The sequence below is a fragment of the Megalops cyprinoides genome, chromosome 12 (assembly GCF_013368585.1).
Source record: "Megalops cyprinoides isolate fMegCyp1 chromosome 12, fMegCyp1.pri, whole genome shotgun sequence".
Classification (NCBI taxonomy): Eukaryota; Metazoa; Chordata; class Actinopteri; order Elopiformes; family Megalopidae; genus Megalops; species Megalops cyprinoides.
The window spans coordinates 10854362-10969239 of record NC_050594.1 but is presented as its reverse complement, the minus strand read 5'-3'; the positions used below and the strand labels follow the sequence as shown (position 1 = coordinate 10969239).

Sequence of the window (114878 nt, the reverse complement as noted above, 5' to 3'; positions counted from 1 at the left end):
ATATGCCATAAAGATCACTGCGGCTGTAAGAAGCCCTGCAATCGCTGGGCCCTCCGTCTCAGCTAATCTATATGCTATAAGGATCACTACCACACAACACAGCCCTGCAATCTTTAGAAAGGGCGGTTATACAGAGAAGTACTCTGCCACCAGGCCAACAACAACCACTTAAACAGGACAGCTGTTCTTCACTTACAGATGAGTACAGTGTATTGGTAATTGTCTGAGCTATTCTGTATTAAAAGAGATGGTTAGTTAGAGGATTGGTGAGGATTAATATGTCATAAAATTAATACATTTTCATGCATGTGTTTAAATGAATGTGTGCACACTGGGTGAGGTGCATGCAAGGAAATGACGCGTCAGACTTAAGGAGAAAAAAATGAATTTTTAATTTCTATGTTATATTAAACTCTAAGAGTCACAAAGTTTCCAAATAAAGTTTGTTCTCTCAGTGACTACAGAACACATAAAAGAAGATCCTGAAATAAGACATGTTGCTTACAGATGGAGTACAGTTACTATAAGGACAAGAAGAGATGTGGAATTGAAATTAACATTTCGAAAAGGATGTCAGGGGTTTCGGCCATGAAATTCCACGGGAATGGCGCATTCATGAGCAGAGCTTCTAAGAATTAAGTGAGCTGCTGGTTAAATATCAAATACAGATCAAGGGCCTTGAAAAATGAAGTCTTCCTTTTTGAACCCTTCATTGTGCAGTTGATGGAGAGCCATTTATTGTACCTGCTCACAACACCAGAAGTGGACACCAAAGCTTACAAACACCGTGCACATTTCATCACCACTATGCTACAAGGGCAGTAATCTGTGGAAGAAGAACTGAGGGGCACAAAGTATTATGCAATGTTGTCCTTCAGTACCCATGGACTGAGCATGTTCCATGCACACAGGGTCAGTTCACTTGTCCTCCATGTGGTCTACCCTCCAAACCAAGATTTATGTTAACTGAAATGGAGGCTTGACTAAGCTGACAATACACAGCACACAAAAGAATCCTTCTGTAAAGGATTAAAAAAAAATCTTTTCAAACCACATGTTGACCACATCCAGATTAGTGGATGAAAAAGCATTGCAGTGTGCATTGCAATTTGCAGACATTGTTTATCTGTCTATGTTTAAATTATTGTTATTCTAAATTGTCATGGACCTGCATGAACAGAATTTGTACAGTTTAGCTGGGTTCTGACAAAGACAATAGTGGGAAATTGATGAAAGCTCAAAATGGTTTTTTTCCTGATCTCTGCCAAAGACAATTTTCCACTTGTGGACAAAAAAGTCATTATTCTGCTCTATTCTATTATTCTAATTCATCTCTATAAGGCTGAGTGCCAAACAGAGAAGTGGTGGGTAATTATTAAAGTCTTTGGAATGATTCATTCAGGGTTTTGAACCTTTAACCTTCCTGTGTTTGGGGAGACGCTTCAACCACAAGGACAGTTAAACATGTCACACAACCGTGAACTGGAAGTTCCACAGGTTCTAAAAACACTTCCTCAATTAAACATGTAAGAACTTGACTACTCCCTCTAAAAAACCCTTCATATGCTCTTTGCAAGAAACTCTAGTCTTTAAAGAATCTCCTCAATTCATTTCTAGCAATTCAAAATCTGGTGTTTTTAATGTGTCTGTAAACAATTATATGAGAATCAATGGCTGTTGGCTGTTTTGTATGATTTTGTATTGAAATAACATGAATCAACATAAGTAAATTGAGTGTGTGTGTATGTGTGTGTGTGTGTGTGTGTGTGTGTGTGTGTGTGTGTGCGCGCGCACACGTGCGCATGTCTGTCTGTCTGTCTGCCAGCTCTGGTATGTGTGCGTGTGTGAGGATGTGCACATGTGTATGCCACAGTTTTAGCAAGCATTGATCATTTCTCAAACACTATAAATTTGCTCTCCTAGATACAGATATCCCACCGTTCAATGTGCACTCTATCCATTCAGCTACACTGAGCTAGGCTTGGAACAGTTACAATAATGACCAATAAGACTCCCCAGCAGGAAGAGGGCAGAGGCCCACGCTATTGTGCGAAACACTTTCGTTCATCATTTCTCCGTGTGGCACCCATTTTGTTAAGGATTGTGAAATTATAAGCCACGTCAGCAGAGAGTGTAATCAGAACCTCAAGTTGTCAGAGTAAATTGGGGGAGAGCTGATCCACCCTGCGTTTTCCTTCCCTGGCCCTTTTGTCAATACACAATTATCCTCTCCTGTGTACTTTCCATCCACAGCAAAGCTTAAAATAGCTCTGGTCGTGCTTTTCTAATTGTAGCTAATACGCGTCACATGCACAGGAGTTTGAAGCTGATCACCCTTAAATACTGATCTGGCCTGAGTAGTGGGAGGAGATTTGAGCACTTGACTAAATTATGTGTTCCCATCTGACCTGACATGGAGAGGTGATGTTGTCTACAATCAATAGACATTCATTGTGTCATATAAAATGATGTAACCCCGCTGAAAGAGGTGTTGGTGTTTTTTTGCTAGTTAATCGTGCAAGAGTCTAAACCACTCACCCTGTATTTTTCAAGCATAAACACCAATGCCGCATCATCTGTCATAGTCTTTATTGTTTAGGCTTTCTTGTCAGCCCAAACACCACCCCCACACCTCCAAATCCTCCATTCAGCAGGACCAGCATGCAATAAATATACACAATTTATAACAGGCAATGACAGGAATCCTAGAATTAGAAGCTACAAACTAGAATTAGAAACCAGAATTTTTTAGTTTTTTAAAAACCTTAATGCATGATATTGCAGTTGTCATCACCATAAGCATTATACAGTAAATGTGTACAATACATGCATATTGGTTGGTTTGGCATAGTATGGGACAATATGTATGAGGAAGAAAAACCATAGTGAGTATACCTTTGAATATGATTATATGGATAAGTACATATAAATCCACTAGCGTATGTTTTGAGTGACAACCAGCTGAGATGCGTAGCAAGCTGCTATCTTCTCACATCTGTCTACCATACCATTATACTATTCTTTGTATTTATCTTCCTGCCCGATCTGCTTTGGACATTGTGTTCTTCCAGCAGCTTTTGTACCCTTAAGTGCTCTTTACTGCTCTCCTAAGGAAACACACGTGAGTTATTATATTCTCCCTGATAGCCAGTAACCTCCCATTCCCGTACGATTCCTTAACCATTGTTCGACTCGTTGTCCAAGCCAGTTGGCAAGCGCACGACTGACGTTGGGTGCAGTTCTTCTTTACGACTACCAGGGGGCGCTGTGATGCTCTGCGTAGAGGGTCGGAAAGGGGAGGAGCGGATCGGGACTGGAGCAGCCTCTCTCGCTGGAGTAGGGAGTCCAATCAAATAGGGAATAAAGAGGCGCTGTATGGCATCCATCAGCGACCATTCACACCACGGACAGTGCATTACCGGAGCGAAGTACTTTTGCCTATTCGCAGACACCTCTTCACAGACCACAGCAAGGTTACTGCAGCCAGAACCATACTTTTTTTAGCATGGAATGAAACTGCGTTTTACGTGTTACGGAGAAAATTCCATTTAAAGCGCCGCTGAAAAACAAGGACAAACATCGAAGCTTCAGCAGCCAGGTAGGTGAGAAACCTGCTTGCATCAGCTCATGCAAGCAGTGGCTACTGCTACTTTGTAGCCATGCGCGTAACACAAAATAGCCACGAAGGTAGACCGGTGATCAGTGCGTTTTAAGCGAGTGTAGTAAGAGCCGTGTGTGTTGACATCTCGTGCGGGGTTTACAGAATGGTGCGTCCCCGTTGTGCGCACGCGCTCGATCTTAAACATTTGGGATGTAACAGAGAGCTGTCTTTTCCAAAAGCGTGCTGTTTGCGGCGTATCGTCTTGCATTCAGGAAAAGTGATTTTAATTATGGCCCAGATAGACTTTAAGCCCATTAACAATGTGGAGAAATTGGACAAACACGTCTCCGTGAGCCCTATGTCGTTGTTACTGCCACAACTGTGTTTGTCTTTTCGTTTTTAAAAAGTGTAATTAAGCATTACTTGATTGGATGACGAACGCTTTAATATGCAGAATTGCCTTCGACACTTGGGCTGTACTGATAAAGCTACGGTAGAGTAGTTGTTATGAACTTCTAGTTTATTTTAAATGCAAATATTTACATTATGCATTCTGTTGTTTTTCATGGGTAACAATTTTTGGACATTTCTTGCTCTAGAGTCGGCGGTTCCAAGCAGCTAGTCTAGACAGACCTTTTTTATGAGTTTGATCTAAGGTGCACTCCACATGCGTACGTTAAAAATCATTCTTTATTAAAACAGATCTCAGCTGGAAGTCTTCATCCACACACGTTATCTAACTTGGTAGGAGAGTTCTGCAAATAGCTGTATAACCTGCAATGCTTTAGTACTTCACAATGCAATGTATTTGTCTTTGGTGTTATCGCGCACATTTTATGTAGGTGGAACTCTCGTGGTTCTTGATTATAATAGTTACACCGGTGACATTTTACCACTATTAGTACTGTGCAGTGTTTATAAATACACAGTTAGCACTTATCTTGACTTTGTTGAATATTAGGGTACGTGGCAACACATTTATTGCATTCGTCTTACCTCTTTAAACTAGATTTTTTCAGCTATAAAACTTACTTAAGAAGTTACGTTTGTTAGTTTAAACGGGTTATTTATTACACAATGTATTGTGTAAAAGAGCAGCAGACCTCAGGGGGAGATTGTAGTGGTGTCCGTATGTGTACGGGTATGGGGGGGGGGGGGGGGGGGGGGTTTCTGGTGTGATGTGGAATTTTTTATTATTATTATTATTATTATTATTATTATTGTTATTATTATTATTGGTCATGCTGACATAACTTTTGGCCCTAATAACCCGATACATTTATTGGAATCAAACAAAAAGGAAGATTGAGCTCCATCAAAACTACTATCTCTAGTACTTTTTCTTAACACACACACACACAGTATTACATACAGTAAACTGCAGTTACAGTTGAGGAGGTATCTGTTACTATGGATATTTTTGGAGAGAAAGACGGTGATATCATAGCGTGGATCAGGTTACTGTTATACAGAAACAACAGAACAGGACAAAGTAGTCCGCACCTCCTGTCCTTGGCATCCTCCTCCTCCTACTGCTTGGGAGTAAACACAGCGTAGCTGGTCTGGTACATGTCTGCACTCGGCTACTGGATCCACTACTTTTTAATAACACACCCAGCTAAAAAGAAAAAAAAAAAAAACAACTGAATTTAGAAATCAGTCCGCCACATTTTTCGAGTCCAAAGGCCTCTTTCAGAGTCTGAACTGCTCTTTCATACTGACTTCAGGTATTTTAATGGTCGTGGAATCATGGCTGAGAAAGTAGCTAGTCTGAAAATTAAGACTTTGTTGCAGTCTCTTACCTGAGAAACATGGTCCCTTTTAATCTGCCTGTGTGCTAACAACATGCACTGACAATAGGTGTGAGAGAAGGGAGTCACAATGTATAGAGCACTGCCTGAAGCAACAAATAATGATAGAAAGGGCTATTCAGCCTTATAGACCATCAAGCATGTTTTCCCCTGTCAACAGCAGTGATGTACAATAAGTTGAAAATGGATTAAAACACCTGGTTGGTCTAAGCGATTAAGTCAGATGGGTAGGTTGGGGGGGGGGGGGGGGGGGGGGTCTGTCTTTTGAAACAAATATGAATTTGTATGCCCTGCCCTTTGTGAGGTTGAGGTGATGCGTGGCGTTTTCCATGTTGTCTGCTGTCATGTGAATGTTGGTGGCAATTTCTCTGTACTTCGTCATTGTGTCTGCATCTTCCAGGAGGGCTGAGATGTATGGGCAGTGTACGCGTGTCAGCGCTAGTCATGCACAAGCAACAGAAACGCCCTTCTGTCAGGCTCCTCTGTGGAGGGAAAAACCCCTCCACACAGAACAATCATTATGCAAATCGAAGCTCAACAAAACAGCAATTTAGACAATGCTTTGCTCAGGAAAATTATTTTGTAAAAGTCTTCAAAGGCTTGCAGTAAAACGGCATGTCAGATGAATTATTCAGTTTCTGTGCTTGGGTTTGGAGAGGTACTTGTATGTGCCATTTCTGTTCCTCTGTTTAATGCTTTACATTCAATGGCCAAAGCGGCACTCGGATGCTGCTTGCGAATTCTGATGGGAGAAGAGTCATCTTCTGTATGATGGAATTAAAACATGTCTGTTTAATACAGCGCACAGAAAAGTTTATGGAGTTTTTACCTTGGATAGAATTTGAGAGTTGAAAGTGAAACTCGCATTGCAAAGCAATTACCAGAAGGAACTTATGGTGTACTGAGTGGAAGCTCTGTGTTTTGATGTGTGTGTGTGTGTGTGGGGGGGGGTCTGAAAAAGAATGTCATCAAAGCTGTTGAATAAAGCAGTACATACAGCTTTACACATCTGCCTGCTGACAATTTATTTTATGCTAATGCTGTCCTAACAAGAACACTGTGTTTTGGTGGTATGCTAACACACTGCTTGCATGACCTGGAATAACGTGAACCGCTACACAGCTACACACACAGACTGGTATATCCATTCTTACATTAACAAAGCACTGTGGGATCATTCTGTACCAATTGTACCAGTCTCCTGGGCCATCCATCTCACATGCAGCTGGAATAATTCACAGCAGAGTTAAGCCAAAGTGACCTTGACTAGAAACATCACCCTGGGCTCCCACTCATCATCAGCCCCCCCATGGACATTTGGACTGCTTTTACAGAATTTCTAGACAAAATAAACTGTCCTGCATCTCCGGAACATGAAGCAGTAGATAGTAGTAGTAGATAGATGCTGTTGAGCTGCACAAGAATCAAGTCTTTTCAATCAGGTCAGTTTCAGCCCTGTCCAGAAATGGCTGATACAGCGGCAACAGATTATCTGATAGCAACTCATTAAGCAGAGGCTGTCAGCTTGTGTTCACGGGTATGTAGCTTTACTGATGAATTGCCTAACTACATAGTTATTGTTTATATATATTTTGTTGTGAATATAGAGCTGCATAAATGGTAAATGGACTACATTTATATAGAGCTTTACAGGTTTATACCTCACCAGTGGCAGAGGCTGTCATACAACATACAAACTGGCCACTAGGTGCAGTTTAGGGTTCAGTGTCTTGCTCAAGGACACTTCGACATTCTGCCAGGAGGAGCCAGATCCGACTGATTCAACTGCTCTACCTCCGGAGCCACTGTCGCCATAACTGAATCTATCATCAGCACTAATTTATTGTGGCATGAGGCAGGCAGATCAGGTGAATCAGCCAAGTTATATCCGGCAGTGACGCTGGTTCCACTTTGTTTACAGATCAACAGTTGTGGAAAATCCAACTTTCAGCTCTAGCTGCGTTGTTGGAAACATTGTTGGAAACTATGGGGTGACTCGGTGAGCAGTGTCTGCGAGCCCAGGATTCTTTGTCTGTACATGAAGAGAAGTTGGTTAAATATTTCTCTCTGAAAGTCAGTCTTCAGTGATATATTGGCTAACTTTTTGTCTATTTCCAATAACTTGCTGTCTATCTGTAATACACAGTTAGTTATCTGGCTCTTTATCCATCTTCCTAGTGATGTAATAATTACCTAGCTGGCAATTAACCAGCTAACCCAAGTTATAATAAGGAGCTAGCTATAAAATTAGGTGCCTTGTTCCATCTTAAATTTTCTGTTAGTCAGTTGATCTCAACATTAAAAACAGTCCTGCGATGCAACTTTAGATATCACTTCTGTTCAGTCTCCTTCTTAAAACTTTTATTTACTGCTGCTGTGTACATTTACATTAACAAAAAATGGTCCATTTTAGGTCGTGAACCAGTGGTTGAGAAACACTGCTGTAAAGCAATGTGTGAAAGAGGGGATGAGTGCTCCGTTGGTCACATCTAAACCTTTTGTGTGGTTGTAGGTTAACAAGTGAAACTCTTGTCAGGTGAAATTTCATGTATCTCATGTAAGTCACAAAAATAGCTCATGGACACATTTTTTGTAGAAATGCCAGTATTGTTATGCATCCAGCTGTGCTTTTTCCTTGGGAAAATGAATCTCTAATTTCAGACGAAAGATTTGTTCCACGTTGTAGGGAACAGTCCACCACCAAGCAATAAGGTCCTGGTTTTAATTTCGCCATCTTGGAGAGAAGCTGCTAGCTATTATAGATGATATATCTGTTGTATCTAGCAAGTAGCCTAAAGTAAACTTGGGTATTTTGGATCTTCATTGTCTCTACTATTGGTTGCAATCGCAAATGGAAATGTTCGTTGACCATTGATGTTATATGTGGCTCTCAAATTTCCATTTGAAAATGTATATAAATGTTTGGATAACCTTGTCTTTTGTGGTACAGTGTAACAGTCATGATTGACATAATGTTCATAGAGGTAGGTGGCATGTAGCTCCGTCAAGTTGCATTTGAATCAGACAGTGAAGAAATGGGCCCTCAGTACAATTATTTACATACTGACATGAAATAACAGGAATCAGTTGCCTGTGTTTCTGTGGAATGGCTAGTACAAATGATTTTAGTCCCCATTAGCTATTTTAATTTCCTGTTGTGAGTTAGTCATAGGTTTTGCCATGATGCATGCTAAATTAAAATGCACGTATGTTGAAATTGTACCTCAGCTTGTCACATGCTAGGAGCAATAATCATTGTTTTTTTTTTTTGGTTTGTATGAGCTGTGAGTGGGTATCAAGCAGGCTCAAAATTTTTACCTACTCCGTCCTATTCAGTGTTGAGTTTTAGGAGAGGTAATGGACTGCCAACAGTCAACGAAAAAATAACTTGGAACTGCCGACAGGCAGTAACATATAGCCATTCATTAAGATGGAACAGCTGTTTTCTGGATGCTGTTAGTCAGCAAGAAGCAATGAACAACAAAAGTCAACAGTGCAAAACATGTGAGCACAAAGCCTAAAATACATGTTGCACTGAAGCGGACGATGAGGAGTTTGAGCTGTTGACTTAATTTCATTGGAAAGAGTTTCCACTACCAACAACTGAAGCACAATAAGCGAAGAGAAATAGCCAGAAAGCTTAGCGATTAATACCTGTGTGTGTGTCCTGGAGGTATGCTAAGTGCTTTATAGCCTCAGGGCAGCATCAGAGGCCAGTGGGTGGCACCGTACGGGGCTGAAATCATTGCTGATTGGTGAGTCCTGAGCTGGGGACACGCAGTAATATTCCCAGATTGCAGACCTAATGTGGCATGTCAACCCCAGTTTTCATGATTCTGTGGTAGCCCAGTAGTAGTGTGTGTCAGGTTCATCTGTGGTCCACTCGCTTGCGATTAAGAATTGGAAGTATGTGTATTAAGCTGTGGACATTTTAAAGCCTCACGCAGCAGCTGGCTTTAAATTGACAGTGATGAACGAGACCCTGGCTCCACAGCTGAGGCTTCTCTGTATCTGCAGCACAGCTCACACGTCTTAACACTGCGTGCCTGGATCTCCCAGTGAAAGGGAATCATTTCAGCTCTGGCAGATCATCATCGGTCCCTGATTAATGTTTCCGATGCAGATCTATGAAATGGCCTTGCGCTTCCTTATGCTCCATCATCGCCCTGTCCCAAGGCAGCCTCAGGTACTTGGTGGGGTCTCTTTGCAAAGGGTTTATCTCCAGCTGCTTTGAAAATGGGGCAGGAGCAGTCTGGATTTAGCTCAAAAAAGACAAACAAAAAAAAAAAAATCCCTTGCAGCTACCATCCAAGAAGACACACTACACTGCACAGAAACGGCAGGAGACAAAAGCCTCTTTCTTCTAGGCTTTGTGTTAAAGGCCTCACCATTTTTTTCATATGGCACTTCCAGGTGAAGTCATTTCCTTGCCTCGAAATTTTGAGAAACTATTGAATAATTTTGCAGGCCATGGCTGTGGTGTGTCTCCATTGATGAACTGGAGCAGCTGCTCTGACAGTTCCGGAGTGATTCCCTGGCCTCGTAATCACTGTCAAAGGTGACATCACTGTGAGACTCCCAAGCCGTTCTGCACCGAATAATGACTAGTCGGCAATGGACACCAGGGATCTGCTTTACTCAAACAGCAGCAGATGAATCCCAGAGGAAAGACAGATAAATCCCTATGGCACGTAAGAAATGGCGAAATGGTAACTGTTGGTTAAAGAATAACTGCTGTTTGTGTAAATATAATAATAATAATAATAATAATATTATAATATTATTAGTAGTAGTATTATTTATTTGGCTGTTATTCAGTCATCAGAGGACACAGGGGAGATTAGGTACACAAACATTTTACACAATTTCACACAAGCATAGTGGAATAATTTTCCACTGATTTTTATAAATGCCTGGAATAGCTTACTGTGATTCATAGTGGAAGCAGAGACTCATGGCATTCAAGACTAGGCTTGACACAGTGCCAGATGCACTCTAAAGCTATAGGCAGAATGGCCTGTTCTCATCATTAAATATGTTTCATTCACACAGTTTTTGTTTCCTTGTGCTCTAAGCGCGTAGCAGGGGAACAGGTAGAGAGAAATTCAGATTAAAAGAAAAACAGACATCAATTAAATGTGAATAGAGACAGCAGAGGTCAAGATAAAGAAAAACAAGAGGCACAAATGCAGGACTGATGAGGACAGAGTCTTCATTGAATGATGGCTAATTTTAAAAGGTTTGAAGTATATAATTGCTGAAAGCTAGCAAGGTAAGTCACCTGGACATTTCCAAATATATCTAATTTGCTCCAGTCAATTTAGGTAAAAAATGAGATCATTTACATTGTGGCTTGCTGTAATATTTTTTTTATTTTTGCGGTAAATTTTTAGAATGAAAAATAGAGAAATGCCTCATGTTTTTCCTAAGAAGGAGGAAAGCCAATGATGTACAATACTGCTGTACTGATATGCATAAGGCTGAGAGAGTCAAAAAGTCAAGAACAAAATGGGGATATTTAATTAAAATGGCTGGAAGATCACAGAAAATGCACAAATACATTTCAGATAATCCCTGTTAGCCTTCATATCAGTGGGTCTGTCCATTAACTATGAGATTTGTCAAATAGGAGCCTGTCAACTCTTATATTTAATATTTTCCCTCCTTGTATCAGATGGGCTTAAATTGGTCCCTGGTGATGGGAAAGCAATCTGATCAAGTCAAACGCCATAGAAATTGAACTCTGCCTTAATCCTTCTCGAAGTAAGGTGCTGGACAGTCAGGAGAAAGATTGATCACTGGAATTGGTAGTGAGAGGTTAACTATAATGTTCTCATATCTGGAACAGTGTTCACTTCAGAAAGCACAGCGTGGATAACCTCTTCAGCTGGAACATGTTTACCTGGCAGCTGGATCCATCCTTCTGCTTTAACTTCAGGCTTGTTGACATGCCTTGCAGTTGGTCTGTAAAAAAAAAAAAAAAAAAAAAAAGTCAGTCTATACGGTGGTGTGTACTTCACAGCACAGCACTGTCTGAGCATGTTTAGTGTAATTAGGGGACATGAGATCGTATTACCTGCAGTGATTGACAGCTGCCTGTGAACACAAAGTGGGTGCAGTTGGAACAGTATTTTTAAAGGACTGCCCACACTGTATATGGATCACCATCACCTGAATGTACAGAAAATTAATACCTTCTGTTCTAACATCTCTAATTTATCCTAACATGACCTTGGTGCAAAAAAAGAGAAAGTGATGCGAGTGCATAGCAGAATTTGATTAAAACAATCCCAAACTGCCTGCCATAAGCAGGTTACTTAATTAAAAATGCTTCAGTTGAGTCTCCTGCTGATTCTCCTGTAATAGTAATGAGTGTGCAGCCTCTCCTGTAGATCCTGGCCGTGATGGGTGTTACAATCGCTGAGTTTCTCTTGCGGATTCGGAGAGCCCCGGTGTGGCACTGTGTGTGCACAACCTCCCTCAGCCGCTGCTGCATTCAGTAGTATGGTATCAGACCCTCAGGGCGGTAGAAGCGTATGGTTATGGAGGTTATGGAGATTATGGAGTTGATAACATTTCTACCATGTTTGATGGGCAGTGATGGAATTGGTTCTTGTATTCTTATATTAATATTCTTATGTTGATCTTAAAACATAATGGTGCTTTCATCAAGGAGAGTCATAATTTTCAGCATTGCTTTTCAGACAGAATGTGTCCTGATTCCACCGCTACCCCCCCACACACACAGTTTTGGGACTATGTAGTTGTATGGGTATAATAATATACGGTTTACCGTTTAGTGGTGTGGTAGTGTTAGTATATTAGCATACAGTAGTTATAATAGCACTGCTTTAGTAATGGATAGTGGTATAGATGCAATGGTATTTCTAACACATGCCTTTATTTTTTCCTACCAATCAGATGCTGATTTGCAAGGCTGCTGAATTTTTTTTTTTTTTTTTCAGAAAATTATGTCAAAGGAGTTCTAAGTTGCAGGAAAATGTTCATTAATGATGGGTTTTAGGTGACATTCGTTTGGCCCCCAGACCTGTCCATTTGCTTTTGAAATATGATTCTGCCTGGGAAGTTCACAGCAGTTTTTTTTTTTTTTTTTTTTTTTTTAATATGCTTTAGACCTCCTAAATCTCCCCCATTTGTGCCCCAAAACTGAACCACTAAAGGCAAAGTCATAAAACATCATCAGAATATTGCAGCAGAATATCTTAAAGGTGTGCCATTTTTAATCATTTTTGTAATTAGGATAAAGGTGGTAAAAGGCTCCTATAGGTCAATGATTGGAAGTTATCCAGCTACCCCATCCCAAGCTGAGGTGAAATGACAGCTGCTTCTGATTGCTTAACCTCAGTGCATTAAAAAAATCTCCTTTTGGTATTTACATTTACATTTATTCATTTTGCAAACAGTCTTATTCACAACAGCTTACTAAGCAGAGGTGTATGGGTTTTCACTGAAGTGCACCTGTATGTTTTCACTGTTTTCCCCACCAGCTGCTAATACACGTGTTTCTGTTTTTCACAGGAGCATTGACAGACTTCCCAGTTGTGATGTGCATCACCATTGTTCACCAGGGACTGTGCAAGGTAGGTTCACAGTGAATGAATGTTGGGCTTAGTTACAGACCTCCAGTAACTGTAGGCTGGTCTGTAAAGTGCAGTTTGATTGCAGGGCAGAAATGGTTTAAATTGCTGCAGTATTCATGGTGAAAGGTTTTGGCCTGTGCACAGCTTGGAGTTTCCACAGACCAGTGGCAATGATAATATTCTTGCTGTCATGCCTCTTTCTGCAACACTAAATCCTGGATGCTGCTGCCATAACACATTCTTAATGTCAGTTAAGGCTCATTGTTCCTGGTTTGTTATGAAAGGACTGCTTTATGTCTGCTGGAAGTAATATTTTGCTACACTAGTATAAAGTTTTTTGACATATTAACTACCATTGCTGTTGAAAAATATTTTATTCTTCTGGAGTAAGCAAGGTTGAGGTAGAATGTATGTGTGTATGGCTCTGTGGCAGTTTCATTTTAGTTTAGATCTAATAGATTTATATGAATGCAGATTACATAAATGTAGTTTATCAGTACAATACAGTATTTAATTATTTTCATCAGTACGACAGCAACAAAAGCAATGCAGTTATTATTACTATCCTGCAATGATAATGCTAATACCTACTACTACCGGTACATGACTGATAATTAGCATGTAATATGTGTCCTGTAAAAATATTGATAGATTTTAAAAAGCAGATTCTGTTGCACAAGAATTTTCCATGTAGGGTTAATTATTTGAAGTTCTCCATTTCATATGTTGCCAGATAAAAAGCCCATTTTAGAGGTTTTCCTTCAACTACTTTCCATGGAGGGCTAAATATTACGCTAGTTTGGTAATCATTTACATCACAGCAGAAGAACTGCAGAGCTGTACAGCTGTATATGGACAGTGCAACATTAACAGTATTATAACCAACATGCACAGAGGTGGGAAGCTGGGTACCCATCTTGTGAAAGGGGTTTTCTGTACTTTAGGTGATTGACCTGGGGTATTAATACTGAAGTTGAATGTCAGCATTATTTAGAACTTGTAATGAAGCCCAGCTCTTGATTACAGTTGGGAAGTTGCAGCATTTGATACTGTCTTTGATTATTGAATCAGACTTATCCTTTTAGGGCAAGGAGATTTCACCAGGCAACAAAGCATGACTTTAAGATGTTCTATCGTTTCTCTTTGCATCAAACCAGAGATACTTTTTCAGAATGAAGGGGAAGAGTGAGAGTGTCTTCCAAGCAATTTTGAACCTAAAGCATTCTGGTTCAGGTTGCTGCTCATGAACACTCGCTAGTTGCTACTTGTTAGACTCACTGTAATCACTGTAGAAATCTGTATAAAACAGCCCACCCTTCAGAACAAAAATGGGTTCCAGGCCCGTCTGCTCATGAATATTCACATAGAGCATTTGTTATTGGAATCCTCAAGCAGCCTCAGAAACCCTTATTCAGGAACAGGAAGTATGGCAGAGTGTATGGTCTTACTCGTGATTAATGAGCTCTGATTGAACTGCTCCACGGTTGCTGTGACGGTATTGAACACTGTGCAAATCCTTTTCATGAGTGTGTGTAAAATGAGGAGGGGAGATCACCACAAGATTGGGAGAGACTGTGAGAGACAACTCGTGAGATTTAGAGAGATCCTGAGAGACGCCCAGCTCTGTCACACTACCAGGTCACCATGACATCTCATGCATGGTTTAGCTGTGTGAGCCAAATGCACAGTGTGCTCTTTACCCGCGTAAGTCGTCTGTAGGGCTGTGCTAAGTCTTTAGTTCTGAGTCTTTAGAGCTGTACTTAAAAGATCTGTTCTTTTGTGATGTGCAGCAATTTGAGCTTACAGCCAGAAGAGAATTGTACCACAGATGTTTCCAGAGGTTTGCGGAGGGGGAAAGTCAATCACAGTAAGTACAATATTCATCCTGCCAACATATTTCAGGAAGCTGAGTGTAGAGGTGTGGTCACTAGGGCAACGAGAGGTCACAGGGTTGAGGAATTGTCTCCTGGTTTAGAGGTAGCGGCAGGATTTTGGAAGGATTTTCACTCCCCACCCCCACGTTTGCACCATTGGTTTTTTCACCATATGGCAACACCTGTCATTCAAGGGTGATGTGACTTCCTCCCCCCTGTAGTGAGGTATCTGCTGATCGAAAGGCCTAATCTTTGTTCACCGACTGCCTCTTTTTTTCTGCTTTGGGATTTTTTTTTTTGTTCCACTTGAAGCTGAATAAGGGAAAAACAGTGCTAAAGCGTAAGTTATCTGCTCTTTAAATCTCCTGCTAAGCAAAACTCAGAGGGTAAGTGTATAATGACACAGTGGCACAGTATGCTGCTGGAGGCGTTTTCTTGTCTTTCAGAGATGTTTTGGTAATGTTTATTTCCTCCTGCATTGCAAATGAGCGCGTGGAGGCAAGGGAAGTGCATCAGCAATGATCAAGAGACACCAGAGGGGGTGGCATCTTACACAGTAAGGTCCTGTAGCTGAATCCAGCCATCCAAATCATGACAATAAAAATCCAGTCAGGAGCTGTGGCCCAGCTGATTGACTTTTTCCACTTGGTAGCATGTACTAGCATCAGTGGGGTTTGGAATATAATACATGCAAAGCCTCCAGAAGTGCACTGCTTTGTTTTTGTAATTGCGTTATTTTGAGCCCATACATGTTCACGAGTCCACTCTTGCTATGTGTGTGTCGAGTTTGTCGGTCATGAAGGCTGATGGTGGAGTAGGTCAGTCATGAAGGCTGATTGCAGAGCGGGTCAGTCATGAAGGCTGAGGGCAGAGCAGGTTGGTTCAGAAGGCTGAGGGCAGAGCGGTTCAGTCATGAAGGCTGATGGTGGAGCGGGTTGGTCGTAAAGTCTGACGGCAGAGTGGGTCAGTCTGGAAGGCTGATGGCTGAGCAAGTTTCTCAGGTCGGTCAGTTATGAAGGCTGACTGCAAAGTGAATATGCTGTGCTGTATTCCGCTCCAGCCTTGAGCGCAGGTTGGTCGCGCTACAGAAATATGGCATGACTCAATCAAATCCTCTCTGTCAACACAAGCTGTCGCGCAGCAAATTCACCTCGGGCAGCTTAACACTGTCAGACTCAAAGTCAACAATTCTCAGAGCATGTGCACAGCTCCCTCGATTACAGTTTTAAAATGACACTTTGAGGAGTGTGGAGATATTAGGTGTAAGCTTGGGAAGCGGCGCTGGCGGGATGAAAGCAGAGCTGCTGTACAGTGTTATCGCTGTGTAAACCCCTCACTGGGAGCGCTAGAACACAGCCCTGGGTCAGCGCCATCGCCTGTGGAGCTGGAAGCAGTGATGCTGTCTGGCGCTGTTCTTTTAACACTAGGAGTGTATAACTCCGAACTGCTGGATTTAAGTTCCAGTAAAGTGCTTATTCATAATGCTCCGGCGCGGTGCGCGGAGATCACGAGTTTTCAGCCCTTGCAGTGCTCTTTCTAATAAGGGCTCGACCACAGTAATCGAATTCAATTAAAGATGTAGCACTTCCCGGGCGAATTTCACAGAAGCGGTGCAAGTTGTAGCAGATATAACACAAAAAAAAGGCAGAACAGAAGATTCTCCTGGAGTGACAGTGTTGGAAGGAAAAGATGTGTTCAAGCTGTGCTGTCTCAGAGCAGCTCACAGTTCTATGTGTAGCATGATATAAGGATTAGCTCTCGATGAAAACCCACACCGTTTTTACCCTCAGTCCTTTAACGGCAGCCAAGGATAAATCTGTGGCGTGTGGAATCCCTCATGTCCTTGAAGTGCGTTTCCTTCTATTCGTGATTGGCTGTAATCAGTAACTATAACTAAGGGTGCTTTCCAGAATGCAGTGTAGTTAATGCAAATGACAGTTTTGTATATTATGGTAATTTGTGGGAATTTTTTTTGTGTTCTTATGTTTTTGAATTCAGTCTGCTGGCCCAATTTTGTGAGCTGATATATAGTGGGAGCTGCCCATCGTTCTTAATGTGTTAACCTGAATGTGTCTGTGAGTCTGTAGTTTTGGAGACACGCATAATGTGTTGAGCACTGATGCTAAAGTAGCCCAGTATGTCTAAGGGAGGAGCCCATCCCTATATCTGCAATCTACAGTGTGTTATCTCCCTCAGATATGACTCCTACATTTACTCCCTGCTTTCCCTGTGAGAAAATGGATTTATTTAACATCGACTGGCAAGTGGATTTAAAAAAAAAAATGCTTTAAGGAGGTGGCTCTCTCTCTGCTGGGCGCAATTGGTTGATTTCTTGATGTAATAATGGAAGAGGTAATAATGGAAGGTATGATTGCATGGTCCTGTGCTCCACCCACCAAGTTAATTCCAAATATCTTCTATTCATTTCAGAGGGAATACTGGAAAAATAATCATTAGGTATGTGACCTTTTATCTATAAAACTATTTGATGCACCGTGTTTGATGTCCCAAATGAAACACATCTCTAAGTGAAGCATCATCAAAGCATCCTATGTCACACAGCTACCGTCCTTCTGCAGGAGTCTGTGTTGAGGGGGTGGCAGGTTTGGTGTGATATTAGAGATCATGGCTGCATTAATGCTCTGTGTGATCTCTCTCTGAGCAGGAATATATACAGCTTGCCATGTCAGGCCTTTCATCATGCTTTGAAAGCCACACTCGGCTGTTGTATGGATGGGCAGTTTTGCTCGGCTTACACTATAACCCACGGAGGAAGAGCAGGTTTCTTTCGCTAGCCTTTTCCTAGCTGTATGGATACCCTTACCTTCATCACAGCTTTTGAAATTCTCTTATTGATATGTGTAATTTGTCAGTTAAGTACTGCATATTGCTTCTCTTTTGTATATTCAAGCTTGGATTGGTGCCCATTCACTCGGTGCTGATTGTATACCTTTGAACATTTCTTTTTCCTTTGTTCTGAAGTCAACAACCAATTTGTGGTTCATACTCTTGTTTTACTACAAAATCAATACCAATTTCAGGGACATATTTTTATACCTTTCTCGCTCTGAGGAACTGACAGCTGTCTGAAAGGTTAATTGCTTTTGCTAATGCTATTGAAGCGTTTTCCGAAAGTAGGTCAAACACACAGGTGCAATGTGGTGTCAGCGCTTTCTAACATTATGGGGGGGAATGAGATCAGTGAGTGCTGCTTCAGTGAAGAAGCAGCCGTCATGCATGTTCTACCCAGTACGCACAAACAGCACAACTCCAGTCAGCATATGTGCTTTGTCCACATCCTTACGTCTACACAGCGCAGCGTATCAGACATCATACACGCTTTGTCCGAAAAAAAAAAAAAGCTCAGTACCATCCAGCGCACGTCTCTTCTCTATCATCTTTTATTCCACCTTCGGGGAGAGGGATTTTCGCTCGGCTACCTGCGGGCTGGCGAGGTTTAATGAGCGGGGTTGGTGGGGCCTGTTACGTGTCATCAGCTGTGCGGGCCAGGTCCTCTCTGCAGAGCTGGGCTGGCTAAAGGGGCGAGGGGAGGGTGGCCGGGAGCGGCAGGGAGCGGAGCGGAGGCCGTGGGAAGAGCTGGGCGTGGGGTTTGATTCGCCACCGGCGCTCTGGCTTAATGGAGCACGGGGGCCGTCCCCGCGGCCCCTTTGACAGAAAATCCGGCTCCTTGTTGAAAGGGCTCTGTGAAGCAGCTGGAAAAGCCTTCATGTTGAAATGGTTTTGCAGGTATGCCTGCTGGCAGGGAGGCATCACCGCGACCCAGACCTGTGTGGGTTCATTGTCTCTCCTCGGTTGGGTTTGCCTCAAATCCGAGCCGCCGGCGTGTCAGCTCTGGGGAATGAGGTGGGGGGAAAAAATGGAATGTTTATCCAGGCGGTATCAAAACGTAAATCCAACCCCCTTAATCACCAATTACCAACCCGAGACTGTAAAAGGGCAGTATACCATAAGGAGGGGGTTGCATATTGTATAGTATATAAAGCCCCAGTATTTTATTTTGTGGAATTGGATGAAAAAGGTTCCTATATAAAAATATTGAGCTGAAATTTTGCACAGTGCAGACTTAAGAGGCAGATGTTTTTGGAATGGATTCCTGAGGTTCCTGTTTTTGAAAGATTTTACAGCTGAAATCAGTAGTAAAACAGTTGAAAGCTTCTCATACAACAGACTGTTGTGGGGGGCTCTGCTCTGCCTTGTGGTGTCAAGTCAAAATGAGTTCATTGCAATGTTTCATGATACGTTTAATGTTTAATCTCCAAACCGATGGCTTTATTTTGTTTAGGATCATTTGTTTGCATTTTCAGGTTTGCTATGGAGTGTGTGCTGAATGAAGAGTCTAGTCTAAACTAGTTCCAGTGTTTAACTCTGTATAAACCAGTACTGTCTCTGCTGAACTCTGTAAACCTGTACTCTATGCTCCACTCAGAACAAACCTGTACTGTTTGTGCTGCACTCAGTAGTACTGCCTGTGCTGTACTCACAGAATAGACCAGGATCCTCCATGCTGCTTTTGGTATAAACCAGTACCGTCTGTGCTGCACTCTCTGAAACAGTATGGCCTGATATCCCAGTTAGTCCAAAAACAATACATTCAGTTTGAGAAACAAAATCATTTAACACAAATGTCCCCAATCTCTGTTTTCTGGAATGGAAATTCTCGCTGGACCCCAGTGTTGGGCATTCACGGTGCCTTAACAGCTGGGGATTTAGATTTTCTGGCATTTATGTGTGGAGGCATATGTCGTGCCATCATGCTGTATGCAGCTTTGAGTTTCTCTCGCAGTCCTGTGGAATTATGCACGTTACTTTCCAATTTCAGCTTGGCAGGAGCTTCTCTTGGGAAACGCTAATTAATACAGTACATTCAGCTCCACAGTTAGGGACTGCTATTTTCAATCCTCATCATACCCGTCAGCATTTGTCTAAATTTGTCACTGAATAAATGCAGAAATGATGAAGCAGTAAGAAATATATATGTCAGTATTGATCTTGCTTTGAAACCCCTATAGTACAACGATCTGCAGCGGTTAATGAGGATGAGCACACAGAGACACAGCCACAGTGGGATAAAGGCATGCTGAACGCTTTCACTGTCACATCAAACCAGACAATTTTTATGGCTATTTAACACATCTGGTAACAATGTAGAAGTGTTGAATTTTATTAAGTTATATTGCAATAGGAGATTAGGTGTGGTATTAGCACTGAGAACAGGATGTAGCATTATATCAGCAAAGAGTAAAGAATACTACACTATTATCAGGTCTGAGTACAAAATGGAACACTATGTCAGTAATGAGTACAGGATGGAACACTATATCAGCACTGAGTACACAATGGAACCTACATCAGTACTGAATACACAATGGACTACTATGTCACCGAGTACAGGATGAAACACTGTATCACCAATGAGTATAGGGTGGAACACTACACCACATCGTTGCTGATGTTTTACCCTTGTCTTTGAATCACTATGTTGTCTTGTTGTAGTATGTTTTAGAATTCAGTTTAGATTGTACTTCAGTTTCTATTTCAAATCCCATTAAATACATACTTTTATGAGTTGCCATTTTGGTAGTAAATATTGTCCCCCTACCTGATGTAGAAAGAAGCCATTGCAAACATCAGAAATGTTTATGAAGCTTAAAAATCAGGAATTCAGAAACAAAACATCAGCTATGCAAGTCAGTGTGGAAGGGACAGAGCAGGGCTATACTGACCAGTGTCTGATTGGACATTCTTAAACTCAGTGAACTCAGAGATGTTTTTTCTTGACTTGCTGAACTGGTCATTGTTACATTCACCAAGCCTTGTTTTCCCCTGATCAACTAAAATGGACATTATTTAATTTACTGGACTGAAGATGTCAATGAGTACTTGATTTCCTGTGTAAACTGTAATTGAGTTGTTTTTTTGGTAGTCTTGCAAGTGTCTGACCCTGTCTTTAAATTATTTTTGTGATCATTTGTTTAATTGGTCCTCAGTTGATTTCCACACAAATAACTAATGTTATGAAACACTGCAGTAATTATGTGAATATAACTGGCAGCATGGGCTTGCACATTTTGCGTTTTTGCCATAAAGAGACATTTATACTCTCTATATAATTACTGATATTTGTGGAAAGGAGAGAACTGGAGCTGCAAAGCCACTGTAGCTGTCACCCACTCTACAGGAAGGCTGGTTCCAGACTGGAACGGGCTGCGTCTGAGTTTCGCTCATTCATCGGAGATGACCGCTTCAGAATTTGCACCAATTACAGAGATTTGCAGTTTGAGAGCTGGCTACACAGTGAAGCTTGTCAGAGCAGACTGCATTTGTCTGTGCTATTTCCGATATTTACTGAAGAATCGGCAAGGGAGAAATACTTTTTTTAAAAAATTCCTCATAGACATATTAATTGCGTGGAGGTCTCAAGATTATACTCAGAAATTTTTGGATTCATGGTACGATTGAGCATTGTTAATAGCCATGTGATATAACTGGCTTTCTGCTTTCCTTATCATATAATGGAAACACTTATTATTCCCCTCGCACGAAGGGCTTAATGCGATCTGGAGTATTTCATTATGGGTGATGACTGGTTCTAAATGTCATCATACGAAAGGGGAGTCTTATGTAAGATAAGTAATTCTGTTGTAACATGTACTCCATTATAGAAGTTGTGCTGCTAATGACAGACAGCAGGGATAGATTATGGTGCTGAAATGCATATTGATTCAGTCCTGCTTAATCATCTGTTCTAACACTCTTGTGTCTCCCTCACCTTCTCTAGGTGTTCTATCAGTGTGCTTGATTATTTACTTCTTGAGCACTGTGGTTTTTTACCCATGCCCTGGCTGTGGTCATGAATTAACAGCATCTTAGTTGTTTGGAATGTGTAAACGCATTAATTTCCCTTTGGTTGAATGTAACTGCTTAGACTGCAGGTTTCTGCAGTCTCAACCGGGGTGGTTGATAGTTTTAGCGGGTTCCGTTGTAACTGTCAACATGAAAATCTGCAAGCCTGGTGACACATTAATGCTGGTTTGTTATTCAGCAGAGGAGCATGCTGTAACTGCTAGAGCATATGTTACTTACAGAGAGCAGAATGATTTCCATCTTTTGGTTGAGAGCGCTCTTTATCACCTGAATGGGAATACTTATTATTGAACAGTAAACATGACCAGTGCAGGGTATGCCTTCGATCTCTGTACTGAATCTCTGATATCTCATCTCATCTGAGGCGAGAGTAGAGGAAGATGTTTCAGACTAAGAGGGAGCCCCAGAGAATAATCTGATGCTGGTCAGGTGGGACTGTGGTTGCAGTGGAAATTGCATTCAGGATGATCATTGAGTGCCCACAAGTTTAATCACTGTTGCAGCGCCTGTCTCAAGGTGATATCTCATTGTAGCAGCTGTAGCATTATTGGCTCAGTAATCGGAAATCCTTATCCAAGGTAACTTATATACCTCACAGATTTGATGTCATTCATTTTATGGCAGTTATTTAATGAAGAACCTCACCATATTAAGCACTTTGCTTAAGGGTAGAACAATCTGGGATTTGAATTTATACGGCTATCTGGTTATAAGGATCTTTGTACACTACTTCACATTTCTACTTGACACATGTTATGACGAGGTATGAGAGAATACAAAATCATAAGCTCTGGATCTACAAAAGCATGATAGTTGAAGCTAGAGAAATATCAGGGCTCATATTTGAACCAAAAGTCTCATTACTGATTTACTCATTTGGGATTAAAATCCACAATTTTTCTGGTTGCTTGTCAAGACCTCACTACACCACCCCGCTCCCCTCTCCTGTTAGCAATGTCTTGCAAAGATGAAAAGGACATCTCTCTCGGAGAGCAGTAGGAGACTGCTCTAATGTGCTCTTGCCAAGAGGAGTAGCACTACTGTCTTTGCTATTGTGCACTCAAACACTCCCTCTACCACTTGAAGCATCGAAAGGTGCAGTGTTTAGACCATGGTCTTCCTCATCCATTTGCTAATTTGTTCATTTTCTACTTTCTACTCACATGCTGATGGTCTGGTGTTGTGTAAGGGCAGTTGTCAGGTCTGGATGAAATGTTGTATGAAATATTGGAGACTGAAAATGCATTAAACCAAATCTGAGGGATGGGAAGATCTTGTCAGTTTGTGCTTATGCAAGGACAGCTTATTGGTTGCAAAGCAATTTCCTAAAGACAGACAGTGCTGCAACAACAGATAAGACCAACATTTGTATGAGTAAGATACTACATTTAGAGTACGATGTTATGAATCTACTGCGTGAGCAAGATGGGAGCATTTTAAAACAACATCAATCCAATCTTTGAGATTTGTTTTCATTCTGGTCACAGCCTTAGTTTAAAAATGCAAACATTTTGCCTTTGGCTTGACACAATGTGGCCTTTTCATCTGGGTTTAATTACTGACCTTCCTACATGACGTTAGCATGTACACAATATTGTAAATATCAGCTTTAATTGGGCTGTATTTAAGTGTTGAAGGCCTATCTTGGTGCCCTTCAGAGGTGTGGATGTTGTCTCTTGCATAAGCTTAGTATGTTGAGCTATGGGAATTCCTGAGAAAGGTGTGCAAAAATATTCATTAGGTAGGAAATAGACTATACATTATACATGTATGGTAAAGACTTTCTCTTTCAGGTCTGGTAACATTCTCCCCTTAAATCCTAATTAATGTGCCAACTTTAAAGATGACCTCATGTTTTTTATACATTTTCAATGATAAGCACATAGGGCCAGAAAATGCTTTGAAAAATGAATTGCTTTCATTTTTGTTGCTTTTTTTTAAACCATCCTATTTGCATTGTAATAATGTAATAATGAATGAATACTGTAATAATGAAAAGAAAACAAGACTTGCATGCTGAGATCCATGTACCATATACATACATGCACCGTTACATTCTGCATGATCATTACATAAAACCACTCATGCTCATTAAAGACCTGCTGCCTTTTTAGACTTCACCAAAGTGCAGAATTAACTAAATTCATCCCTGTCACTGCTATAATGGAAACTCCATCCATCTTTGAAACATTTCTTTCATTCCTAATCTAGCTGGTCTCACTGTGGTCTGAATGTGCTCTGTCAGTTATGTCTAATCACAGAAGCAGCTGATTGGCTGTTTTCCTCTGCTGCTGAAGTTCCACGAAGCCCTGATGCACTGGAGGAATTCACTGGGGGGGAGAAGAGGCAGCCAGTATGACACAAGCATTTCTCTATTCTCTGACTAAAGTGAAATTATGCAGCTTCTGATAACACCTCCAACAGTTGGTCGCTTGTAGGCCTGTAGATTCACTGTACAGCATCTAAAAAATAAACATGAATTTGCTTATATCTATGAGGGGTCCCTGCAGTCTTGAATTTTTCATTGAGAAATCATGTTACAGCACGGTCCACTGCCCGCCTTTGCTAAGCATCGGGTCAGACAAAGTACAGAGCATGGTGAGTTTACTGGGTTACTAGTGACGGACTTAACCTTTTCATTGCCAGTCTTGAAAGAGAAGGGTCAGTTAACAATCAGTAATAGGTAAACGGAAGCAGGGTGTAGTATTGATGACAATGCAACATTCTTCTTGGTGAATAAAACAATTCAGGCCCACACTTCAGACTGTAGTATGGCTCCGATGTTAAGCGTGAACTGTCCCCTAAATGCTGTGAATCTGTGAGAAATTAAACAAACCTTCATCATACCTCCCCACCTCCACAACGTCCCATCACTGTTTACAGACTGTTTCAACAGAAATCACAAATGGTTAACCAGTAGAGCTGCCCTTTGCCGGTGGAAAAGTCAGGAATACAAAATCTCATAACTGTTGGAAAATTGAATATGCTTCAATGTTAAAACCAAAATTGTGCAATAATGAACCCGAGAAGTTAGTGTTGTGAGTGTGAATATCTATAATTCAGAGGTAAAGGGCAGGAGCTGCAGATGGTGGATGTGAATAAATATAGTTTTACTAATAAGAGGGACTGCATTTCTCAACACCATCAGCATAACTTGCTGTCTCTCACCCTGCCATTTCAATGTCAAATGCTCAAACTGCTTTCAGCATATGCTGTGTGTGTGTGTGTGTGTGTGTGTGTGTGTGTGTGTGTGTGTGTTGCCATTTGTGGGGATACATTATGGGCATCATCCCTGTGAACAGAGAGACACAGGACTTGTGCATAAAGGCAGATTTTTTTTTCCTTAGACAAAATCACATGCATTGTAATTTAATAATGCAGTGAACAAATGATCAATATTTGCATTTAGTTAATATTGATACCTCAATTGAACCTCTGACAGCAATATTCCTATACAAAGTTTAATGATAAAATACTTAAATCTCATGAAACAGTGCTAAATAATGCAAATGCACTTGCTTTGTAAAAGTAAATATATGTTCTTTACATTATGCAAAAGCCACAGTGAAGAGGTTTGTTAATAAAGTGCCTTTTAGATAAACCTGTTAAATGAGAATGAGGTTCGCAAGACACTGCTTTTGCAGCAACTACGAAGTAGTGAGCGACCTCTTGTTCTGGATCCCTACCCATGGAAGTAGAGGACAAGGGAGACTAGCGTATAACCACATTGGCCAACTAAACACAGGGCTTGACGGCATCAAGGAGATCCAAAGTGTTATGGGCTGCTGTGCCGCCTGGAGGACCATCATTGATCGAGACCAGAGGATGGCTTGATCAAAGTTAAAAGAAGTATTAAATGATAAGTCTCTCGCTTTTGCTTTAATATTTGTAATAAATGGTAGTGTAGGATCCTTATGGCCGTCTAATGCAACAGGTGGTCATTCTGGGCAAAAGATGAAATATAAATTCTGTTTGAAAAATAAGTTCTGTTCATAATAAAATGCATCATAAGGTCATAAATATTATAAGGAGGGTAGAACTGGGAGAAATGAAAAGTAAAGTAGCATATTTGTTGGAGTTTGCAATTTTAAATCAAACCAGAATGGGTGAAGGCTTTGGTGCAGTATGCACATAAGAGTCCAAGCTTTGGCAGTGGTGATTACAGATTTAACTCCGGTGAGATGTGAGTGTTAATGCAACTTAATGGACAGTATGTTCACATTTTAAATTTATTTATATTTATTTCACACTAAGGCCACATTTGATGTTATTTCTGTGGTATTGTTGGTAATAATAATTTACATAATCCCCCATTTTTTGATGTCCTAGAATGTGTCATTGTATATGCTGTATTGTCTATGTTTCTAGAAAGAAAATTTTCCATTTAAAAATAATATTATGGAATTCTTTGTTAACAAAGGTTTACCTGTACAGGTGTTGGTATGTTCATGTAAGTATGTATGTACAGTATGTATGTATGTGGGTATATGTATATAATATTCAGTGTCCTTTGTATTTATTCATACCCCTGCCTAAATCTGAGTAAAAATGTAAAGAGGGAGAGGAAAGGGAGACTCATTGAACAGTGAACTTTGCAGGCATCCCAGCACTTGCCTGTTTGCATCCTGTGAAGGTACAGGTACTACAGGTACTGGTACAGTACAGGTAAAGCTCTCAGGTATACACTACAGGCTATTGATACATACAGACAGGGACCCAGACAGTGCTCTCTGTGTCTGTATGAGTGAGATGCGTGCTCTCAGGTGTGCAAAAAAAAAAAAACAAAGCACAGTCTATCTCGGTGAGGGACTACTTTTCTTGCCTTGCTGCACGACCTGCTGTGAATGCTGACGTCAGACTAATGCCTTCGGTACGTAATGTGGTTACCATGGTAACCGAAAACCCTGTAACACTGCTGCCTTATTTAAATCCCCTAATGGACCCTGTACCTCAACTAAACCCCATAGCTGTGTCGCTACCTTGGCAAAACCCCATAACGCTGTCGTTGCCTCGGGTAAGCCTCCTAACACTGTTTCTATCTTGGTTAAACCCCCTAACACTGTCACTGCCTTTGCCAAACCCCTGAACACTGTCGTTGCCATGGCTAAATCCCCTAACACTTTAAACACCTCATATAAATCTCTTAGCATTTCCTTTACCTTAGCTAAACCCATTAGCATCATTATTATTTTTCTTAGCTACAGCCCCTAACACGGTCACTACCTTAATTAAATTGATACCTAAATTGAAGGTCATTAATATCATTAATATAAAATTAAGCATTCAAACAGATAGTAGGAAGGTGTTTCTTCTATACATTTTGAATATCTCACACAGTCAGGGTCCCCTCAGTAAAACTGCTCAGATCTGTTAAGAGAATACAGAGGATGGTAAGGCATATATCTGTGGCATTTGTGTATGTATGTGTGTGTGTCTGTCTCACTCCTTTGTGTGTAATAGAGCGTAGCAAAGCTGACTTCATTGATTAGTCTTACCCTGTGAGATGCTAGAAGAATATTCAGACTGGAGGTGGGTAATTTGTAGGCAACGATGTTAACCCCCTGCTATCATTTTATGCAAGACATGGATATTTTTTGTGTAGCATTTTAACACGCTCTGTGTTTGTTTTTACAATGATATTTTATATTTTAAATTATGTTTAATTATTGTTATGTGCTATTCATTTATTTTTAAATATTGTGATGTATGAGTTGTACTTGTGCTGTGAAGTACTTTAGATTGCAGTTTTACCATATGAAAGGATCTCTACTGCTACTACTACTACTAATACTACTACTACTAATCATAATAATAACAGTAATAACAATGTCAATAATCATCATAACAATAACAGTATAAATAGTATTGTCTTATAAGAACAGTCTTTGTCACATCTCAGTGAAAGATGCCAATTATATTCAGACTTCAGAAAAACTCATAAATGAATTTGGCGTGTCAGAGTGTTTTCAGAACTTTGACACCCTGCCGTAAAGCTGAGGTCTGCCATTGGCTGCCCACAGAGACAATGGAACACTCCGGGATTTAATGTGTAGGGCTCAGCGCTGATAAGTATTTGCATGAAATCCCTGTCTGTAATATTCTCCAGCCCACCACAAATTTGAGGGCTGTCACTGTAATGCGTTTGTTTTGATTTGGTTTAAAATCCAATTTGCAGAAGAGGGGTGGATTAAAGGAGGGCCCCTCTCTCAGCCCGTTTCTCTACAAATCGCAAAAGCGTTTGCTTGTGTTGCAGCATTGTATGCATTATTTTTGAATGATGAGGAATATGATTATGTTTCATTTGGGAAATGTTTGTTCTGCTTGACTACTCGGAAGTGCCTGCACATGGCTCTCCATCTCAATTAGATTTTGGACAGAATTTAATCCTGCTTTGTGTTGACACGGGAGTGATGATCTTTTAATTAGTTCACACAACAATTTAATCCTTTGGAGGGTAATATTCGCTGCAGCTGGAGGACTGTCATTTACTGGCAGGAGCGGTTATGAGCGAAGGGGTTAGAAGCAGAGGCAGAAGTGGTGCAGTTATGAGTTGATGTTGGGACGGGTTAGGAGTGGTGTGGTTAGGAGTGATGTTGGGAGAGGCAGGGAGTGATGCAGCTAGGAGTGATGTTTGGAGAGGAAAATAGTGATACAGTTAGGAGTGATGTCGGGAGAGGCAGGGAGTGGTGTTGGTAGAGGCTAGGAATGATGCGATTATGAGTGACATTGGAAGAGGTTAGGAGTGGTGCCGGTAGGAGTGATGCACGGAATGGTTTGAATGATATCGAGTATGGCTAGGAGTGGTATGGACAGACACAATGTCAAAAGTTGTCACGCCATTCAGCTCCATTCTGGTGTCAGAATTCTTCAATCATTTATGAAATCCTATGTTCAATTTGAAATAGAAACACAGTAGTGCTTTCAGAAGTCTACTCTGCAATTCCTTTGCTGATCTACAACATAGAGGCTGCACAGCGGCGGGGTTCTGTGCACAGTATTAAACCTTAAAGAAACCTTAAGTAAACATTAAAAAACCTGAAAACAACAGCAAAGAAGATGCTGATGGGAGGCACAGTCAGTCAAGTGCAATGTACTACAAACTGCTGAATGCCAAATTCCATGGAAACAAATTCTGCAGAGCAGAGGTTGCTCCATGTTGACTCACCGAAGCTGAGTGCTTCTGCAGTGTGTGTGTTTGTGTGTATAAAGTACCTCCCGCAGAGTGCTTCTGTGGTGTGTGTGCATGTGTGTGTGAGAGAGAATGCATAAATATTATATTTCTTGGGTAATTTCACTGTTCTCTTGTAACCAAAGACTTTCTCTGAGTTTCCGTAGACCCTGTCATACTTTCTATTATTTAATCATTTCATTTGACTTTTTCAAACCGTTTCTTTCGCACCTGTACACCTGCAAGGGCACAATTCATTAGCCATGGATTTGCTGCTGCTGGGTCATTAAATGATTTTTCACAGTGTCAGTAATGAAGAGATCTAGCTGGTAATAAGGTTTAGCATCTGTCTGTCAGTGTGTGTGTGTGTATGCGTGTGTGTGTGTGTGTCTGTGTCTGTGTGTGTTTGTGTGATGGATCTGCCTTAGTCTTTTCCTTTTTCTCTCTCTCTTTTGAGAAAATTCTCTGTAATAATCTCAGTATCAGAAGTATCTGCACATATCAGCACCTCCAGTGTTGCTTTAATGGCTTAAAGCGAAGAACATCTTACTATGTAGTTATTTTCCCTTTTGCTGGTTACAAGTGAGTCTAAAAATAAAAGAGCATTCCTGCAGCCTCTGTCTCAGAGATGTGACTGATTAAAGAACATTTTAGCCCTCTGCAGAATACCTTGTATGCATCAATTACCAAGGAGTTTGAGAATTACAATTTGTGCAGAGAATTACAGGGAGGCTTGGCCAACGGCTGTTTCTGCTCTGACAGTTCCATTATTTTGTTTGAAATTTGAATACTGTTGTGTTGTCCTGGAGGAGCTATCGACACACTCTAATTTGTATGCGCGTGAGAGAAAGTGTGTGTATATGATAGAGAGACAATGTGTTTTTGTATGTGTGTGTAAGTGTGTGTGTGGATGCAATAAATACTATATAATGCTTCATTTCAAAAGCATCCCCCCCCACCCAGGACAGTTGATTTGGTTTCCAGCCTCTCTTATAATAGTCTTTGTTTCTTAGAGATGATTATTTCACACTAATATTCTCACATGGGAGTTATTTTAATTACGCAAGAAATGCAATTGTTAGAAGTCCCATATGTGCATATAGCAAGCTATATCTATAGTACTTGAAAATAAATATTTGAAAATAAATAAATACTGTAAAGGCAAAAGCTATTGCTCTGTTGTGTAATATGTGTGTGCTTGTCTCTATGGTAGTGTTTACTGTACAGATTAGATATTCAGATCAAAACATTTTCAACAGCTCCAGGATCAGTAGTGAGTGAGAACAGGGTATTTGTGGCCCTGGGGATTGCAGAGATGTGTCAGAACCAGCATCTGATTGGAGACCCGGATTAACAGGTGATCCATCTAATCAACAACTCTGATGGGGGGAAAAAAAAAAATACAGAGTTCTGTGTGTGTGTGTGTGTGTGTGTGTGTGTGGCAGTGTGAGGGAGGGGGTGTATGTGTGTCAATCAGCATAGTATGAAGAAACCTATACTGTAATAAATATCCTTTGGGGTACAGGTGAGCAGCAATACATATACCATGGGGTACAGATGCATAGTAATAAATATCCCATGAGGTACAGGTGCACATTAATAAATATCCCATGGGGTGGAGGTGCACAGTAATACGTATCCTATGGGGAATAGGTGAACATTCACACATATCCCATGGGTTACAGGTGCACAGCAGATTTTGCGTTCGCACTGCTCATTCTCCTCATTAAACCATCAAGCCAAGCCAACTACCCACACCTGCTTTACTCTTACATGCTACTTCAGTTGTACTGTCAGTCAGAAAGGTGACTTACCTCTCGCCTGTCAATGTGAACAGCGTAAGGACTTTAACATCTCCTGAGAAATATTGCAGAGGGCAGTCACAGATAATAAAAGGAGCTCTGTCAGTTATGAACATTTTAGGCGGAGACTAATGATCTCGGGGGGTGGGGGGGAGCCTTTAATCAGTGCAGTCATTTTTCAGGTCATTCGACCAGGAAGAGAGATCTCTCCGAAATATCCTATCAGTTCCCAAAGTCCTGTACCATTACAGGCATAGTCTAAAGGGCCTACTAACAGTAGCTGTGCTCTGTTTTCTCTAAGATCAATAAAGCTGTACTCTATTCTCTCTGGTGTCAATAAAGCTGTGCTGTGTTCTCTCTGGTATCTGTAAAGCTGTGCTGTATTGTCTCTCTCAGTGGTACCTGTGTGGTATTCTCTTTGATATCAGTGGTTGTGCTACTAAATACTAATAAAGGTATGCTTTGTTACTTCTGTGTTTGACTCTCTCAGATAACAGTATCTGTGCCGTTTTCTCTCGCTATCAGAGGTTTGCTTTTTCATATTACCCTCTCAGTGAGGAAATGTCTGGCACTAAAGTGGTGTGAAGGAGACAGCAAGTCTTCATGAAAAGGGAGTCAGCATTAAAGGTGTGATGGATCCTATTGTAATTCTGGTGCCTCTGTGCTGTATGGAAAACTTAAAAATATAAAATTAAGCTATTCATTATGAGCTCCATAAATGCCAAACAAGATGACAGGAATAACTGATGTCTTGTTTTCGGTCTTAAAGGAAAACGCACAATGTTCTTGAATCACATACCATTTGCCTGTATTGGGGATGGATTTCACTCTGTTAGTCTCTCATGGGGTAAGCTTTGGTGACAGACAACACTTCCTGTGGTGTTTTTTTTTTTTTCCTTCCAGGTGAGCTCCAGTTCCCTCTGAGAGAAAGCGCGCCCTCTGGAGATGTCTCGACACCATAACCGGTTTGAGCGGGATTTCCGCAGCGCGTGGGAACGGAGAGAACGCGGGGCCAACACCACCTGCAGCACCAGCGGCACCTGCACAGCCAGGCCTGGGCTCCTCCCCCTGCCTGTCATCCCCTCCCTGCTGCCCACGCCCGTCTCTGTCGCCACAGCGACCACCTCCAGCAATGACCTCGCCTGCAAGCGCGTGAACTCCACCTCCACAACCTCCAGCTCTAAGGTAGCTGGCTGCACCTATGCATTCTGCTCTCACGGTCAAGATGTCTTGTATGGGAAGAGTAGATCAGCTTACACAGATGACATGCCACCTACTTATATAGCTGGATATTTAGTGTAGTTCAGGTTAAACACCTCACCCAAGGGTTCAACAGTAGGGCACTTCATGGAAGTCAAACTGGCAACGTATGGGTTTTGAGCTCTTACACTCTTATCACTAAACCACATCACTGTGTGGCATGTAGCAGTGTCCTATAGCGTGAGGGACAGTTAGTAGGCAACTAGGCCATCTCATGATAAAAAAGACAAAAGACAGGTGTACATAGGTGTGTGGATACTGTGTGTGTATGTGTGTGTGTGTGTGTGTGTGTGTGTGTGAATATGTATGTATGGTTGTTGCCATTATAAAGAATTCTGTCTGCTAGATGGCGGCTATCCATCCGTCCACTTGTTACTGGCAATCAAAAAAGAGCATTATATTTCTGTGTCCAGAAACATATCAAACACTCCTGTCTGGACCATTGGAACAAAATCACTAGAACAGAAAACACCCTGGAGTGCTCCCAGACCCTGAACAGAAAACATACACCAGAAGAATAGCCAACTGTCAGAACTGTCATAAAAACAAAGCAGAGGAAAGTCCAAACCAAACACCACCTCGGTAACCACAGAAAACAGGCATGTGTGGCTAGCCCAAAAAGACCAACTAACCACTGCAATACAGGAGAGGTAGAGACAGAAACACATTTCCTTCTAAATCTAGAGAACTATTGTGAAATAAGAAACGTATTATTATTAGATGAATGTTTCCCTCCCTTACTTTCCTCAGATTAGTGACCCATAAGAGAGAGCAGTCCTGCTGGGAGAGGGACACACTGCCCCACTAAGGGCCCAACACACTGCCACCTGCTACAGCCTGAGGGACCAGCAGAGAATGGTCAATCCATTTTCCTTTTTTTTTTAGTCTTTTCTTTCTTTCTCATTACCATGAGAAAGAGATAGAGAAAGCAAGGAAAAGAGATAAAAAGAAGAAAAGAGCAGGAAAAACAGCAGATGAGGAACAGAGAGAGGGAGAAATAGAGGAAGATATGGAAAGAAATGTGGCTGAACAACGGTGTCTTTAAAGACACACACATACGCGCACACACAAACACACACACACACATACGTACATACATACATGTATGCATACCAATACCTCCACATACATATATACATACAAATATGTGTGTATGTATGCGTACTGATATGTACACATACATACATACATACATAAACACACACACATATGTGATCACACACATATACAGACATGCATGCATAAATAAAGTGGGATCTCTGAACATGAGCCTCACGATTGCAATATAAAATCTAATGTGAACTGTGCCATCTGTCTGTGCTGTTTGTCATAAAGAGATGAGCACCATAAACTAAGGCCTGACATTTCCTTTACGCCAGTGGCAGCTTATCTCTTGCAGAGTGGCACATTGCCGGAGGGGCAGTATTTCATACATATAACATTTGATCAAACGATGCAAATGAGACGGCAACTTGTGTATGGCATAATTACAGCGCTGAACATGCGTCACCTCCACCATTTAAGTCCATTTCAAGTACCTTTGACACAAAGACTGAGATTGGGATAAAAAATGTTTGAAGCCAGATTGTATGACAAGGACTGGAACAGTCAATTTCTGGATGGAAGTATTCTTATCACATTGTGTCTCTGGTGATATTTACTCCAAGTGAAAAATCTCCTTAATGGACGTCCTTGTCACACACAGGGAACTGACGTCTTCTCTCTAAGGGTGTTTTCAGACTTGGTCCGTTTTGCTGGCCCAAACTCAAGTGCAATTATTCCCCCCTCCCCCGGCCCCCACTGGTCTCCTTTCACATTACATTAACCCAGGTCCGTTTACGTCATCAACACGTAAGGAATATGCAGCTTTTATTTACCAATGACACTAGGCAACAACGCAAAAGGGAGGCAAAAGGGATGTTTACGTCCTGGTTTTAGATTGGATAGCTTTCACACCAAGTGCAAACCACACTGGAGTTCAAGTGAACCGTACTTCAGACCCCCGTTTTCTGGAGGGCTCGGGTACTGTCCCTTGGCGCGCACCCGAGTTCGGAAAACAGCTTTCACATCAACAAAACGAACTGAACTAATGGCTCAAGCGGACTCGGGTCCGGACCAAAAGCTCTAGTGTGAAAGCACCCTGAGCTAAACGCATTCATCAGGCAAACCCTGCTTTTTAAGAGAATAACAATGAACCACAGGCATTTATATTTTCATGTTTGTCCACGGTTGTCTGATTTTAAAACGTCCAATGATCATCAGCACATTTTGGAAGGGGTTGCCAAGAGATGCCCCTGTGGTCATGGTTCAGTGATTATTGGGTAAAGAGAGAAGAAGAAATCAGGGGATATGGAAAAATAATATAAGAAGAATACGTTCACATGAGTATCTTTCAGAGTAGTATGAAGACTTTGAGAGTAATATTAAGTAATTTTCTGAGAAACATTACGGATAATGTTGGGAGTAACATTCAGAAAAATATTCAGAGTTGCATAAAGGGTGACTCTTGTTATACGTTGAGGTTGTGCATGAGGTTTAGAATGTCAGCTGATTTAAATTTCCTATTTGAACTAACTTTTAAGATGCAGTTATTTAGTCAGAAATGTGTAAATTCTGTTTCAAATGTCATAAAGATTTTAACAGAGAATTTAAATTTGAAATCCACAGCCAGTCATAGTCAAAGAAATGTGTGAAATTTTTGAAACAGATTTAACATTATTCTAAAAATATGTTTTCTTATCCTGGAACTTCTTGATAACTTCATGTAAATGGTGAATTCTCACACTCCATACCAGTGAATGTGAAAAATGAATCTTTTTGGTGCCTGAGTTATGACTTGAGCTCGTTGGAGAAATACGAGTGACTAGAGAATTGTGAAGTACTGTGAATAATGAAGTCAGACATTGCTGGTGTGCAAATATGGTATTCTAAAAATTCTGACGGCCTTGCAGCAAGGTTGCTGAAAAGGAAGGTTTTTTAAAAATGTGGAGCTTTGAGACTTGAGTAAAATGTTGAATGGCTGGATACGACAGCTGTGCAAAAGATGGGGGTTTCAATTATGCAGTCTGACAGGAAGTCCTCATCATTCATTTTTTTAGATTCAGAACACATTCCCTGCTGCTGGAAGTAACAGCCTTTTATCCTTTACGTCTGTATCTACTATATGTCATTTGACAATGGCAAACTTATAACCAGCGGTTTATATTGAGTGTTGGTTATTGAATCGTTACCATTCTCTTGTGATTTGTATGTATTGAAAGGTCCATTCATGATGTCAACACTGGTGAGGGTATCAAGTCAGATCTGTCTAAGTGAAAAATTCATTCATTCATTCATTCATTCATTCATTAGTAAATTGTATGATGCGGCTCTAAATGCTGTTGATGTGAAATGAGACGATTAGCAAGACAAATACAATCTTCCAGCACACTCACATGCAGCTAATTTTTGTACTACAAGTCAAGTGGAAACCAACTGGAGGATAGGCACTACTCCATTGATGGCATCGAAGCCACTATCAGGTGTCAAAAAGTCAGAGGGTGCCAGAGGGGGAAACCATTGGCGATCTACCTACACCTGTCCATTTTGTTCCGGGCATTGTAGGCGGATGACACTGCTGTTTTTAAACCCAGTCCACAGAGCTGTGCTTTCAAGATGACTGCCTTGCCAGCTGAACCAGTCAAGAACCAAAACTGAGTACATTTAAAACCAGTGGGAGAATGTTTTAATTAAGACACAATGGGTTTGTGAATGTCAAACTCAGTTGAGCATGAAGAACGTGGGCAGGATTTTGAAGATGAGTAATGCTTGCCACTGCTTTGTCATCTGCCACCCCAACTGGCTTGGACTCAACATGAGGGGACTCAAGCGCACTTAACAGCAATCCCTCTGAGTTTCTCATAATGTTTGTTTGCTTCCTCGTCAATTTCATGATTAATGTGAAGGCTCTTAGCGATTCATTAATTTTAAATATATTCACCCTTATCTTTTTACATCTGATAATGATTTTCCTATTTGGAGTTTCCCATATCAGCGTTCAAATGGGCAGAATCATTTAATTGTAAGAGAGAAACGCAATGTTACATGAAACTGTGGGAAGCATTTAATTGATTTTATCTCTCAAAGCGGTCTAGGGGGAGAGGAATGACATTTCCCGAGTGTACAGAAAGAATATTTCTGCAAGGTGATGAACTCTAAGGACTGCTGACCGGTTCATGCATGCCTAATGAAATATTTACACAGGCCTAGGCCAGCTTGCTAATAAACTTGACCATTTTTTTTTCTTTGACATTATGTAAATAACAAGATTGAAGGAAATGGATTTAGATTGTTCCTGGGATGTGATGTATAATTACATCACTGCATTGAGGAATTAAGTCAGGGGGCTTTAATGAAGAAATTATTACCCGTAAAATCAATTTGTCTTGATATTAACAACGTGTTCATCCAGCTGCACAGCTTTGATTCTAATCTAATTTGTGATGAGGGATTGATCTTGCTGTGCTCCTGTAAGGTAGTCAGGGACATGAAAAAGCTTGATCAAATTTTGGGTGATAAATCCTTCATTTCAGCTATTTCTGCTCTAAATAAAACCTTTAAATTTGGCTGTTAATCCTCTCTGTATATTAAATGGGCTATTTCCATAAATATCGGTTGGAGAGACACTGGCCCACACCATGTAGCAGAATGGTGCCTGTAACCTCAGTTGGTCTTGGTGAAGGTGTTTTCTGGATGTGTTTCTGTAGAAATGGCACATTGGCAGCAGACTCCGGTGAAAGATTTGGCAAAGCAGTCCTGCCCATCTCTGCAGTTAGAATGCAGAACTCTGTTAGAACACAGTTTAGAAAGCAGTTGATATTGAATGTTTTTCAGATTTGTGATTTTGCTTGAAATGTATGATAATGATGATGATGATGATGATGCTGTTGATGGTGATGCTGATGATGATTGTAAAATGTTGAACCAATTCAGATGATATGTTCATGGTGCAATATTTTCCAGTTAAAACCCCAGACATAGACCCAGGAGATTAGGGCATCCCAGACTCACTGCACAGTGTGCTTCGTAAAACTAACTGAAAAATGAGTGTATGTGGGCTACAAACAATAGTATCAGCTCTGTCCTCAGCATCTTTCAGAAGAATTCCCTGGAGGTGTTAGTGTAATCATCTCCCGCTGTTCATTGAGATACATGTCGGAAAATACACTGTATCAGCTAAACGCATTCATCCAAATAACGTCCCCATTGTTCTCAGGCTCATCACCTCATGCAAGCTGCAGATAAAGACACAAGTGGGTCATTTAGACACTTCGGAGAACTGTGGCCTCTGTTCAGTCTGAGTACAACATGCTTTCTCCTAAACTTTGCTTAATGATTTTATTTATTTTTTATTTTTCATTTTAATTTCCACGGCTGACAAGGTTGTGATGTGATTTAAAAAATTGAAAAGAAAATGCAGTGGGCGCCTGACTGATTCCATTGGTAAAGGCACTCATTCTGAGTGCTAACTGGGCCTGTGTTTGTCTGGGCAAGCCAACAACTAATAGGAGCGGAACACAATTGCCTTCATTCCATGGGGGGTTGGCTGAGTTACCTCGGCTCATTCATGGCCTATCAATTGCCTAGACGACATGTAACTATCATCCATTTGGTGTTTGCTGGTGCACTGTGGGACTTGTAGTGTGAAAAGTCGCTGTTGTTGGTGAGTATTACATATTGGGTATTGGTGATGGATTCTATTTGTAGTGCTCCTGTGTGAGTATAGAGGATAGAAGCAGTTGGGCAAACTTAATGCAGTACATTTGCCGATTCTGAGTTTAGGGTGATAAATGTGTTGAAAAAAAACAAGTGTGCTTTAGATGAATGGAGGTGTTTCTGTCCCTCATGTGTACTGTCTGCTCCACAGAATCCGTCTGCATAATCCTTGCAGCACTGAAAAGCCAATCAGAATGAAAAGATGACACATCTCATGGTTTACGTATGGATTCTTAGCACTCATGACATTTAAAATGTTTTTTTCTATTAACTCTTCAGTGCAGAATACAGCCAGACTCTGCAGTTGTAAATGTGGTATGGAAATTGCACTATAGCAATAAAAATGAAAGGTAATTACCTTGCCACCTGTTTTTTTCCCTGCAGGTATACCTGCCAAAGAGGATGATGGGATTGTAAGCTTGGTCCAACAGTCAGCTCAATTGTGCACATTACTATTCATATTTACTTTTCGCTCGTATTTGAAACCTGCATGGTGTCACCTGTATTGCACTTTCCACCCACACCACCACCACTGACAATTACCTGGTAAGCCTAAGGACCATAGGAAAGTGCAGCTTTAACACTGTGTAGCAGTGTACATGTATTCCAATTTCACCATCTCAAATACAAATGAAGATGGGAGTAAGATGTGTTCTTTCCCCATGACATTTTATCATAAATGCTGGCTCAGAGCTATAATAAAGCTTTCAGTACACAGTAATGCAAACCTGAAATAGTAAAGAATTGTGAGGAAAAACAAGTACTGTACCTAAACCAATAAAGCTGAAGAGGGGCTGAGTGAAGGTACTCGTGGGAGAAAGCTGTGCAAAGTTGCTCTGTGTGGGCAGAACACAGCGGAGCTCTCCATGTCTGCTGTCTGCAGCACACGCCGTGTATATAGGTTCTGCTCACTCCTGCAACACTCTCAGCCAATCAGCTAAGCTCCTCTGCAACTTCTGGGGGCAGGAGGGTTTGTGGGGGACTTGTGGGTTACTGTTATTGTATAACTTCATTGTATAAATGAAATATAATTTGCTGCAACTTAGTTTAGTTCCCTCAGTTTAGAGGATGGAAAATCCCAAGGAAGATGCACGTGAAATACAGTTTATATTTTTTTTTAACAGAGTTTAATGTTTGCTTAATGTTAATTTAATTTCAGGGAGCATAGTAGACTGGCTCTCCCTGAGCAGGCTTTAGATCTGCCCCTGTGTTTACATTCCAGCTCCAGACGTCCATGTCTTGTAACCGCAGTCTGCTTGGCTGTAGACCACTACTCTGTCAGTTCATCATAAATTGTTCTGTGTAGCTTGCAAAGTTACCACTCCCGGTTTGTAACAGTGCTCTTAAGTGTGCTCTGTGCAGGAGCCAGTAAAAACATGAAAGATGAATTGAAGAAATGTTCCTCGAAAAGACGAGCTCTCCAATCTGGGCAGTCTCAATTACTTCAAAGCAATGCCAGTGTCACTAGTAGTTAGGACTATAAATGTTTATTACTTTCAACATAAAAAAAGATGGTATTGATAGCTGTTGGGTAACAGCCCTAGCTAGACATTTTAAAAATATTTGTCGAAAGGAGCACAGCAGTCAACTCCAAAGTTCTTCTTTCATCTGTATTGCAAGTTGTAATTCAAACACTGATTAATTTCAGATGTTGTTTGTATACCCATGGCTAAACTTCTTTAGGGTTTCTGCCTCTGTTTCTCATTGAATTTTAGGTCCCAGTTCACACATTGATACACTATACCATACAAGTAGTAATGAGGGGACAGACATTACAGTACCTTTCAGAGGGCTTGTCTCCACATGTGCTAACAGCCTGTCTCTTAGACAGGGAGATTATTATTATTATTATTATTGTTATATTTATAAGAACTACTGCAAACACAAATGTTCTTTTAATTTGCCTGTGGAATATTCAATCCAAGAGACAGGACTACATAGAAATGCGACTGAATTGACGTTAGTTTGGTTCATTGCAATGCGTTATATATTCTGGCAGGCATGGATGTCTGATGAGGATAAGCGCTTGCGACCAGAAGACAGAGACTAAACCGCGGTCTCCCACGCCACACTGCAGCAGCATTACAGTGAGCCAGGAATATACCGCTGTGTGACGTCACCCAGTCAGATAGGTCTAATTGCAGAAACATGTCAGTATGAACAGCGCAAATGTAATTAAAGCGCACCATCAGCGTTGCTCTGCAGCCGTGCTGTTTTGGCGTCCTCATTGCGCGTGGAAGTAATCGCTGCAGATCAGGCATTGTGATGGATGGGCCCGCGCATTGCTTCACTTTACACCATAGTGGGATTTTGAGACTTATTTGGACACAGAGGGGAGCAGTGGTAAAATGGCCTAGAGATGAAAGGAGCCCAGAAGTGGGTGCAAATGGAAAGCGTTAGCCGCGAGAAGCGTTTGTTTCTTATTTTGTCCCTCTGATGGGAATGAGGTTTATCATTAGGCTGTAAACATTTACATCTTAAACAGGATGGACGGAGGGGGGAGGCCCGACATTCACAGCAGTCAGACGGAAATTCAGCTGCCAGCACTGAATGTTTATTTTACTCTTTTTTTTTATGTGTTGACCCAAACGTTCTGTTGAGCCACTGCAGCAGCATGCAGTGGAAATGTTTATGTTGCTACAGTTTCCCGGGCTAAGACAAAAATACTTTGCATAAAAGGGCTCAATGTGTCAGTGTGTGACCGGTTAAAAGCAAAGCGAAGGTGTAGAATTTGGAGCCCCACTTTCCCCTGTTGCTGGTAGCGTAGCTTGATCTGCGTTGTCATTTTTATACTTCATTTATATATATATATATATATATAATATAGTATATTTTATATAGTATGTTCTATAGTTGTAAAAGGCTGATCTCCCTTCTGGAATCCATGTATGATTTTTAGATTTTGTAAAGATGACTTGCCACTGCACATAACTTCATTTAGGACAAAATTTAGGTAACCCTGTCTGTTGGAAATGATTGTAATGTTCCACACCATGTGCTTCACACATTGATCTTAATCCTAGACTTCTGTTAGAGAAGATTAATTCCTGTGTCACTATAGATAACACATCCTTGAAGGGAAATGGACTATCATAGTCCAGTTCCAGATAGTTTTCAGTTTGACACCACCATGTCAAACTTTGACACAGCAACATGGCTCCCCTCCTTTTCGAGGAAAAAGTTTTTTGGGCCCCTACATCTGTTAGAGACTATGACCAGCCTATGAAACACTCAAAAATATAAAGCAGAATACCCCATGTGTTTTGACTAACACAACATAATATTTTCATGATGAAGTTGCTTTTCCAAATTAACTGTCTCACAAATGTGCTGGAATGAAGGTCCTTTTCCTATATTTGACCTCGTAAAGAACCAGTTCCTGTTATGCCTTTGACACTTATTAGTCCACAGTGCATCATTGATGATACAGTGTGTCTTTGGATGAAAGTAGCCAGCTCTGATGCGGTGTTAGGCAGTAATGTAACAACTCCAAGCTCTCCCAAGAGATCTCTGCTCATTGAGAGAGTATTTTGATATTAGAAATGTTTTCCCAAGAATAACTAATGTGAAGTAGTTCCAAACTTTAAAAAATAATTAATCAAAACTTGTTTTTAATTAATTTCATAGAGGAAATTGATTTATTCTTCTGAACTCCTCTACCTCAGCATCCCTTTGGCACTTTGCTAAAATGGTAATGGCAAGCTAACTAGCTAAATGTCATAAGTATGCTTTTCTGCAAGATATTAAAAGCTTATAAGGAAAGAATATTTGGCAAGACTGTTTGCCGCTAGCTACTGGATTCACATGGGATTTATGGTAATTAAACGCTAGTTGTGAAACAAACTACACATTTATTTCCATTTAGTTTTCATTAAGGTACAATTCATGAGTGTGCATCATTTTTTACCAGAAAAAAAAACAATCTAATAAATAATAATAATAATAAAAAAGTATAAAACATTTACTTCTCCCTTTAATGTCCCAACAGTTTGCTATCTCAATCATAATCATCTGAGCCTTAAGCAGACACTCTTTATTCTTCTATGACAATGATTCTGTGGAACAGTCCATTGATCAAAGGTCCAAATCATAAGATTCTGTATATCAACAGTGACATTTGGGAATTCCTGCTTTGTTGAATGTAACTAGCTAATTGGCATGGAACTTGACTGATAATTAAGCCTCTCGCCAAAGACTGTAGTTATGTAGGCAATTTCTACCACTCATGTTAGGCCTCCCCTTGAATGCGCTGGCACCACCCTCCTTGCTCTGAATGGAAATTTGAAAACCTCTACCATAGTTGGTTCAGTCTCATTCACGGCTGTATTACCATAGCTCATTGGGTTCCATTCATGGCTATATTACTATATGTGGTATATTCATGGTGTATTATCATTTGTAGTCCATTCCTAAACTCTACATGCAGTAGCAGAGTCTATTTAAGTGAATGTACTCTGTAAATTGTGCTAGATGTTGTTAACTGTCTAAAGACTATACAAATGCTGCTGTTATCTCTAAATTGAAGCTGTGGAGTTGAAGGCTAGGTTTATATGTGGTTTGCTAACAGATTCGATGCGTTTAGTTGTGATTGTAAATGATTGTATTAAGACCTTTATCTTCTGAGGATGGTGCTTCTCATTACTGTTTTATTCCTGCAGGACAGTGTGGTTTGCCTGTCGTATTCTCAAGTGTGTCATACTGCCCAGCTTTGTTCTCTTTGGCAGCTGAACTTCTGTATGCATAATTAATGTGTCGTAACTACTTTGCTTTGGATAAATAAGACTGGCTTTCCAAACACTGTAACATGAATCATTGGAGAAATTGGTATTTTCTACAAAAAGCGGCTAAAAGGCATTGCTAGAATAAGGGGGAAGAAACTTTAAATAGCTCTGACACTCATAAATAACCAAACCTAAAGCTCATTAAAAAGGATTGAAAATTATTACAGAATGCATATGCCTATGTTAGTCATGAATGAAGTTCTTTCTAAAGCTGAATTCAGTGCAGCATCATAATGCACGTCCTTTCGAAGTGGAGTTTGCTTCAGCGTCTCAAAAACAGTTCATTTAGAACAGTTCATTTTGTTTGGGGGATGAAACTGCCTGAGATACAACGTCTCGTTTTTTGGAGGGGCCATGTGGGGGTGGGGGGCAGCACCTAGCAATCAAACTAAATCAAAACAAGAAACATAAATTACACAAAAAGCAGTCATCTGGAAGAACACTCACTTTTTTGAGTGTGTGAAAGTCGGGTAAAATGTCTGTTTACTTCCAGGGAAATCGCAAAGCTTTGCAGTCGGTTGGTGCCTTCAAACTAAACACCTTATTTCCAAGTTCATTATGAACCCTTGTGGCTTAAAATAAACATTGTGGCTTGGCTGAGAGAATGACCTGTCCTGTGAAATGAACAGCTCTTTCATCTGCTTTGGGGTGCATTTACTATGATTCACTTTTGGCTGAAGCAGCTGAAGGGGCCAAATCCAGTTCAGCTCTGTTTATGAAGGTTCTGAACACATTTCTGTACACGTGGACTGGTTCTGTAATGACAGTCAACAACAAATCTACACAGATTCTTCAAATAATGCACAATTACTGGATGTGTTTAGGTAAACCGTGTCCCCGTAATCCAAAACAGACATCAGGGACAGTGCTACATGCTTTCCTTTCAGTGAGATGCATGTCTTTGATCTTTTATTGCTATTTATCTTCTCGGGTTCCTCAGTGAGTTCTATGTAGGTTATAACTTTGACTGGGATTCTTCTCATTCTCTCCTTTAATGACAGACAGAACGGTGTTGTCTTAAGCTTAGCTGTTAAAGTAAAATGTTTTCGGAAAAAATCACATCTCTTCAAAGAAATAGCAAGAAATGTTTTTCCAGTGTCTGCTGTCCTTTTGTTGAAATGGGATTGACAAACATTGTGCTCAACAAACTTTCAGCAATGAAGAAAAAAATTATAATACATATCATTGATGGTCTGGGTGCAAATTGGCATCTTTGAAATGAAATCTTGGAATCTTTGAAAGGCATGTCTGGTATATTGTGCAGTATAAAATAAAAAATAATTCAGTACTTCAGCAATTATTTGTGTTTGGATGCAAACAATAACCTGACATTTAATGTTGGGAGATAATGGTGCTGTTGATGGTATGTCCTTAACAAATAGCATAACATGACCTTTAGGGTTACCTTCTAGTGAGGGGAAAGTGAGGCCTCTTGAACCCCATAATGGATGCCATTAGCATACTGTCAATCACTGAGTCATGAACCAGTCAAAAGACTTTCATCTCTCCATCAAAACACCATGGTTGGTGTTTGAAGCAGTGAGTTGATAACAGAAGATGGCTCCACCAGTAGGGGAGTTCATAAAGCCACAGTCTAAAGCAGCTGCTGTTTTTACTGCGTTCATCCTGACACCGCCCCCTTGTCTGTGGAATGGGCAATGCAGAACACTAAATACCTCACTGCAGGAAAAGCATTTCTGTCCAGCTGAGAATCACTGTATGGGTAGGTATACATTATACTGCGCCACGCAGCCTGTAGCATCCAGGAAAGATTGTTGTGTCAATGTGGATGAGAAGAAAATGTGATTCCTGAGGAAAATGCAATCCCTGGACAAGGTGTGCTTAAGCAGCCTGTGTAATGATGTTCATTAACCAGAGCAGTCTGCGGACCACTGTGATAGCATATGTATATTTGTTCCTTTTGTGTAAAAAAAAAAAAAAAAAAAAAAAAAAAAGGTCACTTCTCACATAACTGCAACATTTCTGTACATCATCAGGGTATTCTTGATGTTAGTATCTCTGTACAAATATATATCTTAGCAAAGCTAATAGATGTGTATTTGTTCAGTTCTCACATTACTGCAACATTTCTGTACATAATCAAGGTATTCAGTTCACCCTTTATACGTAATGAGTTGTTATTTCTGTTATTACTGTTTATTTTTTCACTGCTATTTCTTTTTATTCCATGGTCTTCCTACCACTGATATGCCAGTGACACTCAAATGTTTCTTGTTGCTTTATTACCACATGTTTAGCTGAGATTTCTACTGGGATGTCAGGTCATTACAATTTCCATGTGAGTCAGACCTGCTCAGTGTGCTGCATACCTGCGGACTAAATGCTTATCCCTCCAAGTTCTCAGAAAAATGCCTAGATGGTTCTACAATGTTCCCCTCCTGGAGCACTCCTGGGCCACAAAGAGGCTTATCTGTTCTTGAAGCTCTCAAGCTCTTCTTCACAGAGCACATTGCCTTGATGACCCCAGCCAGCAGGATCTTCCTCAATGATATGAAAAGTCTGTTTGTCTGAAATGTCTGTTTCTCACAACCTATTCTACTCAACTCCTGGTCCAGGCCCTTTTACTATACCACTCTAATGGCTGGTGATCCTGTCTCTGCCCCCTGACCAATTTAAAGTATTCAGAAAACTGCTCTTCAAGGCTGCCTTCTGTCTCCCAAAATATGCTCTTGTTTTGCCTCTCCTTGTCTCCCTTCATTAGCTGCTGATCGCTGCTTCCACTAGATTCAGCATCCTGTTGTTACCTTTTCAGTTGGTCCAGTACAGCTTCTACAATATATTCAGTCCATCATCAGTCCCTATACCCCTTCTTGGGCTCTGCTCAGCATCCTTAGGTCAACTCCCCTGTGGTTGCACATTCCAAACATTTCTTCCTTGTTGGCTTCCTGATAGTTTCAGGTAGTTCAATACACTATCAGAACTGCAGTATCACCACAAAATATCTGCTGATGGAACTGAAAAACACCCATTCAGACTTAAGTTAAAGGGCTTACCTTTTGTATTTGCACCGCAGAGCTGAAGGTTTTTGTATTTTGTATTTTCTATTTTTATTTGTGTTTTGCAGCTCAGAGCTACCATAAGAAACCAATATTTCCATAATAATTTAATGGCTTGAATGGTTCAGGACACCTAATCATGCTGGAGAGGCTGATAACGAGATTCTGAAAATTAGACTTTTGTGGAGAGAGGTAGAAAACCAATGTCTATCCATCAGTGATGTATGAGAGAGTGGAAATGACATGGCCTCATAAGACACCATATGTAGTAATTATTGAATAAAATGGCAGTTTCTTATGTAACCACACCTGACCTCTAAACTGTAAGGTAGGGAACTGCATATTAGTTTGGGGATATTTCAGTGAAGTTGCCTTTAAACATCATAATTATAATTGATGCGTTAATCCTTTTTTGTAATTGTGAAGTTTGTCATACAATTTGTGTTTGGAAGAAACTTCCAAAACTTCACTGCCTCCAACCACAACACAATTAAAATCCTGTTATATCATGATGTAGATAAATGATTAGAACCATTTTCAAGAAAATTGTGTTTGAAGAGGGCTGCTTTAGTGCCAGGTAAAAAGATTGAACCAAACAGAGTAAGTTTCTCTCTCTGGCAGAAAATCAATTGGCCCTTGAAAGGATTCAAAACTGACAGTTCAATAATGTCAGCTTTTTCCTGTCAGCGACAGTGTGGCGTGTTTGATATAAAGTTGAAAAGTTGTAGTTGATCTTTTGAACTAGATAAGTGTGCAGACATTGTTGTTGGATTTACTGAAGGAAAGGAGCGAAGAGCATGGCGATTAGAAGTGCCACATCTTGTTATACATTGACAGAGGAGAAAGGAGTGAACTAAATAGTGAGGAAATGGTAAGCTGTCATTTTTGCTTATATAACTGTTGCCCATTTTGTACGTGAATTTGCATTTGAGTGAACAGGCAAAGGAACATTGCAAGTACATTGCATAGATCTGGTCTGTACTATTTTTCCAGGGCAGAGGAGTATAATCTGATTGCTATAAATTACATTGTTTTTTTTGTTTGTTTTTATGTGCTTTGGTTAATGTACATATTGTCAAACAAAATGTGAGGCCTGAGTTTCAGAGTGACAGTTGTGATGTGAAATGTGAAAAAATGTGACAAAATGTAATTAATTGAAAATTAAGTGAAAAGCAAATATGTAACCTTAATAACTGACTGATGACTGATCGGTTTGTCAGAGATATATTTTAACAGAATACGTTGAAGAAACACCTTTCCTTTGACTTTGTTCATTCCTCCATCAGACATTTTCTTTTACAAAAGACTTGGTGATAACTGTCAAAGAGATGTAAAAGGCAGACCAGTATTCAATTAGCGGCTCAATGAAACCTAATTAGCTAAGCTCAGTTGTAGAGATAACCAGAATGCTTAGAATGGCTCACAAATGGCTGTACTGAGGAGAAAAAAACAGGACTGAAGTGAATGGCTTCCAGGCTGCAGCATTATAGACCAAATAGGAGGAAAGTGAAAAGGACCACACTGATTGGCTCACAAAATCCTGCACTAAAGAGTAAACAGGACCAAAGTGAATGACAGACTCTTTAGACTCCATTAGGGTCTGTGAGGAGCACTTCACATCTGACAGGTACATGTGAAAGGTGATTATGATTGACAGCTAACTCAGTATAGGCTTTAAATATTTTGTGTATGTATGTGGGACATATGTAAGTGTTTTATATGTAAAGGGAATCCAAAAATCCATTGTTGCTATTTTCCCTGATAGGATTTGTTCAGCATTTGGTAAAATAAGCATCTCGTGGTGTTGCATATGCATTGGTCCATTATCAGATGGTCAGATTATTAAATTATGATCTAAATTTAATATTTGAAATAATAAATTATGAGATACATTTCATTTAATTACATTTAATTTACAAGAAGTGAAGGAATTGATTTATTTTTCCACAGGTTGGAATTAAAGTATATATTTCTGTACTTTCAGTATTGGTGTTGCACAAAGGACAGTTTGCCTTTCTTCATGGCAATAATTAATTTAAAGTTGCTGATTCAAAGTAGCACTTATGTTGCGTAAAACCTAACTTAACCAGTACTCTGTAGCAATATCTGAAGGTCAGACTGGTGGGTGCATAGCTAACCTGTCGTAATTCTGTGGTCTTCTGAGGAAATCATGTGGTCTCTATTGGAAACTTAAGCACAACTGCTGATAGCTTGTTTGTGTCAAATAGGAATGGACACCTGTAATTTGCTGGGGTCATTCTCAGCCTGTTGATCTAACTAATGGTCTCCCAGTGGTGCCTCATGCCAGACTAAATGGTTTTCTAAAAAGACAGAATGGCCAATAGAAAGTTTTCCTTTTAATTTTGCATTTTTTTGTGTGTTTGTTTGTGTGGCCCTTGTAATGTAAGGTGAAGGAAGTATGGGTGGGTGGAGGCAATGAGTGGAGCATTGCCTGCTGCCTGTACACTGCAGTTTTAAGGTTTGCACTCTAGTAAGGGAGGTCTGAAGTTGGAGGAGAGCTGGAGACAGAGCCAGAGGAGGGTTTCTGTGGGGTGTCCTACAGGAGGACAAGATGGCCTCAGGGATCCACAAAATTCTGACAGAGGCCTCCTGTCTCGCAGTGTGTAGGGGTGTGACTTTGAACCCCTCTCAAAGTCCTCAGCAGTCACACCCCCTAAAAAGGCGTGTCACATGACTCATCCCTATCGCAGTTCCACCACCACTCTGTCACAAACACGCACATCTCCCTCATCGCTGCCTCGAGTCTCTGGTACCACAGAGTCTCTATATTACATTCCAGTCTCAGTGTGATACATGAGGACATGTAAGGCCCCGTGCAGTGGAAAAATAAGCATGAAAGTTGCTGTAGAATGTTTATGTCACTCAGCAGTAAAATTGCATTCATTATTACTGCTGTGAGGCAGCAGATGTCTATGCTGGGGAGCCTGAATGTGAAATGCAGATTAACGTCAAAGGACAATTTATGTTCACGGTATGAATTATTACTTTTCGGTTTATCCTTGAAAAGTCTGCGATTTTACTGTGAAAATCATTTTTTTTTTCATTTCATGTTATTTTTGGGGGGAGAAAATGCTTTGTCAAACCTTCCAGTCAAAGGATTGAGAAACTAGCATGCTGTTGCCGACAGAAGCTTCTGAGGAATTTTTGGCTGAAGTTGTGGAGTGGCCGGCTTTCTGCCTGGACTGCACTGCAAACAGAATGAGTTTGCAGATCCAGCTCCTCGGGAGAGAGCTAGCAATCCCTCCGATTGGCTGCAGTTTCACAGCAGGCCACTGATTACTGTGGGCACATGCGAAGCTATTCTGAATGCCTCTTTTCTTTGTAAAAATTAGTCAGGTGAAATGCTGCAATCAGTGCACTGACAGAGAAATCAGGCCGTGCAGCTTCTGTTCCTTATGAAAAGGGATATTAAAAGTTTAAACTTTAGAAAAAAAGTTTTGTATTACACGCTATGATACACAGACTTATGAAGTGAGTTTGTGTTTGGGAACAAGTTCTTAGTCTGGCTGGTGCTTGTTTTCTTCAGATTGAGATTTGGATTACTGCTGAGGTCAGATGGATTTGAATCAAGATCTCTGAGCATGTGATGCTGTTCCCTTCTTCAGGAAGTGAAGCCCCTCTTGATTGGATGAGAAGATTAAAGTCCAGAATGCTAAGCTTGGGACTTCAATTTCAGAGTGAAAAGCATAAAATATCAAATTATCTTGAGGCAGTGCAACCCCACAAGATTGTCTTTCCAATTGGGTCAAGCATTACAATCACAAAATGTTGAGGTGTTTTGTGGCTGGTCACATTTGTAAGAGGTAACATGTCTTCCTATAATTCTGATATTATCTTCTTCACTTCTAAAAAATTGCACTTTGTTCTGTTGGTTATGTATTTACAATGAAACATTGAACAAACTAGCTATGTCTGCAGATGAGAGGTGGGCATGATGTCAGTGTTTGGGTCACAAAGCCTAGCTAATGTTTGTGTGTTTTATTTACTTGAAGCTTGGCCTAACACACTGTACCTTCCCACGCAGTTAGTCATGGTACTGTTGCATTTTAGTGGAGTGTCAAATACATGGAAAAATGGCATGCTCTTCGTTGTATTGTGAATGTTTTATAGACGCAGTCACTGTAGAAAAGGAAAATGCAGCTTGCTTTGTTCTAGCTTAAAAGGAAATGTTTCCCACTGTACATTATTGGATTTTATATCTGCCTGCCTGTTTATTGTATTTGTTTCATTTAAGCAGTTTATATTACAGCATTAAATGAGTGCAGCTATTTAGCAGATTGCATTTAACAACTCATCTGTTTCTTACCTTTAATTTAGATCTCTGGGCTGTTGCCGGGTAACAGTCAGAGCCAGGGGCAGATCCTGGCACCTGCGATCCGATGGGGTCAAACACCTATCAATCAGTCCACGCCCTGGGAGACGGACGAGCCGCCTGCCAAGCAGATTCGTGAGAATGACAGTACAGGTACGGGCTCCTGGCGTCTCAAGCCTGCACCCTCAGGGACAGCCAAGTCCACTGATTGTTTTATGTAAAAAGACCTTTGATTGAGGCTTGGAAAAAAGTTGCCTAATTCATGACATTAAATTAAATTAAAGTTAAGAACTGAATAAATTTTGTGAGGTTGAATTGACTCATGCTATATGACATGACATGACATGACATGACATGACATTATATGATCTGATATGATATGATACGAAAGGACATCATATGACAAGCATCAAATGCATCTGTAACTCTGAGCAGCATTCACCTGTCACACCCCTCTGCATTATTGGACAGCGAATAAAAGTGTGGATCATTGGCCAGCGGACTTCCCCTCTACTCCCTACACAGCACAAGTGTTAGGCTTTTGTTGAGGGAGATTGTCAATTTGGCGCAAGCAAAGTATGTCTTGCATAGTGCTTATTTTTCGCAGCACAAATTTAGCAACTGGAATGTGCTTTACAATGGCAATTTTTTGTTCTTGTTTACTCCAGGGTATTAATGAATTCTAAGGGAGTAGTTTGTGTATATACGCCCAATATTCCTCTAGCCACCTAATAGTGTCTGGAAGTATGTAGTTAAGTGATGTATGTTTTCATGTATAATTCATGCGCTGTGGCCTTTAGCCTTTGTTTCTATTCTGCTGTTTGTTTTATTTTCCACTGCTTTTGAATTTTCCTGGGGTCAGGGAATCATTTTACAGCTTATTCCCAATTTGCTTTAGATTTTCTGGGTTTCAAATTCCCTCCAGAATACATACACTGCACATTGCTTAGTGACAGCACGGTACAAATGTCATATAACAAATACACTTTGAGTTATTGATATATCTTATAATTCTTCTGGTAAACCTGTTCATCTTATTTCAGTAAGTTTCAGAAACCTTCTCAGTGCCTGGCTGGGGTACTGTGGGTCTGCTTTAGTTTTAATAAAGAATCCAAAATATTGTGAGGAAATATCTCAAATGCCAAGTATTTCCCATTATATTTGTCATTTTATGATTGCATGTTCACTGCAAGTGCATTCCGAAACATAATTAAACAAATTAATTAATTTAGTAGTTATATTTCCTGTCAGCTTCTGCAGTCCTGAAGCCTATTCGCTGACTGTATACCTCACCCCTCTGGATTTGGATGGCTAGTTGCCAGGCTGGAAAAGGCTTATTAATAAAAGATTTGCATGTCCAACCAAACACTTCCTCTGGGTTGTTGTTCCCTCATTAATCCAGTTTCATCCTGCTTTAAAATTCTCTGTTCTGACTTAGTGAAGGGTTTTGCTCCAAGCACAGGCTGAGTCCTTCAGCCCTGGTTCCAGTCTGACCTGTGCCATTAGCAGAGGTGGACACCCCGGCTTCAGAAAGTAAAAGTCCATGTATTTGTTCTATCCATTCACTAAACAAGGTGATGTCACTAATTGGCTCCTCTACCTGGCTGAAGAGTTGTGCTAATTAAATTCAGCTGGTGTAGTGCATGGGTGGAACAAATACGTGGCAGGACTTTTACTTTCTGAAGCCGGGGTGTCCACCTCTGGCCATTAGGCACCTGTGGGTGGGAGCCTGTCGGGGTGGGATGTAATTGGCTTTGTCTCGCAGGTAGAGGGTGGACTTATGTCAACCAGGGTTCCTCAGGGGGATTGGTGTATCAAAGTCTTCCAGAGCCTAGTCAGACATCCATAAAATTAATAGATTGTCATCCACAAGAGATGTGTAGATTGTCCAGTTAATAGTGGTTCTCCTGTAGTGCACTGTGGGGACAGGTTGTAAAGTAGCCATTGGCTGTCGCCAAGTTTATTGGGGGCTCAGAGTGTGGGAAGGTGTCACAGTGAGGCGAGCACAAATGGCGAATGAAAAATCAGGGGGAAAAAAGAGGGACAAAAAGCTGTAGGAGTTCAGGTGTTTCAGGTTCCCATATAAACTCAGTAGAAAAAAACATGCATCCTGGTCCCAACAGGTTTTACTATAGCAGTAAAGAGTTTATTTAGAATTTCAATAAACTTAAAAATTTAAACAACTGATATTCCAAGTTCATAAGCAGGTTTTAATTAGTGTCCAAGAACACAATTAAGGCTTGAATCGGCTGCATTAATGCTAATGCGGTTAGCATTCCTTCAGTAACCTTTCATAACAGAATGTGTTTGGTGATACTAATTAGCTGGTTTTATTTATTTATTTAAGTCCTATTAAAGGCCACAGCCAGCCCTTTTAATAGTTTCTGCAGTACTTGTAATGAAATAATTGTTCAGTTTTATTGAGAACCAAATGTCAGTATAAATACTGAAAGCATTTTTTACTGACAAAAGTGCTGCCAATTCCCTAAAAGTACTTTTAACCCACTTTAAGTGATTTTTTTATATATAAGTTGTAAATCTCCTCCAACTTGAGGATTGCATTATATTTATGAGCTATGGAATATGAATGTGCTCTCTGCACACACAACAATATTTGTCTTCAATTCCCATTGGTATTTTTAATACTGTGGGAAACTGCAGAATTTTATGTTTTGTTGTACGTGTTTTTTTTCTCTCACCATCATAGCAGAATTGACCCTGTTCACACTATGCAAGTAGTCATAAGCTATTTTTGTTCAAAACTTAATTGAGTGCAAGGGTCCATTATGGCTACATATTCATAATTTTAATAAGTTCTGTTTATGAACTCCCTCAAAGAGCAACACATTCATGAGTTCAAGACATTCCACTATGTCTGCCCCATGGTGTATGCAAATATATGCAAATGAATGCAAATAGCAGAGAGGGAAAATCCAATGGTTTGTGTAGATGAGGTTATGAAGAACTTCAGGATGTTGTATCTGTCCTTGTTTATGTGTATAAACCCTGAAATGTGCTTTATTTCATGGATCGTTTCCAAGATGTAACTGTTATTTGTCTTTCTTGTATCAGTAAGACCTGTTTAATCATTTTGTGATGTGCCCGTAGTACGTGCAGTACTTATTTTACAATTTGTTATACCTTATTTTGAATAGGCTTATTGTAAGTACCAACATAGTGTCAAGGATAGTACCAAGGATACTATACTGTATAATGTAAGTGTGTGTGTGTATGTGTGTGTGTGTGTGTGTGTCTTTATGGGAGGGGGAGTACAATGACATGATATGAAGGTATTGAAAAGACGGAGGGGCAATCACATTCAACTTGGAGTAACTTTAGCTTAAAACAGGATTCACTCAGGATCAGCACAGGAATACAACAATTAACAGAAAATTATCACAGTTGCAAAGGTCATTTGAGTTTGTCAAGGTTTAGTTTAACAACACAACTGCTCTTTGTTTATTTGCTCAGTTAAAGGAGGATTGTCTGGAATGAGTTGACCTCCGTCACCCCTCATCTAACCCACATCCTGTGAAGTAAGATAAACATTTGAAGATGCACACCTATTATAAGTGGGACAAAAGAATGACAGCACTTTAATTACACATATTGTAATTAGATTATTGCCACAAAATTAATTAAAAAGTAAGGCCCAGGTTCCGCAAACAGTTAAAACCATTAGTGAGAATACTGGTAAATAGCTAGCAGCGTCACAATTTAATGTCCTTCTTGATACCGAAGTAAAAAGTCTTTCACAGTGAGGATGGAACAGATCATTATCACTAGTGCTCTCCTGCCACTTGAGTGGGAGGAAGAAATGGGTTTTTTTCTCTCTTTTTTTTCCATCTTCTGTTTCAAGACAGAAAATAAGGTTTGGACACTGCACATAAAACACAGACCCTGCACTAAATTAAATTAGTTTAATTCTTTGTACATGTCACTTTACAGCTTTCTGTGATGAACTTATCGCCGATACATCTAATTAAAGGGCATGCATTTTTAACAGTAACATATGTACCAAATATATTTCATAAATTTCATGCATTGCCATATGTGTAACTGATGGGTATAGTTAAGTTCATTAGGCAGTGTGTGGGTGAGACACAAGTGCTTTAAGTCAGACTTCATAATGTGGGAAGTTCTAAATTATTACTTTAATTAAAATGGACTGAAAGTTATGCATTTGTACACTATTTCATTGTTCAGAATCACTGCTGGCTTGTTGTTATATTCCTAGCTTTAAATATGTATATACGTACGTAGCTACAATGCATAATATCTCCATTAATAGTAATAATGGTAAATACCCAGCTTTCCAAGTGATTGTTACACTTTCTGATGCAACCAGGGGTGCTGACATAGAGGGGTGGTACTTTGTGCACTGTTGGCTACACCCCCTCCCAGCCAATAACCGCAGCAAAGCAATCAGCTACATCTGGACTCAGTGGCACCTCGTTGAAGCTGGGGATACACCACACCTAACAGTCAGTCAAAAACCCGCAGTCTGCAAGGAGTGCTCTGTGCTCAGCCGTGGCCATCATTACCAATTTAGCATGCAGAATCACCGTCAGCCATGGCCGAGGGTATTTATCATAGGCTGTTGGCAGATCCTGACTGAGTGTACTCGTAGCACCTCAACCGACTGTTGGTTGTGTGTGTCACCAGTTTAAGGGCTCATTACAACCCTAACACAGACCTCAGGCACCTGTGTAGAGCGTGTGGAGTAAGGAGAAACCTGTAAGCTCACTGTGAGGGGACTGTCTGTGCCAAACAACTTGCATCAGGGAAATTCTGTTAATGACCTTTTTTTTCCTGAATGAATACCTGCTTGACCTGTGCTGACACCCTTTTTGCCTATTCATACTTGTTTGTCACTGGCAGCCAGTTTAGCTGCCCAGAGGATTAGTGACAGACTGCCGCCTGTGTTAGGCTCCAGGGAAGCTAGTTCCTTTGTTTTGTTTTCTTCTTTTTTTCCACAGTAAATACCCAGTGGTATTGCCGTGGGGACCATGTTTGCTGTGGTTGTCTGCATATTATCATACATGCCAAGCCCTCCCAGGGGCCCACTTTTCTGCAGTGTCACTGCTTTCAAACATGCAGGCCGTGCTTCTCAAAGCTGTGGTGCTGTTGAATGATGGGAAATGGAGTTCTTTCCAAGCACAAGCGTCTCCTCTATTGAATCACATACCTGTGCTTAAGATGATCTCACCCTCCCAACATGATATTTTGGTATTTTTGTGTCCTCTAGGGGGCAGTGAGAAATGTGAACACAGTAGCAACTGGGACTAATTTAATACTGTTTTTCAGGTGATTTCATGTGATCAAAACAAGTAAAGTGCTGCAATTACAGTCAATCTTGAAAAAATAAACAGACCAAGCAATGATCCCGTGCTAAACCGTCACACACCAGACACAAAATGGTCTTTGTAATTGCCCCTATATGTCACGTAATGGGTGCCGTGTATATTATCAGCTATAATTCCTCTTATTTATTTCGCCGTTATAAAGAGGGTGACTTTCGGTGTCATCATGGACAGTTGCATATAGTGTGTGTCAAGGGAGCATTAAGAGTGAGAACAGAACAGCATTTGGTTTCTGCTCTTGGTTTGTCCAGCAGGGGGTGCCAGGATGAACGTGAACAGGTATGTTCTCTCCCCAGGTGCCCTGTGGACGCCTCCAGTAGCGGCGGGCAGCCAAGCAGGTCTCCTGGCTCATTCCTACAGTGTGGCCCCACCCCCAGCCTACACCCCCGGAGTGACCGTCCAGTCCCCGGTCATCGGAGTGACCCCTGCCATCCCGACCCCTGTGCCCCCACATCACCCGCTTATGACCGCCCACTTCCAGCTCCCTCCGCCACCCTCCCAGCCCCTGGCCAGCGTGGTGATGAACCTGCAGAGCCAGCCCCCGCTCGCTGTGCCCCCCATGACCGCTGTCTGTCAGGTGACGCATCCCGTGGTGGGAAATGGTCACATGACTCACCCTGCGATGCAGACGCCTGTCGCCGCCCCGCCCAGCAACACCCCTCTGACCAATGGGCAAACGGTTCCCCAGCCCCCGCATGTCCCTCCAGCCAATCATGAGAGCACAAACGGGCTGCAGATGCTGCGGACAGTGGGGATGGGGAAATATGAGTTCACGGACCCCTGGCATCCGAAAGGTACGTGAGTCAAGCAGAGTGGTGAAATGTTCAAAATGAATTTCTGCGTTTGAAAAATCATAAGCCAAGCCAGGTTTTAATATCTGCCTGCCCGTAGAGATGAAGCAATAATGTTCTTCAGTATTGCATCATACCCAGCAGATACTCGGTCTCCAAAAGCAGCAGGAAAACCCTGATATATATATTCTGTTTCCAACTTTCACATTTAATAAAGTTTCTCATTCATCTTTTCCCATGGTTTCCCGTAGGTAGGATGGCTTTTTCAGTTTGTTTCCTTTTTTATCCTACCAATGAACACATATCATACTGATACGTTTATTGTCGCAAAGCAGTCTTTCAAAATATAATTCCACAGAGCACATAAACATCCATTTCCATACTGAAAGAAATAAACAGTATGTGTTCTGCAGATTTTAAAAAGTGAATGCAATTTAAAAGTTTGTGAATACTGGAGACAACAAGAGACAATGATGAGAGAAAGTTGTTCTTTTTGAGTCTGAGCAATTAAGTTGTTGTTAAATACAATTGTGAAGTGCAGTTGTCGGGCAGTGTTAAAGTAAATTGGACGTTGCTCTCACAAACTAGGTGAGCTAAAAGTGGAGACATGTTGCACTGAGCAGTGCCTGCTCACAGAACTGTCCTCTGTAGAGCTGGAACTAATGGTAAGGAGCAGTGTGATGTAGTGGCAAAGATCCGGGCAGCAGTGTGGTGTATCGGTAAGGAGCAGCAGTGTAGTGTAGCGGTAACGAGCAGCAATGTGGTGTAGCAGAAAAGAGCAGGGCAGCAGTGTGGTGTATCAGTAAGGAGCAGGGCAGCAGTGTGGTGTAGCAGTAAGGAGCAGGGCAGCAATGTGGTGTAGTGGTAAAGAGCAGGGCAGCAATGTGGTGTAGCAGTAAGAAGCAGGGCAGCAGTGTGGTGTAGCAGAAAGGAGCAGGGCAGCAGTGTGGAATAGTGGTATACTGGGTCAGCTAGCTCCTGATAAGTGCACTTCCCCCCAGATAAGTGCCCTTCATTCCTGACAAGTGCAGTTCTCCCCAGATAAGTACGCTTTACCACTGAGAAGAGTTCCTTACTCCAGATAAGCATACTTCACCACTTTGCCCGCCTGAATTTTCACTCTTCCCTTACTCCATAGGATGACCTTTCAGTGAGTCAAGATCCAGGTTCAAGTTAACAACGGTCAGCACTGCATGTAGTGTCGTGGCTAGGGTCCTCAGTTTTTCTCAACCATGTGATCTGTAGGCAATTTAAACCTGTATTTCAAGTGTTATCCTCCAGGAGTTGCTGTAGGCAATCAATTATCAGTAGTGTTTAAACAATTGGAACAGTCACCTGACTAATTATACAATTAGTGGCTAATTGTGACGTCCTTAAGAAACAATAATTCTGCCTACAGGGAGGAAGAAAGGCTTCCCCAAGTGCATATCTTTGAGCAAAAGAGTGCAACAGTTTCCATCTGATAATCTGCAAATAGACGGATTTTATTTATTTTTTGCCCCTCTTGCAATTTATCAAGAAATCAGACACAAAAGACAACAATAGACCAGCATTTGAAATTACAAAAATCCCCCCCAAAAAAAAGTCGGAGCTTGACTCGGCTGAGAGGAATCATCTGTCAGCAAATGCAGGGAAAAAAAGACAGCCTTGAGCAGAGGCTGGGTATCATTCATGATTTGACAGGTGTTTCTAAATGCCAGTATTCCCCATGGTTTCCCTTAACTGACAGTCACTCCTCATTTACCAAATATTGTGAGCTCTGATGAATTATTTTTAATTCCATTCATCATCTTCACGAACAAAAAAAAACCATCAGCGTGAATTATAGAAAACACTATCTGCGTTCTGCTGTCCCGTAAAAGGTTTTGTATTGGTCCATTATTCGAGTTCACCCTTCTGTTCATTTTGTCACAGCAGTCATTTACACGGAGCTGCACTCCTTACTAGAGATGCCTCAAAGCCATGGTCTGAAATCAAAGACTGCCTGTTAATGTCTACCATTATTAAGAACAGGCTGCAACACATGACAACAGGTTACAGAAATTGCAGGGATATGGAGGACAGTGACTTTATCGGCTTACTGGCGTGAATCTATTTTAAAAAGCCTGTGATAGATTCAATGCCTTAATGATTGCATAGTAGGATTCATTTGTTAAGGCAGCTGTGGTAGATTTAATACATTAACAATTGCATAGTAGGAAACATTTGTTAAAGTGTCTGCTGTCAGATGCGTACCAGCGCAAATGGTGTAATTTCTTGGACTTTCCGAATTAGCATATCTTTTTAATCTGCCGTTAATATTCAGGTCACGATGTTCAAAATGGATTATGTAAGTTGGGGAGCTAAATAAATTTTTATTGTTTTTATTTAGTGTTTAAATTAGTGTTTAAACCGTTTTATGCATTTCAGTGTTGTACTGCGGTGCATGCTATAACAAGCTATCACGGCAAAATTCAGTTAATGTGGCTATAGCCTAACTAAAATATTCGTTGTATAGCTTGCTTTATTTATACTAATGAAAGTGTGAATTCCTAACCAATGAAAATGACAAACTAAAAGAGGCAGAGTACAACACAAGCAAATAGCCATATACTGTAAGGAGTCAACAATATTAGAAACACTGCTAAATAATTGGCCAGACAGGTTACAAGCTAGCTAGTAGAGATGTAACTGCATGAAACCATAGATTTTTTTTTAAGGAAAACAAAGATTAAGACATAAGAAAGTGCTTTAGGTGGTAGTGTTTCAGGTGTTCAGATTGCAGAATTACAACTTAACTGATCAGAACATGTGACAATATGTCTATAGTCATGGATGAATCAATACATCAGAAACATCATTTTGTTTTACCTATTTGATTTGGTCTGCAAAGAAAATCCATCAGTCACAATTTGGAAGGTCATCCTTACTGTTATAGTATACTTTACCACCTGAATTATACTTCAGTTGCAGATGGCATCAAGCATGCTTACAGGATTTCAAAGTCAATTTTAATAATGTGACTGTATTTGCATACAACAATGCAACCTACAAGTTAAAGTATATAATTACTGGCTTGTACATGGCTTGTTGCCAACATGTTCCTGCATAACATTTCACACACGTCATTGTGTATGATTATAAATAGTCGGACTGAGTTCAACATGTGACAGTGTTGGATCCAAATGTTGTTGTCCGTTGTGCTTAGGTATTAGTGGTAATTACTTTATTAACTTGGATGACTGGGGAGGTGAAATCAGGCAATTGTTAAACAAGTGACTTGAAAAAAGGTGCTATCAACCTCTTGGCATGGGAGGACTGAAGTACAGGCAAGAAAACAAGCTGAGAAAAAGAGAGGACTGTAGTCCCAGTGTATTGATTTGTTTCAATTGCTTGGAAATCTGCCACATTATCAGTTTGTACAGCAGTGTATTTACTGAGGCAAATTGGGTTAAATCCTTTGATAAAAGCTACAACAGCAATCCCCACCCCACCATATGAACCTGCACCCTGATGAATATAGGTCATCTCTGTAGACCTGTGTCTTGTTCCTGTGTCTGTAATTATTCAGTGATGTATTTAAAGACATACTTGTAATTTATCACACATAAATTTGTCAATAACAAAAGGAGCAAAAAGACAGATGAGATCAACAATAGCTATATTTTAACTAAGTAGTCACCATTGTGAAAACAGCATCTAAATTACAGAGCAAGGAAAATATATTGTCTTATTTTGTTTAAATGTGTAAAGCCTTTTAGTTCATATTTTGATTATTGTGAACATCTTGAACTGTGGATGTGAGTTGTGAGTTGTAATTCTGTGTGTGAGACTAAAGTGATTTAGTCTGTAGTTGAGGATAAGTCTTGGATGTCAGATTAATGAAGATCTTGGTTACTGTCTCTTCTGTGAGTGCCATTCAAAGGATTTTAAGGCAAGCATCAATTTCACTGCCACAGCATAGATACGGCTCTCACATCATTAACCATCATTAAATCCAAATATGTCAAACATGAGGATGCTCACTTTAAATGAACACACAAATATTGTTCAGTGAATTAGATGAACAGTACAGTTTTAAACGTACTATTGTACATTTATTTATATTCAGATATTATTTATATTGTATTTAAATGAGAAAATGAAGTGAATTAATAGTATGCATCATTTTGATATCGCAAACTGTTACCAGCTTTCATTCACCCAGTCTTTGTGAAATTGAAATATGAAGTGTGGTGAGCACATAGGGAATTAAACAGTGCTAGTTTTAATAAAATGTAACTTATTGGAATCACTAGCTTATCAACTGCTTGCCTTCCTGTAATTGCACCTTTAGTTAAGCTACTGCTGTACATCCTCCACTAAGTAATTCGATTAACTGAGAACCAAAGCTCTATGTTTAATAAATATATCCAATGTAGTGTCCTGTTCTTTGGATAGAGTTAAATATGTTTAATATATCTAATGTGCATTGCCCTGCCTTGGGTAGAGTGATATATATCTAATACACCTAATAAATCTGAGGTAGTGCCCAGTTCTTTGGGCAGAGTAAATACAGTTATTAACTGAAAAGGAATGATACAGTTCACCATGTACTGTGTGCCAGCTTATTCTTCTCAAAGTATTCAAATTAAGCACAGCTGGTGCTGTTATCGCCAGTGGCAACGTGTGTTTTTGACCTTCATAATAAATGCCTCAGATGTTCGGAGGAGCTGCAGGCGGAAAGCCGCTTTGCTTCTTCTTTCTCGGGTTGCGTGCTATGTCACATCAGTGGAAATATTACTCCACCACAGAGAAGGAGCACCTTGGTTGAGGCGGCAGGGCTACACGCTGCTTTCATCCTGCAGCTTGTAAATGAAATTTCAGGAGAAAAGACCGTAAGAGCGCCTACCTCCATATCCCTCCTCCCGGTAACAGCACAGACTCTGCCTCATCTGCACCTCTATGAGGGGGCTTGCTTTATTTCAGCATTTGATAATCATGCAGTAGGCAAATTTAAGAAAGGGACGAATTTTTCTTTGTTTTTTATGCACAGCATTATATCATTTTAACATGTTTGTCTTAGTTCAGATGTACATTAATGGGCTGTAACTGACACCGTCGCAATGTATTTCTTGTGCATCAATTCCAGGCATGCTTGCTTTGGCCATTCTGTGAAGAGATATAAAGAGCTTTAAAAATTTCTATTTTTCATCAGACTTCATGTTGAGTCCCGTTGAATTAACCAACATAATCAGTCAAATCTGAGTGTTGTGTGGTTTGTCTTTGTCATCCCATCCTCACTAAGGATGGCAGTGCACCATCTAGCAAATAGTTTTCATTTCATCAGAATAGCTGCCATGGGCTTTGCCATATGCCAGAATAGCTGCATGGAGTGGAATCCTGTTGTCTGTTCTGCTTTACGTTGGAAATGAACATTTAAACAAAGAGTCTGTGCTTTACTCATAGTAAACATTTGATCTCTGTCAGTCAAAAGCATGAAATGTGCTGGAGAAGCAAAGGCAGTCTCCAAGCTCACAGACTTCATGGCAGCAAAACCTTTCAGTAACATAATAGGCCTGATTTTGATGGTCTGTACAAATTTCGGGAATGCAATCCTCACATGTGAAAAGAGGTCATCGTAATTGTGGCATTTTGGCAAGTCTTGAAACCTGATACAGAACAAGTGGTGTGCAAGCTGAGGAATACTTTTTGGTGGGCTGGAGGTGTGTGTAAGGTGTGGCCTTGTGTTAGCCAATCATGACACAGCAGTGTTACCTTTAAAAGTATGCTCTTGAAGAGTGGCACAACAACATTTTCCCCCAAAAACGTACACCAGCAACCGCAAAGGGCTTCACCTTCAGTGTTTCGTCCCGGAGCAGGCTGACCTCTGACTCAGTTCCCTTCCACAGGGGACAGCAACATGAAGTCAGAAGCATATGACAAGAAATTATGGCCATCAGCTAAACAGCTCACTTTAATAAAAGGAATGGCACAGTGACCATTCATTTGAGTCACATGCCAGCTCATGTACAACGGAGCAGGGCTGACAACCATTTGGGAAATCCCAGCAGTCAACCACACAGTGTGGTGGAATAACCTGCCGGCCTAAAAAGCCAAGGCTACTGTCACCTTCATAGCCATAAGTAGGGAATAGGGACAGTGGAAGTGTATGGCACTGGTGTATAGCACTCGTGTATGGCAGATATTTTGATTAAATGAAAACAATTGGTTAGGTGGCGCATTGCCATCCTTGCAAGGATGGAATGAGAGAAATGAGCTGCACAAGATTCAGGTTTGTCTGGCTAAACTGAACAGTGCATCTGGAGTAGATTTCAGAACTCTTTTTTTATTGAAAAGTCAGTGCTTTCATTGAGATAATTAACATTGTTTTATAAATATTTGTTTTCATCAGCAGATGCCTTTCCCACATCATTCAAACACCACCTGTCACACACCTTGTGAAAACCCTGCATTGGGCTGTCTGCCATCTCTCATATGGTTAAAGTGCAAGCATGAGATATCGCTGCATCCCAGATATTCCAAGTTTTCCCTAAATAGTGCTGTACTTGGCATAATGCTAGGGTGTTAAGCATGAAAGTTGCATCTCGGCACTTTCATTATTTTTGCTGACTGTGCCAACATCAAGGTACCAAAACCAACTGCACTGCCAGTGGGTCTGGGTTTTGCTCCATCAGCATCAGACCCACTATGTGTTGGTGTGACACTGGTTTACATTTGGTAGTAAGCACAGGGCCACTGCAGACTATTAGGTCAGCTCCAAAAGCTTATGTGCAGCAAACGATCTGAAGATGTGAACAAATTAATCAAGATAGCTTTGGTGGTGGCATTGTGAATTCTCAGAGGAAATTTACATTAGGATTAACTTTAATACATTTTTAATATGTAAAGCTTATTTGTCAGACATGATATGGGGGAAAAGCTCATTTGTATGTAATGAATCAGATGCGGTTATGGATGTGAAAGCAGCTTTAATGGAACTGAGGAGGAGAGGGGCCTGTGAATTCTGATTGGGTTGTGTGCTGCGGCATTCTCGTACACTCACGGATATAATGGTGACTCTAATGGGGGGCTGACAGCCTTGCTTCTAGTCATGTGACTCATGCATTATTTTCCCGTTCCATTAATGCAGAGAAGCCAGACGGCTCATTTAGATTAAGATCATTTGCCGTCCGTCTCCACCACTGCCTGTGCTAATTGCTTCCTGTTTAAGAACAGTCACTTGTGATGCTGGTAGGGTCTCCTTTTTGATGGTGTCAGAAACAGACTGTATTTGTTTTTTTCCTACTCCTGCTGTACAGCACATAAGATGTACAGACATATGCACAAATATATGAAATGTAAAATTTGAAATTTTTGGGCAGCTTCTTGAAGGAAATTTCCCGGTGTTTTCAAAACAAACCAGAAAAAAAAATTGGCATGACTGCTGGCAAATGATAGATGGATTTTTTGTAGTTTACAGTTATCAATCTCAGGGTAACTGGGCCTTAAATTAAGGTTAATAGTTATTGTTCTGAGTGTCATTCTTCCATGGAATGATATGGTAATTCATTCCTGTCTACCTTTAATCAGCAAGTTGTGAAAACTGGTGTGCTGGTCAGGAAAATATTGTAGAAACAAAGGAGTGTTAAGTTGCTCACTAGAAATCACCATAGAAAGGTACTTGTGGATGAGGCTAGTGTTATGGAGGCAGAAAAGATGTTTTTGAGAATAGATTTATGCACCACATGCTACATTGTGCAATAAGCTTCTCCCACATAATCCCCTGTTTTATGGCAGCATTTGATGGATCATACCTCTGCAGCTGTAATGAAGGGTTGGAATGCATTCTATATGTCTATTCCATTAACAGTATCTCAACTGTCCCTGGATTGTACTGAAGAATAACTAACTTACACAAGGTGTTTAGCCTCCTGGCAAAGGACATCACAAATGATGTTGTCAGTATTCTGTAGAACACATTACTCCTAGAGTGGTATGCAATATTATGGCTCATAGATTATTTAGATTATTCATACCTGAGGCTGTATCTAAAAAATGCCTGATAAGAGTACATTATAGCTGTACAAAGTATATTGCAACCTGCCCAGTTTCTTTTTCATTGCATTAGGGTTTTTTCTCTCTTTTTCATCTCTTTTTTTTAAGGTGACCATTACCAACAATTTTTTATATATAAAAAGTTTGTCAGAATCTGGTTTGCTGCTTTTACCATTGAAGAGGGATCTATAACATTATTGTTTATTAATAACTATTAAGTATAATAATTATGAATATTTACTATTAAGTTCTAATACTATCATTACATATCAGTACCTAATTCTGTTGTGAAAAAATGTGCATGAAAGAATGATCATTTGGAATCACAAGCATGGAAAGAGCAGGTAGCGATCAAAGGGTGCAGGAAGGTCTCTGTTTACAACACCGCAAAAAAGGCGATTTTTAGAAGCAACGTAATTACCTGGGACTGAAACCACAGGCTGCTAACCTGCCCATACTCTTCATCTTAGCCTTGTAGCCTTTTAGCCAAGATAAATGGCTGAGAATGAACCACTTAGGGATTTTTCAGGCTAAATCATAAATTAAATAATAGTTCAAACATGTTCATGGTTTGGACATGTTTGGATCAAGAACATCTCAGTCTCAATCAGCAGTAGCCCCTATGTGGTGGAACATGCTTCCTTTTGTGGTTAGAACATACTAAAGCCCCCTTCTGTTGCAGCCTGAATACCCACCTTTTAAGACTGTACCTCAGTTCCCCTACCCTTTTGTCATTTCTCATTCCCATTATGTCTAATTTTGTATGCGTTATGTTTAGTACAGTTTATGTGGTAGCTCTCTGTTTCAAATGAGGTATTTATAGCATATAAAATTATGTAATTATTGTAGTTATAACATAGTAATAGATGCATCGCGCTTGCACCTACTTAGTTCAAAATGTAAGGCATTATGTCTGACACTGACATGAATATGATTAGTAGCATCTTTGCACATCATTTCATGCCACTTCAATAGATTTTGTGTACTAGCACATTGGAATTCAGTCTGGATATTCAGTGACAAAAAAAATCTAAAATTGGTTTCAATGAGAGCTACCATGTTTAAATATTTAAACCACCAAATATTCCAGGGTTTAGACCTTTAAACAATCAAACATTCCAGAGTTTATACATTAATAAAATCTTCTATGCCCATCTCTAATGCGGGTGTGTGCGTGTGTGCATGCATGCAAACCTTTACATTTATCCATACATTTTATACGTTCTTACAAAAATATGATTTAACAGAAAAAAAACTGCAAGTATGCAATCAAGTTGTTTTGTTTGGTTGTTTGTTTTGCTGAAATTAAGTTTGGATAATTTGAATACTCCCAAATCCACACAGCGTATCAACCCTAAATGCACATATTACAACACTGATGGGGCCTGTAATTAGTATTAATGTATTATATCTGTAGCCAGCTGTAAAAATGTGATTTTCTGTCTGGATGAAAGTTAATGCAGCCATCAGTGTTTACAAACAAGTGAGGTTCAGTGTCACTAAATGAGTTTTTCTGATGGCAGCAGATGTAAGAAGTACAGAGCGCTCCTCCTACCAAACGAGTTGCTTTTCATTACATATTCTGAGGAATTTTTTTTTTTCTATTTTTTCTTGGGCTTTGCTGTTATGAGTGAAAGATTAAGAGTAGGAAACCAGTTGGCAAAGGCACAGAAAGGCCATGCTGCCACATAGTCTGGGGAAAAAGGGGTGCTGAAGAGCTGGAGTCAAAGACTAGAAGCTCTGTTGCTGTGTCGCTGCGTAGTCGGTGGTGACCTCATTATCTTTCAGGTCGCAGAGCAAACCCACTCCCTCTGCCAGTAATCTTTATCCTAATCATGTCAGATCAAGATGCATTTACAATTTTTTGTTAAAGCCAGTTAGGCTTTAATTGACAGGAATGCTAATTATCTCATTACTCGCTGCATCCACATACCATAGCCCTCTGTGTTTATGTCTTTATTTGTAGGAGATGGGGTCTGGTCGCGTATTATTATGTCCTTGTTATAACATCTTTTAATGGATAATGTTACAGAAGGGTACCTGAAATGCAGGAGTCGATAAATGCATTATCCCAATATGATTAAAATGCATTGGAGACAAAATTGCAAGAACAAAATGCTACTGTACATGACATAATGAAAATGCCTTGACTCTAAATGACACTTACTATAAAAAAAACAGTCATCTAAATTGGGTCATTAACATTAAAATCACAACTTATTAGATATTTTACAGAGAATGTGTAAACTAAAGAAATTTAATTAGTTGTGAATGGGAGAATAATTAATTGCAACTTAGTTTAGACCTGTCCTATTTTAAAAAAATATGTTGTGGTTTGATGCACAATTGTCATGTAATGTGAGTATTACTGGAGCTTGAAATTAATTTTAAGTTATTTTTGTGGAGGGAAAAATGAAAAAATCCAGAAATTAATTAATTAAAGATCCTTAACTCTGGTATTGTAAGTACTCTAGTCTTGCAGTGTTGACAAAGGAAAGTCACAATTTAGTATTCTGGTCTCTTGTGAAGATTAAGCATATCAGTCCCCCCCATCCCCCCCCATAGACTCAGGCTCATTAATCAACACTATTAACAGAGGTCTTTTTTCTAGTGCTCTGAGACCTTCAGCATCTCAGTGACTTCAACATTTTGCAAGAATCTAAAGCTTCCATGCATGGACAGAGAAACAGAAGCTTTATCTGCAGTGCTGGAGTGATTTAACAAACCTGTTTCTAACTGCAGTGCATGTGTGAGTTAGCACACGTTTGTCAGAAAGGATCACGTGAGGTTCTTTGTTTGCTCGGTAGCTGCCCTTGTAAAGGAGAGTTGAATGCTTTCATGTTGCATGTTGTCCATGCTTACAGCTTTGCTGAACAGCAGTGCTTGGGATTTGAACTTTGAACCTCATGGTTTAAAAAAATCATTCCCTTATCTCTTTCTCCGATTTTCAATTTTAAGAAAAACATATGGCAAATTTATTTTTTCAATGTGTTTCACCTCACCAACCTCTTCTCTTGAGAAGCTTTAAGGTGATTGGCAACCTCAGAATTTTGCTGTTGATGTTGAATGCCTCCTGAATTAGTAATCATACAATACTGGTCGATAATAATTCATGACCACATCAAAATACAGTAAACTCAACAGATTTTACCTCTCTCCACTGAGTCAAGGCAAACCCACAGTCACTCAGGTTAACTAAGTCCATGCTATTCTGTGCCGGTGCCCTTCCCAATAATGAGCATGAAATAACCTTAGCATGCAATGCATCTTAAAGCAAGTTCATGCATTTCTCCCATTGCCGCTTACCTCCGACACAAAGAGCCAGGACTGAGTGTAAAATATGCAGTCGTCTTGTAAAATATGGAAAAGGGGTGTGGAGGCGAGAGCTGCCCCCCCACCCCTGCAAAGTGAATGAGGGCATTTTCGCTGCCCAGCAGAGCGTGTTTCTGCCCTGGGTGCTGTTACAGGAACATCCTCAGTTTTAACGCACATGGTCACCCTGCGACAGGCTCCTGGCATTGGGTACACGATGCGTAAATCTTGCCGTGCTGGAATAAATGTTCATATAGGCACCATATTTTACTGCAGTACCCTTCGCCAGCAATGTTAAGATGGGGAATAAAGGATTTTGTGTCCTACATTTCATTTGTTTCAGGTTGGAGGGTACATAGAGGACTCACCTACAGTAACACAGACTCCAGGTGCTGTTGTTATTTTAGTGGGAATAATTATTCAGAGCTAAAAAATAAACAATGTGTGATGTTACTCTCTGGTGATATTTTGAGAATGCATTTATCCATGCACTTTTAGCTTCCGAATAGCTTGATGTTGGGTACTTTGCATTTCACAGTAAATGCATGCAAATGCACACCTTCATTTCATTGCTGAATTTTTACAGATGGCAATGGGTTTATGCCCACTAGCAGAAACCAAATACCAACTGTTGGCCAGCTTGAGTGGCTCTTACTTGTTTGAATTTAGTGTGACGTCTGTGCTGTGAAATACACCTCCATACATCCACTGAGCTGGTCAATGTGTGTACCACACATCCACTGAGCTGGTTAATGTGTGTACCACACATCCACTGAGCTGATTAATGTGAGTACCACACCTCCACTAAGCTGGTTAATGTGTGTACCACACATCCACTGAGCTGGTTAATGTGTGTACCACACATTCACTGAGCTTGTTAAAGTATATACCACACATCCATTGAGCTTTTTAATTTATGTACCCCACATCCACTGAACTGGTTACTGTATGTAGCGCACATCTTCTGAGTTGGTTAGTGCTGTATGTGTAGCAAACATCCACCGAGCTGGTCTGCAGAAGGATGGAGTTTTGAGTTCTTGCAGTGTAACCCTGCAGTTGGACCCTTGAGCAAAGTGTTTATCCGATGTTGCTTCAGTAAGTATTCAGCAGCATAAATGGATCGCATTTATAATGTGACAAATAAGCCCTGGATAAGTTAGACTTTGCGTTGCCATGTAATCAGACTGAAAACCCACAGCCAAGAGGGAAATGGAAAAAATGTCTTAAAAATACTAGTCTATGTAAATGTGTTACTGAAGTTGTTATTACTAGTTTACTACTCTATAATAAGGTTGGGGTCATTTAGTAGTATCATTTTGAAACACAGGCGATATAAGTACAGTATGAATTGGGTGCCATTTCATTGTTCTACTTTGAACATTATGCCACATTACAACAGTATAATATATTTGCTTGCTTTGATACAGATTTTTTGGTGCATCAATGTCACTTGAACTCAGTGTGTAACAAACAGATGTAGTTAAATTACCTGCAGTAATGGCCAAGATGTTTGAATTTTTGATAATTAAGTGAAGGACTGGGAGAAATTGGGAAATTAATTGAGATGATAGTGGTTCATTAATAACTGGTTAAGGAAACAAACCCGCAGATGTTTGAAAAGCTGATCAGAAACAGACACATGTTCATCCAGGTGAGCAGCAGTGTGGTTCTTTCTCTTGTCTTCCTTGTCTTCAGGGAAAGCAGTACTTGGCAGTGTGCCCTGCGACTAGTTTGGACTAGTGTCTCACAATAAGAGAAGCATGTCATCAGATTCAGTGCCATTTCATAGTACTCTGATGCAGTTCATTTTACTTGAAGTGTTGTACCTTGTAGATTAGTTTCTCTGATTGATGTCTGACTGAAAGTGTTTTCCTGTGTAAGTGGTTAGCTGTTGTGATCTTTGTGATTTTTTTTGTTGTCAGGAAGGTTTGGAATTCAAAACATCTGTGGTTATATTGTATTATGCACTGTGTCAAGATTGTCTGTGTAAAATGGTATCAAAATATGAATTTGATATTTGTTCAACTTATATCTACATCGGTAAAGTGCAAATAGTCATCAAAAAGTAGAGCCCACAAACATTTGTGCTCTGTTCCTCTGTACAGAACTCCTCATGTCTAAATTCACAGCTCAGGTTCATTTTTGGATCGAAGGCTGTGTCAGATGGAACTCATAAGATTCTGTTCTAGAATTATTAGGTCTCCATTTAGCTTAACTATCCCTGCTGGTGCAGGCAATTTGGCTTGATTTCAAATATGGACATAAATTAGAGCAAGGAGGGATCCAAGGAACTAAATCTCACTCCAAAGGTCACATTCCTTTTTTCGTTCATCTAATTTTGTAGTTTGACATTTTGATGTACACATTTTTTTATTGTTCTATGTTTTATTACAACTGTCCTTATATTAATGTACATTCTGACAATAGAAGTAAAATAGCTATGCATGGCAGCTGTTTTTGTTGAAATACTGGAGCCAGTCTAATTGAAAATGTGTTAATTGAATGCAGTGTCTTGTATTTTGTCTCATGACATTTTAACCTTTCTGCAGAACAAGGTAAGGGCACAAACATAATGATCATTTGTTTATTCAATTACCTCATTAAAACTTAGATTAATGTTCCTATAGTATCAAGAAAAATCGTTTTTTTAATAAAGCCTGCTTTCATAAATGCTGCATCCACATCTTTGTTCTCTGGCCCCTCCTATTTTAAAAAATTATTGTCAGTGTCATCTGTTACATTGTGCAAATTCTTGAAGATAAACAATAAAAATATAACAGAAATGTAATAGAAAACATAGAAAGAAGAAAGAAGAAAACAAAGAAAGCATTGAAAGAACAGTTATCCCAACAAATCAACTTATCTATGATAACTTGATTAATTCCAAAATTTTGTGGATTGCTGTAAGTGTTGCTACAATTTTCCTGAGGCTACAGTTGGCACTTCTGAACTGTTATATTCCTACAGATTTCGTGATCATTATCAACTGCCATTTGCATTCATACTACTGTGGTGTTAACAGAGAAGCAATTAAAAACTTGTACATTAATTTCAGTTGCAACATTGCCCTCACACTAGTACGAATGTTTAACCAATGAAAGCTGTTTGTACCGTCATCCTTTTGATCTCTTTTGCAGCTTTATGATTATAAATTGTCTCTTTGCCCTTTGACATGTAGCACTTTTCTCTTAATATTTGTTTCTTGCTTAAAGTAACAAATGCACATTCGCCTGCTCATATTAGGTTTTTGTGTGCATATCAATGTGTTGTTTTTAGTCTCTAAATGGGAATATGGCCCTTTCTCTCTCTTTTGTTCTACAGAGATGTTGAAGGAATTGAACCAGCAACGCAGAGCGAAAGAGTTTACAGACCTGAAAATTATTGTTGAAGGCAAAGAGTTTGAAGTCCACCAAAATGTTCTAGCTTCCTGCAGCTTGTATTTCAAGGACCTGGTCAAAAGGTTTGCCTTCCTCCAGCTGTTGATCTGGGCTGTTCTTTTGTAGGGCGCATTTGTGTCGCTTTTATTCCCTCCCCCTCTCTTCTAGGTTTGTGAAGACAAAAGGTTCCTGTCACAGGGCCAGCAGCCATTCGCTTTGTGCTTGAGTGAATGTATTTCAATATTGGAAGGGTCTGCTCTTTCTTACTCCTCTATCTCCATAGACTAAATGAACCAACTTCATTTTAATGGCCAGATAAGAGGTCCATGACTGGGTTTTTTTTTTAATATGGCAGAACTTTAAAAAGTCTAATATATTCATGACACATGTTACTGATGTCAGAAACCTTTGATAAGATCATACATCCACACAGTCCTTTCCTTTTAGTGGTCTGAATTGTATAATAAGAAATTTCCAACATTTGCTGGGCAAATGTAATGTTTATTTCAGTTTGATGTATCACTGTATATATGCCTTCTATTGTCAGAAGTCATTTATAATTATTTTAATGAAGTGTCACAAAAAGAGGTACAACTTCTGGTTCTTATAGGTAAAGAATAGCACCTCATGTTGGTAGAAATGGCAGACAGGTACAGTACAGTGTGATAATTACACACTACTTGCACATAAGCAAATTGTCCAGTTAGTCTCTTAGGTGATCAGTTGTTGTGCTCATGTGATACTGTTTGTATCTGAATGATACATTTTAATCTTATTCTGTGATAGTGTGGGATGGAGGATATTGGCTGTAATTGAGAATCAAGCAATATACCGTAATACAACTCCATGGTAGCGCTTGTTTTCCTTGCTTTTGTCTATTCTTCTCTCAGTCTTGTTGCCCTGAATTTGCAAAAAGAAATTACCAGGTGGCATGTCATCAATTTGGAAACATGTTCTTAAACTGTAGCCGTGCCTAATAGATAGGTACTCTTGAAGTCAAATTAACGCCTGACTAAAGTCCTCCCTCCCCTCCCTTGCATTTAGCCTAATCTAGAACGAGTGTTACTGTTTTCTCTCCACACGTTCACTTAAGTCAGTTTATAATGTAACACATAATGAAAACACCTTTCAAAGGGTTCCTGCACGGAGGACTAAAGCATATTTTAGAAATATACATTTGCAAGACATTCATAATTAAATAATAACAGATAGTGGGTTAATGAAAGATCTTTACTATTTCATTATTTATTATGTTTTTTTTTAATCAGTCATTCTGACAGTAGATAAAAAGTATTTTGGAAAGTGGAGTGTTTCACACGGGGAGTTTGGTGAGAGGGGATTCACAGGGTGACACCATGCTGTGTGAAAAATACAAAGCCGCAGAATCGTTGTTGGAGGTAGCCTGCCCCTCACAGCATAAATGAAGTTTAATTTAATGGGTCCCCCGTGGCTGCCCGTTCCTCTATCTGTCTGTCACAGGACGACCCAGAGCACTGGCTGAGCGTTTATGTGGAGCTCACACCCTACAAATCCTTTCAGAACGTTCCAGGTGACTTTAGGGATCGTCAGTAAAAATTACAGCAGAGGACTTTTCCTCCTTTTTTGCACTGTCTAGACAGAACTGTTCTTTCTCTGGAATTCTTTCACTGAGAGATACCCATCTGCTGATATGGCCCCTCTTTATTCTGGCTCTGTTAGAGAGCTGCAGTATCAGACACATGTCTTTGGTGAATGGTGCTGGAGTCTGTGTCTGTCAGAAAGCTCTTTATTGTCAGACATGTCATCGGTGACCTTGCTATGATGGAATCTCAGCTTATGAGACCCTTTTCCTTGGTTTCATTCTCTTAGAAACCCTGTTTTAATGTAAATGGCCTACTCCGCAACCAGCCAGCAACCAGCACAAAAGCTAATTCAGTTAGAACTCAACGTCATCTTCCCATCAGGCAGTTTTTTTTTTTTTTTACATCTCTTACAGTGGACATGAATGCATAGCAGTGCATGAGATACTGACAGAATCCATGTTACCAATAGCCTTTTGTCATCTGTGTCATCATGCTTCAATTAATAATGCTATTAATTAATAAGATTACTGAAGATCAGAGATCATGGATCTCTGACAGCCACCAGGTGCTTGTAAGCTTGTAAGTCCAGGTTTGGAAAGTTACTGCTGAAAAAAAAATGCTTAGTTGAAATTTCTTCCATGCTCCCTCCAACTTGATATTACATGGAGGTAAATGGTGGCATTCAATCATACAATGAATCCTTTTAACTTTAGGTTCTGTCTTCAAAAGTGGGCAGGTTTTTAACATTGAAACTGTCCATGGGGGTAGTAGTAGTTACAGTTTTGTCTCCCAAGGGCACCAGAGACATGTCCTACTGAAATGATTTCCCTCACCATATAATGTTTACTGTTGAATTCTTTACTGATACGTTGTTGGAAAATGTTCATGCTGTACTCTTCCTCTCAATTCCACAGAGTTATGGGCAAAGGGCCATGGTCGTCTTTAAGGAGAACAGCATTAAGTATACACTATCTGACTCCATATTCTGCTTTTGATACTCAGAAAGACCCCTGTGCTACTGCTGTGGACAACAATGTGTCTGACAGCTTTGTGCATATTGAGAGAGCTCCACATCAACTCAGAAAGGCTGTACATGTCAGTATCTATCTGATAACAAAAACTGTATTTATTTTCCACTTCATGGAATTGTACTTGAAATTTCCTTTCATCTATCTGTTGCATTTTTGCTTAGTAGATGCACTTATTCAGGGTTACTTTCATAGCTTTTACAGCTTAATTTTTTAAGGTATCAGGAACTGCACCAGCAATTTTTGGGTTACAAGTCCATCTTGTATCACTGTACCATACTGCTCCTCCTTACCACTATACCTCACTGCTGCTCCTCAACCCTACACCACACTGCTCATCCTTACCACTACACCACACTGCTGCTCCTCACCACTACACCACACTGCTGCTCCTCACCCCTACACCACAGTGTTGCTCCTCACCACTACACCTCACTGCTGCTCCTCACCCCTACACCACAGTGTTGCTCCTCACCCCTACACCACAGTGTTGCTCCTCACCAATACACCACACTGCTGCTCCTCACCCCTACACCACAGTGTTGCTCCTCACCAATACACCACACTGCTGCTCCTCCCCACTACACCACACTACTGCTCCTTACTATTACACCACACTGCTCCACTTTAATGCTATACGACACTGCTGCTCCTCACCATTTCACCACGCTGCTGCTCCGCACCACTACACCACACCACTGCTCCTCCCCAATACACCACACCACTGCCTTGATGCTGTTCACCTCCTTCTCTGTATTGGGATGATTTACAGCATGACATTAGGGCTCCACAGGACTTCAGCATAGTGTTTAGTGTGTTAGATTTTAATTGATATTGATCTTTGTATTGATTTCAAGTAGTAGTGAGTAATTGCTGGATAATGTGGTGCCAGTTTGACTGTAGTTTCAGAGGAGCTGTCCGCATTGATTTTAGACACTGCAGACAATTTTTTTTTTTTTGTCTCACCAGAAAGTAGAAAACATGCATCGATAACAGGAATTCCGAGTAACGTACCCAATCTTTGCTCAAGGTTGACTGTTAGTAATATGATCGTGAGACGTTGTGTTTGAAGAGACACATTTTCAACCTTTCAGACATTTCAGAAGACAGAGTAGCTACATGAAAATGACCCTTATGAGATTGAGGGCTACGTGAAAATTACTTATTTAAAAGCTGGAGTAGTTACATGGAAGGTATTCTTATGAGGTTGACTAGCTGCATGAAAGTTATTATTGTATTATTGCTAGAGTAACAATGTGAAAATGACTGCAGTCGCAATGTGTGCGAACAATATGTGTTCCCATTCTTTTGGCTTTTGTTTTGTAGTAAACAGACCTGAGAGAAGTGGAGAGAGAGAAAGCAGGAGCGAGAGATGAATGGTGAGGGAGGGACGGAGAGAGAGAGGGAGATCAAAAAAAGGGGGGGAAAGATTGAGTAACTACTCTTTAGGATCTAGATGCTGCATTTGTATGTTAAGTGCTGTCTCAGGTGTAATTACCACAGGCAGCATCTGTGTAATGTGAACTTCCTACACTTTCAGCTCTTTTGTCACGCAGGGCCAGTTTTCAGGAATTTTATTCTAGAAGAACAGCACTGCTCTTTTCCTCTAAGAACCACATTTTTCACCTGCAACATTCAGACCATTCCTGACCTTCCTTCCTTTAAGGCCGTTGCTTCTATAGTCTGTTACAGACATAGTGCGGTCCCCAGGGTGTTCTGCATATAGGTGTGTGTGTTTGTGGGTGTGTGTGGGCATGTATGAATGAATGGGTATTCACCCAAGCTTGCTGTTAGAGAGGTCTTGCTTCTATAGATACATAGCCAGTCAGCTGTACAGTATTGATGTTTCACATTAGATTTTCAATACAAAAATTTCTTTCCATTTTTTCCCCATATAGGAGCCCCTCTCAGTCAGTGTTTTCAATGCAGAAAGCTATTTGGACTCTAAAGGGAACACAGTCTTAGCTACAGATTAAACACTGTAAAATCCATATAGTATTTATCTAAGAAAAGGTGGATGGAAATTTAAAGTCAAACCATTTAAGGATAATCAGAAATTTGTCCTTCAAGGTCACTTTCCTTCCTCTTGTCAGTCTAATTTAAATAATGGTGATGATTTGGGCAGATAAAATGAGGAAGATTTTGAACATATATATATATATATATAACATTACTTTAAGAGCAACTCAGCAATCAACTGCAAAATAAATGTGCACCTCTCTCAAAAGCCAGAAAGCAATTTCCACAACACGAGTGCTCAGACAAAACCAATTGCTGCTCCACTCTATGCAGGTTCCATTAATTGACTGTGGAGATGAGCGTGCTGACTTACTTTGCCTTTTTTTGTTGTTGTTTTTTTGCCGCTTTCTTTCTCCTGCACCTCTTCCTGCACCACTTAATCCCAGCTTCCTTTTTTTAATTCGTTTTTCTTAGTCGTATTGCTGCGGCCGCCATAACTGACAGTAATAAACTGGCTTTTTTTCCTTTCTTTTCAGGAGAGACAGTGTTTATTTCACAGCCACTTCCAGAGATCTCTACCTACATGCTGTGTACTCTTGCCTTTCCCAGGCCTCTATGACTAACGTGTGTTCACACGCGGGCCTTGGGGCACATGTGCTCTGTTCAGGGAATCTCTTGTAGAAAAGACCTCGGTCCCACTCATGGAAACCTCTGAAGAATGGCTGCTGGCCTCCTGTGGCAGACCTGCCCCTCCCCTCCCCACCCTGCTCCACCCCGCCCCGCCCTGCCACGCTCTGGCCATCTGTCTGTCTGTCTGTCTGTCCCAGCTGTTGTATCTGTTTGTTTATACAGCTGCTCGATGGGGTTTTAAATCAATGCAATTGAAAAATTTGTAAAACCACCAAATACTTAAAGAAATATCAAGCTGTCATACTTCCAGCTGGCTAAAAACACATGTATTAGTTCATGTTGTGTTTCAACACACAGCGCAGGATGTGTGTTTCACCTGATACTGAGCCACCTTACGGCACCCTCATTCCTAAGACTAAGACTCACTCATTTCACACCAGTCGGTGCAATGTGATCGGGATGGCGGGGGCATGACGCTCATTTTTGAGAACGAGCTCCAGCCTCATTATCTGTGTGAAATGAGCCTCTGTTGATAAGCACAGCTAAAATGATGCAGCGGCTGGGTATGGCTGTATGGATACCGAGGAAAGTCACTGCTGAAACACTGCACATATTCTTCATCATGGATGGGTAGACACCGAATTACTGCTCACACAGCAGTATGTCCTGTCCTGTCCAGCTCCTGCTCCCAGGTTCATGTGCTCTGCTATTATAATTATCATTACTGTATTATTTATTATTAAATTCATCATTAATTATTATATGACCATTATTAATTATATTGCGATATGCGTAGCTTGCGTTACGTGCACGTGAGCCATTTATTCATTTATAAATTTATGCGTATTTACAGAAGCCATGCAAGATCAGTACTTCAGATTTGAACCTGCAGCTTTCTGGATTTAAGTCTGCCTCTCAAACCACTATAACTACGACACCTCCCTGTGTAGAGACATATGTGGTTATGAGGGTAGGGTCTCCCCTCAGGAACAGGGAAGTTGTTGGTTCAGATTCCAGCATAGTCCTACTAAATATTTCTGTACAGGTCCCTTCCGCCTGGCTGTCAGCTTGAAGGAGTATTAATGTATTAACAGTGATATGGGGAAATAGCCATGCAGGGATAAGCTGTGACCAAATGTGTCACATAAGCTTAGATACCATGGCCATATATATACTGCACGTTCCTCTGCTTTTTTATTTATAGATCTATGGTTATGTGGAGCATTTTCTTTCTCACATTGTTTATTTCCAAGATAACGCCCTGCACTCATAGGCAGGCTTCCCCGAGCTCTCATTTAGAGATTTCCTTTCAGATGCGGCCTGTTTTCACACTCAGTGTTTGTAGCCCCCCCAGTTCCAAAGGGACGCTGGGTGGCATTCAGGGCGTCTGTGAGCGCAGGTGGTTTTTTCTTCCTCTCTGTTTCTGGTATGACGGGAGCGACGGGGGTGTCTGACCCGGATCTCTGCTGTCGCCAGGTCGTCTGGGGAGAGGCGGGCGGGAGAGAAGCTTCAGCTCTCCATGACAAACATCAGAGCGGACGTCCTGGAGCTGCTGCTGGAGTTTGTCTACACAGGCTCGCTCATCATCGACTCAGCCAACGCCAAGACGCTCCTGGAGGCCGCCAACAAGTTCCAGTTCAATACCTTCTGCAAAGTCTGTGTGTCTTTCCTAGGTAGGCCCTCAAAGGTACAGATCACCTCTGGATCCCCTCCCCCCTCTCTCTCTCTTTCCTTTTCTCACTTTTTTGTTCTTTGTCACTAAATTCAGTTCAGTGAAGGATGCTGAACTGTTTTTTTTTTTTTTGCAATTTTTGTGAACTCTGAAAATAGGCACACTTATTAGCTGTTCTCTCTCATTAGCTTGTACTTCTGTGGAGATTTTTTAGAGTTAGGTGTGTCAAGGTTGCCAACAGAATAACAGTTTTACTGACAAAGGCAGTATGCCATAACGTTGAAATCTTGTAGCTTCTTCTTCATATATAAATAAATAAGTGAGTGTGGCTCTTTTCTGAATGTAGCTGCCGTCATATGTCCACCCCTAGGGTGTGGCATTGATTATGCTTGAGTGGGTCTGAAAGGACATCTCTCCCTCTAGGGCCACACGTTCATATTGCAGTCCCACGCCTTCCTCAACACAAGCTTCTGTCAAAGTCAGTCAGGCACAGCTCACATTAATGGAGAGAATGCAAAACGCAAATACTTAGAGTATGTGAAACCAGGTTCCAGTGTCCTTCCACATGCACTAATAACCCCACAAGGCAAACAGCTTCTGTGCTTCTCACTGCAGATGATATATAGTTATTGCATCAGTATTCATCAATATTCATTTTACTCCTTATGCACCTGTATGGAATGGCCAATTATATGCAGTAGCGGTCTCACAGCGGGCCACATTATAGTGGGCTTTCTTTGGAGGTTAGTGCTTCTCCGCTGACATCATCTGACTGACTGGCAAGCACCTGATGAATTGCAGTGTGCTCGAGAGCAGTGAAACGAGGAAGCCCTGGCCAACATACCAACTCCTATCTCCCCTGGCTGTGGCCTCCCAATCACATCAATTGATGACACAGCCAGTGCCTTAACTGCTGGGCTGTTTCAGGGCCCAACCCCAGCTGAGCACCCCGTGAGCCTCATCAGAACAGAAAAGCTACAGCACCACGGACAGCGCCAGCCAAGTGCAGTAGGACCACAGGCAGCACCAACCACACAGACGGCACCGGAACAGGACCACTGTAGAACCATGGACAGCACCACCCTCACCAACAGCACAACCATAGATTCCACAGACAGCGCTGGCCACAGGAATAGCACTGCTGCTGGGCCACAGACAGGCACGCACATCAGAAGTGAATCATTAATCAACTGAGGTGTGGCTCCTTGCCTTCATCAGGCCACTGCCTGCATTTCTGACCAAAATGGGTCCTCAGTGTTTCCCAGTTTAATGAAACTCTGCTGCGTAGAGACACTTTTTAAAAATGGATTTTACCCTTTTACCTTACCACTCAGCAGGGGGAAATTAACAGCCATTGGCCAATGTTGTTACGTTCTTACGCAATCACCACCTAGCATGCTGGTCCCTGCCACAGGCTCTAACTTGCATATAACCGATTTAAAAAATCCTCTTAAAAGAGAAAAACAGATGGAAAGCTTTTTTTCAAGCAAGAATGTAAGTATGAAACATGAAAACGAATCCTTACATTCATAAAAACAAATCACATACTGCCTTATACGCATCAAAATGAATAGCGTACATACGCCACAATCTCTGGAAGTGGCTGTGAAATGAACACCGTCTCTGCTGCAAAGAAAGGAAAAAGCCATCCTATTACTGTCAGTTATGGCGGCCGCAGCAATACAACTCAACGAATGCGTACAAACGCATGAAACCTTCCTTCTGTTCCTGGAAATGAATCATGTACTTTCCCATCGGAAGATGAAAGATACGTGGCAGGAGTGACTAAGCGAGTACAGCACATGAGAAATAATGCCCTCAGCTGCACTAGGACAAGCTCTGCAAGCGTCTGGGTCTGGAGTGAGGCTCCTCCTCTGGATCCACTCAGTGACCTGCAGCTTACAGTCCCCGAGCGGAGGGAGAAGCCTTTTCTCTCTCTCTCTGAGTGAGTCACAGGGCACAATCTGCAGTCATCCCTGACAGCGTGAAGCAGCCCTGCCGAAGCGTGCCAGTGTCACGCAGACAGGGGAAGGGGCAGCAGATTCACATTGCGGAAGACCGAAATCATGAATGCTTACAGTGAAAGTTTGCCAATAATTCCTGAAGCAGATGTGTCCAAACTCAGAGCACCATTGATAAACCCATTCATTCTCAATTTGATGATGCTGTTGCTCCAGAAAGGCATATTAGTTTCCAACAGAATGTTGCAAAAAATCATCTTTAATCTTGTTGAATTTTAGAAAGGATAATGTTCCACTTTGGCTGTGGATTGAATTCTTAATTTGCCAGTTTGTTTTTTCTTCTCTTGTGCATATTAGTTTCTCCAAAGTAAAGTAGATCAAAACAAAGCTGTTTTTCCATCTAGTCATTACACAGACGTCTTTATATTTGTGTTATGTCTGTCTGTCGCAGCTGACCACAGCCACATGTCTCCAGTTTTTCTGTGCTGCCTCAGCCTGCACACACACACACACACACACACACACACACACACACACACACACATACACATACATGTGCAGGGCACTCACATGCATACACACACACTCACACTCACAAGTGCACACTTGCACACTCATACACACGCGCGGTGTGTGTCGCCATGGTCACTCATACACATTCACACATTCACACTCATGCACTTTAAGACGCAGGCACTATCACACACCCTCCACACCATGATGTTTCATGGATGTGTCTGTTCCCTGTGTTGTTTAGAGAAACAGCTGACAGCCAGTAACTGCCTGGGGGTGCTGGCCATGGCAGAGGCTATGCAGTGTACAGAGCTCCACAGCATGGCCAAAGCCTTCGCCCTGCAGAACTTCCCTGAGGTGGCCAGCCAGGACGAGATCCTCAGCATCTCCAAGGACGACTTCATCAGCTACCTGTCCAACGACAGCCTCAACACCAAGGCCGAGGAGCTGGTGTACGAGACCGTCATCAAGTGGATCAAGAAAGATCCTGTCTGCAGAGGCCAGGTGAGTAAGAGTTGTAACAGCTGTTTGCTTCAGGTACACCAGTTTACTTAGCCGACTTATGGTTTTTGTATGTGCATATATCCAAGTTTAAAAGCCATTACTGAAGCAATTAACTGAAGTGAGAGATAGGGTAAAGGGTGATCCTGTTATCTAAATAGTGCAATACATTACGGTGTCTTACCTCTGTGAAATCATCTATTTATGGCTTCTTTGTCATGATCTTGAAAAGATGGAAAGAAAATAAAGAAAAGAATCAGTCTTTCGTATTGACCTTTATATTGGTTTACACCTTGATCAGTTTGCTGTCAGTGAGAATACAGCTTTGACATTTGATCAATGCACTGTCTTTTCCCTTTGCAAACATATACACTGTACTCTAAATTATAGCACCAGAACACTGTATCACTGCACTGATCATTATGCCCCTACGCTGAACACTGTTTCATTACAGTGAAGAAATGACTGTGTCTGTCATAGCAGCAGGTTGTCTTAGACACAGGACCTTTTTCACACCAGGGCTCAGTAATAAAACAGTGTTTAAATGCAACAACTTGCTGTTTTATAGCAGGAATCACTATTAAATCCTGCAGCTGAAATAATAGGAATCTGATGAGACGTGCTTTTCCGAAGAGGGTGAATGTGTCTCTGAGATTCCGTCCTCCAAAGAGGACAAGTATGAGCAATGTGTCTGAGATTCTGTCCTTTTAAGAGGACAAGTATGAGGAATCTGTCTGAGATTCTGTCTTTTTAAGAGAACAAGTATGAGGAATCTGTCTGAGACACGCTCTACTGAAGAGGATGAATATGAGGGTGACAAAACTAGCATGAGGAGAGAATGGCATTACTGCTGCTGGGGAGAATCTGAGACAGTGACTAGATGAAAGGAAATATTTTACCCTCCAATTAATCACCAAACTGCAAATCCGCTGTGCATCTCCGGTCTCTTTCAGCGTAGCTGCAAAGTGCTTCATTTCTGCTTCTGAGGACTTATATTCATGATTAGAAGATGAATCAATGTCTGAAAGTTTATGGAATTAATCATTTCTGTAATGTGTGTGAACACTTTAACCAGCCGCCCCTTTTTAACTTTCGGCAGACTCAGTTCAATGAAGCAGCTGAAGCATTACATTGCGTACTGTCCAAGGTGACCTACATAGCTTACAAGTTGTCTTTTTATATTTTACTGAAACAATTCAGGTTAAGCAACTTACTCAAGGATGCAAGAACATTGCTCCGCTTGGGATTGGAACTCACAACCATCTGGTTGCAACCCCAGTTGTGGGAGCACTGCTCTACACTCCTGTCCCAGCATGCTTTGTTCCATTGTTATTTTAGTAACTGGTACACAGACGTTCCTGTTTCGTGCAGGTCCTCCTGGCTATTAAATCGTCACAAGCCAAGTCGTATAAGACAACTGACAAGTGATCCCTGGCATGCGCGATGTACACAGCCTTGTTGGAATCTGGTGCAGCGCGTCCTCATAGACAATGGGCAGTATGGGACCAGTGTGCACTGCAGCAACAAAGCAGTTAGAGAGGAAATTGATCTTCATGCAGCAGGAAATGAGCTCAGCTTGAATTTTGGCACCTGAGGAGCAGAGATGCCAACAACATCTTTCCACAGACTGCAGTAGTCCCCATTTCAGTGCAGAAGAGTAGACCCTGTTTTAACAGACATCATCTATGTCTGAACTTCAAAAGCAAAGATGGGCCAATCTAGTGAGGTTGCTTTCAGGTTACAGTATTTGTACAGTGTTCAAAGATCACAGACCACATCCTTTTTTTGGAAATGAGCACTGCACACAGATTCAGGATCTGTCGCTTCCTATTTTCCAGACGGTTTGAAGCATCAGTTTCCTTGCCAGAATCATTTTTTTTCATGGTTTGATTGTGTTTATCTGTTGCCTTTTTATTCAAAGCATTTTCATGTTGATAGAAGTAGGAATCACGCCAATTCAGACAAGCTATCAAGAGAAATCATGTCCGTTCTGTGGAGGCATGCAATCAGTGATAACAAGCTTAACGAAGGCTGCTCTCCTCCGTGATTATAAATTATTGATATTGTAAATTATTGCTCTGCACTTCCTTTCCCTTGGTATCAGTTTCTGTTTATTAGTGTACAGAGGAAGGGATGGAGGCTCACTGAGGTCCGGATGATATTTCTGTCGCCCACATGATGCAGTCGCCTGGTGTGGGCACGCTCTGTGGTCTTCACAGCTCTGTGTTGATGTTTCACACAAACCCATCCCTGGCACCAAAGCAAAATAAACCAAGCAAACCCAGGATGTCTGACCTATATATGGGCCCTGTTTGGAGGGTGCAGCTGTGGGACATTGCAAGGAGGCTGGTGCTGTGGAGATGAAGTTAATATCGAAAAGGAAGGGGGAAGATCCAGCAGAGGCAGCATGGAAATAGCAGATCTGAGTGCATGAGAGGGGAAGGGGTGACCCTTTGATATGGCATTTGAGGTCCCTATATAGGATAGTTCGTTCAGGGCATTTGAGGGCTTTGTGGATAAGGGCTCATGTGATAGTGTTTGAGGGCCTTCTGGGTAAGAAGGGATTAGATGGTGTTTGAGGGCCTCGGGTGAGAGTTGTTCGGGTGGTGCCTGAAAGCCTCGGGTAAGAGCAATTGAGGACCTCAGGTTAGAGCCTTGGTTCCACCTCGGTCCCTACTCGCTAACACTTGCTATTTGTAGTACTCGCTATTTATTTTATGTGTAGTTCTGCGATGTGTTTTGGATTCTGCGATCGAGTGACTGATATATGGTAGTGTACTTGGCTTCCCTTGTCTAGTCAGGTTAGCACAAGGTAACTTGCGGTAGGGCTTGGAATAATGTTATGTTCACACTCACTGGTCTGGGAGTGTTGTTAGTCTTGTCTGACACCGTTGTTCATTCAACCTGAAAGGATACACTTCTGTTCTATTGTGCTGGAAGTCGCTTTGGATAAGAGCGTCTGTTAAATTAATGTAATGTAATGTAATGAGAGTGGTTGAGGTGGTTTTAGAGGGCCCCAGGTGAGTGGGGATGGGGTTATGCTTGAGGGTCTCACACACAGTCCTGGTGTTGGAGCTCCTGGCCCTCGCTGTGCTTAATGAGCACATTCGGTCAGCTGGCCTTGCCTACATCTGTCCCCATGCCCAGAAGCCCTTTCGTCATGTCAGAACGGAACTGTTTGTGAGAGTGTGTGACAGTGGGTCCTGCTATTGTCTTCATCTCAAATGCCAATCTCAGTGTGTGTGTGTGTGTGTGTGTGTGTGTGTGTGTGTGTACGTGTGTGAGAGAAACCTGCCCTTCTAAAATAGCTTATAATAATAAGAGTGCCCTGCCCCCGCCAAAAAAAGGGTAAGTAAATAAATAAATAAAAATAAGCAGATGTGTCCTGTCTGACATAATCAGCTGTGATGCGTGGCTGGTGGAATGAGTGCTTCCCACATTGCTGTGCCACCCAGGGGAGCCAGCTTCATCAGCACTCCTTTCAGCATTATAACGCAAGTGCAGCAAGCATGTCCAGCCATGAAATGAAATATTAGTACTGAGTGTTGTAACCTGTAGAGAATTGTCTCTTGTGGGGGGGATGGGTGTGCTCTTTATGAGAGAGATTCAGAGTTTTGGAGCCAACCCAAATAATTGTCCTTATGCGTTCTGCATGGGCCATTGCTGCAAGTATGATGTATTAGGAATCATTAAACTCATTAATAAATCATTTGGGCCATTTGCCGTCTTGCACAACGTAGATGGGATGGAAGTTAATTCTGTTCACAATGCTCATATGGCAGGTTACCGTCCAAGGTGCTGGATTTTCTGCCATTTGGAATTGGCAAAAGCGCTCAGGATGTGTGTCTGAAAACAAACGATGCTGTTCAGGATGATGCTCACTTTATCCCAAAAAGAGCAGGGCGGATAGCGTTGTCTTCTGTCCCGCTGTTTCTGTTGGACACGAGGGAACAGTGACAGATGCTTGTGAACATCGCTGCGGCAACAGGAACGCCGGGGTTACAGCGTGACAGCAACCCGGAGTAAATGCCAGCTGAGATTGCCATGGGAACCGTGATGGGATGGAAATGAGCGAAACTTTGGCACGTAACGAGCAGGCGGAGTGGATGCGAGGCTGGGTCTGGAACACTGTCCGCGATGCTTTGTGTCAAGGACAGGAGGGATTTCTCATGCGGTTCACCTCAGGAAAGAAGCAAGGAGTAGCGGGGTCTCCTACCAGCGCTGCTGAATCAAGTCTATTATATTAGTGCACAGGAAACCTTGAATATAACTTTAATCCTGTAATTACTATTATGCTGTGGCAACATGGTGTAGTGTTTTAAGAGCTGGGTTTGTAACTCAAAGATTGCAGGTTTTATTCCCAGGTGGGCCACTGCTGTTCTACCTTTGAGCAAGGTGCTTATCCTGAACTACTTCAGTATAGAAACAGCTGTGAAAATGGATATGTAACATTTGAGCCACATTTGAGCTGTGAAAATGGATATGTATCATTTGAGCCATGTAAGGATAATGGCATTTGCAAATATCAGTAATAACTATGTAGGCAATTGTAATTTTCATGTTGGTTTAGGTGTGATTTGCTCTGAATTATATCAAAGTTTGCAGCTGAGATGAGTTTGGAATATTTTTCATCATGCAGAACGTAGCCGAGCACACACTTTCTATGCAGAATCATGCAGAATCAGAACTGACCATAAATGGGAAATGCTTTAAATCCTAATAATATCTACGTCTACATTACCCATTATTTCACTAATGATGGAACTGCTTTGCTGTAATGCCGACCCTCTGTATCACACGCATTTTCTGTGCCATTTGCAGATGCAGTGACATTATCATGGTTCTGCTCAGTGAACCAGGAGAGGAGTAGTGTTCAGAGTAATTCTGTCAATAGACCTTTACAATGCTGTCAAAAGGAGGAGCAGGGGTAATAAGAGGGTCAAATGCTTCTAATTTCTGTAATCTATCTTCATGCTTTTTCCTCCTTTTTTCAACCTGACTTGGGAATGGCCGGTTGCACATTAAGCTCACCTCACCGCTGACTTCCTCTGTAGTTCTGCAGAAGTGATGAAGCATGACAAATGCAATCCCATGATGCACTCGCGTGTCAGTGGCTCACACTACAAGTCACATAGTGCATCAAGAGAACAAATGACAAACAGAGGATAGGTGACATCTCCCTGATGTCACCCTTACCAAAGTGACATTTATCAGAGAATGACAGCAAAAGACTTGTGAAGTCTTGGACTGTAGAACTTGGCGGATATTCACAACAGGTGCCTATACTGACAGCTATTTGGGAGCCCCTCAAACCATATTCATAGTTAAAAATGTTTCCATGAATGCAGTTGAAATGCCAGACTGCCAGTCCCCAAACCTGAGATGTATGAAATCAGTAGCAGAAACTTTTCAAATGCCAGGTACAGCCCTGTGCTCTTTACCTGTCCGGAGGTCACATAAGGTCACCCTCTCGCAGTCTAAATATGGCACTGTGGAAGCAGTCCTAAGGGGTAAGCATTTCACAAGCACAGCTTCAACCACAAACCGAAAAGACACATCTGACACATGCTTTTGGCCATATATATTCACATAATGCAGAGCCAGAGTAAGGGTTTATGAAAAAAGTGTTTACACCTTCCCCCTGACGTGAGCACTGGCCCCAACGGAGGGTGCTACACAGCAGGCGGCGATCGGGTGACAACATTAATCGTCTTGGCAACATCCTCTCCCTAGTGCTTAGAAATGGAATATCAACTAAGCTCACCAGTAAAGCGAGCTGTTCCTTCATCACTCCCATCCACATGCAACCGGGGAGGGCTGACCGTTGTTGACACATTTTTAATCACCATCTAATTGATCCGGAAGTTTGTTAAACTGCCGTGGCAGATTGGGTGGATTTTTTTTCTAAAGCCTCTGGGTAAAAGTGAGTGAGAGCACAGTGCAGACCAGTGTGTTGAGCTTTAGAATCCTTCTCTGTAATTGCGGCTTTGGAGATGGTTGTAAACAACCTCTTATAGGCTTTATACAACAAATGGGAGTGGGAATCTGAAATAGTGAATGGTTTGGTGGACAAATATCAGTACCGAATGTACTATTTTATTTTATTTTTTTACATGGCGACCAGTTGGGACATTCACTTTTGTCTTCTCTCTGCCTCACTCTTTTACTCTCACCAGCACGTGTCGGAGCTGTTGGCCGTGGTTCGGCTGCCCTTCATCCACCCCAGTTACCTGCTGAACGTGGTGGATAACGAGGAGCTGATCAAGTCTTCAGAGGCCTGCAGGGACCTGGTCAACGAGGCCAAGCGTTACCACATGCTGCCACACGCGCGACAGGAGATGCAGACGCCTCGAACCCGGCCCAGGCTGTCTGCAGGTACCTCCTTAACACCACACCCGTACACCTGCTTCCAGTGTGCAAAGAGACCTTGTAGTATTACAGTACTGAAGTACTGTAAACTGTTGGATCAAAGCATTTTACTAAACATAACTGCATTTACTCTTTTTAATTAGTACATAAATTTGCTGCATTCAAATTTACTTCACAGTTTAACTTTTTTTATTCAAAATGTCAATATTAACTAAAAGTAAGCACATAGCCACATAGCCACATAGCTTATGAGGGGTGACATTTGTTAATTGCTCCCATATATCTTGCTAAATGGAACAGTAATGCAATATCTAACAAGCAGTTTTTCCTGTAAATGTCTAAATCTGTAACAACCAGCAACATCCCATGCATCAGAAGGATGCTAATTGGCAACATCCAAAAACTCCAAATGTCAAATGTCCATAGTGCAGCTTGAGGTAATTATTCAAAGCAATATCCACAAGAAACTCTGACACACCAGTTCTCCTGAAAATACACAAACTAAAAATGGGGGAAGAAAATTGGTTATTTTTAGTACATTTTCAGTACAAGACTGCTGTAGTCATCTTAACATGGCCATTTCAGAGTGAAACTTCCATCCAGCTAGACTGAATGAATGTGTGTCAGACCTGATAAAGACTGTCTGCCATGGCTAGGTCAGCATCCTTCAGCTTGAGTCAGATGATGGCTGTATAGTGTGCAAGAAGTTAACTTAATAATAGACCATGGTGCCTTCCAGAGCTTTTTAGCGGATTTTAATGCTTGTTCTGAAGCCACCAGTGATTACATTTTGGCTCAGTGCATGAATTACATGAGTTTTTTTCCCCTTTTTGAGAATAATAGGAAGGAGTGTTGCTTACACTAGCTAGCTGACAAAGAAAAAATATGCAAGAAGGAAAAATGAGGAAACCAAAATGTGCCATGGTTAGACATTAGTTTTCAGAGTAGATTTACTGAAATTTACAGTTGGAAAAAGTTGCATTTTGGTTAGTACACCTAATTAAAAGGCTTTTTTACATGTTTTTACACCGGGAGCAGACTTTGCCTGTTAAAACGGGACTGCCGTTCCATCTCCACTCATAATCCATAAAGTCATGTGTTTAAATCCCTGTTATCAGCTATCAGCTGAGGCCAAACTGAAGTTTAAAGATGACGGTGTTGCATTAATGAGTACTCATTGGATGAGAGACCCCCTATTGTCACGCATGTTAATTTCCCACCAGTAGACGTCTATATGTTTTATTCTTTCATGTCTGTTCACCAGTGTTGTGAAAATGATGAGTATGCGGGTGGAATAGATATTTAACACTACACTTATTATGTATGAAGGCATTTTATATTTATTGTTGGGGTGTCCATGACAGAAACACGAGCCTACACCTCCGGACCTCACCTGTCTCCATCTGACAGCCTTAATGCAGCTTCCAGCATTTCATCTCACCACTGTCTGCATATTAATAGACGCATTGTGCAATTTGAATATATTTCCATATATTATTATAGTATGAGTCTGATGCTAATGAACCTCATTGTTATTTTACTGTAAGCCTCACCCCACAAGACTGTCACTAACGTACCTGGATGGCTACCGCTTGGTCCCCTTCTCTAAAATACGCTGACATTTTCCAGAAAGGTGTAGTTTCGGTGCAGGCAGGTAGAGGTAAGATAAGCTGCAATCTCCGGTCTGTGCCAGTTTTCTAATGTGTCTTTGTTTGCTTGTGTTAAATTATGCCCTCACTGGAAATGACTTTATGTCTCTTGTAAAGTAAATTGCTTTTTTTTTTTTTTTTTTTTTTTTTGCTGTTCAGACTTTTCCTGCCATCACTGTTCTCAATGAAATGGGTTTTAATTATCACCCATAAAAATATATCATGAGCTAAACACAAACAGCTTGTTTTTTCAGTTGGGCTTAATCTCCCTGGAAGAATGAAGAGAATTATTAAACAAAATTTTCTGCATAGACCGTAAATGTGCAACAGTAAAAGCACAGTGAATGAAAAATGTCTGGTTGTTAAATTGTAGATACTCTTCAAGAAATGGGGCCATGTTACTTTTTCTAAATGTTTCATTTTATTTGCTCTTTATTTAACCAGGTTAGTCTCATTGAGATTAAAATCTCTTGCAAGACAGACATGGCAATACAAGCATCAGTATAGTTGTAGCGTGAACTAACACTTTTCTTGCAGGAAGCAAAAAACATTTATTTAAAATTCTATTCTAATTTTAATTTAAATATCTTAGCAAAATTATTTAGATGCTCATTGAATCAAATTCCTTGGTATTTGTAAGCTATTGTGTGTTCAATATCTTGGCCTTCAAAGGTTTTGCTTTCCGATTGTTCCTTTTCTTTTTTAAGATGGCTAGATAGCAATAGTGTTTGATCTGGGTCAGGTGTTCACCACAAAGTTAACTGAAGTAAGTAACCTGCTTGGTGTGCAAGGTTATTGCATTCAGTTTCTCCCTATTTAATCAATCAGCTGCTCACACTCTGTGAAGTTGAACACACACACTTTTAGTGAGCTCACACTCAGCCCGTGTCCTCCTTTGAAATGTACCGTGAAGTGTCCTGCTTAGACACTCTGAAGCTGAAATGTTGACAGATATGAATTTTTCTCTTCTCTGCAAACAGCGGGCACAGCAGGGATGCCCGCTGGTAGAAACACCAGGAAAGAGCTTGAACTGGAGGGTGCGAACCTCCTTTACTTTGAAAGAGAGGGAGACGTCAGTGTTACATCCCAGGCAATGGATTGTCGAGTGTGTTGCTAACCTTTATGCGCTTTTCTTGCAAGCTTGCGCACACCGTCTTTCATGGAGATCTCATGCCATTTCTGCCCATTACTCCTAGAGCTAGCAGTTTAACATCAATAGGTCTGTTATCACAGAGGGCAGAGCAAGCAGTGTGCCGCATACATTTAGCTTTCAAACTCATCTGTATGTGTGTCTGTGTCTGTGTGTATCCTTCATCACTGCATTGACCAATATCTAGACCTTAAGCTAAACTGCACAAGTTTCTTTTTTTTTCACTCAGAAGTATTCGCATGTGTTTGTGGTGTGGCTGTTCTCATAGTAGGCAGAGACACAGTGTAATATCTGACCAGTGAGCTAAATGGTAGGGGGGGGTGGGGGGGTTCCCTGATTGCAACAGGACAACATGATGTGTGGATGCTTGTGGAATGAGTGGACAATTAACTAGTTAATTAGTGAAGGACAGGGCTATACTTGAACTTTATATGCAAATTACTTAAACTATATTATTTGTCATTTAAATATATTTTGTGTGTCCACCTACTACAGTTATACAGTTGGGGGAGAGTCGCAGTGATGTCACAGCAGAATCAGGGTTTGGGGGGTGCTGTTGAGTTTGCAGTCTGCCTGGTGGCAGTAATTCTTGGTCATTCTTTCAGATAGACCCAGAAGTATGTTTCCATTGGCTGCATTGTATCTGAATTCAGAAGGGCACCGCACTTAGCTGGATTTCAGGTTGGGTATCCCAAATCACCCACACTGGGAGAGGCTATAGACCGAGAGAGACCTAGAGAGTCAGAGACTCAAAGAGGAGATGCAAATAGTGAGAAACCCAAAGACTCAAGGAGGAGGTAGAGGGGCCTCAGTCAGCAAGGCGTTCATCTTGAGCTCTGACAATGACCGGAGGCCCACAGCAGTGGAATAGATTGGCTTTCATTTTGCCAATTTTAGGGGTAGTTAATTCAGCCACTTTTTTCCTTGTCCCACTGCTCTCAGACACCCTGCACTTTGTCAGGAGTCCATGAGTTGCCAGGATGACATCAGTAGAGTAGTGCCTGTCCTCTAATTGGTGCCCATTCCCCTGCGGTGTGCTCTGTGAGACTTGTAGTGCAGAAAATAGCCATTGCTGCGTGCAAGTATATTTGGAGGATTGCGTCCATTTAGCGTCAGTACTCCTGCGTGCGTGCATAGGTTGCTGCAGTGAGGTCAGCCCAATGTTCAACTGGCAGTGCCAAACAGGGTTACATAAAGGGGAAAAAGCATTAAAAATAGAAAGATGAGGTACACATAGTCAGAGAGTCGTCGATGCTGTGGCTCAGAGAGGAGGACTGGCTTACTTACCACAGAGGAATAGTCTGGCATGATCACAGCCAGCCACTCTGGCACCATGAAGGACTGGAAGGAACTAAGTGACAGCACTAGCTGTATTAAGAACTTCCTGTTGCTGTGTAAACATTCTGCATTCTGTGGTTTTATGGCAGAGTTAATTGAAATGAATTCAAGCTAATTTTTCAGTTTAACATTCACAGGGAGATGCCTTGTGTGTGTGTGTGTGTGTGTGTGTGTGTGTGTTAGCCTTTGAGAAGCTTTGTGTGCTTGTGTGTGATTGTGCAAAGCACTGGAGGCTTGCTCTTCTTTAACACAGGACCTTTGAACATACATTGTTAATTCAATCCACCCAGTTTTTCATCGTTTGATGGCATTTCAAGTCTGGAACTTTTTTAAACCCACAGACAAGCATCTTTTTTTATATAAAAAAAAGAATCCGCTGCCTGTTTTCCTGTGCTGTGAGAGTTTGATGAGGGCAAACAGACTTGACAAAGAACATAAACATCAGGAGGGACATCAAAGGTTCTCTGAACCTGGGGATTTTTTTTTTCCATTTCCAAACCATCTGCAATGTTTTTTAACACATAGTGACTGCCATTTTTTTAATGGCAGTCTGCAGTTAAACAAAGGAAATACTCCCCATGGTATTTCTTTCCAGTATGTGTTTTTCCTTCTTTTTATTTATTTTATTTGTAAAAGACTGTATTTCATACTCTTCTGCAATTTGAAAGACACAGCTCCTGTGTCTCAGGTCTCATCTCTTACACTTGTGCTCACTGCACTGTGCCATCTGGAGTTAGACTCTACAATTTGAAATGTATTTGGCAAAATATACCAAAACAAGCACATGTAAGAATATTTCCACAATCAACCATTGCAGTTATTTCCCATGATTCTCTGAAAAGGTTTACAAAGATTGTACTGTTCTTGGTAGTTACAAAGATTATTTGAAAAGTTATATGCATGGTATATGTATTAAGAATTTTTATGTGAACATTTTGATGTGTCAGTACAGACTTTACTGATCACAAATGTGGCACGCTTCTTTATGTACATAAGAGGGTTCTGAGGAAGACTCAGATATAAAGCTGAAACATTAACAACCAGACTTAATTTACAGCTATATAAAACAGCTTCATATACAGCAATTGTAAGTGTGTGAGTTTCAGTCTTTGTTATAAGCGGGTGCAACCTAAGTTTGCAAAATACTGTTCTTCAGAGAGAGGCCTGTAGCAGAGCAAACTACAGTTGAATTTTTGTTAAATTCATCTTGGCTTCTGACAAAGGACATTTCTTTAAGGACATTTGTATCATCCACAGAATATCACCTACTGCTTGTTTAAGGCTAGGAAAAGAAAGTCTTCAGTTTAAATAGATCGTTTAACGGTGCTTCTGTCGTAATGTAGGGAAAATTTTGTTCATTTTGGTCCTTAATTACATTCATGTGAGATACCACCTGTGCTTAGACCTTCTGTTTCCCACAACGCCCCTCTTCTGGTCTCCCCAGGTGTGGCAGAAGTGATCGTGCTGGTGGGGGGTCGTCAGGTCATCGGGATGAACCAGCGCTCCTTGACTGCTGTCACTTGCTTCAACCCCCAGAACCACAAGTGGTACCCCCTGGCCAGCCTGCCTTTCTACGACCGCGAGTTCTTCAGCGTGGTTTCAGCCGGGGATAATATCTATCTGTCAGGTATGCAGGCCTCCCATGTGTCACTCTCAGTTTATCTGCCTCTGCCTGCTGTGACTGGCCTTTTATTTATAGCACACCCAACAGAGAGGGCTCTGTTCAGAGTGCAAGATGGAACTGGCTGCCTTCACTGCCTACGGAAACCCAAAGGCACGGGGTCTGACTGTTCAGAACTGCCTATCAGTGTTGATCCACATGACATCTTGCTGTCACAGTGCACTTGCTTTCCTTTAAAGCTTACGTCATCCAGCTGCCTGTATTTCATACCGTAATCATTTTAAAATGATAATGGTCACCGAATGCACTGCTGAGTATGAGCACAGTAATTTATTTCAGGTGAAAAATTACAGCTTTATCCTGAACGTTAAAAGTGTCACATTTACTTTTCAAGGTGTCCCTGTGGGTGTACTCTCTGAACAGTTAGCTGCTAACAGGTGTGAGAGTACATTTTGAGCGCACATGAACCCCCAGCTCAGCTCAGTTTTCAGTACTGAAAATGTAAATGGTAAATGTTTAGGTTGGGAAATGTACAGTATCTTATGTTTAATTGAAATTGGAAATGTGTAGTAAAATGGATTATTGAGTCAAACAGATGGGGGCTTCAGCTGTGATGGATATTTGTTTTGATGCCTTTCCCAGGTGGCATGGAATCAGGTGTCATGCTGTCAGATGTGTGGTGCTACATGTCCCTGTTGGATAACTGGAACCTGGTGTCACGCATGACAGTCCCACGATGTCGCCATAACAGCGTGGTGTACGATGGAAAACTCTACGCCATCGCCGGCCTGGGGATGGCAGGGAGTCTGGACCACGTGGAGAGGTCATCATCATTTATTCATTATTTATTATTAACTTATTTATTTAGATCAGCAGTCACCACGATCCAGAGCATCTTATGCAGCTCATTCTTTATGAATTAGCCATCTATACAGCTGAATATTTTACTGAAGCAAGTACCTCATTCGGGGGTAGTATAACAGCACTATATGGCTTGAACCTGCAGCTTTTTAGTGGCAAGTGCAGTCCTTATATTACTGCTCCACACCGATGCTCATTGACTTCTGCCCTGTAATGTCCTGTTAAAAGCTGCTGTCCTAGAGCTTAATATGTTCCTAGTTCCTGTGTCGTTCATGCTGTGGTCAGTCTAATTCCATCATGCTTTGTATTCACCTCTGACTAATGATTTTGAACCAATGGTAAATTTATGTCATTTACCTGCGTTGGTGTTGCTGGACTGGACTGGAAGGGTTAAAATGTTCCAGTGCTTTAACATGTCACTCAGACTCAAAGAGATCATTGCGGAAGTTGGAATGGGTAAGGGCCTGCAACGGGGAAAAACTTGATATTTTGCAGTTCATTCCAAAAAGTTTGCCCGTTTCCCTTTTTTTTTTTCCAAATGTCAAAATAAAGATACATATTTACCAGGTATTTACTTTCCAGCACATTCGCATGTTATTATGTCCGATGTCAGCACCAATCAAATGTTCTGTTTGGCTGACTGAACATGACATCACTGTCAGTGCTCCCCCAGGCTCCACTTGGTATTTCACTGACAGATATTTCACATTCATGCTACTCCTGGAAATCAGTTTTTGTTTTTTTATTTATTTATTTTTTAAATTAAAGTGCTGAGCTCTTCTGTATTATACTCCCTCCAGATTTTTATGACAGATATTTCGGTATTCAGCATCAAAAAAAAAAAAAAAAACGCACTCCCACATGCAGTAATTCCACAAATCTTCAGTTTTGTGTGGAAAATGCTGAGCTTTTATCCCACCTTGATGAGCACAGAACGCTAAAGCTAAGGACTGAGAGGTAAAGCTGAGTGGAAGAGTGTGTTTTCAGGACTGAGAGGGCGTCTACATTCGAGAGAGTGTGGCCACTTCGAGGAGGGCATGGCCATTTCACAATTGGGGTCCCCAGTTCCCTGACTGCGCTAGCACAGGGATGATCAGCGTTCTCTGACTGTGCTGTGCTGGTACATGCGTAATCAGTCCTCCCTGACTGTGCTGTGCTCGCATATGTTGGTGATGTGCCTTCTGCTATGTTTGAATTGGGAAGAGTATTGGGTGTAGACCGAATGTGATTGACATGCCAGAGTTCAGGCAGCTGCACAGCCCTGCCCTCCTACTCAGTTTGCATCACCCTCTGTCTCCATCTCTCCCTCCCATCTCCCCATCTCTCCCTCTCTGTCTCCATCTCTCCCTCCATCTCCCCATCTCTCCCTCTCTGTCTCCATCTCTCAACTCTGTCTCCATCTCTCCCTCCCTCTCCCCATCTCTCTCTCTCTGTCTCCATCTCTCCCTTTCTGTCTCCATCTCTCCCTCCCTCTCCCCATCTCTCCTTCTCTGTCTCCATCTCTCCCTCCATCTCCCCATCTCTCCCTCTCTGTCTCCATCTCTCCCTCCATCTCCCCATCTCTCCCTCTCTGTCTCCATCTCTCCCTCCCTCTCCCCATCTCTCCCTCTCTGTCTCCATCTCTCCCTCCCTCTCCCCATCTCTCCCTTTCTGTCTCCATCTCTCCCTCCCTCTCCCCATCTCTCCCTCTCTGTCTCCATCTCTCCCTCCCATCTCCCCATCTCTCCCTCTCTGTCTCCATCTCTCCCTCCCTCTCCTCATCTCTCCCTCTCTGTCTCCATCTCTCAACTCTGTCTCCATCTCTCCCTCCCTCTCCCCATCTCTCTCTCTGTCTCCATCTCTCCCTCCACCTCCCCATCTCTCCCTTTCTGTCTCCATCTCTCCCTCCCTCTCCCCATCTCTCCTTCTCTGTCTCCATCTCTCCTTCCATCTCCCCATCTCTCCTCCTCTGTCTCCATTTCTCCCTCCATCTCCCCATCTCTCCCTCTCTGTCTCCATCTCTCCCTCCCATCTCCCCATCTCTCCCTCTCTGTCTCCATCTCTCCCTCCCATCTCCCCGTCTCTCTCTCTCTGTCTCCGTCTCTCATTTCTCCCTCCGTCTCCATCTCTTTCCACCTTCCTCGCTCCCTCAGTTTCTAACCCCCCCCCCCCCCGTCTCAACTTTTCCTCTGGCTCTACATCTCCCTCGTTTTCTCTCCCCTGACTGTGAAATTGCAGACACTCAGAGTCATTTCCTCAATCAGCTCTCTCAGGCTTCCTTTACAATAAGAGCTGTTATTCTGCTTTGCTGATGGAGGATGGAGTCAAGCTTCCTGCAGTGCAAGACCCAGGGGGTGTGGGGAGAGGCATGTGCCTGTTCTGCACACAGCATCTTCAGACGCTCTGATTACACTGAAATCTTGCTCAGATGTGGAGGCAGAGTGAGCCTACCTGACCCCTGAAGTGGGTGGAGTTATCTTGTTACTCACTCATTTCAATCAGTCACAGTGTTCTTTTCTACGCACAGCAAAGTCTTTTGAGTGGTTCATACAAGTCAGTGTATACACACACTGGCAGCATACTGCAGCTCTACCAAATTAGTACAAAATGCTGCACAGCATTGCATGCTAAAACAGTGTTTTTAGCTCTTTAGAGTCAGAGAAAGTTCTGAGCGCATTAGGGAATCTGTCTTGTTTCAGTCACCTTGTTGAAGCTTGGGGTTTAAATGCAAAGAGCGCCCCCTGTTGGCCATTAGATGGACAGCGCTGTTAGCAGTGGCAATTCTCTGGGACTGTGTACAGGAAGGTGCCTGCTGTTGCCTTGCTCTGGGTCTGCTACAGGTGGAATCCAGCCCTCACTACATTCATGAAATCAGCCTCTATGATGTTTTACTTCCAGGCCTTCCACAACATCAGCATTCTCTGAGAAAGCAGATGGACGGGGCTTCTGGAAAAGATATCTGATAAAGCATAAGGATTAATCACTTAGTGTCTCTCTAACCCCCCCATGGTTTTCCGAAGCAAGTTTCCATGCCAGCATGCAATGCAAGGCCCCCCTCCACTGTTCTTGCACTCTGTGGAGTTAAGCAACTCTTAAGGCCCGATTTCTCTCAGCGGTGTCCCCCCTCCCCTGTTAAGTCTTCGAGTTCAGTGTCTCTTTTTGCCAACAGTTTCTTTGCATCACTGGGATATTGGAATAAAATGATAAGGTTGGGTGTCTCTCCTAGCGGGATCATATCAGCAAGGCAACCCACAGGCGTGCCTTCCAAGGCGGAAGGGAGACCTCACATTCATTAGCAGGCTGGCTGTAGGCTACTGAGAGATTAACGGCTTTCAGTTATTTTGACACTGAATCATACCGCTGTGCTGTGCATGAGCCCCTCTCCGGCCTTTAAGATGACAGCGATTGTTTATTGTTGTCTGTGTCTGCTGTATATTTTGTGCCAAAATGAAATTGATGAACAAGCAAAAGGCCTTAATTAGCTTGTGTCGGTGAACTACCAAGTGGGAAGTTTACTGCCTTTAAGGATGACGAAAGGGACGTACAGTAGCTAATCGATCCCACAGCGCAAGAGGAGGCAAAATGTGCGCTTGTGTCTCTGCTGGTGTAGAATCTTGGAAGAGGCGAAGGGGAGGGTATTTATGGAGGTCGGTCTCCAGTCTTCAGTGTCAGCCTGCGGGACGCCCTGGCACTCTCTCCCACCGCCTGGCGGATGGGATTTGGGCCCGGCGATGGCTGCCCGCCCGGCATGCTGCTACTGTGCCAGGACCAGTTATCAGAGGAGGGACCCAGCGTGCAGCGTGTGTGTGTTAAAGCCGCTGCTTTTACAGGGCGCGCCGGTCCAGTTCAGCCGGGAGGGCAGGGCCACCGAGCAAACCAACGTCCCTCCGCCCACCAGCCACGCCAAGGCCGCCTCGTTTTCCCTTGACCAATAGGAGCGTTCCAGAGGGCAGGGGTACGGCAGCGGCGTGGTGCGTGTCAGCGACCCCGGCCCTGTTAGTTCCCATGGCAGCCACACGGCGTGCGAGCGGCAGGAGCGCGGGCAGTCGCGAGGTGCACAGGAGAGGATGAGTAATGACACGGTCGTCTCCCAGGCACTTCTGCCTTGATTCTATTAGATGCATCATTGCCAGTGCGCTTCAGTGCTGATGGTTCAGAGAGCAGGCAGAGAGAATAAATACATGTTGGGAATTGGGAATAGGGTCACAGCTGAAGGTGTTGCAGAGACGAAAGCAAACACTGACAGAGTGGAGCGTGAGCATTTCGTGCAGTGAGACCAAGGCCTGGCATTGCATGTGTACCTTCTGTAAAGGTGTGCTTTGACATATGTCCTCAAAGAGGAAACATATGCTCATTCACTGACTCAAACACACATAAACGTGCTTACTCACGCAATCTTCCTGCGAAGATTTTTTTAAAAATATATATATACTTTATATATATTCTTTGCATGATACTCCAGAACTTATTCTTGAAACCCTTTTTAATGTGAGGAGCATTGGTCAATCTCTCACGTACACACGTACACAATTATACATCTACATTATATATCTCAGACATGCACGCACACACACTCACACCCACACACACACACACACACACACCCACACACACTCACTTTCTCTCTCTCTCACACTCATACACTCCTCCTTTGTTTAATTCAGTAGCAGAATAAACACAGTCAGGATAGCTCACTCCCACAGTGTTTGACTTTTGTGTCAAAGAGGTGTTGTTTCATACTCTGTTTACAGAGGGAGAAACAGTCCAGGCAGAAAGCAATTTACTTCTGTTTAGCTAAATGGTTCTCATCTGCCTTTGTTTTTTGTTGATTTAACTCAGGTCCATAAAGAGGTTTGCACTGGGCCCCAGGGTACAGAGTTCGGACTGTAATTCCTTTAGAAAGCTATTGGTATTCCTGGGCTTGACAAGTCATAATTAAACCTGCCAAGAGCTGAACTGAATACCATTTTCACACAGCATGTTTATGTATTTATATATTTATTTATGTCCTGCATCCAGCACCCAGCATCCGTCACTCCATATCCTGAGTGAAATCTCACACTGTCTCATGTAGCTCTTTGAGATTACGCTACCAAAAGATACCGTATTGATATAAGATAACGTTATGGATCAGTTTTAAAAATTATGTACAGGTTAATATGATGCAGGGGGGTCACTCCTGTGGATAAATTCTGAGTGCTATGTGTTTGCTAAAACTGCTTATGTATTTCACTGCTGTTTTTAAGCTTATTTATTGTAGCTCTGGCTGATCCTGTTCTGTATCTGTATTGTTCTTGTGCCAGTGATACGCGTTTACTGTTTCTTACCATAATCTCAGCCCAAGCATTTACTGTTTCTTGCCATCATTCTGGATAAGAGCACCTGCCAAATAAATCAGATTATGTTGTTGCTAGCAAAGCAGTGCCCCAGCCTAGCCTGTGTCTTGTAGATGGTATGAGAGCAAAGTTGGGTGACACGCTCGCTGTGTTCCACTGCTATCTAATGTATCAACTTACTAGCCATTCATCTGATTGATCCTGACCTCACAGTGAGGTCCTATAATATCCAGCTTCTGTGAGTTCTGTATGAGGATTGGTTGGGGTCACACGCCAGTCTATAAGTGATCCCAAGTTTTCGTTGGCTCCCGTTTCTCCTCCCGCCTCAGCTTGTGTTCTTAGTGTTGGCAGTGGTAGCGTGGCATCCCGGATCCTGCCAGCATAAGACATCGTGTCCCCCCCCCCCGGCAGCTGTGCGCCTGGTAATGGTTCCAGAGGATTGCTCACTACATTGCAGTGAAAACACAAGTGCAGTCAAGTGCATCAGTATTTCAGTCATTCGGTTCAGGCCCAGTCGTAATTAACACGATTTGCATAGTTCAGGAAACATGAAATAGACCCACGCATTTGATATGAATGAACAAAACAAAGTGACTGTCAGTCTAGGATGTTGGCCATCGTCAGGTCCAGATACAGACAAATGCTTCCCTTCTGGTCTGTTTGTTTTAAAATTTCCACACCCATGTCACCCCACGAGCAGCTACTGTGGCATCTGCTATTGTGCGTAACTGTGTTGGAAAGAGGTAGACATGATGCACAGCTACAAGTGTGTCAGCGGTGTGCTTGTACAAAAGATTGTGTGTTTGTGTGTGTGTGTGTGTGTGTGTGTGAGTGTGCGTGCGTGTGTGTATTTTTATGTTTGTGTACTGAGCCTATTTTATTGAATAAGTTATTTTAATATATGTGCATTTGTGTTCATGTGAACTATTTGACTGGAGGATACTCTTGACTAGAGGAACATGTTGTTTGAATGAATGAGAATCTATGTCATTTGTTTTTGTTAAATCTACATATCCTGTATGTTCATTACTGTTCATTTATTCATGCACACAACACTTAGTTGTTTTAATGAATTTGGCCCCACTTGTGGCAGTAGTGCCAGATTCTGCTCACCCCTGAAAGAGAGTCTGTTCTTATCCACATGGTTTTCCCCACTAATCAGAGACAGTTTGCGTACCGCTGTACCCGCCCTGGTTGTCGTTTACCCCCTAGACTGCACACACATGCAAACACATCTGGTGATGAGAGGAGAGATTTTAGTCTCTGACATGACTGTGAGTCACTCAAATGTTTGTTTTTACTCCTGTTTATATCAGAGTAGGGATTCACTCCATAGGTATTATGAATCATTTGTATGATACATAGAATATTCTCATATTCATATTGCTGCTGTATTGTTTGCTTGTCACTTGTATGCATATTGAACATTGTCATTCCGGCCCCAGATGTGGTTTTTATTACTCTCCACTTTTAGCAGTTAAGCAAAAAATAGTTGGTACTAACTCAGAAATGTTTGTCAGTGATTGATATTGTCTGACAGTGATTGACTCTGACTGAAAGTGAATGATGTTGACTGACAGTGAATGATATTGACAGCAACAGTGATTGATATTGACCGGCAGTGATTGATGTCAAACTGACAGTGATTGCTATCGACTGGCAGTGATTGATATTTACTACAAGAGAGTGATGCTCGCCTTTTTTTGTCCCAGGTATGACACCATTACGAACCAGTGGGAGACGGTCTCTCCGCTTCCGAAACCGGTACACTCTGCAGCAGCCACGGTGTGCGGGGGGAAGATCTACGTGTTCGGAGGGGTGAACGAGGCTGGGCGCTCAGCTGGTGTCCTGCAGTCCTTTGAACCTCAGTCAAACACCTGGAGCTTTATCGAATCGCCCATGATTGGTAAGGCCCTGCATACCCGTTCCTTTTAACTCCAGAAGGGGCTGACATGCTAAGACTTGCGCACTTTTGAGGAAATGCATCCTAATTGTATGGGGCTGCAGTGCATAAATTTAGCAAGTGGTTTATTAATTAATAACACTGCAAAATGGCTTGTTAAATTATGGCATGATGCGTTTTTAAAGATGTGCCTGTCAGTTCGTATCGACACGCAACAACAAGAGCAGAGCAATGGAACTTAAAAAACAGATGAAGTTTTCAGCAGAGGAGTTAGCAGTACTTGTCGCAGAGACAAGTAAACAGCTATCCAAATTGTGCACTAACAAGATGGAATCTGTGGAAGGAAATTGCTAGCAGAGTGAATGCTGTGAGCCATTCAGCCATACCAGTCTTGAATTAAAGAAAAGGTGGGAAGATATCAGATGCTGAACAAAGAGAGGGTGGTCTGCATTAAAAGATCTGCCAGCCAAACAGGTAACCCCAGTATTGTCAATAATAAGAGTAATGAGAAATTTTGTATTAGTGTTAATCATAGGACTAATCATAGGGGGTCCCCTATGATTCTGTGCTTAACAGAGATAGCAATGCAGGTGGAGTTGTCTCTGACATGTGCTCAGAGATGATGGTGATTCTCGTGAGGATCATTCAGGTGAACAGGATGATGCTATGCAAGCTATGCAAGGTGTTGGTTACAGCAAATACTTTCTCTACAAAGTGGCCAATAAGAATGCACTTGATATTTATGTGTTTACAAAAGGCAGGTTTTCATCTCTGCCTCCATTGGTCAGTGACTAGTTTGCTGTCCTGATCAAACCATTACCCTGTACCCTGTCAATGGTGTTCCTCACAGGGCTGGGAGATCCGCACTGTGCTTAAGGGTATCACCTGAAAAAGATCCAAAAATACTAAAGACTATATAGGACATAATAGGGCCTCTAACAAACAAGTAGCTGAACTTGAATTGGAAATTTAATTGGAAATCTACTCATGGAAAAGAAAATGGTAGCCTGTATAGCCTAGGCTAATGACCTGGGAGAGCTCTGGGGAAATAATGGTCAAGTGAAAAGGCTGAAGATTAAGGTTAAACCGCATTTAATAAGATCTTATTTGAGGAAGTAACAAATATTGAGTGCGGAACCTCCAACTCTAATGCAATGGCAATTAACGCTGTGATATTCTGCAGCACGTAGTGCATCACAATTAGCTGGCACACTTTCTTAGGACTGCAAAGCAGGGTTCCAACAGTGCAGTCTAGACAAAGAAACCGGCTTTTTTTAAATCCTGAAAAACGCTCCCCACCAGGTTTTTTGTACAGGTATGTGTTGAGTTGTGTCTTGCCTCCGCAGGTGAAGAGAGCTTCAGTGTTGGTGTTGGGATCCACATTGTGAAGGGGAAAGGCAGTGTTACTTCTGACAAATGATAAAGAATATGATGATAAATGTAGTCCTCTTGGGGGGGGGGGCTTAAAAATAAGCTGCAAAGTTGAAGTAAATGTTTTTGTTTTTCTCATCCAACTGTACCAAATAGCCACCCCTCTCCGTACTCGCTGGCTCTCATTTTTGTGAAAAGGGTGCTGTTCCTGAAGATTTTATATATATATATATATATATATATATATATATATATATATATATATATATATATATAATATATAGAGCATGCCTCCAGGGAATTTGGACACTGTCTCCCCAGACATGCCAGAGAGGGAAACGCTCTTTTTTTTCCCTTCCATTTCACCTGCCAAGTCGACAGTGTCTACCCCTGAGTAGTATGACAGCTGATGTTCTGCCTTCTTGCAGGGAATAAGTGATTTCAATTACATTAAGTATAGTGATGGGGTGAATAATTAGGCAAAAAAACCTACCTATTACATACTGAGGTTGAATGGAAAGCAGTATGTTGGTTTAATAACAGTATGGAGGCTCTGGGCATTGTATTTGGGGAGCCATAGTCTGAAGTGGTCGTAGAAGATTTACTACTTGCTTTTGACAGGCAGTAAAATAAAACAAGGAAATTACACCTGTAGCCAGAGCCATAAACACTGATAAGGCAGCTGGCAGCTGGTTATCTGCATGCATTTCCAGTTGTTCTTCTTATTTTTCACAGTCGTTTTGGGGGAATGCCCTAGATTGCATATTCATTAAATCACGTGTGCAAAAATGGCTTGGCAGTTATCTTGTAATGCCAGAACAAGCTCCTTTAGTAAATTGAGACCAACTTTACCCATGAGCAAAGTTTAGTACATCAGCCCCTAATGATTCATAATCAAATGGATTGTTTGGTGAGGCCCCACTCATACGTCATTGTTGTCCTACTCCCAGCTGTGTAGGAGATACTGGATTGGTCCAAAGTAGGCGTCTGGTGTCCAGTCCATTGGGCAATTACCACACATTGCTAGTTATTGCTAGCTCAGCTGAAAGCTGCCTGTGGCAGATCCACTAAAGATTTGGCTGCCGTTTTTGACATAACTCATAAATGATTCTGTTGAAGTGTAGGAATGTTATGAAAAAAATAATGTAATTTCTCATCATTACTACCTGAGGATCCACGAGTGGTTTTAACTCCTCATGTTGTAAATGCAGGTAAAAGTTATACTCCTGTGTGCTGTACATGAATGCCTTTGGTAACCATTTCTTTATCATGCTAATATAATAAAAATGCATATTATCTCAAAATGCAAATGTCTCCTTACACAAGCACATATTAGCCTCTTTTAAAAATTAATATGAGATGATACAGAGGCCTGTGAGGGCACCATTTGTAATGTATATATGTATGTATATACAGTATGATAGTAATAAAATATTAATGGTTATGAAATGTGAATGCTAATTAAATATCTGGCTTGGTGGAGGGGAGCTGATAACTTTAAATTATTGGGAAGGTCAGAGATGTAAAGGTTGGTGCATATTGATAGATTCTGTGACATTATCATATAATCATAATGCTGTACTAGCCCAGGGAGCCAAGCTCTGGGCTGTCGGGGTGCGTCTACTGGAGGATTCGCACTGCCATGTCCAGGCCTACTGAGCACACATATTACACTCATTCATTTTAATATTTTCCTCAATCTGCCCCCTCAAGCTGTGGGGATTTAAGAATGTAAATGAGGATTTCCCTAGTGTAGTTAGGATGGAATTGGTGAGTTTGAGATTAGACGGCTTCATGGAATATGCTTCTTTAATACAAATTTATGAAAAATATCCCCTGTTGCAGACCTAAGAGATGAGACAAGATCCCAAATTAGATTTTTTTTTTTCATCTGTAGTACAGGCTTTGGTCCATGAAGTATTTAGTATAGTATGTGCATTCGGGAATCGCACCCCATTACGGTGGGGGTGAGGTTGAAGATGGCATAAAACCTGTCACTGCCCCCTCACCTGCCACACTCCAAACAGTGAGTCTACGGCATGTCTGTCTTAAAAGTTCTTGTCATTATGAATCACAGCAGATGCTACATATGTTGGTGATGTTTAAATGCAGCCAGAGGAGATTTTTATTGTGAAGGGCTCAAAAGTAATATTATCCTTTAATGTTTCTGAAGTTTGAAGGCCCAAAAATTCCTGATCTGGGTGAACTTTACGCGCAAAAACGAGGCTGTTAGGCTAAACCAATGGGATGCCATGGAGTCTATGTGAGGTTTACTGGAGAAGGGTGTCTTCCCTACATATGACATTACTGTACATTATTTATGAATCAGAACCCTCTGTGAGGCAGAAGTAAGGCTTTGTGTGTCTCCTGTGTCAGTGTACACTAGCAAGCACATAACAGTTTTGCTCGGGTTTCTGATGAGAATACCTCCATATGCCAACTCGCTGCCCTCCTCCACCCCTTACTGACCCAGTCCAGGATTTGGCTGATCGTATTTCCCAAATGAAATCTGTTATTAATGACATTTTGACCAGGCTGAATACCCCTCCCAAACCACACATTGTTATTCTGGATCTTCTGTCTGATCCTCTCTTTGACTGACATCAGCTGTCATCATAGTACCGGGACCTAAGACGGGATAGCACAGACTGAGGGTGTCTTTGAGAGCCTGGAGAAACGATTAGGTGTGCAAATTACACACTGCCACGATGGTGAAACCGATTTGGTGGTCAGACCCGTGAGTGGTTTGTCTCAGGATTGACAGACACTTTCAACGGCTGCAGTCAGCGGTCTGTTTAATGTTCTGTGTGCATGTCATTTTTGCTGTCACGACTGACACTGTCACTAAAAACCTGGTTTCAGATGGTTCCTCCCTCCTATGAAAACCGCATTTTAAGAATTCCCTATCTGCCAGCAAGATTTCAGTGCACTGTATTGGTTTGGGCTTGCGCTCCGATGCACTGATTGTGTTAGAAGTTGTGTGGGGGACCATCCTCAGCAGGTTGTCTTGTTGAGAGAAAGCGCTCGGTGGCTCGTACCCTCTTAATTATATCCTTTTCTGCACACAACGGTCCACGACAGCCTGTTTGCCCTTCAGGTTGCAGAGACCTTCAGAAAGAAAACACTCTGTCTCTGCCGGAGAGAAGCAGAGGAGCACAGTCTGTGTTCATACAGGAGGCTTGGTTGCCACATGGCCCCCTGCTGGAGAGGCCAACTACTGCAGCGCAGCACAGCAAGGGAGTGGCATTAGGGTATGGAGTTAATGTATAGCGCTATTCTAAGACTCACCTGTCTGCATCGCACACAGATGGCTCAGGCAGCATACCATAGCTGTGTGTGTGTGTGTGTGTGTGTGTGTGTGTTTCTGTGTGTTTCTGTGTGTGAGTGTGTGAGTGAGTGTGTGAGTGTGTGAGTGAGTGAGAGGGAGAGAGGGAGAAAAATCAACAAGAGCACCATGTGTCAAAGTTTACTTTGGTGATTAAGTGAAGCAATGAGACCTGCTTGCTGCTTGGAAGCACGCAGTAAAAATACAAATGCAAAAGTAAAGCCATTTTCAGAGTCAAAGTAGTTCACACGCTGTCCAGGGGAGGTGGTGCTTGACAGTTTTTTCAGCTCAGTGCATGTGCTTAATTATCTGAGACTCATTATTTTAGCAGAGGGTTGAATTATAGCTCATTTCTAGACTAATATCTAAGCTGATACATTTTCTTCCTCCTGAGGTATTAAGCACAAGCCCTCATCTGCTTTTCTGTCAGCATTTTTACCGCATGAAAGTGGATGGTTTTCTCCTTCGGTTGCTCACCAACAGAATGGCAAAGTAACTGAGTCAACTGGTTTTTGAATAAAGTAATGCTATTTGTGGAGATGGTGATTTGTGAATATAGTAATGATGTTTGTAGAGAGGGTGATTTGTGAATATGCCAGTGGTGTTTGTGGAAAGTTAGTCATGGGTAGCATCAGAGATGGATCTGAAATACACAAATCTGTTTTTCACAGTGTCACTTTCAATACAGAGTTACAATCAGAAAACCTTTTCCTTTTCCTGATTGGCTGTAGCACATGTAGTCAAGAAGTCACCTTACATGGCCTCCCCAATCACCAGATCTAAACATCATCAAACCTGGGAGGCTCTTGACTATAGATTGTGGAGTAGATTTCCACTGCCTTCATCTCTCAAAGAATTGAGGTTTTCCTTTGTGTGTGTGTGTGTGTGTGTGTGTGTGTATATATATATATATATATATGTGTATATATATATATATATATATATATATATATATATATATATATATATATATATATATATATATATATATACACATACATTTATATTATATGGATCATTGTAAATGTTAGACTTTAATCTTAACAGCACTGCATAAAGTAAAGTCACATTGTCTCCAAATAATGCATTTTGTTCCAGGAAACCTGAAGGTCACATTTATTCACATCTGTAATAAATCTTTAATTAAAATCTGCAAAGAAATGCAGATCTATACAAACATTATGCTTTGCAGTATTGAAGACTTTGAAGGTTTCCTGTTTCTCCGGAGTAGAATAGAAGTACCACACAGAAGAAGTAATTAGTAGCATTCATTATCGTGGTTAAGGTCAGAGAGCTCTCAGACTTTAGAGAAATGGTCATTGACCTCCACAAGTTGGGAGATGACTGTATTAGAATTCATTGAAAGCTGAATCTACCACTTTCCACTGTAGTGTCAATTATTGAGAAATTTAAGTGCTACAGTAGCAAACCTGCCAGGCAAAGGTTGCAAGTGTGTCTTGCCACCACAGGCAGTAGAACTGTGCAGGAGGCAGCTGTAAATCTAAAGGCAGCAACTGGAGACTGCCAAAACAATCTGCCATTTTGATGACACACAGTGTCAAAAAGCACCATTCCATGCAACCTGCAGGAATGTGGCATTATTGAACATGACAAATGCTCTGTGTAGTGCTATTGAAGTATAAAATTTTAAACTTTTTAAGCAAATGCAGTTTTTTCTGTTTTATTATGTTTTTTTTCTGTTTAGTGTGGGATATAAATAAATTTGATGGGCACTGAATATAAATGAATGTTTTTTTGTTCAACATTTTGTTCTCTTGCGCTGCATATCACAAGATTAAGATTATCCGATGTAAACTAATTGAAAATGGCTGTGAAACGTAGCAAATGAATTTAGCTCCCTCTCTCTTTTTAGGGGGGGGAAAGACAGATTGAGGCAGCATGTGAGGAGAACGTTATCTCAATCTGTGTGGCTAAAGCAAGCGAGCGGAATGATTCCTATCTCGGATATCAGCAAAGAGCCCGTTCAGACCGTGCCGTCATTATCTGAGAGACACTTCCACTGTGAGGAAGATAACGTGTCTCCGGGTTATCTTCATTTGAAGCGTGCTGAGGCTCATTTGGCATGCATGGCTGTGTATGTCTTTTTCTTAGCAGGCAAAATCACTAGTGAGACCTAGTTATGCTGATTCAATTATTTACTATGCTCATAAATTATGAAAAGCTTTTATTTTTCCTGGTTAATTACTCAAGAAGGGATAGATTGCACTCCAGTCTGCATAAATGATGTATCATTATAATAATGCAGTATTGGTAATCATTGACAGAGCTGATTATCTGATCCATGTTATTAAGTGAGGATTATGGCAACTGTTTTAAAATGTAGCAGGTGAATAATAAAACAGAGGCATGTTGTTTGTTTCTTCGCTTTATGAATAAAGCAAAGAAAAAAAACACACCAAACTAGGAGTCATCTTTTTTTTCAATTCCTCTGTAGGAAAATACACTATATGGCCAAAAGTATGTGGACACCCCTCCTAATTATTGAGTTCAGGTATTTCAGCCACACCGATTGTTAACAGGTGCATAAAATCAAGCACACAGCCATGCAATCTCCATAGACAAACCTTGGAAGTAGAACTCCATATTAATGCCCATGGTTTTGGAATGGGAAGTCCAATAATCTCATATAGGTGTGATGGTCAGATGTCCACATACTTTTGGCCATATAGTGTACAATCATGTCCTCTTGGCCTGTTAACATACGAGCACATTTATAAATGTAGTAGGGACTTACAGCTTCTGATTCTGATGGCATTTGATTGCAACACCTTTATTATTTCCAATTCAATGCAGTCGTCACGGAAATCGACATGATAGACAGGCAAAGAAAAGGTTACTAAGGGGCATTATGATCAAGAACGGTTTGTACACATACTGAAACGTGCCAACCATTTTGCAGCTCTTGCTTTATTGTGCACTGATTTATTTTTCGCTGTAGCGACTAAATATTTCAGTAGCATGGTAGATCACCTAGTCACTTTTACAAGTTGAGAGTCATCCATCCAGCTTGTCTTTGCAAAGACTGGAGCATTAGACCAGTTGTTCATTACTCTTCCAGGAATTCTGACTCTGTTTTTTTTATGAATTATGAGAGATATTTAGAAGATCTGCCAAACGGAAATGGTTCAAAATTAAATGTTTTCCCTCACGCTTTCAACACGCCTTTAGCTTGCCAGTTTGTTTCCCACCGAAATGAAATGGCTCCTGTGATGTGCTGAAAGGTTCTGAGTAATCGCAGGTGCTCGAGGGAATGTCATTTCAAAGAGGTTCATCTGGTTTCCATTTACCTGAAAACCAACATCTAGGAGCAGAATGGCCGTCTTTCACATGACAGAACCCATCAGTTACCCGGAGTGCAACATTGTCAGTGTCTGACAGAAGCTAAAAGCACTCCGCAGTGCATTATACCTCATTTAAATGGATATGCATGGCATAATTGCGTGTTTTTTTTTTTTTTAACAGATAACAAGTACGCTCCTGCTGTCACCCTCAATGGCTTGATTTTCATCCTGGGCGGAGCCTACGCCCGTGCCACCACCATCTACGACCCAGAGAGGGGCAACATCAAAGCCGGGCCCAACATGAACCACTCCCGGCAGTTCTGCAGGTAAAGACCCCCCTGGCCATCAGTGAGTGCCTTCCTTGTACTGAGGGAGCACATTATTTAAGCATTAAGTTTCATTTTTCATTCATTTTAGTCAAAAGCAACAAAAATGTAAAAATTTCTTCCCTGTTTAGATTTAAAAACCAAGTTCATTTAGCATGGCTTTGAATCTGAACCCATATTTTCTGCATGAGCTTGGCCAAGTAGCATACAGTGCTGAATTTCAACTTTTCTCAAACTCTTCCCTCTGTAAAAACGTCCTTACTCACAGTCATGCTACTTGTACTTTGCCTTGCTGCAGTATGTTGGCTCTTTGTGTACACCAGTTCCCCTTTGTCACCACCATATTTTTAAAATTCAAAAAGTAAGCGAATTGCATGATTTGGATAATTATTTAATTAAGACCTGTGTTTTGAAATGATTGCAAATTATTAAATTATCGCCTTTGAGGAATTCAGTTCAACACTTCCACCTTAACCCCAGAGCTTTGGAGGAGGGTAGAAATTTCAACCCCGCCCTCGTGTCCAGATCCAGAGTCAGTAGAGAGGTTTCTGAGACAGTCTTTCTGAAGTTCTGTCACCCTGTCTGCCACCTGATACAGACAGTATTTCTCAAAAGCTTTAATATTATCAAAGGCTTAGAGTCAAGGATGTCAGAAGCTCCAGCTGTACTGAACAAAATCAAACTGTTCTGTTCAGTACTCTGACTGTGTTATGCTGTTTTGCTTTTCCAAATAGACGGTAATACCTTCTTCCCACCACAGAGCTGGAACCAGGCTGGCTCATTATACCTCATTTCTACTGTAGAGCTGGAGTTAGTCTGGCTCTTTATACCTTTTTCCCAAAGTACAAAAAGGCAGGAGGAGACAATGGTAGTAGGATTCAGTTTTTTCTGAAAATAGCTGGACTTTGATCAGGGGAAATGAAGCGCTGGTAACTTAGAGCATTCTATACCTGAGATTCACGTATGAAAAGCAAAAATTATTGGTCTGTTGGTCGTATCATCAGGTTTGATAACAATGTACATGAGATTAATCTTATGAATTCCATACAGTGTATAAAAAAATTTGTGTGTAGTTGCCCACTGAATTCACAAGTGTTCAATATTATGTCTATCTTAATGCAGTTATGAAAAGGCTAGAACACACAGATAAAAATCAGTCAATCAGTAAAAAATCAAAGCTCTTTAACTAGCATTTGCTTTTCTAAGTTGGAGTCCAATTTAACTGGCATTACAGTACAGAACTGCTGGGCAGTGTTTTTCATATTGATTTTACTCCATTTGGATGATCCTCTGATTGACTCACATGCAACCAATGGCGGTTTTTCACACCACAAGTCCCACAGTGCACCACAGGAGAGCCAACGCCAATTTCACGATGGGAGTATCTCACACTGACATCATCTCAGCAACCCACAGGCACCTGACGAGTTGCTAGTGAATGCTGCTGAGCAGTGTAGCAAGGGCAGCCTTGTAAACACAAGCCCACTGTATTCTTGCAGAACAGAGCCAATTATGTTGTGCTGTGGACCCCCTGTCATTGTCAAATGGTAACACAGCACAGCCTGGAACTGTAGACATCTTTGCCTATAGGGCACTGTCTGTACTGTCAACAAGTGCCTTATCTGGCTGAGTAATATTCAAGGCAGCACATACACCATGTCAATCATATACATACAAAGAAGTACACATTATAAGGTTAACCAGAAATCTAACCAAGTGTTCATTCAGCCGTTTGTCAAAACTGTGTCCATATTCACACAGAGTAACTGTGGCATACCTGCTTTCATTACATTTACATCTGATACACTGTTGTTGGTTATCCTTAAGCTGTCATCATGAGATCTATGAATTTCCTCATGACTCAGAAATTATTTTCGCTGCAAATGACCAAATCAAGCCCCAGTATAGAGAGGAAAGGTTGGTTTGAACCACAGATCACCTGTTCCATGATGTGGTTCTGAAGCAGTTTATCTCAGTGGTCCGCTCTCCCAGCACGGGTCCCCAGTGAGTCCAGAGTTTGGATGGCTGTTCCCCCCACCACCATCTGCTGATGCCAAAGAGTATGGCCCCTGGACCAGATGGCTGTGGGCATGAATCCCAGAATCATAAAGTTGCTGCTGTATAAATGATTTCATTGTGTAAAATAACCCACAGATTTAAATAGACTAATTTAAAATTAAGCATATCAGACTTTTTTTTCCATTATCATGTTATGTCGCAGCTTCTTTCTGTCTTTTATATTTTCTTCCCCTCTACTGACCCGTTCTCTTTTCCCCTGCTGGCGAATTTGTGCTCCGTCACTTGCTTGGTCACATCAGCCTCTGTGTTATTGTTGTTAGCAGAGCTGCTCATGCAAACACAGGGGGTCATCGAGCACGGATCTGCTCAAAACTTTAATCCGTTTTATGCAAAACATGTTTTTGGCTTATATCAAAGGAGTCCATTTGTAAGGGGTATCTCTGTACACAAATTCAGTGATATCTTAGCTCTCAGCTATGTGCCCATTTGAAGCTGTCAAGTTATCCTTATCGAGTAAAACACAGTTATAGCCAGTCAGCACACTGGTCAATGGGTATGTCCTCTGTACTGCACAGGATATGCACACAAACTGTACACAGATACACACTTGTGTGTGCCTTTTCTTAAGCACTCGCCTGCCATTCCCTGCAGTAGGTGCACACAGATAGCTGACAAACTAGAGGCCTCAGTGATTGTGCAAGAGAATGTGTTAGAATATATGAACACAACCTGTCTGTGTTTACCTGGAACCAATCCTAAAAAAAGTGCCAGTGACTTGAGATGACAGAAACAAGAAGTACATGATTTCTGGTACATGAGATGTAGTATATTAGTTTAACAGCATTGGCCCAAATATAAGGCCTCCCCTCTACATGCATACATGTGTGTACACACACACACACAAACACACACACACACACACACACACACACACACACACACACACACACACACACAAAGTATTCATATATTCTGTAGACTAGTCAGAATTTCTAACACTAATGCTCAGTGGTGAGTCTTGGCATCATTGGCCAAAGGGTCACCAGTGGATAGAGAGTGCATTCAGCTAATCCCCCCAACCCCTGCCCAGTTTTTGAATTGCTAATTGAATATTAACTTGTGCCGGGGTGTGCTGAAGGCAAGCATGTGCAAATCCAAATTCTCTGAACTCACCATCAGCAAATGGTTGTTCACACACTGTTCAGCTTTCTAGAGGGAAAATTCTCACTCACCATAGTTGTCAGGAACCTAGCTGAGCTTGTGTTTGTAATCCAGTAACAACATATGAAATCCAGTTTGCTACCAGAAACTATTTACATGTTTTGTGGAAATTAAAATAGAATGTTTCTTATCAGTTGTATAAATAAGGTCTGCCTCCTATGAATTTCAAAGCCGTCATCAGTGAAAAGCATCAAATTCTCCAGTCACATTGGCCCTCCTGCCCTCCACTGTCAGGCTTGTAGCATATAGTGTATAGGCATTGGTGTTGCAGTACGGGACTTGTAGTGTGTAATGTATAGACACAGGCAGTGAACAATGGGACTTGTAGTGTATAGTGTAAAGGCATTGGTAGGGGATTGCGCATACCTTTCTTCCCACAAGTTTTTTGCCCCCCCCCCCCCCCCAAATTCCATCTACATATCTGTCACACTACATGCTTGATGAAGCGTGTAAAGCAGGCATTTATTTACCTTTTCAGTGCTGCTATCCTGGATGGGAAGATCTATGCCACGGGTGGGGTAGTGAGCAGCGAGGGACCTGCCCTGGGGAACATGGAGACCTTTGACCCCGCCACTAACGCATGGACGTTGCTGCAGAGCATGCCCTGCCCGCTCTTCAGACACGGCTGCGTCACCATCAAGAAGTACATCCAGAGCGGCTGAGTCTATGCCATCACACTGCCCCCTCCGCCCCCCATCCAGAGTGACTGAGTCCCCCCCCACATCAGGCAGCCCTGCCCTGCCCCCCCTCCCCATCCAGAGGGGCTGAGTCTACCCTGTCCCGCAGCCCCTTCCACCCTCCACGCCCCTCCTGCACCACCTCCCACCCTGAAGTGTAAACAGGGCACCGTGCCACAGCTGTGTGTGCCGCAGTTCCTGATGCTGCGGTACCAGCTTGTTAGAGGAGTACCGCTATGTCTGTTAAAATGTTTAATTCTCTAAGTTTTCTGTTTCTCACCCATGGGAAATCTTGCCATGTCTCTCTGCCTCCCTGTTGATGTTGTTCATCAGAGGAGACAAGATTAGGAAGGATCAGTCAGGGATTAATAACGCTGAGCTCAGCAGACGGGTTAGTCAGGGTTTAACAAAGCTCAACTCGGTGGGCTGCCGTACCTCTGTTGATCACATTACCGTTCCTCAAGTCCTCTACAGCTGTGTTATTCTGTTTCAGCCGTCGAAAGTTTAAACAGTGGCAGTGTGCTTGGGTTTTAAAACAAGTCGAAGGCTTTTTACTGTACAGTTACTACACTCCCCCTGGTGTCATGGAAGCCATGGCGCTAATGCCACTGAATATTTGAGGTTCCTCTGAGATGTGGCCCTGTGTGATGACCTCAGAGCGCTGGCAGGGGTGTGTGGAGAGAGGCGCAGGGATGGGGGCATCCTCATTTAGATGTGGATGCATGGATCTCCTGCTCCTCACCAAAGCACAAATAACTGGAGACTCTGAGGGTGTATGCCTTGCCGATGATTTTGTTTTTGTTTTGTCTTAATTTTCAGTTATCGTCTGGACCCACTGGCCAGGAGTGTGTCTGTGGGGGCGGGGGGGGGGGGGGGCTGGGGGGGGCTTTGTAAATTATAAAATGAGAAAATGTTTATTTTAAAAATTCAGTGATGCTGTATAAATGTTTTTTAGAGAAATGGATAGACAGACTGATAAAAAGTACAATGTCTGTACTTAAAAAGGAAAAAAATGACAAATGTCATAAATAATAAAATAGTGATACATAATCTGAAAGAGTTGTCTTTATTTGACATATGACTATTTGGATAGAAACTACTTTGCAACTCTAGCTAGCTAACTAGAATTCATCTGATAAAATCGTCATTCGTGCATTCATCCATCAAAGTGTTCAAGGTACCTAATTATATCCCTAACGATATCCAATTTATCCAGCTGTCTTAACCAAGGTTGATATATATTGTACTTGTTACCTCTCAACTAGAATGCCCAGGTGTATCTAAGGAATAATTATTTGCTTGCATATTAATGTTTAACATTTCATTCAGAAATTGTATGTTACATTTACGTCTACATTTATTCATTTCACAGATGCCTTCATCCGAAGCGACTTACAAGTGAGGCAGAATACAATGCAAAGACAGAGTACAACACAACAATTTGTAAAACTCAAAACACAAATTGTAAAATATTAATGCAATATCTGTCAACCAAGCAAAAACACCATGCTGCAATAAATGTAGCCATGTGTTTTCTGGGAGTGACAGAATGGATAGCAATGACAGCTAGCTAAAGTTACAGCTTCCCTCTGCGGTAACATGCCCCTCCTCAACTGCTGTAGATTGCTATGGATGAATGCAGCATCTGGACAGGCAGCTCAAATCCCATTCACTGAATGTATTTAGATGTTAGAAACCATCCATTTACATTTGGTCATTTAGCAGATACCTTTATCCAGAGTGACTTACAAAGAAATAGTGCGAAGAGAATCTAAACTAAAGTGTACATACAGGTACGTGCAAGGACATCAGCTTCAGACCTTTACACAGTGCTGTGATAACTAGCATGTGTATGTGTT

The 114878-nt window shown here is 41.3% G+C and overlaps 1 protein-coding gene across 1 annotated transcript; it reads left to right on the top strand.

The window, feature by feature from the left end:
- Positions 1 to 3340: 3340 nt before the first annotated feature.
- Positions 3341 to 113054, top strand: LOC118787205 (kelch-like protein 29). Its single transcript, XM_036542679.1, has 14 exons — positions 3341 to 3598; positions 12952 to 13013; positions 31646 to 31927; positions 49893 to 50040; positions 55547 to 56044; positions 70691 to 70829; positions 77402 to 77598; positions 80316 to 80575; positions 86749 to 86947; positions 92523 to 92705; positions 93342 to 93522; positions 100588 to 100781; positions 108958 to 109102; positions 112821 to 113054. The coding sequence occupies exons 3-14, from the start codon at positions 31688 to 31690 to the stop codon at positions 113002 to 113004; spliced, it is 2568 nt and encodes an 855-aa protein (XP_036398572.1). The 5' UTR covers positions 3341 to 3598; positions 12952 to 13013; positions 31646 to 31687; the 3' UTR covers positions 113005 to 113054.
- The last annotated feature ends 1824 nt before the right edge of the window (positions 113055 to 114878 follow it).

What these genes read in the sequence shown, in the direction of transcription:
- LOC118787205 (XM_036542679.1), top strand. Translation starts at nt 31,688, where the DNA reads ATGTCTCGACACCATAACCGGTTTGAGCGGGATTTCCGCAGCGCGTGG. An exon ending in TCGTGAGAATGACAGTACAG is followed by an intron (nt 50,041 to 55,546) that starts GTACGGGCTCCT and finishes TTCTCTCCCCAG; the next exon opens with GTGCCCTGTGGACGCCTCCA. An exon ending in GGACCCCTGGCATCCGAAAG is followed by an intron (nt 56,045 to 70,690) that starts GTACGTGAGTCA and finishes TTTGTTCTACAG; the next exon opens with AGATGTTGAAGGAATTGAAC.